This window comes from Gossypium hirsutum, chromosome D10 (genome assembly GCF_007990345.1).
Source record: "Gossypium hirsutum isolate 1008001.06 chromosome D10, Gossypium_hirsutum_v2.1, whole genome shotgun sequence".
Taxonomy (NCBI): domain Eukaryota; kingdom Viridiplantae; phylum Streptophyta; class Magnoliopsida; order Malvales; family Malvaceae; genus Gossypium; species Gossypium hirsutum.
In genome coordinates, this window is record NC_053446.1 from 4,608,084 (window position 1) to 4,747,679 (window position 139,596).

The 139,596-nt window shown below is 33.0% G+C and overlaps 16 protein-coding genes, 2 long non-coding RNA genes, 1 other non-coding gene and 1 pseudogene across 30 annotated transcripts; 11 read left to right on the plus strand and 9 right to left on the minus strand.

The window, feature by feature from the left end:
- Positions 1-1,503: 1,503 nt before the first annotated feature.
- On the plus strand, positions 1,504-13,206 carry LOC107915685 (STE20/SPS1-related proline-alanine-rich protein kinase). Of its 3 annotated transcripts, none has more exons than XM_041102886.1 (22): positions 1,504-1,672; positions 2,304-2,479; positions 2,765-3,019; positions 3,365-3,489; positions 8,848-8,892; positions 8,980-9,061; positions 9,154-9,222; positions 9,309-9,479; positions 9,581-9,646; positions 10,009-10,077; positions 10,166-10,285; positions 10,439-10,509; positions 10,685-10,915; positions 11,195-11,301; positions 11,447-11,538; positions 11,612-11,668; positions 12,000-12,122; positions 12,208-12,256; positions 12,342-12,403; positions 12,592-12,653; positions 12,755-12,806; positions 12,886-13,206. In XM_041102886.1, exons 2-22 carry the CDS (start codon positions 2,321-2,323, stop codon positions 12,889-12,891), a joined length of 2,073 nt encoding a protein of 690 aa, XP_040958820.1. In that variant the 5' UTR covers positions 1,504-1,672; positions 2,304-2,320; the 3' UTR covers positions 12,892-13,206. The 3 variants fall into 3 exon arrangements, with proteins under 3 accessions (XP_040958820.1, XP_040958819.1, XP_040958821.1); XM_041102885.1 differs by lacking the exon at positions 1,504-1,672 and adding an exon at positions 1,700-1,990; XM_041102887.1 differs by lacking the exon at positions 1,504-1,672 and adding an exon at positions 1,701-1,990 and having other exon boundaries at positions 11,612-11,653.
- A 738-nt stretch (positions 13,207-13,944) lies between these two features.
- LOC107915031 (fasciclin-like arabinogalactan protein 14) lies at positions 13,945-15,152 on the plus strand. The gene has a single exon (XM_016844126.2). It carries the CDS (start codon positions 13,987-13,989, stop codon positions 14,995-14,997), a length of 1,011 nt encoding a protein of 336 aa, XP_016699615.1. The 5' UTR covers positions 13,945-13,986; the 3' UTR covers positions 14,998-15,152.
- Positions 15,153-16,972: 1,820 nt separating this feature from the next.
- On the plus strand, positions 16,973-21,081 carry LOC107914467 (putative glucose-6-phosphate 1-epimerase). 2 transcript variants are annotated; one of them, XM_016843389.2, is made up of 8 exons: positions 16,973-17,181; positions 18,375-18,449; positions 18,990-19,046; positions 19,127-19,287; positions 19,440-19,580; positions 20,193-20,295; positions 20,393-20,492; positions 20,691-21,081. In XM_016843389.2, the coding sequence occupies exons 1-8, from the start codon at positions 17,083-17,085 to the stop codon at positions 20,921-20,923; spliced, it is 969 nt and encodes a 322-aa protein (XP_016698878.2). In that variant the 5' UTR covers positions 16,973-17,082; the 3' UTR covers positions 20,924-21,081. The 2 variants fall into 2 exon arrangements, with proteins under 2 accessions (XP_016698878.2, XP_040958822.1); XM_041102888.1 differs by lacking the exon at positions 16,973-17,181 and adding an exon at positions 18,009-18,277.
- A 1,286-nt stretch (positions 21,082-22,367) lies between these two features.
- Positions 22,368-24,092, minus strand: LOC107913822 (uncharacterized). Its single transcript, XM_016842467.2, has 2 exons — positions 23,534-24,092; positions 22,368-22,937 (listed from the first exon to the last, which is right to left on the minus strand). The coding sequence occupies exons 1-2, from the start codon at positions 23,613-23,615 to the stop codon at positions 22,732-22,734; spliced, it is 288 nt and encodes a 95-aa protein (XP_016697956.1). The 5' UTR covers positions 23,616-24,092; the 3' UTR covers positions 22,368-22,731.
- Positions 24,093-32,876: 8,784 nt separating this feature from the next.
- LOC107915935 (uncharacterized) lies at positions 32,877-33,453 on the plus strand. Its single transcript, XR_001689321.2, has 2 exons — positions 32,877-33,072; positions 33,191-33,453. It is a non-coding gene; the product is annotated as an uncharacterized lncRNA (long non-coding RNA).
- Positions 33,454-38,360: 4,907 nt separating this feature from the next.
- Positions 38,361-41,788, plus strand: LOC107913823 (4-coumarate:CoA ligase 1). The gene is made up of 4 exons (XM_016842468.2): positions 38,361-39,457; positions 40,794-40,992; positions 41,078-41,291; positions 41,375-41,788. Exons 1-4 carry the CDS (start codon positions 38,459-38,461, stop codon positions 41,592-41,594), a joined length of 1,632 nt encoding a protein of 543 aa, XP_016697957.1. The 5' UTR covers positions 38,361-38,458; the 3' UTR covers positions 41,595-41,788.
- A 142-nt stretch (positions 41,789-41,930) lies between these two features.
- LOC107913824 (uncharacterized) lies at positions 41,931-43,781 on the minus strand. The gene has a single exon (XM_016842470.2). The coding sequence runs from the start codon at positions 43,252-43,254 to the stop codon at positions 43,078-43,080; it is 177 nt and encodes a 58-aa protein (XP_016697959.1). The 5' UTR covers positions 43,255-43,781; the 3' UTR covers positions 41,931-43,077.
- Positions 43,782-53,389: 9,608 nt separating this feature from the next.
- LOC107913825 (ATPase 10, plasma membrane-type) lies at positions 53,390-62,066 on the plus strand. The gene is made up of 21 exons (XM_016842471.2): positions 53,390-53,678; positions 53,871-53,947; positions 54,066-54,185; positions 57,148-57,246; positions 57,329-57,466; positions 57,551-57,685; positions 57,763-58,149; positions 58,281-58,400; positions 58,499-58,618; positions 58,719-58,841; positions 59,093-59,197; positions 59,371-59,515; positions 59,685-59,846; positions 59,995-60,233; positions 60,321-60,353; positions 60,447-60,528; positions 60,622-60,782; positions 60,873-61,046; positions 61,134-61,316; positions 61,401-61,570; positions 61,647-62,066. Exons 2-21 carry the CDS (start codon positions 53,882-53,884, stop codon positions 61,741-61,743), a joined length of 2,859 nt encoding a protein of 952 aa, XP_016697960.1. The 5' UTR covers positions 53,390-53,678; positions 53,871-53,881; the 3' UTR covers positions 61,744-62,066.
- A 319-nt stretch (positions 62,067-62,385) lies between these two features.
- Positions 62,386-65,565, minus strand: LOC107913826 (triacylglycerol lipase OBL1-like; annotated as a pseudogene).
- Positions 65,566-77,307: 11,742 nt separating this feature from the next.
- LOC107913827 (protein STRUBBELIG-RECEPTOR FAMILY 6) lies at positions 77,308-83,315 on the plus strand. Its single transcript, XM_016842472.1, has 16 exons — positions 77,308-77,658; positions 78,370-78,502; positions 78,600-78,671; positions 78,754-78,819; positions 78,914-78,985; positions 79,085-79,156; positions 79,266-79,337; positions 79,420-79,485; positions 79,598-79,660; positions 79,751-80,055; positions 80,766-81,049; positions 81,342-81,613; positions 81,889-82,021; positions 82,430-82,569; positions 82,646-82,802; positions 82,896-83,315. The coding sequence occupies exons 1-16, from the start codon at positions 77,556-77,558 to the stop codon at positions 83,049-83,051; spliced, it is 2,166 nt and encodes a 721-aa protein (XP_016697961.1). The 5' UTR covers positions 77,308-77,555; the 3' UTR covers positions 83,052-83,315.
- Positions 83,316-87,371: 4,056 nt separating this feature from the next.
- On the plus strand, positions 87,372-88,845 carry LOC107915878 (uncharacterized). The gene is made up of 3 exons (XR_005919572.1): positions 87,372-88,185; positions 88,320-88,365; positions 88,448-88,845. It is a non-coding gene; the product is annotated as an uncharacterized lncRNA (long non-coding RNA).
- Positions 88,846-89,789: 944 nt separating this feature from the next.
- LOC107913828 (26S proteasome regulatory subunit 7A) lies at positions 89,790-93,648 on the plus strand. The gene is made up of 10 exons (XM_016842473.2): positions 89,790-90,032; positions 90,330-90,411; positions 91,080-91,171; positions 91,256-91,333; positions 91,518-91,579; positions 92,007-92,151; positions 92,284-92,502; positions 92,588-92,769; positions 93,006-93,181; positions 93,273-93,648. The coding sequence occupies exons 1-10, from the start codon at positions 89,946-89,948 to the stop codon at positions 93,428-93,430; spliced, it is 1,281 nt and encodes a 426-aa protein (XP_016697962.1). The 5' UTR covers positions 89,790-89,945; the 3' UTR covers positions 93,431-93,648.
- Positions 93,649-99,970: 6,322 nt separating this feature from the next.
- Positions 99,971-102,710, minus strand: LOC107915231 (uncharacterized). Its single transcript, XM_041102889.1, has 6 exons — positions 102,254-102,710; positions 102,091-102,155; positions 101,903-102,001; positions 101,668-101,787; positions 101,516-101,585; positions 99,971-101,428 (listed from the first exon to the last, which is right to left on the minus strand). The coding sequence occupies exons 1-4, from the start codon at positions 102,467-102,469 to the stop codon at positions 101,781-101,783; spliced, it is 387 nt and encodes a 128-aa protein (XP_040958823.1). The 5' UTR covers positions 102,470-102,710; the 3' UTR covers positions 99,971-101,428; positions 101,516-101,585; positions 101,668-101,780.
- A 314-nt stretch (positions 102,711-103,024) lies between these two features.
- Positions 103,025-105,801, minus strand: LOC107913829 (O-fucosyltransferase 36). Its single transcript, XM_016842474.2, has 3 exons — positions 104,314-105,801; positions 103,800-104,049; positions 103,025-103,418 (listed from the first exon to the last, which is right to left on the minus strand). The coding sequence occupies exons 1-3, from the start codon at positions 105,510-105,512 to the stop codon at positions 103,242-103,244; spliced, it is 1,626 nt and encodes a 541-aa protein (XP_016697963.1). The 5' UTR covers positions 105,513-105,801; the 3' UTR covers positions 103,025-103,241.
- Positions 105,802-106,577: 776 nt separating this feature from the next.
- Positions 106,578-109,897, minus strand: LOC107913830 (uncharacterized). 2 transcript variants are annotated; one of them, XM_016842476.2, is made up of 7 exons: positions 109,582-109,897; positions 108,905-109,300; positions 108,759-108,811; positions 108,450-108,487; positions 108,013-108,331; positions 107,530-107,843; positions 106,578-107,363 (listed from the first exon to the last, which is right to left on the minus strand). In XM_016842476.2, exons 1-7 carry the CDS (start codon positions 109,592-109,594, stop codon positions 106,775-106,777), a joined length of 1,722 nt encoding a protein of 573 aa, XP_016697965.1. In that variant the 5' UTR covers positions 109,595-109,897; the 3' UTR covers positions 106,578-106,774. The 2 variants fall into 2 exon arrangements, with proteins under 2 accessions (XP_016697965.1, XP_016697964.1); XM_016842475.2 differs by lacking the exon at positions 109,582-109,897 and having other exon boundaries at positions 108,905-109,372.
- Positions 109,898-116,473: 6,576 nt separating this feature from the next.
- LOC121222337 (DEAD-box ATP-dependent RNA helicase 6-like) lies at positions 116,474-119,374 on the plus strand. 2 transcript variants are annotated; one of them, XM_041102891.1, is made up of 5 exons: positions 116,474-117,019; positions 117,242-117,302; positions 117,829-118,063; positions 118,497-118,565; positions 118,961-119,374. In XM_041102891.1, exons 2-4 carry the CDS (start codon positions 117,270-117,272, stop codon positions 118,550-118,552), a joined length of 324 nt encoding a protein of 107 aa, XP_040958825.1. In that variant the 5' UTR covers positions 116,474-117,019; positions 117,242-117,269; the 3' UTR covers positions 118,553-118,565; positions 118,961-119,374. The 2 variants fall into 2 exon arrangements, with proteins under 2 accessions (XP_040958825.1, XP_040958824.1); XM_041102890.1 differs by having other exon boundaries at positions 116,514-117,019; positions 117,805-118,063.
- A 3,930-nt stretch (positions 119,375-123,304) lies between these two features.
- Positions 123,305-123,411, minus strand: LOC121222744 (small nucleolar RNA R71). The gene has a single exon (XR_005920115.1). It is a non-coding gene; the product is annotated as a small nucleolar RNA R71 (small nucleolar RNA).
- Positions 123,412-129,041: 5,630 nt separating this feature from the next.
- On the plus strand, positions 129,042-130,947 carry LOC107913832 (RING-H2 finger protein ATL3). The gene has a single exon (XM_016842477.2). The coding sequence runs from the start codon at positions 129,777-129,779 to the stop codon at positions 130,638-130,640; it is 864 nt and encodes a 287-aa protein (XP_016697966.1). The 5' UTR covers positions 129,042-129,776; the 3' UTR covers positions 130,641-130,947.
- A 96-nt stretch (positions 130,948-131,043) lies between these two features.
- LOC107913833 (uncharacterized) lies at positions 131,044-132,929 on the minus strand. Of its 4 annotated transcripts, XM_041102893.1 has the most exons (4): positions 132,718-132,929; positions 132,458-132,544; positions 131,802-132,235; positions 131,044-131,287 (listed from the first exon to the last, which is right to left on the minus strand). In XM_041102893.1, exons 1-3 carry the CDS (start codon positions 132,772-132,774, stop codon positions 131,831-131,833), a joined length of 549 nt encoding a protein of 182 aa, XP_040958827.1. In that variant the 5' UTR covers positions 132,775-132,929; the 3' UTR covers positions 131,044-131,287; positions 131,802-131,830. The 4 variants fall into 4 exon arrangements, with proteins under 4 accessions (XP_040958827.1, XP_016697967.1, XP_040958828.1 ...); XM_016842478.2 differs by lacking the exon at positions 131,044-131,287 and having other exon boundaries at positions 131,558-132,235; positions 132,718-132,924; XM_041102894.1 differs by lacking the exon at positions 131,044-131,287 and having other exon boundaries at positions 131,558-132,235; positions 132,631-132,915.
- An 895-nt stretch (positions 132,930-133,824) lies between these two features.
- On the minus strand, positions 133,825-137,871 carry LOC107913834 (ubiquitin-conjugating enzyme E2 34). 4 transcript variants are annotated; one of them, XM_016842479.2, is made up of 10 exons: positions 137,724-137,871; positions 136,975-137,041; positions 136,396-136,450; positions 135,640-135,678; positions 135,432-135,495; positions 135,276-135,337; positions 135,146-135,185; positions 134,987-135,014; positions 134,774-134,865; positions 133,825-134,334 (listed from the first exon to the last, which is right to left on the minus strand). In XM_016842479.2, the coding sequence occupies exons 2-10, from the start codon at positions 137,029-137,031 to the stop codon at positions 134,079-134,081; spliced, it is 693 nt and encodes a 230-aa protein (XP_016697968.1). In that variant the 5' UTR covers positions 137,032-137,041; positions 137,724-137,871; the 3' UTR covers positions 133,825-134,078. The 4 variants fall into 4 exon arrangements, with proteins under 4 accessions (XP_016697968.1, XP_016697970.1, XP_016697971.1 ...); XM_016842481.2 differs by having other exon boundaries at positions 136,975-137,033; positions 137,724-137,865; XM_016842482.2 differs by having other exon boundaries at positions 137,619-137,851.
- Between the last annotated feature and the right edge of the window lie 1,725 nt (positions 137,872-139,596).

A 139,596-nucleotide genomic window follows, 5' to 3' on the forward strand; every position in this document is an offset into this window, starting at 1 on the left:
AACCAAATTTGATAATTTAAGAATCAAATTTAATTTTCAAAAAAAAAGAGAGCAAATTTAATTCCTCTAAAAAAAACTTAAGTATGAATTTTATAGTTAAGACTTTAAAATATGACATGATACTTTTAAGTGATATATCATGTTCGCACAATTCATCGTTTTAATTAATAAGTGTTGGATGCAGTGACATATTGTATTTTTATTGAAATCACACAAATTCAAACTTTAAATACAATATTATTGATAAGGGTAGTCACAAACACTAAATATATACCGTAAAACGGATATGAATTTTCTTTTTAAAATCCATTGTTTAACTTATAAACCGTGTATGAAATTGAATTAAGTTAAATATAACTCTATGAATTTAAATGATAACGAGTCAAATTATATTTTAAACCAACATCTTAAAAATTAATTAAACCCGTTTGATAAAAAAATAAATTTTTTTATTTATAAAAATAATTATTTTACTTGTTTTTATAAAATAAATTTTTATTTATATAATAATATAGATAAAAAGCGATGAGTTTAAACACGTAAATTTAGTTGCATGTAACGTTAAAAACTAGTTAATTTGAAAGTGTAAATTGAATGAAATCCACTTTGCACTATATCATAAAAACCCGTAGAATACTTTATCATAAAAACCCGTAGAATACTTTTATCATATAGAGTGTGTTAAATTAATTAATGCATTATCATTAGAAATAATTTTAAGTAAATTTAATTGTATAATTATTTGATTATATATCATTGTTGCGATTACACATAGGTCCGTTTTTGACGTCTTTAGGACTTTAGGTGAAATAATAAATTGGACCCTTTTTAAAAAAAATTATAAAATATAATATAATTAAAGCTGACAAAATTTGAGGCCTTAAGAGTAGTGGCGGAAGTAGAAATTTTTTTGGGGGATGGAATTAAATTGTATATTTTTACGATAGTAAAAATACAATTTTACTATTTTAATAGTCTATATCTTTATAATTTTTAAAGGATTGAATCAAATTTTTATTATGTTGGGGCCAAAGTTTAATTTTATCATTACTAATTTAAAATTTTATTAATTATAAATAGTTTAAACGGAAAATTTTCTATTTTAGGGGGTCGGGGCCCTCGCCACTGCTTAAGAAATGAAGTATTAATGGTGAAAAATTAAAAGTCTTAAAAATTTAATTACTTAATTTTAGTTTAAAATTTTTTTCCACATTATAAATTAGAAAAAATAATTTTTTTGAACCCCTGGGCGTTAGGCACTCCAAGATCGGATCGGGCTGATTATTCCATGCATAATTAATTTATAAATATAGATATTAATTTAGTTAGATAAGAACTAAAATATCACTATTTTATAAAATAAATTGTATTTTTATTTTTAATAAAAAATAAAAATACTTTTATAATAAAATCTATTTTTATAAATCTATTTGTTATATTTCAGGTAAATATAAATTATTTGGGAGAAAATGAGTAGTGATGTCGAATAACATAGGTTTAAATGGAGAGATAGGGAAAAAAAAAGGGAAAGAAACGGAGGAACCAAACACAAGTGGCGGGATTCTTGCATGCAAATGTTATTTATTTCTCAGGTTGAGCGGCGACCCGATACCCTCGCTCTCTCTCTCTCTCACGACATAGCGAAGACGACAATAACCCCTCTGTCCTCAATGTCTCTTTCTCTTTTCCACCATCATTTTCTTGTTCACTTCTCTCACCTATCAATGAATGCCAATTACCTTTCACATTAATCAATTATATACCTTTCAAACTTTTTGGTTTCATGAATATCAAATTTTTTCTTCCTGTAATTGTCTTCTTTAAAACTTTTTTTTTTTTTTTTTGCTTTGGGTTTTCTTTTCTATGTTTCCATACCATGGTGACCACTTTGTTTGCTCATTGCATGCAGAGGAATTTTATTTTTAATCATGGGATGTGGATTCTAAATCAGCTGCTACATTTTTGAGGGTTTCAATAGACTTAACTTCGGGTTGGTTTATTGATGTTGAAAGAATTTTTTTTGTCTCTATTATGATATTTTGTTATTGAAATTGCTCTCTTTTTGGGACTAATTCCTTCATAATTGAGCGCTTTTGCTTAGTATTTAAGGGAAACGAGGTTAACTTGTATGTGATTCCAGTAATCCCATTCCATTGATTGGTTTGTCATTATTAATGCTAGCTTGTAACCTGCTGCAATGCAAACTGTTTTACTTCATCATTGCTATGGATTTGCATTGGATTTTATGCTCTTTTGAGGAGATTGAAAACCTTTTTCAATGTGTGGTTTTGTGACATTGTTAGGAAAGGTGTAAACTATAATGGAGAAGAAGAAGTATCCAATTGGGCCGGAGCATTATACATTGTACGAGGAGGTGGGGCAAGGTGTTAGTGCTTCCGTGTACCGTGCTGTCTGTATACCCTTTAATGAAGTTGTTGCAATCAAAATTCTTGATTTTGAACGTGAAAATTGTGATCTGGTAATCCCTTCTTTCCAATTCTGCAGTTTTTTTTTGTGGGTGTGTGTTTAAGGTTGTCGTTTTGTTATCTGGTTGGGGTTATATGTTATGTCAAATTGGATGAAACATTATCTCTTTAGCTACACTAGGATGAACTACTTTGAAGAACTTAGAAAGTACGCCTTTGCCTTGCTTTTTTGTGATTATTGAAGAATGATACTAGATTTCTGTAGATGCTGCATATATTCTATTGGAGATCTATCAACACTTGTTGCTTTGGCATTTTTCTCTAATCCACTTTCTCAGAATAACATTTGTCGTGAGGCGCAAACAATGGTCTTAGTTGATCATCCAAATGTTCTTAAATCACACTGCTCCTTTGTCAATGATCATAACCTATGGGTTGTCATGCCATACATGTCCGGGGGATCTTGTCTTCATATACTGAAGGCTGCATATCCTGATGGTTTTGAGGAGGTAGTTATAGCCACAATACTTCGTGAAGTGTTGAAAGGTTTAGAGTATCTTCACCATCACGGGCACATACATCGGGATGTTAAAGTAAGTACTTGGTCTTCATTCGCATAATTTGAGTTCAATACGCTTAATCCTTGGTTTTTAAAACCAAGCTCTTAATGGTTGGGTTACAGTTTTAGCTTACAAGTTAAAGAGTTACATACATTCTCAAACTCAGTAAGTGAATATATTATTTTTGCTCAGAAAAAGGCAATTCTTATTTCTACAGTATTTATTTGAGTCGGTTATTTAGTATTGCAATGGGAACCATTTGATTAGCATGATTACCAGATTGTGAACTCCGTTAATTTCATAATATCTAAAGCAGTTTTTTCTCGTGTGTGAATGAAACACTTTGGTTCTTAGCTCCTCAATGGTCTTTTCCAATAGGCTGGGAATATTCTCATTGATTCACGCGGTGCAATCAAGCTGGGAGACTTTGGTGTTTCGGCTTGCATTTTTGATTCGGGTGATAGGCAACGCATGAGGAATACATTTGTGGGGACACCATGCTGGTATGCTTACACTTCCGCATTTATATCCTTAGATAAGAATCCTGAGTGCCAAATACTTTTGTGGTTAACTGTTGCGGAAAGGATCGTTTCGAGAACTCCGATATGACTACAAGTAAATTGACCGGAACGAAAAATAAAGTGAACACAAGGATTTACGTGGTTCGGCTTTAATGCCTACGTCCACGGGCAGAGGCGAAAAGAAATTTCACTATAACAAGATGAAGATTACAAGTGTTTTACACTCAAGACACAACCCGAGAACCTCACAACTCTCAACCCCTATAGAAAACCCGAAAGCTAAAATCCTAGCTTTCAAAGAACAAGCTTTGCTCTCTCTTGGTTTGGGATGATCGAATATGGCTAATGAACCTCTCTATTTATAAGAGAGTTCAAGGACATAATTGTCCAAAACTTTGGCAAAGATTTGTGGTTGAAAATGGACACCAACAACCATCCACTAATCCACTACCACCAACAACCCACTACCAACAACAACAATCCACTACCAATTTTAAGCCATTTCTTAACAAATCTCCACCTTGGCTTGAAATTTACCAAGCTGAACATCATAGTGAATTCCTCGAACTGGATCACCTCTTCCAAACGCCTCTCTGGCGCTAATCAATCCCGAATACCTATCAAGTCCAAGCAATGCTTGAACTTATATGCAGGGATCACCTTAGTTAACATATCTGCAGGATTCTTCTCGGTAGCAACCTTGCTGATAACAATGTCACCTTGCGTAACATGTTCCCGAACAAAATGATATCTGACATCAATGTGTTTGGTCCGTTCATGAAACATCTGATTTTTAGTCAGATGTATGGCACTCTGGCTATCGCAAAATACAACAGTGAAATCCTGTTGTAAACCCAAACTGCTTACTAGACCTTTCATCCACAATGCTTCTTTCACTGCTTCTGCTAACGCCATATATTCCGCCTCAGTCGTAGATAAGGCTACAGTAGACTGTAACACAGCTTTCCAACTAATGGCTCCTCCAGAATAAGTGAAAACATAACCCGTCAGAGATCTTCTTTTGTCCAGATCTCCAGCATAATCAGAGTCCACATAGCCCGTGACACTGCTAGTGCAGTCACTCTGATCATATACCAAGCATAAATCTGCAGAACCTCTCAAGTACCTGAGAATCCATTTCACGGCCTGCCAGTGTTCCTTGCCAGGACAACTCATGTATCTGCTGACCACACTAACTGCATGTGAAATGTCTGGACGAGTGCAAACCATTGCATACATCACGCTTCCAACTGCACTCGAGTATGGAATGTGAGACATTTGCTGCTTTTCTTCATCAGATTGTGGTGACAACTCTGCAGAGAGTTTGAAATGTGGTGCCAACGGAGTACTCACAGTTTTCGCTTTATCCATGCCGAAGCGTTGAAGAACCTTTTCAATGTAGTTCTTCTGCGACACACGAAGCTTGCCCGCCTTGCGATCTCTGTGAATATCCATGCCCAAAATTTTCTTGGCAGCACCCAGATCCTTCATCTCGAACTCACCACTCAACTGCGACTTTAACTTGTTGATTTCCGACATGTTTTTGGAAGCAATTAACATGTCATCAACATACAGCAACAAATAAATGTGCGAACCATCTGAGAGCTTCCGATGATAGACACAAGCATCATAGTCACATCTTGTGTAACCATGCTGAATCATGAAGCTATCAAACCGCTTGTACCACTGCCTTGGGGATTGTTTCAATCCATATAAAAACTTCTTTAATAGACAGACATGGTCTTCTTTACCAGGAACTGTAAAACCCTCTGGTTGACGCATGTAGATTGTTTCCTCGAGCTCACCATGCAAGAACGCCGTTTTTACGTCAAGCTGCTCAAGTTCTAGATCAGACTTGGCCACCATGGCAAGTAATACACGAATGGAAGAATGCTTTACGACTGGGGAGAAAACTTCATTGTAGTCAATCCCCTCTTTCTGAGTGAAGCCTTTAGCAACCAATCGTGCCTTGAATCTAGTTGCTTCAACCCCTAGGATGCCTTCCTTTTTCTTGAAGACCCATTTGCAACCAACTATCTTCTGGTTACTTGGCGGCTTAACCAACTCCCAAGTATGGTTCTTGTGAAGAGATTCTATCTCCTCACTCATAGCAATTGCCCACTGTGCCGACTCATCACACGTGACAGCCTCATTATAACTGGAAGGTTCTATACCAATGGACTCCGCCACACTGAGCGCGAAAGACACCAGATTAGCGTAACGCGGATTTGGTTTGATTTGTCTCTTCGTTCTTCCAGTGGCAATGCTATATGGTTTTTCTTGAGGTGACTCATCTTCATCGGAATCTTGCACCTCAACTTGATCATCCTGGACTGAAGTACCTTCCGTAGGAATTGGAGCGTCCACCTGACACTCCACCTGCTTCTCAACACCGTGATCTCCCATTCTATCTGACTCCTCCTTTTCCCGGGAATTTGTGGTGGATCGAAGCATGGATGACTCATCAAAAGTCACATCTCTGCTGATGATGAACTTGGACGAAACCGGATCAGGACACCACAACCTGTATCCTTTCACCCCTTGGCCGTATCCAAGAAATATGCATTTCTTCGCCCTCGGTTTGAGTTTTCCCTCATTTACATGAGCATACGCAGGGCAGCCAAACACTCTTAAACCAGAGTAATCAGCAGGAGAACCAGACCATACTTCCTCAGGAGTCTTCAGCTCAATAGCTGTTGACGGAGATCTGTTAACCAAATAACAAGCAGTATTAACAGCTTCAGCCCAAAATTCTTCACCGAGCCCAGCATTTGATCGCATGCAACGAGCTCGCTCCAAGAGAGTTCTATTCATGCGTTCTGCAACTCCATTTTGTTGTGGTGTTCGACGAACAGTGCGGTGTCTCACTATTCCTTCATTTTTGCAGAACTCATTGAATTCACCTGAGCAAAACTCCAAGCCATTATCCGTCCGGAATCGCTTGATCTTCTTTCCTGTTTGATTTTCGATCAAAGCTTTAAATTGCTTGAAGTTGATGAGAACCTCATACTTGCTCTTCAGAAAATACACCCAAACCTTTCTCGAGTAATCATCGATAAAGGTAAGCAGATATCTGTAACCACCTTTAGAAATTGTCGGAGAAGGCCCCCAAAGGTCAGAATGGAAGTAATCCACTGTGCCTTTTGTCTTGTGAATCCCAGTGCTGAACTTTACCCGAGTCTGCTTACCGAAGACGCAGTGCTCACAGAAATTCAACTTTCCTGTACACTGCCCAGACAATAATCCTCGTTTGCTTAGCACCGATAAGCCTCTCTCGCTCATATGCCCGAGCCGCATATGCCATAACTTCGTGGTGTCAGAATCTAGATCATCTGATGATGACACTCCCGCAACACCTGTAACCGAGGAACCATCGAGGAAGTAAAGGCCCCGCTCCAAATTACCACGTATCACAGTCAAAGCACCCGAGAATACCTTGAGAACTCCACCTTCAGCAGAGTACCGAAAGCCTTTCTTGTCCAACGTACTCAAAGAGATCAAATTTTTCTTCATTTCTTGAATGTGCCGAACATCAGTTAGAGTTCTAACAATACCGTCAAACATCTTTATACGAACTGTGCCAATCCCCATGACTTGACATGCGTGGTCATTTCCCATTAGTACTGAACCAGAATGCTTCTCGTATGTTGAGAATGCATCTTTCGAAGTACTTATATGAAATGTAGCTCCCGTATCAAGAATCCATCTCCCACCAGCGTAAGAGTCGGATACTGCAAGAACGATCTCGGCATCACTTGAAGAATCTGCATCAGCTACATTCGCACGATCATTTTGTTGCTCCTGTGATTCTGATTTCTCCTTCCTTTTCGGACAATCTACCTTCATGTGCCCGTACTTCTTACAGTAGTAGCACTGTATTCTCTTCTTGGACTGCGATCTAGGATGGCTTTTACTTGAACTTCCACCCTTTGCCTTGGATCTTCCTCGAGCAACCAAGCCTTCGCCTTCATTGTTTTCGACCACCTTACCAGTGATTTTCTTCCTCAACTCACTGGAACTTAAGGCATTTTTCACCTCCTCTAGAGTCAGGTCATCACGACCGTACATCATTGTATCAACAAAATTCTCATACGAGGGAGGCAAAGAACACAAAACAATTATTGCTTGGTCCTCATCATCGATTTTGTTATCGATATTATTCAAATCCATGATAATGGAATTGAATTTATCCAGGTGCTGGGAAACAGGTGTACCTTCCTCCATCTTCAGGGCATAGAGTCTTTGCTTGAGGTAGAGCCGGTTCGTCAATGACTTCGTCATGTACTTGCTCTCTAACCGGAGCCACAAACCGGACGCGGTTTTCTCATCCGCTACTTCTCGTAGCACTTCATCTCCTAGACATAGCAGAATAGCACTATGTGCTCTTTCTAGCATGTCATCCTTTTGCTCTTCCGAAAGCGTGCTTGGTAATTTATCTTTACCAGACAATGCTTTTAGCAATCCTTGTTGAACCAGCACTGCCCGCATCTTGATGCGCCATAAACTGAAACTATTTTTCCCGGTAAATTTCTCGACATCATACTTAGTCGATGAAACACTTGTAGCCATAATTTGGAACCTTTGAATGAATGATAATATTTTCTTCCTGATGTGAAAGATCAGACAAAGCTGCAGTCACAGGGCAATTCAGAAAATATTATCACTCCTTCAACTACGCTCTGATACCAATTTGTTGCGGAAAGGATCGTTTCGAGAACTCCGATATGACTACAAGTAAATTGACCGGAACGAAAAATAAAGTGAACACAAGGATTTACGTGGTTCGGCTTTAATGCCTACGTCCACGGGCAGAGGCGAAAAGAAATTTCACTATAACAAGATGAAGATTACAAGTGTTTTACACTCAAGACACAACCCGAGAACCTCACAACTCTCAACCCCTATAGAAAACCCGAAAGCTAAAATCCTAGCTTTCAAAGAACAAGCTTTGCTCTCTCTTGGTTTGGGATGATCGAATATGGCTAATGAACCTCTCTATTTATAAGAGAGTTCAAGGACATAATTGTCCAAAACTTTGGCAAAGATTTGTGGTTGAAAATGGACACCAACAACCATCCACTAATCCACTACCACCAACAACCCACTACCAACAACAACAATCCACTACCAATTTTAAGCCATTTCTTAACATTAACTCAGGCCAACTATATTTTTTATAAATCCATAGAAATATAGATCATAGAATAATCAACCAAATCCTATTCAGATAGCATCTTAATTTTGAACTAATGTCCCACTGGACTTTTTCATCGAGTAAAAATGTCAAAGGTTCAGTGCTTCTTATCATCTGTAATCTAATTTCCTCTTCGTTGTTTGTAGGATGGCACCCGAGGTTATGGAGCAACTGCATGGTTATGATTTCAAGTCAGTCTATTGTTTTCTTAGAAAAGTGTCTCGTTCATGCTCCTTAGGTGACATTATGTTGATGTTTATTTGGCAAAATCCTTGCAGGGCAGATATCTGGTCGTTTGGTATAACTGCACTAGAGCTTGCTCATGGCCACGCTCCATTCTCGAAATATCCCCCAATGAAGGTAGATAGATTCTGTGACCCCCCTTAGCACAATTAAAATCCTTTACTGGACACCAAATTTATGTTTATTTAAAGCATATCTGTTGTTCTTAGGTGTTACTTATGACCTTGCAAAATGCACCCCCAGGCCTGGATTATGAAAGAGATAAGAAGTTTTCTAAGGTAGGCTAAACAATCCAACATTTTTAATAGTTGGATTAAATTACATAATGTTATGCGTTCATCTTGTGTTTCTCTTCTCTTTTCAGTCTTTCAAGCAAATGATTGCTAGTTGCTTGGTGAAAGATCCTTCAAAGAGACCTTCAGCCATGAAATTATTAAAACATTCATTTTTTAAGCAAGCGAGGTCAAATGATTATATAGCAAGGACACTTCTAGATGGATTGCCTGTTCTTGGTGATCGTATCAAGGCATTGAAGGTTAGCATGCTATTTTTAATCATATGGCCCTTATTTGTATAGCCTTACATTATGTTTCTGTTACTATCTTATACTTACAACTTTATCGTTTTTAAAAATAGAAAAAGGAAGAAGATATGCTCGCACAAAAGAAAATGCCAGATGGTGAAAAAGAAGAGCTATCACAGGTTAGAACTTTCAAAATTTTAATTATAACAAGTGGATGTTTCAATGCTCTTGTGCAGTCGCAGACATCTGTGTTTTTATTGTGGCTATCATCAAGTCATGATTCTAGAATTCAAAATTTTGGTTAGATTCATAATACATGAAGTCAAACTATGGTGTTGCATTTAAACCAAAATATTCTACTAGTCATATGTGGTTGGCAATGAGAAGGTTTATATTTAATCTGTGAATTATTATTTTGCCTATATTTATTTTACTAGATTGAGGGTGTTCTATTTTTTTGCTCATCAGTGTAATATCTTGTAGGCTGGGATTTGAAAGATCCGAGTTCATGACTTTTTGGTGCTTTTGTAATCATGAGCAGAATGAATATAAACGTGGGATAAGCGGATGGGATTTCAATCTTGAAGATGTGAAAGCTCAAGCTTCCCTGGTATAGTAATGGTTACTTTCCTGTTCCTTTTGGTGAAAAACTTTTTAGGGGTTTTCAAAGCTTTTTAGAATTTGTAAATGCTTGTCAGATCCAAGATGAGGACCTTATAAATTATACCAACCAAGGAGGGTGCTCAAATTATTTGCCATCACATGATGGACGAGATAAGCAATCTGAATGTCAGACCTCTTCTCAAGCTACAGGCAAGGTATTTCAAGATATACTGTGTCTTTTATTTTTGGCAGGTTTGTTGTAGGAATATAGGCTTTATTAGTTTTATCATTTTACGTCGTGGTTCGTCTTTTCTTCTTATTTTTCCTAGATTTCTTTTGGGTGGTTCTTGATGGTCTAGCTTTCACAGGAAGATAATGATCTGGTCCACAATCAGCCAGCTCCTTCTCTAGCAGTTGATCCAACAAGAAGTATTGCCAAGTATGTTATTGAGATAGTATTTGACAGTCTTGCTATATTACATTTTTACCTCTATGTCATTTTTAATCACTTTTGTTTAAGTCTAGTTCATTGAGAACATAGCAGTAGTCAGTAGTCATGCTTATTTTCGTGGAAGTAACGCCAATTACATTCATTTTTTTTAATCCAACATTAGATTTGAAAGATCTGATGATGACTCAAGCAGTGCTAGTGCCTCTCATGAGCTGAATGTGACTTCACTTTCTGATAATGATCATGTTGAAAGTAATCTGGCTGAGAAGCCTGTCCTGGAGACCAATGGAAAATCTTCTGATAACATGATCAAGCCTTCTCATCAAAGGACAACACCATTTTCAGGGAGCACCAGTATACCAGAAACCAGTGTTCTCCCAATTAAAGGAGAAAGGTGTGATACTTTGCTTACATAATTCTTTTTCTTGGTTATAATGCTTAATCCTATGTTACACCGCTAGTAGGTCAACTTAATGCCATTTTGTAAGTTTCCTTTACCAAGGATTTGTCTTACAAACTCCATTCATATATCTAAACTGGTATTAAACTATCATCCCACCTACCATATTTACACACATTAATTATCATAATATTTTTAAATATTTTCGTCTTCATCCATGTATAGAGTTTATCATGTTATATTTCTCTAGCACTCATTTTATCAAGGTTTTAGTGATAAGCAAAACCAGCAGCAGAACATTTCTGGTGGCAATGGAGCAGCAGTTTCTACAGGAGAAGATACTATTTCTGAACTTCCTTCTAAGACATCTAAATCACAAGGCAAGTGTTAACTTTTCTTACTCTAACTTTGTTTGTCCTGCAAAAGGAGTCTCCAGGTCTTATGATTTGGTTGATGATTGGTTAATTTTCTCTCTTCCCATTTCAAGTTGATTTACTTCCCCCAATAAATAAAGTGTCATTGCAGGAGTGAACAGTGATGATGAGAAAGCAAAGCCACCTGTCGTTCAGCAAAAGGGACGTTTTAAAGTTACATCCGAGAACGTTGATTTGGAAAAGGTGACCTATATCTTTATGGTCCGACTGTAGCTTCTATTGTCATATAGGAGATGAATTAACCTTCTCTTTTCAGGTTGCCCCATCTCCTATACTGCCAAAGAGTCGCAGCATGCAGGTTGGTACTTCGGAGGTCAGCACATGTGTGCCAAATTGCCTATTAGAACCAATTCTAGAATCCCATTTTATAGTTCTCACTTCTCTGGTAAATGCGCAATTAGGTTTTTGATTTGATTTATAATTAACTAGCAATCCTTGCAAGCTTTTGTAGCACAATAGTTAGTTCTAACAAGTATTCGTAAAAGAAGATATATAGTTACAAGCAGAAAAGCTTACGGCCCATATTGAATCGATGTATATGTTGTTGTGCCTTATTCAAGCATATTGTCTGGAAATAAGAACATATCTATACTCTTATTTTGTAGCTTATAATTTTTATATTGTCATAATTATGGGTTATGCAGGTTTTAAATACAAATCCTATGGTTTCACTAGCAGCAACATCTGACCCTTCATTATCAATCCCTGCTGCCAATCATCTTTTTCCACTGTTGCAGTCTGTTTTGCAGACAAACATTCTTCAAAGGGTATATGTTAGCCAAATGTTTTTTTTGACATTTCTACTTTATCTATTGGCTGATATTGTTCTACTTGGCGTGTTTTTGTCAACAGGAGTATATTCTCAATTTAATGAAGCACGTTTGTGCCAGTGAACCTATAGGTGCAACTACTTAAAATAGTCCTATTCCTCTTTTTTATAAATTCAAATTATATTATCTTAAATTTATTTTATCTCCATTGCTTAGCTAGTCGTGCACTTGAGGGAGTATGTGCACCGGCTAATGGGGCAGTCACAGAGAAATCTTTGGTAATTTTTTTCTCTTTAATTAACATTTTCCGTTCGATCATAGTTGGTGGGTTGGCTGCCTGCCGTCATTATTGTGCTAGAATACATTCAACTTTATCCTACACCATTTTTAAGCCACCTATGAAACTACATGACTTCAACCTTACACCAAAAGATTTTATTGATTAAACAGTTTTCTTGAATTGCAGCTGGAACTAGCTCATGATAGGGAAAAGGAGTTACTTCATGAGATAACCGAGTTACAGTGGAGGTATTTCAATGTCGTGAAGTGTGATTTCTTTTTCCATCAGTTACTTTACCATCCAAGTACCAAAAAAAGGCCTCTAAACCTTGTTTTTGTTATATATGCAGGCTCATCTGTGCTCAAGAAGAATTGCAAAAATACAAAACAGAGAATGCCCAGGTTAGTTTCTGAAACAGTTAGCTCATTTGTTCTCAATTTTCTTGAACCATAGCTGCCGATTCCAACCATGGAATTGCAGGTGTAATTTTATCTCGAATTGGAGCTGCGATGCAAGTAGAACCTTTTCTCCAACCATATCTAAAGAAAGCTAAAAGGAGAAAGATTTAGAAACAAATATGAGCAAGAGATATATATGATGTAATTATATGGAGCTGGATGTTATTGTTTGTGTCATACGCCCTTAAATTGTTGTAAACTACTCTATTATATTTTCTTCTCTAGATCAGCATATAAGTTGTAAATACTAAACATAGTTTTAATCTTAAGTTTAGTGATATTTATGTACTCCCCATTTGGTATAAAATTTCCAAATGTTGATAACAAAAATTTAAGCTTGAAATTTCTTTTTCTTAAAAAAATGATCATGATTGAAGTTTCATGGATCAACTTGGAATAATGAAATAATTTTATATTTTCATGTCCGTAAAATTCGAATCTGAGTCTTCCCTTAAGAATGTAATGTATCTTATCATTATATTTAACAAGTGGGTATCACTTTTTAGTAGATTCGTAATTTCATTTCATAGTGGTCGAGCATTTACCAGTCACTTTGCAAAGGTTATCAAAGTAAAATTTTGCCCATAAACAGAGTTAAACAGAGTTAAAGTTCCTCGCAACAATTCCATCATATATAACACAAAAATATACCCATTTGTTTATTGTTAACAATATCTTCAACTGGGAATGGTTCATCCCGGTTTGGACTATGAGTTTAGATCTAGTGGAAAATGATGAAACGATACTAGAGACGATAATAGAAATTTCGATTATTAATTAAATAAAATTATTAAATATTAATATATTTTATAGAGATTCAGAGTCGCAAGCCATTGACCATGCATGTGTATTGTATATGTATGATGTAGAACGAAGAGCCAAAGTTTAAGGGCTTGAGTCACGATATTGAACCATCTCATAGTCTTGTCATAAGGTGCTAGATTTAGAATTGAAAAGAAACCTCCACTATCTGCGCTTGTTTGGCCGAATTAGACTCAACCTTACAAAAATAGACATTGAATTTTAATCCACACGCTTTTAGTATAAAAACCCATCGTCTTGGCCCTTGTTATCCAACGACAAACTGTTCATCATATCATTATAAAAAAAGTAAAAAACAATAATGTCGACTTCACCAGTAATTACTCTATTGTTCTCCCTTTTCTTTGTATTACTATCACCAACATATGCTTTTAACATCACAGAAATCCTCAAACCTTACAAGGACTTCAATTTGTACAATTACCAATTGAGTTCAACAGGATTGGCAAGTGAAATCAACAACCTACAAATCGTGACCGTCCTTGTTGTTGCCGATTATGATTTGTTCGCATTTAGACACTTGCCGGGCGATGATGTTAGGAGAATCTTGGGGTTCCATGTGATATTTGGTTACTATGATCCAACCAGGCTCAAAAGCTTGCGATCCAGAATAACCCTCACCACACTTTACTCAGGGGCTACCTTGACCGCGAACCGCGAGAGCAATGGTGAAGTCACGTTTAGATCGACTACTTCAAGTTCTAAATTGGATGCCACATTTGTTCGCACCGTTGAACTTCAACCCCGTAGCATTGCAGTATTGCAAGTCTCCCCTTATATAAAAACATCAGGCGACCTACCTTCCACTCCACCATCACCACCACCACCACCACAACAATCACCAACGTCGCTTCCCACCACTGCTTCCCCTCCGAGGAAAGCCTTAGCACCACCTCCGACCAGTCAAGAGAAGAAATCCCCAACCCCAACTTCATCCCCCAATAAATCAAGCAATATTGCAACAACTTCACCCCCCACTAAAGAAAGCAATAACACTGCACCAGCTGCATCAAAGACTAAACCCAACTCCGTATCATCTGGACCCCCGCCGGAAGAGAACCCAACTACTCCACCACCAAAGGCTTTGTCACCAAGGAAGGCCCTCGCACCGGCTCCTAGTGACGAAGACGAGTCTCCGGTTGCATCCCCGCCTAAACCAAGCAGTAGTACACCATCACCATCACCAGCTGCTGATGTTCCTGCTCCAGCTCCTGATCAAAAGAGTTCTGCTACACCTATGGCTTCCGGGAATTATCTTGCCTCCATCCTTATGGTTTCGACTGCGGCTTGGTTATTTTTTCCCATGATTTGATGGATATTTTGGCTTCTTTTTTGGTATTGTGACTCATATACCATGATCCAATGTTCCAAGCTTTCAGATTTATGATCTGAGACCCATCTTTTTTGTTCCTATTTCTTTGAGTCCCAACTGAAGAAAAATAATGCCGGGTAATCATCATTATTCCACTCCACATATCTCAATTTAATTTTCTTCGGTTCATAGAAAAATATCTCAATTCAGGTCAGAGAAAAAGAGCTATATCTGCATCAATGACAAAAATCATAATTGATAATATGATAGATTAATAATAAGTTCCTACACAACGGCAAATCAAATGATACGAGACGTTTAATAAACATAAGCTTCAAAAATCTTTTGCATGCATGTAAAAATCTACGTATTTTCCTGTACTAACAACAATGCTCATGTCAATCGAGTTAAACTCGTTCACTAATTTTTAATCAATTTTAAATAATAAGTGAACAATGTATTTACTTAATTTAAAAAATAAATATATATGATTATAATAACTTTTATAATTAAAAAAGAAGAAGAAGTTATAAACTGTCATTTAAAATAAGTCCCATATTTTGTTGATATTAACTTGAATAGAAAATTTGATCCTTTTATCATAAAATAAACTATTCTGTTTAATAAACGCCCTTTTCAATAATTTTTATTTATTTATTTAAGGGTAAATTAGGTTAGAAATTATCCAATTATGGTTTTCTGTCGTAAAATAGTTATTCGACTATTTAATTTTATCCTTTTTATCACTCGATTATCTTAGATTTTTAGGTGTTTTCATTTTTACACCAGCTAGTTGGTGACGAAAAAGACAAAATTGAATAATTAAATGATATTTTATAATTTTTCATAGCTAAATGGTTAAAAAAGAAAGAAATCATAATTGGGAGACTAGTAATGTAATATATCCATTATTTAAACATCAATGGAAAGGTTATTTTTATACAAACATTGGTGGAAAGTTTTAATGTTACTTGATTTATATATTTTATAAAGTATAGTGAAAATTAAAAGATATCTTTTTTGACAATGAGATACCATAATATTTGAACTTTATTGGAGTTAAAAAATTTTCTAATGAATATAATAATAATGGCGTTTTCTTTAAAAAATAATCTAAAAACTTAATTAATTACGAAAATGATTTGGGGAAAAATTATATACAAAAATGATTCGTTTGCTACAATTATCGTCGGTGCCGTTTGACACACTGATGACATTAACCTACTTTTCTCTCAATCATGTTTTAATCATTATAAAAAAAAAGTGGTACCTCTTGATATATTGACGACATTGGACTGAAGTGTGAATATATAAAACATTTAAGGAACTGATGAAGTAATTACCCTTTCTAGATTAGCTAAAGAAATGGTTGCTAGACATTTTCCAACTTTTGTTCTATCGTTCTATCTGCATGTTAGGTCTGTCCCCTTTTAAAATTAAATTTAAATAGCCCTTAAAATTTATAAGAATAACAAAAATAAATCTCTCTTAACCAATTTAAAAATTGGACAAACCCAATGTGTAAATAGACCAAAAGTTGAAAAGCATTTAATTGGTGCCGCCGCACCTTTATTCAACCAATCTAAAAAGGATAATTGCTTCATCAAATTTCTGAACATTTTATATAATCACACTTAAGTCCAATGCCACTAATGTGCCAGATGGCACCACTAAAAATTTTTTATTTTTATTTTCTTGTAATGATAAAAGCATGATCGAGGGAAAAGTAGGCTGATGCCGTCGGTATATCATTTTCGTATATAATTTTTCCCAAATCATTCTCGTAATTAATTAATTTTTTAAAATTACTTTTAAAAGAAAACCTATAATAACTATTGTTTTCAACGAAATATTTTAACTATTCATGCAAATTTTAAACACTAGTGTCTATTTTAATTTTAATTTTAATTTTAATTAGATAAAAGAATTGTCCTAATGATCTGATATTGCTTAAATTAGTAGAGCCTCCGAAAATCCACCAAAAAACTCCACTTCTCGCTCTCTGTCTCTCTCTTTTCCCCTTCCTTTTTTGTTTCTTCGAAAGAACGATATCAATCTAAAAGAAGAAATTTTAAGAACCGCTAAATGGCTTCAGCTTCAGAGAATATTTATGTCGAGCATGTTAAAGGCGTCAATGGTCTCGATAAGGTCATCTTAAGGGAGATTCGCGGTTGGTCTGCTGAGGTTTTCCCTTTCCTTATCTCTTTCTCTCATTTTCTACGATCATTCCTTTGCATTTTGTTACGCGATCATTCTTGTCTATTTTTTTTTTGGAAAGAAACGGTTCGTTAGTGACTTGAGATCGGAATCTTCAAATCTTTGTTGAAATGTCAACCGCATTGCAAGAATCACCTTTTCTTTTGAAGAGATTTACGTGATTTGTTTAGTTAATTATTCTATTTATAGATTTGGATCCCGCGGTTAACTTAGCTGTCCGTACAACGGAAATAAACACTGATGGTTTAATCTTGTAATTGTTTTGCTCGATAAAACTTATATATATATATATTCGTGCATCGAATTTAGATCAAGAATGATTCATTCTGTTGTTGTAGATAGTGGGAAACAGGCTGATCGTGTTTTGCACTGAACCAAAACGAGAACGTATGAATCAAATGAACGAATAGTAGGAATGCTTCTTGAAACCGTATTAAGCACAGGTTTACTATTTGTGCGCATGTTTTGATTTACGAGAACTTTCCATCGGGAGAAACTATTTACTTGCGAGGATAATCTAGAATGTTTACAGGACAATAACCTAATACGGTTCTTTGGCACATTAAAACTTTTTTTATGTTTTAAAGTTGCAAGAGTTTCTGCCATGTGTATAAGATGCTTTAGAACTCCTTTGTTCTTCCTTGTTTACTGTATACTGGCTGGAATGCACTTGTGCAAGTGCGATTTCTTTAATCAAAAAGTCATAGTGACAATATTAGTAAAACTGTTATTTAATGCTCCGAAAAGGGAGTTTCAAACATCCTCAACTGAGTTAAAACATGTTTCTCTTGGATCATAAATAATCAAGTCAACGCCAAATTATTAAGTTCTCTTATGTAGTTAAATTAGCACGTCATGATCAATTAAACCTGCTTGTGGAGATTTTGATCTCTACCACCTGTGTATAGATAAAACCCACTTTAGTATCCCGCAAAAAATGAAACCTTTCAAGTTTTCCCCCTTCTAATGATAGCATTAAGTCTTAAAATCATTTGTTTCGTTTGAATATGGACAATTTTGTTAGAACTAGTGTTGACCTTAGGAAGTCATGGATGCTTCTTACGTAGTGCTTCCCCTCCCCCTCCCCCCCTCCTCTTTTCCTTCCTTTTAACCTGAAAAACTTTATGATTTCTTGTATTGATTCTATTTTTCTTAAACAGGTGTATCTCTATGGGGGTCAAGTCACTTCTTGGAAGAATGAACGTCGGGAGGAGTTGCTCTTCCTTAGTAGTAAGGTATCTGTTTTAGAATTATCCTTGTTAGAAACCATTTAGCTTAAGAATTTAAATTAATTTCAGTTACCTCCTCTCCTGCTACTAACGATCTAAAGTTCTAAACTTCACCATTCGTGATAGTCCTAGAATGCGCACGCAATGGTTCATGAAATAAAATTTACGGCGTTGCAAATATATGCTACTAAAAGTTACCATTGATTGTGCAGTTTGATGATTAATTACTTCTACTTATAGTATTTTCCAAGTGTCTGATTAAAACCTAATGCTACGTTGTGAAGAGGTTAGGGTTCAAAAAGCTGTTTTTTTATGGGGGGTGAGGGGGAATGAGTTCTTTGAGGGGAGTGTCAAAATGCCCGCCACATTTGTATACTTACCTTTAAATATAGACAAGGTTTTTAATTTTTCTTAAAGAACGAAAGAATTTCTAATTGAAATAATTGATGCATATTGATTTTTATATAGGAAGAGAACTAGCAATTTGAATGGATCTACCAACTATTTGTGTTTGGCTTTTCAATTAATCGTGTGTTCTTTCTGCAGGCACTTTTTCAGCCACCTAAGCCTGTTCGTGGAGGTATACCAATCTGTTTCCCTCAAGTATGTGCTCCAAAGCTTTATCTTTTCCTTTTTGCAATTTTTATATCTTTGATTCAAATTTAATCATTCTAGCCATGCAGTTCGGAAATCTCGACTCTCTTGAGCAACATGGATTTGCAAGAAATCGACTTTGGAGTGTTGATCCTGATCCCCCGCCATGTTCATCACATACTAATAGCAGGGCTTTCATCGACTTAATTCTTAGGCATTCTGAAGAAGAGGCGAAGATCTGGTCTCACAGGTGCATTGCTCTATATGAATTTTGATTTATTTAACACAGTCCCTGAATTGGCATCCTGATTTTATATCCTCTATTCCAGTTTTTGTCATCTGCAAGTGAGATGGATACTAAAGTCCTATCAAGTGGACTAAGGGATGTGCAATTGTGTGCAGGTATGAGCTTCGGTTAAGGGTAGCTCTAGGACCTGCAGGTGATTTGATGCTGACTTCCCGCATTCGAAATACAAACACTGATGGCAAGTCGTTTACATTTACATTTGCCTATCACACCTATTTTTTCGTCACTGATATCAGGTATAAATATATTTATCTAGCAATCTAGTGGTTTTTAGCAATGAGAATCTCTGCATTTAAACACAGTATCATGCATCTCTAATTTTAGCAGTTGCAGTATTTTTTCCCCTTCAGTTAACAATGCTAGTGTTTTCTTAAGCCGTGGAAACAGTATGATATGGTGAATATTTGATTAAATCGCCCTATAGCCTTGGCCCTTATTCCTTACGTAAGGGGGGAACTAGACTGTCAAAAGCAGGAGTATAAATATGAGATCAAAGTCGTACTTAGTCACTGAACATAAGTAGTTTCTTAACGCAATTGATTTATATATTCTTGCTTTCTTGTCTTCTACATGCCAGGTAAGTGAAATTGCTATTTTGCATAGATAAAGTAAACATCTTGCAACACATGATTTTTTTATCTTGAATTGAAGTTAAGTTATGATTAGAAGCAATTTTTATTTGTTTCACCACATTTATATCATACATGGAAAGTAAAAGCTCTGTTCTTATTTTTGTTATTATTTTAAGAGTAAAGAAAAAGTTCTGTATCTAGGTGTTGTTGTTATGCTATATTGCTTGGACTTATTCTTTGTTCTGTATGATTCAATTTGTATTTACTTTTATTTAGTGAAGTGCGAGTAGAAGGACTAGAGACACTGGATTATTTGGATAACCTGCAGAACAGAGAGCGGTTCACTGAACAAGGGGATGCAATAACATTTGAATCAGAAGTTAGTCTAAAATTTTTAAAGCAGGCTTATGTTTTCTGTCTTTTCAATTCTAGTTTGTATACATTGTTTTATGTTTACCGTTCTTGTTGGTGAAAAGGTGGATAAGATATATCTTAGTACACCAACAAAAATTGCCATCCTGGACCACGAAAGGAAGCGAACATTTGAGTTGCGAAAGGATGGACTTCCGGATGCTGGTGAGTTTATTGTCTTTATAAGCTTCCATCCTAATTTAGAGCACCATGGGTAGGAGATATGAATTAGTTGACAGTCAAAATTCCATTTTAAGCTCGACGAACCGTAACATCTTTTACAACCCATGCTTTATTGGATAAGCATGTAAATTATTGGTTAGATTTGTCGATTACAGCTTGGTTCCTATGTCCTTATTTCAGTCGTGTGGAATCCCTGGGACAAGAAAGCGAAAGCAATGGCTGATTTCGGTGATGAGGAGTATAAACATATGCTTTGCGTAGAGGCTGCTTGTGTGGAGAAGCCCATCACCTTGAAACCTGGTGAAGAATGGAAAGGAAGACAGGAGATCTCAATTGTTCCATCAAGTTACTGCAGCGGACAACTCGACCCGCGTGGACAACTCGACCTGCGTAGGGTAACCTTTGGTTGTTAAACACTGGCTTTTGCTTCAACATCCTTTGTACAGTTTAAATCGCAAAAACACTGCCGATTCAGCCTCCACAATTGGTGCCAGTCACCAGCCAAGCATTTAATTTACAAATTGTCCCTGTGCCTAAAGTTTTCATATGAAGGGTATGGTAATTTTGCATATCTGTTTCTTTGGGTGTTTTGATTGATTACCTCTCCATTTTTATTCTTTCATTTTTTTTTCATCCTTCCATTTTCTTCTTATAGTATTAACTTTCTGAGAATTGTCCAAGCGATTTAATAGTGTGTCAGTTTGGTAATAAAATCCTTTGCTTCTATTCGTGAGATTATTTGCAATAACTGTTACCCTTGCTTTGCTTCCCTGATGATGTTTGTATGTATAGTATCGTGAGCACTGAGCCGTGTATTTGAAAAAATAAATTCCTTTTTTTTTTCTTGATGTTAATATACAACAATTTAGTACTATGTAGATGCAAATTTCGTTGATAAAAAATGATGCAGATCCATATGTGGGTGGGCAATTCTGATTTGAATCTTATCGCTTCAACTTTTGGGTCATTCGATCTGGTGTAAGTGGAACATCGGGTCATGGAAAGTGAGTTTTTGAAAATTGAGTAAATAAAATTATTTGTTGTTTTGGTTTCATTGAAGTGTGGGATGTAAATGGATAATGATGTGGTTATTAGAGTAAATTCATTCAATCAGTGAGTTAGGCTGATTAAACCAACCGATCACCACATCTAACAACTTTAGGAACGGGATGAAAAAGCATACTTTATGAAATTCCATAACATACATCATTGTAAAGAGTACGGATATTCATAATCGAGTCTATTCATAGATCAAATCAAGTCATAATTTAATTTTAAAAACAATTTTAAATTTAATTTAACTCAATAAATTATTATAATATTCATATATTAATAAAATATTAAAAAAATCCACAATTACTAATATAAAATTCAAGTACGTTTATACACTTGTATAATTTTTTGTATAATCAATAGTTTAACAATCTAACTATTGTAATTTATATTCCATCCGTCCATGACAAATCTAGAGTAAATTAATTTTTTTAGCTATTTATGTAAATAATTAAATATATATTAATAAAAACATTATTTTAGAGCGATATTATAAAGATATCAAATTTATTCGAAGATTTACATAAATACAATTATATTAATTGTTACAATATTAATTGTATAAAAAAATACTTTAATATTTATAAAAATATATTTAACATTTTAATTTAATTTTTATATTTTTTATAATTAACTTAAATTGAATCCAAGTCGAAATTAAAAATCTTTTATCCAAACCTAACGCGCCACTCGACAATTCGTAATTGCGTCTATATTTTTGTGACAAATAATTAGGCTACGGAATTTTAGTTTAATGGTGGACAATGCCAAAGCTCTTTCGATAAAGAGAGATGGGGCCTAAAAGATTCAAACAATACTTCCATTATTTGAATAAACTTTGAGCTTAAAGCTCAGCACACCATTGAGTTCAACAAGGTTTGGATTTGATAAAAGTATCACATATCTACAAAATGTCTTCATACGAAAGCATTTCCTTTTAATAGTGATACACCAACTTAATATTTCCATTTGAACAAGGTTGGCAAAACACCTATATGTACCATGCCACTGCAACGCATACCGGCCAGCAGGCCGTCCATCGGGGTTCTAAAACAACGATGCCTATGTAAAAAGCATTGCAGGGGACAGTAGGAACAAAATTTTATTACATAGAGTATACTATAATATCATCATCAAGTACCCCAAATCCAAATGGCTGTCAACAAAATCAAGCATGATCGGCCGACAAGGATGTGGATGAAGAAGTGTTGTTAGAAGAAGACCATACAAAAACTCGCCAAAAGGGTCGTTGCTTGCGCTTGGGATGAGGATGATGATGCTCAGTTTCGGATCTTCTCAGCATCTCCCACATCACCTGCACATCTTGGTACCCACATGTTTGTATATCATCACGTAGTTTCAATAGCCCTGCACCTGCCATATCCCATCACCATCATTTATATCAGTAAAAACCAAACTAAACTATGGGTTTTCTTCTTCTTTTTAATTGTTTTAGTATTAATTGTGATGGTGCTTAGATGAGTGGTCCTGGCAGTGATTGGGCCAAAATTGAGCACTAAAGAAAAGGTTGATGTAAGTTGTTTTCACGCCATTGCTAACTTTGGAAAAAAAAAAGTTGCACTAAAAAAGAAGTTGATCCTATAGCCTTTGTATTGCAAATGGAACATGAAGCCATTGGTTAGTATGGGTTTCATAGTGGACTTTGTCAGCTTGGATTTTTAAACATAGTGATGACACCCATCAATGAATATCTCAAAACATGCTTTTGGTGTATATATATATGTGTATATATCCGACCCAATAGATTCTTAGAAGATTTGACACATATGTAATATACCTTTCCTAATGAACTAAATACATAGGGATTTGAAATAGGTTTAAGAATTAAGAGTGAATTTGCATTATATAAACATATACATGTAAATAATTTGTATAATATACCAAAAAAAGGGGTCCAAAAGGAAAGCCGTATTTAGTGGAAAAAGGGAAGAGGGGTGGATGAAACGCACCGTTTTTGCGAGCTTTGAGAGGAGAAGAAACAGTAAACCAAAATCTACGAACAGGGAAAATCATCTTATGCCAAAAATCCATGAATTTCTCTTTCACTCTTATCTTTCTCTTGCTGTTTTTGATCTTCCTCTTCCCTCCTCCTCCGCCTCCACCCAGCACTCTAAACGCTATCGTTTTGAACCCTGCCAGACCTCCACCTTTTATCAATAAGAAGAAGCTTTATATATGCAGCTTTTACCAAGGTCCAGAAGGAAGAAGAAGAGAGGTATGGGGGTTAAATCACAGGAGAATGAATCCCCAATCAATAAATACAGACTACATACGAAAGAAAAAGGAGGAGAAGCGTGAGGGGTTTTAAATACAAGGAAGAGGTCTCTTCATCATTTTTACAAAGCGAAGAACGACACGTGACTATTATATATGGAGTTGATGACAGAATCACAGAGAGAGAAACCAAAAGCTACTTTATTTTGGTTTTGGTTTCAACGTATTTTCACACTTCACAAAATGTTTGGCGAGATCGAGAGGATGGTATCAAACACCTAATTGTTTAATACCAGACCATAATTTCTTCTTTTATGACCATTTTAAACCCTAATCTTAAATTTAGAATCCAAATCTTAAACTTAAAGGCAGAGACGAAACTAAAAAAAAAAATTTAAGGAGCAAAAATTAAATTGTAATATTTACTATAGTAAAAATATAATTTCATCATTTTAATAACATATATCTTTATAATTTTTAAAAGATTAAATTAAAATTTTATATTTTTAGGGAGTCGAAGTATAATTTTATCTTTATTAAAAATTATAAATGGCCTAAATAAAAAATTTTTATTTTAGGCGGTTGGGCCCCCTAATTTCGCCCCTACCTAAGAGTGTATAATTTAAGATTCAAAGTTCAGGGTTTAGAATCTATAACCTAAGGTCTAAAATCCATGAGTCTAAGGTCCAAAGTTTCAGGATATAGGATTTAATATTCAGATTCGAGTTGAAGATAAAAAAAAATTTACTAAAATGATGGGTGAAAATTATGAAAAAATATTAAAATAACATTAAATAATTAATAATAGATATAGAATGACGCGATATCTATCTCTTACTTATTACACCCTTATCATTATTACTATGGGATGTCGGCTTCCAATTTTTGGTTCTCACTATACCACCCATCAAATCATAAAACAATATGCATATATTAATTACAAATATATATTTTTCAGTTATATATCTAACTAAAAAAAATTAGATTCAACATTATTACTACAAATAATATTATTCAAAAAAATTAAAAAAATATATATTTGGAGCGTTGTATGAAGTAAACTCCATATGATTGACTGCTGACGAAATTGATGTATGATATAATAAAAAATATATTATCAATATACCAAATATCAATTCATTCAAAAATATCGTAAAACTTTTTATTAATAAAAAATATACTGTCAAAAGATCATTATCATTAAGTTATAAAAGAAAAAACTTTTTTTAAAGCAAATAAAGGTATAATTTAGAATAAAAGAAAAGTAGTAAATTTTAAGGACTAAATTGAAAGATAAAATTGATTTAATTAAGTCGGGGGGCGGTTTAGCTGTTTGAATTAAATTGGTAGATGATAAATTAAAGGATATAATTTAGATTTGCTTTTTTAACCTATTGGCTACCAAAAATTAGTGTCGGCAGTGGCCTTGGCCACGTAGCTAATAAGGGCAACGGATATGGCATGAAAAAGATTGGTTATCAAACGTGCCTTTGCTCATTTTTGATAAAGACTTTGGCCCAATCATATTTTGACATGTATTGTCTTAGGATTCCTTTGTGTTTTTTTGTCCATTTGCACTATGCTTCTTTCATTTTTCTAATTGGGGAAAATACTAAAAAAAAGTCACTTTTTTTAAAATTTATCGAAATGGGCCGATATTTTATTATTTATCGAAATGGGCCCTTTTCCCCTAAAGCGCGTCCACGTCAGCGCGAAGTCGGGGGACGTGTTAGCAAATCGCGTCCATGTCAGCGCGCTTTGCTGACGTGCACAGAAATCACGCTGACGTGGACGCGATTTGTTGCCACGTCATCAATGCGCGCTGACGTGGACGCGATTTGCTGCCACATAGCGCACCCCTGGGGATGCGTTTTCCCCGTTTTTCTCACATTAGGTTTTTGATTTTTAGGGTTAGGGTTTATGATTTTTAGGGTTTTAGAGAAAAAAGTAAATTAATTATAATTTATTCAAAATTGGATTACGTTTCGTGTTTATGAGTTTTTAAGATAAAATCAAAGCATGATGCTTTATGAGAAAAATTTGTGAAATCGCGCCATCGTGGACGCGCTTTTGCTACAGTAGCTCCTGGAAAAAATAATTTCGATTTGACGTTTCTGAGCAAATAGTATAAAAAAACGCTTCAAGCAAGATGCTTTATGAGAAGAATTGTTCGACGGATACGTGCTGCTTCTCAAGACGAGTCAATTCTCCGGTCATTGCTGAAATCGTACAAATTTTTACGATTTAAAAAAAATTTAAAAATAATTTTTTTTAAAATTATTTAAAAATAGGGATTTAATAGAAATTTAAGAGGAAATTCAGAGCAAATTGAGATTAAATATGGATCTGAGAGAAATTTGGAAGGAATTTGAGAGGAAATTAAGAAAATAATTGAGAGATGATTAGTTTGTGAAAAAAGAAAAGGTGGGAGTATTTATAGATTTTTTTTTTGACCGTCGGGGGGCAACGGTCAAAAAAACTACCGTTGCACTGTTCATGCGCGGGGAAATCGCGTCCCCAAGGGCGCGCTACGTGGCATCAAATCGCGTCCACGTCAGCGCGTTTTGTTGACGTGGACACAAATCGCTCTTACGTGGACGCGATTTGCTGACACGTCCCCTGATATCGCGCTGACGTGGACGCGTTTTAGGGGAAAGGGCTCATTCCGGTAAATAATAAAATACCGGGCCCATTTTAATAAATTAAAAAAAAAAGCTTTTAATGGTAAATTGCCCTTTCTAATCTATACACCCCTAAACTATTTTCTTTTTTCTTTTCCTGGAAAGTCCTTTTTAATAGGCATTACGTTATTTCTTTCTTTGGAAACACCTCTAATTATTTTTATTTCATGATTTTATTTTATTTTTACTTAAAAAATTATATAATTTTTGCGAATTTTGAAAAATAATTAAGGGAGGCATTTCTAATTCCCAATCCAACATTGTCTAATCAGAGATTAATCTTACAAATTACATTCGAAGACTAGATAATGAGAATCTTTGTCTCTACGGAGTAAGGACAATCATTTAGCAGGTCTGGTGCTGATGAGTGACTCACTTTTGGCTGTTTTAAATGTTATCCCTTTTCTCCAACACTAACTGAATGCGACGCTAAAGCTTATAATTTCCCCTATACTTGATGTTTGCATGTCTAAACTAGAATATCGATTCCAAACATCTCTACTACTGGTTTAGAAATATACGGTGGGTTGATTTAATTTATTGACTATTTATTAATATTTTAATAATTAAATTTCGATTTTTTTTGGTCAATAATCACATTTCATAAATAATTTATAAATATTATTTTCTAACTCTTTTTAATGAAATCAATGGTATACATTGACTCTAAATTAGATAAGATCATAAAAAAGTGTTTTACAATAGTAAAAACGTAATTTTTGAAGGATTAAATTAAAAATTTACTATTTTTAGAAGGGGCCAAAGTGTAATTTTACATTTATTAATTTAAAATTTTAAAAATTTTAAAGAACTTAAATAGAAAATTTTTCATTTTAATGAGCCCGAAGCCCCCTAGATTCGCCCATTTCACTTATGTCATTTGGTATATTAATATAGAGAAAAGTTTAATTATACTACATAGGTTTTGGTACAAATTGAAATTCAAAACATACGAGTAAAACTCTACTTCAAATGGATCTCTTCAACCAATAAATGCTGGGTGTAATGATAAGATATATTGTACTCTCAAAGAAAAAATATGAATTTGGTTCTTATAGACGATATCATTAAGAAAAATAGCAATATACCTCAGTGAATACGAAATATATATAAAAAAGAACTCTTCAAATAAATAAATAATTTCCTTAATTTGTTGCTAACTCCAATACCAAAATATATTGAAAAAATAATGGTTTACCAAAAAAAAAAAGCATTAATGATCTTTCATTGCATGATAACACGGTTTGTATAGAAATAAAATGCCCTCATTAATACAAAATTGACCAATTTATTTCGGTATTTGTGTTAATTTTTTAAATGATAAACTATCAAAATACTCTCTTTTATTTTTCTCGGGTTACATTTTAGTCACTTATGTTTGAAATGTTATGTTTTAGTCACTTACGTTATCGTATTATAACATTTTAGTCATTGAGCATTAATTGTCGTTAACGGTATAACGGTAAGTTGATGTGACACGTTAAATCATCATGTCAAACGAAAAATTTAGGTTAAATTATACAATTGATTCCTATATTTTTTTTCGTTTTAAGCAATTTTTTTTTTCTTTTATGTAAAAAGAGATGGAGAAGAGAGGAAAATAGAGGGAGAAGCAGAAGATAATGAAAAATAAAGAAAAAAGAAGTAAGTTAAAAGAACATAAAAGAAAAAAATTACTCAAAATGAAAAGAAAATATGTGGACCAATTATATAATTTAACCTAAAATTTTTATTTTAAATGATAATTTAACGTGTCACGTTAGTTTACCGTTACACCGTTAATGGTAATTAACGGCTCAATGACTAAAATGTTACAATACGTTAACGTGATTAAAATGTAACATTTTACACATAAATAACTAAAATATAATATGAGAGAAACAAAAGTGACTATTTTAATAATTTCTCTTTTTTAACATATATTTAAGGAAGGAATGAAGATTATAGACTAAAAATGGGACGGTGAGCTAAAACCAAAAGCTCTCTAGCTGGTGTCGTGAACTTCAACCGCCAGGGAGGGGAAAAATTTAAAAGAAAATATAAATAAATGGTGGGGTAATGTCACCTTTTACTAACATTTTCAAAGTGTTGAATGAAGGCTGGCTCTTCTTTGTAACCCATCACCCTTTGTTGTTGTTTTAATATTCCTTACTTGTTCATTTCAATAAATCTCGTGGGTATTGGGTGGGACTAAAATGAAAATATCCAATCTTGGAACCGTTGTAATTGTAATACAATTCATATTTCTATGTGTTATATATCAATGATCACTAACTCGAAATTCGGATAAGATATCACCAAATGAGTATGTACGAGGCATATAGCAGAAGGACAGTCAGAGGAGCTCATGATATCAGCTCACACGAGTTAAGGAGAGTTTGTATGTAGGGGGCCGTGAATCTAGCAGGCAATCCAGAACGGTACACATGTTCAACATGCCCGAGACCCACTCAGAAGGTCAATCTTATGAATAATGGGGTCAAGTTTCCTTTAACGAGATACAGAGAATATGGAAATTTTCGATTTTGGACTTGATGATGTAGAATATATAGGATTATTTTTATATTATAAAATAAGATAGACATAATCATTGTTTAGGACTTAGGGTACGACGTGGGTCAAAGGAAAAATAAATAAATATTAAAGTTAGACGTAATGTTCTTCAACATATCTTGTTTATAATGATTTGGAGGATTTATTAAATCTAGGAAAATATATTATTTTTGTTAAACAATAACTAAACACAACCATATTTTAATCTCGTAATTCATGTGATTGAAGTGGGAGAATCATTATTGGAAAAAAGGCTGTTACATTGGCAACTCCCACCACCCAAAAAAAGTCTTTGAAAATAAACCTGCATCTGTTTTGAAAAATAAAAAATGTTAGTCAAATTAGACTGCTGTGTGGTTGGTTTGAGGGTACATGAATAAATGGAGGAAAATAGAGGCAAAAGTACTGATTATGCAAAGGTCATGGCACAACGATTCTTTCAACATAACATTATTCAACTTTAAAACAAATGTGTGGGGCATTTTTTTTAAAAAAAAAAATCTATTTATGATTAAACCGACACATAGCCAGCAATCAAAATGCTTATATTATATTACATAAAAGTTAGGGTTGAATTTCTAGCATCCCTTTTCCTTTCCATTGCTCCCAATTATATTAAAAAAAAGTTCAAAACATTAATATTGCTTATAGTTAAAGTAAATAATAATTCTTAATACATAAATTAAAATAAATTAATTTGAGATTTGAGATGCGGTTATGTAAGGGAAACAATGACCAGGTTCAAGTCTCAGAAAATTAAACTTCTGCTAGAGAAAAAGAAGACTTTCTAGCTTCTCGAAACGCTAGTGTCGAAACCATTTTTTAAAAAACAAAAAAAAATTAGTTATCGACTTAAAAATGAAAATGGGAGTCGCCACCGATCTTTTATTAAGGTGTGATCGGTTCACCCTTAAAAATAAATTTTAGGTTTGCGAAATTTGAGAAAACAGGTTCTGGAGTCGGTTACGCACGAGGAAGGGTTAGCACCCTCGTAGCACCCAAAATTGGTACCGAATCGATTGTTTAATGTCTTAATGTTGCAATTTTGAAAAGATTTTAAAATACGGTCCTTTGAAAAGAAAACTTGAGTAAGATGACTTGGACGATGAGATTCATTTATTTCGAAGAAATAAATCGTCACACTTAGTAAGTTAGAGTGCAAGATTTTAAATCCTCAAAATTAAGTTTATCTCTTGACTTTTAAAACCTATGCATTTTGAGAAGGATATCCGATTATTTGGGTTAAATGAGAAAATCAAGATCCAATAAGTTAGGGCTCGATTTCACAAAATTCCTAAATATCGAATATTGCCTTTATTTTTAGAAGAATCCTCATCTTGAGAAAATAACATGTCATATCCAATGCATTAGGACACGACGATCGAATTCCCGAGAATGAGCTTTTATTTATGAAATTTGTATGGTTTTATTACAAAATAAATACTTGGCTATCTAAATTCGTGATAAAGAATTGAAGCCCAGTAAGTTAGGGCGCAATCCTCTCGAGAATCGTGAAAACAAGCACTTTTAAAAATTTATGAAAATAAAATGATTTGAATGCTTCAATGAACACCATTTTAAAACAAACGTAATATGATTGAATGTTGAAATATGATGTACAAGATAGTTGAATGAGCAATAGATAAATGCAAATAAGAATAGCAACAATGACGTTAATCACATTATACAAATAACAATATCAAAACTCGAAATCTAAATAAACCAATCATCTATTTTGAAAGGTACACTAAGACAAAAACAATATAATTAATATATTCTATATAAAAATTTACAATAAATTATATACATGACTTCCAAATAGACTTAAGATGAAAAATAACAACATTGAATAATAGTATTTAAAAAAAGAAAAAATTATTATACAAACATTTAGCATATAGATATACAAAAATGAACTTTAAGATATAACTTAAAACAAAACATTAAAATATACAAATTATATCAAATTCTTATATAAATATATATATTAATAAATAACGAATCAAATAATAACATGTTAAGTTTGAAAATAAGAGTATGTAATGGACTAAAAAATAATGCATGATAAATTTAAAACAAGTTAATGATGATTTGAAAAATAACAGCATACTACATCTTAAAATTATATTAATAATAGGTTTAAAAATAGTGTCAAACTAAGTATTAAAATAGGCTGTAAATAAATATATTAAAATAAGTACTAATGCGATTTAAAACTATACTATTAAAAATCAAGTTAAAGTTAAGACGCGATTTAAAATATAAAGAAGGAATAATAATAATAATAATAATAATAGGATTAAAAAATGATTTGGAATTCAAATAAAAATAAAAATAAAACATTACAAATAAAAATAAAAAGAAAAAATAAATATAAACTAAATTGGTAATTGACTTGAAAAATGAGGGACTAAAATTGCAATTAACCGCAAAATCTGAACATTCAAAATCACCCATAGAAAACGATACCGTTTATCAGAGGATTAAAATGAAAACTAAATCAAATGTATAGCACAATTTAAGAAAATTGAAGAAAATCAAATTACAATTACGCCAAACATAGAGGGACCGATTGTGCAAAAAGACCAACGAACGAAAGTGCGCGGATCCTACCCTCAGGTCGGGTCACCGCGCGGGTCGCAAGCCATTAAACGACGCCGTTTTGAAAACATTTTAAAACCTAAAAAAAACCTAAACCTAAATCTAAATATTTCATTTGGAGCCGCAGAGGAGAAGTGAACGCCGCCTCCAGTCTCCCCCACTCTCTGCCGTTTCATCTTCAAGACCTCCACCCATTCTTTTTCACAGAGGAAAAGAGGGTTTCATTGGTGCTTCGCGAAGGTAAGTTTTCTCCTACTCCTCTATTATTTCTTTCTTTGCGCACGATTAATCAAAACAGAAGACGAAAATCTCGAAGAAAAAAAAGGCAAAAAGAACCAAAAAACAAATCACCTTTCTTTTTCAAATTTCTCTGAGTTTTTTTTTTGTATTTCATATCTGTGTGTAATCAAAAAAAAAAGAGAAAGTTTACAGTGCTTGTATTGGCTTTATATAGCCAAGATTACAAAAATAAATAACAATAATAAAAAATCTGATCTGTTACTCTCTTTTTTTATTGTTGCATTTTCGTGCTTTTCATTGCTGTCGATTTCTACTTCTTTTTTGTTTGTTTGTCCTCTGTTATTTGTTTGTGACACGGCAGGTACGGAGGAGTCCAGTTGGAATGTACGGAGGCGTGCGTTGGAGGTGTGGCAGACGAGGAGGCCACGCATGGAAGCTTGCGGCGTTAGGGGACTTAGGGTTTGCTGAGAGTTGTAGTTCTTATTGGGCTTTGGGCTATTAGGGTTAGGTTTGGGCTTGGGGGTTTTTTTATTTCCTGGTTTGGGCCCTATTAGGTCTGCTGTAATTAGAGGTGTTCATGGGCCGGGCGGCCCGGCCCGGCCCGACGGCCCGCCCGAAATATGGGAGGGTTTGGGTAAAAATATAGGCCCGAAATATGGGCTTGGGTAAAAAAATGAGGCCCGTTTAGAAAACGGGCCAGGCCTTGGGCACCACTTTTTTGGCCCGGGCCCGGCCCGAATATAATAAATATATATTTTTTATTTTTAAAAATATTTTAAAATACTTTTTTTTATTTTTAAATTATTTTTAAAATATTTTTTTTAATTTTCTAAAAAAAATTTTGGTGTTTATTTAAAAATGGGCGGGGCCAGGCCGGGCCTGGGCCTAGGACTCGGGCCAAATTTTTTTATGGGCCTAACCCGAACCCAACCCGACCCGGCCCATGAACACCTCTAGCTGTAATGAACTGTGGACATTTTAATCAATTATTATTGAGGCCCCCGGGCAAAATGGCCTATAACAATTGATTAAAAATTAAACTTCTGCTAGAGAAAAAGAAGACTTTCTAGCTTCTCGAAACGCTAGTAACTTGAAACTCATTTGAGACAATGAAGGTATTGCCGCTCTGCCTCCGCCATTTCATGAATCACTGTCGGGGCTTCTTCAATCCATCAGACATCCCCTTTCTTGGCGAGCAGGTGAGCTACTCAATTCCCCCCCTCCCCTCTTGATATGCTGGAATTTGATTCTTTCAAAACCCACAGAATTATTTCATGTCCCAAAATAATATTACTAATCACTAATCTGTCAACGTAGGTCGCCTCAAACTTCTTTATCACTAATGAAGAATCGCCTTCTATTTCCACAAATTGAAAACCCATCATTGAGCAAATGTAATTGGTTAGCTATTATCTAAGGCTTCTACTGTTAAAGCATCATGTAATGAGGGGTCCATAAATAAGCTGCTATGATGATAAGTCTATCATGTTCCTTATAATAACCAGATCTTTGTAAAAGTGCGGATTGAAATTTATGTGAATAAAAAGTTCTAATGGAGGTCGTTATCGCATTGGCTCTTATGATGTATGGTTTAAATTTTATTTTATTAATGTTTTTATAAGATATTATAATGTATTTTTATTTAATGTTGTTAAAATTAAAATAATGTAAAATATTCAATATTTCGAATCCAGTGAGTTGAAACTATTTTATGTTTTAAATATTAAATTTCTAAATAAAATGGAATTCAAGATAAGGTTATATAAAAATGGAATAAGAGTGGTGAGAAGAGAAGGAGAGGCCGAAGCATATGCTTATTCTCATGAGCACTTAAGACATCACGGGATCAAAGGCCACGTATCACGGGCCCAGCGCCACATCACGCCAACCATTAAACTTTGCCATGTTCCTTGCTGTAATCGCTTAATCAGTGATTTTATTTTTGTGAATGTTAAATAATCAAAGTTTATTCTGAATCTTTATCCTTGTTTTTAGATAAAAAGACAAAATTTAAAAAGAAAATCCAATATAAACAGATACCATCAAATACAAAGGAAAATAATTCTTATTTTAGTCTAAAACTTTAATTGAAAAATTTTAATTTATAACCCTAAACTTTAAAACCTTAAATTTTAAAATAGTAAAGCTTTAGAATAAAATCAGGTAAGATCAAATATAAAAAAGATGATCAAAATTCTTACTTTCGGTTTAAAACTTATTAGATAAGATGAGCAATAAGAACCAATGTTAGTGCTCTTTTTACTTTCTTCTTTAAGCATTCCCAACCAATAGAATCATGTTGGAATGTCCAACTCACTAAACAAAATTGAAAGAGTGCAATTTTTGTAGTTCAAAATTTGATAACATAAACATCAAATGCTTCCAAATAATGTACTTGGAACATGTTGATGTTGTACAGTTGTTGGGTTGTTCAGCCCAGATTTTGATGTTGTGGTTACAGGGGTTATTGTGTCGTATTTAGTGTTTTTTTGCTCTTTAGCCAAAAATCTTGGAAGCATGTTTTCTGTTTCAGTCTTTTTCACTATCTACCTTCAGCTATTTAAAGTCACACCATTGCTCTGTTTCAAGTGTGGTCTTTATCTTAATTTTTTAACCCTAATCTCCTCCTTTGGTGATTTTAATGAATCAAACTTCAGCATGATCATATATGTTAGATGCCTATTTTGGTTGTGACTTGGCTTGATGATATTATTGGGGGAAAGTGAGTTGGGCTTGATTGCTCTAAATTTTTGAAAGTCAAGGTAGATGTGTCGGAGCGTCTGTTCTAAGATGATTTTCGATACTTAAATTTGCAAGAGGTATCGTGAAATAGAGAAGGAAAGAAAAGATTAAACAAGTGTAGAAGCTAAGAGTTTAGAGAGATAAAGAAAGTTATACCAATGATATTTATATGTCATCTTGGTGTGACTCATTAATAGTTTCATAGGTCATGTTGACATGCTAATCTATTTAGCGATTAGTTTATATACCTTGCAATTTCGATTTTTTTTAAGCCTTTTTATTAATGCAACTAATTTTTAATAGCTACTTGTTATATCAAGTGATTTATTCTTTGATTAATAGATGATTGTGATGGTATTTAAACTCCTATGAATTTGAGCTTTATTTGAATTATGACCCATCTTAATATTAGATTAAAATCTTGGTCATATTTGTTGGTATAACAATATAAAGTGGACCATCATTTATCACACCCTTACAACTTAGCTTGTGTCCAAGTTTTTCTAAGTCCTCCAATCTTCAGTGACATCCCTATACCATCGTTACATCGTATGAAATTCAAAAACTTTTTTCTTCTCCCGTCATGTACGTTGGTCTTGTTGTGGCATCCCTATACCATTATGGGCCTTGAGGGCCCATTTTTGTCTTGAGCCTTCGGCTTAACAAATAATTGTACCCAAAACTTTTTAAAAAGAAAAAAAATTGTAATACAAGGCTAGACCTGTCCATGGGTCAGATCAAATAAAGAAAAAAATAGTAGTATAAGGCTAGACTTTGTTTGAAAAGTGGGAGGGTTTAAACAAAAATGTGCTTTAATAAAAAAAATAAAAACGGGCCAAGCCTTGAGTAAGATTTTTGGTTCGGGCTCAGTCCGACTTGAATTTGCTAAAAAAAAATCTATTATTTTTCCATTGTTTTGTTGCCATTTCACTATTATGTTACTACTATTTTGTTGTTATTTATTTATATATTGTATAAATTGTTTTATTGTTAAAATTGCTATTTGTTTGTTAAGTTACACCTATTTTAGTGTTAATTAAGTATAAAGACTTTTTAAAATTTTTTTTAATTTATTGGGAACATTTATTTTAATATTTTTAATATTTTTAATATATTATAATTTTAATTTTTTGTATAAAAAAGTTAATATGAACAAGTCGAATCGAGTTCGAATTTTAATATTTCATTCGAGCTGAATTTAAGTAAAATTTTAAGCCTATTTTTCGAGCCAGATAAAACCAAACCAATCAAACAGGATTAAATTTTTGCTAGGTCCGAACACCTCTGACAAGGCAACATTAAAAGCGATACTGAAAAAGTGAATAGAAACGAAATGGGGTGACATCAATGTTGTAACAATTGGATTGGAAGTACAATTCATTAGGTATTTTATTAGTTTTCTTTTGTCCAAAAAAATTGAATAGGTTCTTTATTAGGTTTTTTTTGTCTAAAAAATTGATTAGGTGGTTGACTTTTTTTCATTTATTTTAATGAATTGGTTAATAATAATTTAAAATATTTAAAAATTTAGAAAAATTTATATTTTTCTTGATAAATAAAGAAGCTAATTACAACTAGCCATGATTAAACTTATAGTAGTCATCAATGTTTTCTTGTAACACACTCCTAACAATCTGATTAGGAGGATACTCATAAATTTTCAGACCAATAGGATCATCCTTGCTTAACTCTGTCAAAGAATCTGCAATCATATTTGCTGATTGCGGAGTGTATGATACCTTTATGCGTCAATCTCTTGTTAGCTGTTATCTGATGATTTGCACTAAGTTTGATCTATCTTCCTCGAATTGTTCACAAATTGTATTCATTTCAACTAAAATGCCACTCTCCATAACAAAAACAATGTAATTTCAACCGATGGGTGCAAAATGCAAATGCAATCCCAATCTAACAACAGAATAGAGAGTGAGGTGAGAAGGCCATTTTCTTGCCGTGATGCTTCATTGTAGTTTCTAAGTTGTTGTCTTTTCTCCTTGACTTGGATTTTTCAGTTCAATTATTTCCTGGGCATATACTATTATTTTATTTATATCCTAATTTTTTTAATAATAAAAATATATATATTCGTTAGTTGGCAACCACGTTTGATTTACGTGTGAATTCAACATTATTATACTAAATGTAAATTTTATAAAATTTAATTAATTAAAATATTTAAAATAATTAAAGTCAAATTTTAAAAGTTTGACTTTAGAAATATTAATTGTGATATTTTTTATGAGTTTTAATTTATTATCAAAATTACAACTTTATACAATCATCTAACTGTATCTGGTATACCCTAATTAGGATTTAATCTTTCTATCTCGATTTAGCATAATTTCATTTCTTTAATTTTATAACACTATCAGCTGCTACCATCGATTAAAGCCATGACTTTGATTTTTTTTTAAAACCAATTTAAGCATAATTTACATGCAAATATATTATCGATTGAATTTTCACATAACTTCAATTATGTAATTGAATAATAATTTTTTTAAAAAAATTAATGTCTTCACTTTAATGCCAACAACTAAGGATGTTATTAACGTAGACTTACTAATGATATTATAAAAATAACGAGATCAAAGCATGCGAAACTAAAATAGAAGGATGAAATTCTAAATTATATCATTATAGAGGAACTGAAACTAGAATTAGACCGAAATTTGGGTTTTAAATTGGAGTGATGGTAAAAGATTAGAGGTGGGCTTGGATGGGAATGGGCTTGGGGTAGTTGCTTGACGACAATCGCTAAATAGCGGTTGGTGAAGGTGGAAATGGAAGGTCCAACAATGACCGATGTATTGCGGGAAGTGGTAGGTAAAAAGCCGTCATGAAAATGGTCACATCTTTTGAGTCAGCTTGCCATCTTTCTAAACCAAACATGGACCCCATCCAACCGAAAACCCACTCTCTCACCAACCCTTTGCCCCTCCTTTTAGTGTCCATAGATTTTAGTTATAATATACTCATATTTGGTTATATTTGTTTATGTAATACAAACACTATAATCATATTAATTATCCTTCTCTCATTATGAATCAATACGCATAAGTAGTTCCTAATAATTTGGATTAGGAGTGAAATTAGAAAATTTTTAATAGGGTCGGAATTTAATTATAATTTTATAATTTTTTGAAAAAATTAAACATAAAATTTTCATTTTTAAGGAGATTTAAAGTGCAATTTCACTATATATTAATTTGTAATTTATTTATTTATAAGAGGACTGAATTAATATTTTATTTTGGGGAGATACAGTACAGTTTTACTATATATTAATTTATAGTTTGTGTATTTATAAGAGGATTGAATTGAAATTTTTTTTTTTTTTGAGGTTAAAGTGAAATTTTACTATACATTAATTTATAATTTCTCTATTTATGAAAGGACTGAATTGATTTTTTATTTATTTTTTGGGACCAAAACCCCTATTGCTCTTCAAAATCGCTTCTGATTTGGATTGAATTTGAATATTAAAGTTATTATTATTAAAAGAACTTTATAAATCAAAATAACTTTGAAGGACCATTAATATCTTTATCTGTTTTACAATACGAAAGTAATCTAATCTTATTTGAGCAAGAATAGAACTATTTTAAGGTTTTAATATGGAATCCCCATCCTCTTTCCTAATCTTTCCCTCCAATAACCCATGAAATTCCTATCCTACCCTTTCACCAACCTCCCCACCAACTTTAATCTAATTACTATATCAATATCATTATTAGCTGCCATTTCCTTTCAGGCTCCAATTAACATACAAAGCCTGATTTTTTTTTTTCAAGTTTCTGCATAGATTTGTTTTTGTAGCTCAACTCCCCACCAAGTTCCCAAATGGCACCCCAAGCTGAAGTGCAACAACAAGAAATCATTTACCGATCAAAGCTTCCCGATATCTATATCCCTAAGCACCTTCCTTTACATTCATATTGTTTCCAGAATCTGTCCAACGTTGCCTCCAAGCCCTGTTTGATCAATGGAACCACGGGCAAAGTCTACACTTACGAAGAAGTTGAACTCACTGCTCGCCGAGTCGCTTCGGGGCTTAACAAGCTCGGCATCCAACAACGCCAAGTGATCATGCTTTTGTTACCCAACACTCCGGAGTTCGTCCTCTCTTTCCTTGGCGCTTCGTTCCGTGGCGCCATTGCGACGGCGGCTAATCCTTTCTTCACCCCGGCGGAGATATCGAAGCAGGCGAAAGCCTCGAACGCTAGGCTTATCATCACGCTAGCCAGCTACGTTGACAAAGTAAAGGAATTCGCACAAGACAACGATGTCAAGATCGTATGCATTGACTCAGTCCCGGAGGGCTGTTTACACTTTTCCGAGTTAACCCAAGCCGACGAGAACGATCTGCCTGAAGTCGATATCGTCCCCGACGACGTCGTAGCGCTTCCTTATTCGTCGGGAACCACGGGGCTCCCCAAAGGGGTGATGTTAACGCACAAAGGTTTGGTCACGAGCGTGGCGCAACAGGTTGACGGAGAAAACCCAAATTTGTATTTCCATAGCGAAGATGTGATCTTATGTACTTTGCCCATGTTCCATATTTATGCCCTGAACTCGATCATGCTCTGTGGGATACGTGTTGGGGCTGCGATTTTGATCATGCAGAAGTTCGACATCGGGCTACTGTTGGAGCTAATACAGAAATACAAAGTAACCATTGCTCCGATTGTGCCACCGATAGTTTTGGCCATCGCTAAGTCATCGGAAACTGAAAAATACGACTTGTCATCGGTGAGGATGCTGAAGTCCGGTGCCGCTCCGTTGGGTCAAGAGCTTGAGGATGCTGTGAAAGTCAAGTTTCCTGGTGCCAAATTTGGACAGGTATGGTCGTTTTAATATTTTTACTTGTCTTATTTATTTGTGTTAGTTATAGTCGGTACAACTAATATTTTTTTCTTTTGGGCAGTATTTTTTAAATTTAATTTATTTTGAATCATGTGTTAATGTGCCATCATTTATTTCATTAACAACATAAAACGTTATATATTATCAATCTTATAATCTTTTTAAGAATATATTTGTTTAATTTCATTTTAGATAGCGTGTCCTTATTTGATAATGTATATTGAATATATTATTCAAATCGGTTGGTGTCGATTTTATTTTTGAAAAGAAATTGGAATTTTTTATTAGAAATCAAATTAAACACACATTTTACTGCAGGGGCAACCTACCAAAATAGAAATAATATTAAAGGATTTTTTAACCTCGTATTTTTTAAATATACGGTGCATGATGCGATCTTATAAGATAAGTGAAAATGTATATCTCTCTATTTCTATACTTAAAAGATTGAATTAGTATCACCCTCAATTGAGTTTTAACTTAGTGTAAATTTACTAAAAGTGACTTATTTTTACAAATAGTTAAATATTATTTTAAGAGCATTTTTTCTCTTTTTATATAAAATTTAAAAAATACATATATATTATAAGATTCAAACACATGAAATCTACTCTCTCAATTTTACCATCTGATCAACTAAAGGCATATTTAGAATTTACATCACTTTCTATAAATTTATTAGATAATTAATTTCATCCTCATAGTGGGTACATATATATTATAGTGTATAGCACTATTTTTTGAGTGAAAAATTAGTTATTATAAATAAAAAATAAAGAGAATAAAATAACTAAATATGAAAATATATTTAGTAACAGAAAAATTAATTAACATAACATCGATATTTTAAGATTAAAATTAAAATGATAATTTAGAGATATTTGTAGCAATTATCGCTTAATGTATATATATATGTAAAAGAATTGGAAGACGACACCAGCTTTTCTACTAGTAAGGCTCATTACTGCAGGGGTCAAGCTATGATGTTGTACTTCCACTAAAAATGATAGTGGATATACCCCCAATCATCACTCACCGAATCCTCTTTCCCAACACATTTTAATCAAATAATATTTGGTCCATGTCTATGGGTTCGACCATTAACCCGAATCTTTTACCTTTTTCTTCCACTATAATTTTGGTGGAGGTGGCTGACCAACCTCCTATGTGACATCGTTTGCTTTGATACCTCAGGCTTCTTCTTTTAGGCCCACATAGAAATGGAATGAGAATTTTTTTTCAACAACCTTGAAATTACACCAACTTTGATGAGGTCGACATGATGTAGCACATTGTTGTTTTGTTTTTATAGGGTTATGGAATGACAGAAGCTGGACCAGTTCTAGCAATGTGTTTGGGATTTGCCAAGGAACCCTTTGAAATGAAATCCGGAGCTTGTGGGACTGTTGTAAGGAACGCGGAGATGAAAATCGTCGACCCCGACACCGGTTTGTCCTTGCCGCGGAACCAGGCCGGCGAGATCTGCATTCGAGGAGATCAGATCATGAAAGGTACATTTGTAATTTCTCATGTTTCTTTGAAATTGAGAATAAAACATGAACAACATTAGCTGAATGTTTGGTTCCCCCCCCCCAGGATACCTTAATGACCCTGAGGCCACTGCTAGGACCATTGACAAAGATGGCTGGTTACATACCGGAGACATTGGTTACATTGACGACGACGATGAACTCTTCATCGTCGATCGACTGAAAGAATTGATCAAATACAAAGGGTTTCAAGTTGCCCCTGCCGAGCTCGAAGCAATGCTCATTGCTCACCCTGAAATCATCGATGCTGCTGTCGTCGCGTAAGTTTTAATAACCCCGAAAGTATTAGTCTCTATGAACAGGAAAAAAATTGTTTTAACATCAAAGCTTACTTTGATTTCAGAATGAAGGATGAAGCAGCTGGGGAAGTACCTGTTGCATTTGTGGTGAGATCAGATAAATCTCAGATCAGTGAAGATGAAATCAAGCAATATATTTCGAAACAGGTGGTGTTCTATAAGAGAATAAGCCGTGTGTTCTTCATTGAAGCCATTCCAAAGGCACCATCAGGGAAGATCTTGAGAAAAGAATTGAGAGCTAAACTGGCTACTGGAAACTATTGATTATTATATTTGTTTTCTGAAATCTTCCCCAACTTTTCCATGAAAAAACTGTTTGAAATAATATACAAAGAGTGTATGGGTTAAAAATAGGAACTGTTTATATATGTTCCTTAAAATCTGGATATATATATATACACAAAGTGAGTTTGGGAAGATTGTAAATTTATGAGATGAAAAGATTCAATTTGCTGAAAGAGGATGTAATGATTAATATCCTTTGTTTTTCATTTTCAGAAAATTTAGCCATTAATGTAAGTTTTATGACTGAAAATTGAGACCACAAAGACTATAATTTACAAATTACAAATTACACGTTATGTTGTTTGGTGGCTTTCTCCGACAGGCCATATCAAAGGATAGAGACAGAGGTTAGCACTGTATATTAAAACGTAAGAGACAGGCTTATTCTGATGCATTAACCATGCCTTAGAAACAGCACGATCTACTGAGGTTTATGGCATGCGGTCCACCAATCGGAGAAAAAAGAGAAGTTTTCAATCCCAAATCTAGCATTGAGTTATCTTGCTCATGTTTGGTTGCCATCCTTGTTTTGAGGATAGACAATTAGCATTCAATTCCATGTGCTGAAAAAGCTGGCAAATCGAACAAGCTCTTCCTTTGTAAGTACCAGATCCGGTTCTTATATTTATAGGTCTAATTTTGTATGCCATTGCTTGGCTTTAAGAAAAAAATTAGTCACTATACTTTGAATTTTACTATTAAACTACAATCTAACCACAGAAGTTAGTGAAATGACAAGAGTCTCTCCTACCTTAACCAATGGTTGATGGTTCGATCCTCGCCTTAGGTATGAAGTAACTTTAAAACTTGTGGCCAGCATCTACCCTTTAATGGGCCTACAGAATGTGGAGGATTAGTTATTGGGTTCGTTCCGATAGATATATTGAAAAACCAAAAGTGTTTATTAACAAAAGGTACTAACTTGTTAGCTTTTGCAAATTAGAGGGATAGAATTCATAATATACTTCTTAAGTGACCGTTCAAAGATATGAACTATAACATTACTGAGCTCAACCATTACAACTGTAAGAAGTGATTCCTCCAAGGATTTTTATTTGCTTCATAGCACTTCGACGATTACCCAAAAAGGCATTTGATGGTTAGGTAAGTGAAGGGAAAAAAAAAGAAAAAAAAAGAAAAACCCAAATACAAAGTTTGCCATTTAACCTTATGATGTCAAGTTGTCAACAAGCAAACAACTATTTTATGACTTATACCAAACTCCATGAAAATCATGCTTAACGTCAGCTTTGGTGAAAAAGCAAGAGTGCAGCCATAAACTTTTGCTCATATGTTCCTTTTAAAACCCCAATGGGATCACTCGCATTAGGTCAAAAAGAAAAAAAAAATAAAAAGGAAACTATGAGCAAAATTGTGCCACACTGTACCCCCCATGGAGCCAAACACAGGTTAAGCTTTGATCGATGAAGCCTGTAGTTGATGGTTCGGTTTTGCTTGCTTGCTAATCGTCGCCATGTATGTACCAACAAAGGAGCATAGTGGCACATCGGCGCAAGATGTAGAGTCGAGCACGTTGCTGCTTAACCAATGAAGCACACTTGGTGGAAAATCCATTTCGCTTTCTCTTTGTAGAGGCCTTGATTCCACAGTTGCATTGCAGGGAGTGAAACTCAGCCATGACTAATAAAAAAAAGTAAAAGAAAAAAGAAAAAAAAAAGCTCAAATCGGAGCTTGGGAGTGTGTGGGATTAAGGGCAAAGTATATATATACAATTACAGTCCCGAAAACCAAGAAAGGTTAACTGCAATATGAAGGAAGCAAATGAACATGGTCAGGCACAAGAACTGAGGCATACATATATATATTTGGTGGCAGGATAGTTTTGTATACCAGAAGAGTGAACGTGGCCTTTTAGGCTTTATAGTTTATATTTGCTTAATTCAATATATAAGTATAATAATAAAGTTGATTAGAGAAGGGGCAAAGGGTGGAGCATGAAAAGGGGAGGGATGTTTAATGAAGACAAGGCAATGGATTTGGGTTATGGGGGAAAATGGCCTGAATTTTGAGACAGGAGGTTGGTTTGGTTGGATTACTTGGGATTTTTTCTCCACCGTGGCTCCTACTCCCATTTCTGTTTTCTTTTTCTCTCTCAGCTTTGTATATGCGTATATACAATTGATTCAGATTTTTCCTATTTGAGAGAATAAAATCTTGAGCAATCTGTCGGAATCCCAGTGTCATTTCATTGAAGGTGAAAGAACCAAAATATCAACTGCTTATGGTACAATATAGCAGTATGTATATTCTTTTATGATGGTAAATTTTTTTTTATGTATTTTGAAATTTCTAGATTTTTTTATTAAATTAATATGAAAATAATAATAAAATTATTTACTAAAATAATTTATTTGAGACCTTACTTTAACAATAAACTCCTTTTCATAAGATTTTTTTTAATAAAAAATCAATTGTCCAACTCTTTTTTTTTGTCGAAAATTTGTTGATTGCATGTTAAACCCCAATTTCATTATTACATATTTAATTCTCACTGGTATTTTACAAATACACCTATTGATTAAATGGGTAAGGTTGATTCTGAGTCGAGTCAATTTCGGATTCATGTTAATTCAAGTTGTTTTGAGTGTAGATTACTTGGGGTTCATGCCATTCGGGTTTTAAGGCATGAGTTTTTTAAGTCAACTTTTGGATTATTTTAAGTTTTAATCACTTCAAATTCAAGCCATTTTAGGTTAAGATTATTTTAAATTCTAATTGGACAGGTTGAAATTATTGACTTTGTATGGATAAATTGAAATAAGCCGGATTTGAATTCAAATTGACGGAATTGAATTTTCTAATTCAGACCAAAATTGAATTGAAATCTATTTAAAAGATTATCATATTGATATTGTTAAAGTTATCTCAAGATTTAATAGATTTGAAGCCTAAGGTTTAGTTTAGATGGATGGTGCATTTACTTCCGATAAGATTAAAAATAACAATAATAATAAAATTAATTATTATAACTATAAAGTAAAAGATTCAACCGCACCACAGTTACAACCCATAAGCAAGCTGAGATTGTATAGAAAATTTCCATATAGACAAATAATAGCAAGCATTGCAATGATTTAATAGACTTTATCGAATAACTTATATTACAAGTTGATCTATATGCCATGGATGCATGTATGTCCCTCGTTGAGTGACCTAAAAGCTATCATTTCCCAATCTCTGCTGAAATCGAGTACAAGGATAAGTGCATAGGGCTACAAATCCATAGATTTCTGCCCACAAAATTCTTAACCAACTGTACGCGCTTTTGCATGTTCTGCTAACATACGCATCTCTATTTTTTAAGAAAGGTTAAATTCAGCTATCAGTCCCTTGTGCTTTGTGAAAGTTATGGATTTAGTCTTCATGTTTTAATTTAATCAATTTTAGTCCATGTATTTTTTGAATTTTGAAATTTTAGTCCCAACCCAAACAGTAGCAGTTAAATCCATTTGGTTAAATTCAATTACTAGTCTTATACTATGTGTACAATTGTAGGTCTAGTTCATATTCTCTGGTTGGATCATTCTATGTCACTGTACTTTTCAAATTTTGAAATTTTAATTTTGATGTAAATTACAGTTGTTAATCCATCAATTGAAATTTTAGTAAGTAATAAGTGAAAATAACAAGCTCGCATGGCATTACACATATAATGATATGTTTGTCGCATCAAATTTTGAAAAAAAAAACATAATTTAACTTAATGAATTTAACAATCATCGTTTGGTGAGGATTGAAATTTTAAAATTTAAAAAGTACAAAAACTAAAAATGATATAGGGACTATATATGACTTTTACAAAGTATATGGGCTAATAGCAAAATTTAACCAAAAAAGAAACATACACTAACATCGGCGTTTATTTGGGTGGATGAAAAAATTGACTTCAGGGAAATTAAAACAAACGATAGAGGTAAAATTAGTTATTTTAACGGTGAGATTATAACAAGTATCTTTTTTTTGAGTTTGATTCAAAATCTTTTAGAAACGACAATATAATATGGAAATTTATAGCACCTCAACGAGTCAAGATGTTTTTGTGGTTCCTTATTAGAGTTCATCTATTAACAAACGAGGAGCGTACTAGAAGAGGTACGAGTCATTTTCCCTATTGTGAACATTACGGTGCTATATTGGAATCTGCTTTACATGCTGTTAGGGACTGTTCTTCTGCTCAATCAATTTGGAAAGCAGTTCTCCCTATGAAATTTTGGAGATGTTTTTTCAGCCTTCCCTGTGAAGAGTGGATCACGTGGATCTTAAAGAATGAGGGTAATTATGCTTTTAATTGTGGGCAATGGGAGGTTTTTTTTGGGATTACTTGTTGATTTATTTGGAACAGCAGGAACGATGCCATTTTTAACAGGGCGAACAGAAATACTAGTGATATTATTTCTTTCGCTATCGCTTGGACTAAATCCTTGCAAATTGAGGTGTAATTGGACGATGGGCATGCACTACTATGTTGTTAAACAATTGGCAAAAACCAACTATGGGATGGACCAAAATTAATGTTGACCATTCATTATCAAGGTGCGGTTCAAGAGCAACAATTGGCGGAGTGGCTCGAGGACCAAACGATGACTAGTTGTTTGGTTTCAAGATGTCAGTAAGTATCACAAATTTTTTCCAGATTGAAGCCAAAACTGTTTTTGAAGGCTTGAGGCTAGCTTGGAATAAAATAGTTTAGGCAAGTGGAATTGGAGAGTGATAATGCTTTGCTTATTGAAATTCTTCAAACGGGTCTTGCATCGGTGAGCAGTGTTGTTGAAATCCAATTGATTCATAACTCGTGTCTCAAAGATTGGAGAGTAAAATTCAAAAGTATCCAAAGAACAAATAATAAAGTGGCAGATTATTTAGCCAAGATGACTAGTAGTGATATTGAGCATTTTGTGGTTCTTGAGGAGCTGTCGCATGAAATCAAGACTTTATTAGAAGAGAATACTCGTTCGAATATTCTTGAGGAGTCAATTAGTAATTAACATATTTTCTTGTATCTTGACTTATGTTTCCTTCTAAAAAGAAAAAAAATGACCATTAAGGATTATGTGCATACAATAAATTCTTAAAATTTATGTTTAATATTAAATAATGTATATTAAATTTTTTTTGTTAAATAATAATTTTATTAATAAAAAAATAAATTTGAATTATTATTATTCATAAATATATTTATTTATTACTAATTTATATAAAATTTGTAATAAATATATATTATTAAATTATTTTGAATATATAATTTATATATCAATAATAAATAACACTTTTTGCTTATATTGATGAAAAAAAAATCGACGTCTAAGGAAATATCCATTTGGCATTCAAATGAAACAAGAAAAATTCAAAGTTCAAGGGATTAAATGTCAAATGAACCCCACGTTTACTCTCATTTGTTTTTCTTTTTATTGGATAAAAATGATTTTTTATAAATTATATAATTAATTATTTAAAATATTTAAATAAACTAATAAAATAAAATATAATACAGATATTATTCAAAGAGACACTATTTGATACACTACAAGTAGAGTTTTTAGACATCACAAATAAAATCAGGAGATTGACAAGTGTCCTACTAGTAGGATTCTAATCATTTCTGATTCGGAAAATTTTTTTTGTTGAAATTATATTCGGATTTGAATTTATTAAGTTTTTTTATTGATTTTTTTATAATTAAATTGAAATTTTGAAAATATTCTAATTAATATTTAAATATCGGAATATTTTGAATTTGAGTTAGAATTGAAATTTCGGATACACCACTCATCATGAATTGTTATTGCATCTGATCTATAAGGAGCCCACTGGCTGGTAAAAATGGGCCAATGGCCTCCAACTTTAGATCCAAAGTGTACTAACTTATCACCTATCAGGCCTATACACAGTAGTAGTACTATTTCTTTTGTAAAAAATAAAAGGGTGAACTACCTACTTGGTCATCCAATTTTTAGGGTGCTTTCAGTTCGATCATCTAAAAATGAAATCCTTGCAATTTTATCACTTAACTTTTAAGGCGCTTTCATTTTAATCACCTAACTGTTAAATCTCTAACAGCAATTAACTTATACACATCGTATCATGTTCACACTTTCATTTTGGTCGCCCAACTTTTAGGTTGCTTTCATTTTATATATTTTTTAATAAAAAATATTAATGATTAAAGTGAAAAAGTTGTAGAAACTAAAATAATGCTTTGAAAATTTTAAAATTGTACTTCCTTATCCCTTGCCCAAAGTTCTAAATATATTTTTTTTCAATATTGAAATTTTAAATTTTAAAACATAAAAATCAAGTACTTGATTTTATCCCTTAATAAGTTATTGAAATTTTTTTATCCCTTAACAGTGCCATCTGATTTATTGCTATAAAATTGAAATTAATTAATTTAGTCTCGTTTTAAATATTAAATTTGTATTTTATGTTTCTAAATTAAATTAATTAAAATAATTATATTTACTAATTGTACATGAAACTCAATTTTCTTTTAATTATATAATATCGAGTATTTCATCTTAGCTAAAAGTAAAGAAAAATTCTTACAATTAATTAAATCAATTAATTTTATCTTCCATGCCAAACAAACCCCAAAGTTTATCACTTCTTTACCCAAACGAAGAACAAGCAATTACTTTAATTAACTACAATGATTCTTCTTTGCTTTTACCTTAGTATGAAAGATTCGAGATTATATAATTGAGAGAAACTTAAGTTCCATAGTCCATGAAATATGAGCTATCAAGTTGACTTCATTAAGAATAATATGGAAACAAAAAAAATTAAAATCTAGAGAGATTAATTTAATTAATTTCAATATTACAGTAAAAAATCGGTTAACATTATGTTTTAAAATTTAAAATTTTAAGGGATAAAAATTTTTCAATAATTTATTTAATTGATTTTTATGTTTTGAAATTTAAATTTTAAATATTGAAAAAAAATTAAATTTTGGGAAATGTGATAAACAAGTACAATTTGAAAATTTTTTAATGTATTATTTTAGTTTTAACTACTTTTTCACTTTAATCCTTAATTTTTTTTACCCCAATTAATACTTAAAAAACAGATAACTTTTTTGTGACTAAAATGAAGGCGCCTTAAAAGTTGGGTGACCAGAATGAAAGTGTGAACATGATGCAACGTGTACAAGTTAAATGTCGTCAAAAATTTAATGGTTGAGTGGCTAAAATGAAAACGCCCTAAAAGTTGAGTGATGAAATTGTAAGGATTTCATTTTGGTCACCCAAAATGAAAGCGCCCTAAAAGTTGGATAATCAACTAAGTAGTTTACCCAAAATAAAATTAAAACAAAAAGTGAAAACAATTGCCGATACATAATTAGTGAGGGACGGTTTTTATTTGAATTAATATATTATCTGGTATGAGTTTGATTTTAATCTTTAATTTAGTATTTAATTTTTTTTGTCATAATTTGGTAGCTTAATTTGGCTTTAATGTTCAATTTAAAACCTAAACCAAATGACATCTTGTGGTCCAATGAATTTTTGACACCTGTGCTCTAGAAAAGAAAGTATAGATACTTAATTGGGACAAAAAAATTCCAATATCAAATTAATCATTGAAGCCAAACTCAAATACTTAATCGGGACAGCAAAAAAAACCTCAAGCATCAAACAAAAAAAATGAAGGTACTAAATTAAATATTGAAGCCAAACTCAAGTAGTATCAAATTGAGATAATAATAAAAACATAGGTACGAAATTGAACATTGAAACCAAACTCAAGTGCTGAACAGTATATTAATCCTTTTTTTTTTATTTTACATGTTTTTTTGTTTAAATATATTAGAGGTCTCTGTAATTTTTAAAATTTAAAATTTAATCCTTATATTTCAATTTTAGTACATTGAGTGCAAGTAAATTTTTATTTACAAATCTTGATCTCTCCATTCATTCTTTATTTAGTCCTCAAAATTTAGAGTTTTTATTAATTTCGTCATTAAAGTACATAAAAAGTTATAAAATTTAAAAAAATTATTAAAAATAATAAAAAAGTATAAATATTAGTAAGAAATTCTAAAAATCATTAAAACTATTATAAAATATTTTAGGACTTTTCACGGATAAAAACCTTGTTTAATAGACTGTTTTACTTAAGGTCTTTATTATTATTAATATTATTAATGTTATATTTTAGTTTCAATCATTAACATCATTAAAATTTTTGATTAAGGTGAATTTCCTTTCCTTATTGTTGGGAAATTAGCTTACGTGGAATATGCAAAATTTAACGAATTATGGAAGTAATGGATTGATTGGCAAACTCTTTTTCCTATTATTTGTTGGTTGTTACGAAAGAATCAGAATAGGTATGTATTCTTTAGTAGCCATAATAGTGTTCAGGCAAGTTGGATGAGGAACTATTGAGGATGATTTCTACCAACTGTAATAATAATCCTCAGGTGACAACTTCGCATTGGAATGCTCTGGATGTAGGTTGGGTTAAACTCAATATGGATGGTGCAGTATTAGCATCTAGATATTCTGCTTCCATTGGAGGAGCTTTCAGAGATGAGAATGAAACTTGGTTATGTGGATTCTCAATGAGGCTAGGGGTGAATACAGTCTTCAAGGTTGAAGCAAGGGTGATACTTGAGGGTTTAATTATCATGGGATAAGGGGTTTAGACAGTTAGAATTGGAATGAGAGAATGCCCTACCGGTGGAGACGATCTTGGCTGGTGGAGCTGCTGATAGTAATCTGAAGGAACTTCACCCAATTTATCGGTTGCTTAACCAGAATTGGAAGGTTCGTATTTCTCATATTCCAAAAACTCATAACAAGGTTGTTGATCACTTGGCCAAGTGTATTGCTACAGGTTTCAGGAGATTACAATTGATTGAGGAGCCACCACCTTTAGCGAGAAATCTAAGGTTGTGTTCTTTATTGCTTTTCAGATGAGCTTTTGCATGTAAAAGTGATTTTCCCTGAAAAGTAATAAAGAACAGACATCATTTCAGAAAAAATTTCAACTTAAAAAAAGCACTTTTTGCCAGATGGAGGTGTTTTTGGCTTCTATTTACATTTTTAACCTTTGTCTTCTCCCAAAAATTTTAGTATTTATATTTGGTATATTAATATTATCCCTTTTTTAAAACTTTAATCTAAATATATGTAATATTTTAATTTGTTAGGTTAATATTTTCTATGTTATGTTAATATCTAATATGAGTTATATATTCAAATACATTTTAAAATAAAATAATACAAATGTGTTAAAAACATTAATTAAAAATAAAAAATAATTTTTAAAATAATACAATTGTGTCAATATCTAATTACAAATATTTAATTATTATATTTAAATATTTAAATGTAGTTTATATATTCTAATTAAATTTAATAAATAAATAATATTAATTACTTAAAAATATTTAAAATTAATATTATATATTAAAATATTAACAATAAGTTATAATAAATTATTTTTTATAATTTTGCTAAAATATCATAATATTAACTAATTTGAACATTATTTAAATACATATTTGTTACTTTATAATATTATGTCTAAAATAAACATTTTATTTCTCAAAAGCACTTTTTTACAGCAATACCAAACACTCAAATTTTTCAAAAGTACTTCTCCACAGCACTTTTTAAAAACACTTTTCAAAAGCAATGAAGAACTGGCCCTAATTTTGATTGAGTATAATGATTCTATGTTGTCTCAGTCGATTTTATTATGTAGTCGCTTAATGTTGATTTTATTCTATCAAAAATAAAATTAATTAAAAATATATATATCATTTAAAAGTTTGGTTAGTGAGAGTTAATATGATTTTATTTAAAATAAATTCAAATAATTTAATCATAAATTATTTAGATGAAAAACATTGATATTAATCATTAAAAAATTTACAGATATTTATAAAATTGCATTGTTAATGTCTTTGGAAATTACTAATGAATATTGCTAAAAATGTTTATTTTTTCCTTCACTAAAGAAAATACCATAGAAGACATTTGAGAGATCAAAAAGTTTTGAACATCAAATGCCTGCACGTTCATAATGTTCTACTTATCACAAAAAACTAAAAACAAAAAATTCAATTTTTTCTTAATAATTATGAAAATTTTATGAATTTATTTTTTATTTGGTTTTTCTAAATTAAATAATGTTAAGAATTTCATTTAGGTATGAAAATGATCATGTTCTGTTTGTTTCAAAAAAGAAAATTGCGAAAAATAAATTCAAGAAAATTTGTCAAATAATTGAAATTGTTTTACACAAATTCAAATATTAAAAATTATCAGTTTTTTTTTTAAAAATTTTAATCTATTTAAAAAAAAGTATTGTCATGAATCAAACAGACGCATTTTCAGAAAAGAAAAGTGTACATTCCTTTTAATGTTGTTGGAATTTTTGTTTTCATGGCTAATAATACTAATAAGGCCATACATGAGTCCTACAATCAATTCAAAGCTGAAAAGACTTGAGCTTCAATGTTCCAGAGAAAAGAATGGGGCTGAGATTGAGGCCGGAGGTGGGTGCTCCAAACCAAATATAACAGAAGAGGCCTACTTTTCCCGGCTCACGAGTCTTAATTTTTATTTATAATTTAATGTACTTTTTTTTTTACAATTTTCTATATTTTTAATATCTTATAATATTTTATTTTTATTTGTAATTTTGATAACCTTTTTTATCGTCTTTTGTAATTTTTATGTAATTTTAAAGAGTTAGGATTAAATTGTCGATCAAGTCTTAGTTCAATTGACATTAATATTGTTGTCAGTCTTGAAAGATTTAAGAGTTGAGGAGGAGTATAAATAATCTTTAAGTATTGTATCAAAAAAATAGATATAATTAATAATAATATTAACAATAAAATTGAATTCAAGAATCAAATTATTAAATAAAAAATATAAGAATTTCATGACTCAAAAAGAGTATAATAAGGATATTTAACATGTTTAAATCTTTCCTTTTAGTTATTTCCCTTCTATTTTTTTTTTTAATTTCACATGTATTTGACAGTATAAATTTCGACCTACCAGCGATAAATAAATAAAAACAAAACACACACACACAAAAGTATAAATATGGACCTGCCCACATCTACTTTTTTGGTTCCAACCTAATTTATGTAGTTTGATTTTTTTTATTTTTCCAAATTTTTTATACGTCATAATGTTATTTTAAAGTTTGACATAAATTTACAACTTAAATATATATATATATATATATCATAATAAAAACAGAAATCTAACATCTTATCTCAGTTTCAAAACACTGTGAATCAATGGCGGGGCTAAGAGGCGTTGGTAGAGTCTCCGAAAATAATAAAAATAGTAGCGATAAAGTTTTTCATTTAAGCTCTTTATAATTTATAAAATTTTAAATTAGTAGCGATAAAATTACATTTTAGCCTCCAACAATAATAAAAATTTAATGTAATCTTTTAAATATTATAAATGTATAGACTATTAAAACAGTAAAAATATACAATTTAATTTCAGCCTCCAACTAAAATTATCTGGCTCCGCCACTAATCTCAATGTCAAGCATTATTATTATACAAAATAAAAAGTCTTTAAAAAAATTATTAACGTGGAAGATAGGGAAATAAAAATGTCAAAATGTAGCATTACAACACGCAAAATAAGCACTTGCCAACACATCACCTACCCCTCCTCTACTATTAATTAATACAATATGGTATGTGAAATATGCAACCGCCACACATATGATTAACATGCAAGCACGTTAAAGCCTAAAAATTTTGGGTTCGGGTCATAGTGACCGTTAGGTCTAGAACAGCAAGGTTTGAAAGGTAGTTGATAGCCCAAAAATGGTGACGGTGGCGTCAAGGTTTAGGGTCAGGTGATATACCAGCCAGGTCCCAACAACCGGTCAACGGAAAACAAAACATTGGTTATTATTGTCCCTTTATTATCTCTCACTTCACTTGTTTGCCTTAGCTTTCTTCATACTATACAAACTCTGCTAGCTCCACTAAAACAGAGGAGAGGAAGCTTCACTTTGCAGGCTTTACTGCTCTTCACTTTTCCATAAAAAGTAAGCTGTTAAACTGGTTCCAGTGCTGTTTGGTTTTAGCATACTGTGCTTTTTTCTCCTTCAGTTAGAACTAATCAAATGGTTGTCCTACTGTTCTGTTCTATATGATATGCTGTCCGGTCATACTTAGCAGTTATAGAACCTGATCAATGCAGTGTGACATTATTCATGATGTGTATGTTGTTTAAACAGCTTGAATCATCATGAGCGAGGAGCTCGACAAACCGTTGCTGGATCCTGAGAATTTCAACCGGGAGGGGATCGATTTGGTGAGTTTAATGTTCTTTTACTACTAGAGTAGATAATGCAGATTTCCAGTATTTCTGGAATTCAGAATTTACATGATACTAAATCAGATATATATATTATGTACTCTGTTTTCGAAAGGAACGCTTACCGCTAGAGGAAGTTTTCGAGCAACTGAGAACATCCCGTGCAGGACTTACATCTGAAGATGCTGAAGTTCGAGTCCATATTTTTGGTCAGAATAAGCTCGAGGAGAAGCCCGTAAGCACCCGTAATTTCGGATATATATATAGTTTCAAATTTTCAGTTAAATCATCATTATTTATCTGTAGTTCTAGTTATAAAATTGCAATAGAGTAAGACCTTGCAGCCCATTATGTAACACCCCTTACCCGAGACCGTTTCCGGAGTCGAGCACGAGGCATTACTTAGCTTATCTTACCAATTCGGAGCATAAAAACTAGGTTTGAAAATTTATTTCATTATTCGCAGCAAATCTGTCCAATCGCGCAGCAGTTACTAAATTAATTATAACTTGAGCTACAGAACTCGAAATTTAATTCCGTAAATTTTCTCTGAAACTAGACTCATATATCTACTCACCATAAAATTTTTAGAATTTTTGGTTCAGCAAATTAGTACAGTTTATTAGTTAAAGTCTCCCCTGTTTCACCACCTGACTGCCCTGACCTCTAGTCACTAAAAATAAGTTTTCTCACTGTAGGATTTTCATATGAAGTTCTTACTTGTTTCTACAGAAAATAGACTCATTAAGAAATCTAAGCATGTAAATTTAAACTCATAACCATTTTTGTACAATTTGTAATTATTTTCTAAACTCAGAACAGGGGACTCCAAAAACAGTTCTGACCCTATCTTACTAAAATTCACATATCTTAAAATATAAATTTCCTTTTTCTACACCGTTATTTTTCTCTGAAAATAGACTCAACAAGATTTAATTCCATATACCATTCACCCTCTAATTCATTTTATACTATCTTGGGTGATTTTTCAAATTCACGTCACTGTGCTGCCTGAATTCTGTTTCTTTGCAAAATTTTATCCTTTCATGATTTCCATGCATAATTTATCACCTAATCTTTCATAACAACAAACACCTTCATCCTTAATCATTTTAATAACCATACATCATCAAATACTTACACATCACTCATTAGCAAAATCATCATTACAAATATACAAAATAACTAAATCCCTATACATGCCATAACTCAAACGTGTTTCGATATAAAATACCGAGCAGTTGTAGTTGATAGTGTGGACGATCTCCGACTTCTTTAGGATCCTTGAAGTAGCTTTGCAATACTATAAGAGAAAGAGAAATAAAAGAAGTAAGCATAAAGCTTAGTAAGTTTACTAGCAAATAAATAACAATACTTAACTTAAATAATTAAACTCAATGTCTATATCTCTAGTTTACTCTTTAGTTAATCTCATACTAGTTCTCTTACTTGTTTACTTAGAATACTTGTGTGCATAACTTACTCAATCCTTGCTGCATCGTTGAACATCAATTGATAGTATAATAAGTTCTTAAGTCTTACAACTTACCTGAGCTTGCCATTTATGCTTTAAACTGAACTTTCATGAACATGATTCATTTACAAGTCCGTTGAGCTACATTGGAATAATAAGGATACTCGGGTCTCTTCTGATAATAACATGCCAAAGCCATGTCCCAGACATGGTCTTACATGGGATGTTCTCGTGATGGTGCCCATGCCATGTCCCAGACATGGTCTTATAGGGGACCTCTCATCTCGGTGCCAACGCCATGTCCCAGACATGGTCTTACATGGGACCTCTCGTCTCGGTGCCCATGCCATGTCCCAGACATGGTCTTACAGGGGACCTCTCATGATCTTAAGGATGCCAATGCCATGTCCCAGACATGGTCTTACATGGGATCTCTTTACCCAAATGTCATGACATTCGTATCCAGTACCATCCTTATGTATCAACGGGACTTTTAAATTTTAATTCTCTATCATTTCATGCTTGGATCATCATCAAATAAATTCATAAAATAAATTCATAATTGCTGGAAATTAACAGCATTAATAATAAATATTGAAATATTACATTTATTTACCGTAAACTTACCTCGGTACCAATTATAGCCAAATTCACCAACTTAGTCTTCAACTTTATTCTTCCCTTTGTCTAACCTCGAGTTTCGTACTTCTTGATCTAAAATAGTAAATTTAACTTATTTAATAATCACATTCATCAAAACAGCCCTCGACTCTAACTTTTTGAAAATTACAATTTTGCCCCTAAACTTTTACATAATTACATTTTTGCCCCAAGGCTCGGAAATTAAACTTCATCTCTTATTCTTATGTTTTATAACATTCTGAACATTTTTTCCTTCTATGGCAACATCAAATTCCCACTCTAACATGTACTTATGAACATTAGGTATTTTTACCGATTATGTCGTTTTACTCGTTTTCACTTAAAATCGCTTAGCAAAAGTTGTTTAACATAATTTCTAGCTTCATATTCTATCATAAAACATCAAAATAAACACTTTTCACCTATGGGTATTTTTCCAAATATAAACCCTAGGTTAAATTATTGCTAGAATAAGCTAAATTAAGCTACCGGGATCTCAAAAACGTAAAGAACATTAAAAACGGGGCTTGGGATCACTTACTATGGAGCTTGGAAGCTTGAAAACCCTAACTATGGCTTCCCCCCTTGCTGATTTCGTTCATATGAAGAAGATGATGATTTTTGCCATCTTTTTCCCTTTTAATTCATTTTAATTACTAGATTACCAAATTGCCCCTAACTTAAAAATTTTCTATTTCACTTATCTCATGTCCATTTTTGTATACCAAGTTACCAATGGTATAATTACCATATAAGGACCTCCAATTTAAAGTTTCATAACAATTGGACACCTCTAACATGTAGAACTCAACTTTTGCACTTTTTACAATTTAGTCCTTTTGACTAAATTGAGTGCACAAACGTCGAAATTTTCGAACGAAATTTTCAAAAAATCATTTTGTGAAATTGTAGACCATAAAAATATAAGAAAAATAAAATTTTTCTCATCGGATTTGTGGTTCCGAAACCACTGTTCCGATAACCTCAAATTTGGGCCATTACATATTAGCTAAGCTAGCTGTAGTTTATCTGGTTTCGTTTGAAGCACTGTGACAATGCTAGCTTTTTTATCATAATCCAGGAAAACAAGTTTTTGAAGTTTCTAAGCTTTATGTGGAACCCATTATCATGGGTTATGGAAGCTGCAGCAGTGATGGCCATTGTCCTTGCCAATGGTGGAGTAAGTTATATATCTTTCCCCATATACTTTTCAAAGCTTGAATGGTCACCCTGATAGCTTTCTGCGGTTTGTTTTGTTTCAGGGTGAGGGTCCTGACTGGCAGGACTTTGTAGGGATTATATGCCTTCTGATTATCAATTCAACAATCAGTTTCATTGAGGAAAATAATGCTGGAAATGCTGCAGCCGCACTCATGGCTCGTCTGGCTCCTAAAACAAAGGTCTGCAACTCTCTTCAAGTTTCTTTAATGCCTTTGCAAATACAATAATGTCTAAATTTTCATAATCATTTTTCTTTTATGCAGGTTCTCAGAGATGGTCAGTGGCAAGAGAGAGATGCTGCTATTTTAGTACCAGGAGATATAATTAGCATAAAACTTGGAGATATCATCCCTGCAGATGCTCGCCTTCTTGAAGGCGATCCACTTAAAATTGATCAGGCAAGTGCTCTACTTGATAGTGATAAAAGTCAATTAAATAACTGAAGATATATCATGTAAAAATTCCTGTGTTGCAGTCAGCTCTTACGGGTGAATCCCTTCCGGTCACCAAGAGAACAGGAGATGAAGTGTTTTCTGGTTCAACATGTAAGCATGGTGAGATTGAGGCTGTGGTTATAGCTACTGGAGTTCACTCTTTCTTCGGAAAAGCGGCACACTTAGTCGACTCCACTGAAGTTGTTGGACACTTTCAGCAGGTCCTTACTTCCATTGGGAATTTCTGCATCTGCTCCATTGCTGTAGGGATGGTTCTCGAAATCATCGTCATGTTCCCAATACAGCTCCGTTCATACAGAGATGGAATTAACAACCTTTTAGTTCTCTTGATTGGAGGAATTCCTATAGCTATGCCAACTGTATTATCTGTTACTCTTGCAATCGGTTCTCATCGACTGTCTCAACAGGTACAACTCTTATTCAATGCACATCATTTTCCAGTAAAAATAAGCTAAAACATCCAAAACAGCACAATGACAAACTGAAATACTTATTCTACGTTGTTTACAAATCTATTGTTTGGTTTGTTTTTTTTGAGGGTGCCATTACTAAAAGGATGACTGCAATTGAAGAAATGGCTGGAATGGATGTTCTATGCAGTGACAAAACTGGAACTCTGACCTTGAATCGTCTAACCGTTGATCGGAACCTTGTTGAGGTACAATAGCTGGACTTCAAAAATTTGAAACTCCTAGTTCTTGCAATGACTCAACTTTCAGATAAAGGTTAAATAGCCATGTTCACCTTTTTCTTAAGGTTTTTAGCAAAAACATGGACAAAGACTTGGTTGTTCTGCTAGCAGCAAGAGCCTCCAGACTCGAAAATCAGGATGCTATTGATGCAGCCATCATTAACATGCTTGCAGACCCGAAGGAGGTAATACAACAACAAAAAATGTTCAATTTCAAGGTTCTCTTTTTCATTTGATTCTTTTAGATGTTCATGTCAAATAATGAAAGAAACCTTGCATATTCAGGCTCGTGCAAACATCAAAGAGGTTCACTTTCTTCCATTCAACCCAGTCGACAAACGTACCGCAATTACATACATTGACTCTGATGGTAATTGGTACCGTGCTAGCAAAGGAGCTCCCGAACAGGTATCCATCTCCTTGAAGAGAACAGACCCAACATTCCATGATGAATTGGTTGCTAAAATTTGCTTGATCATAATCACTTTGAAATACTATATAACAAAATTATCCTTGTTTCTTATATCTAACATATGAATGCTGATCAATCGTGCAAATTCTTGGCCCTTATTTGCTACATTAACCACTTTGAGCTGTCTTTATAGTTATCTGGTGCAACTAATCTCTCTTCTTATTCTTCTTCATCTTCTGTATATCAGATACTAAACCTTTGCTTAGAGAAAGATGAGATTGCTGGAAGAGTGCATGCTATAATCGACAAATTTGCTGAGAGGGGCTTGCGGTCTCTTGGAGTTGCTTTTCAGGTATGTTATCTTTCGGGATATGTTGTGGTTAAGAAGATAAGTTGGTTGCAGAAACTACATGTCATCAATGATATGACTACGGAAATGGAAAAATATGATGATGCTTTGAGTTTCCACTGATCATTCGAGCTTCTTTCTAACATGTTCATGAACTTGCATGATCATCTTCTCAGGAAGTTCCAGAAAGAACCAAGAAGAGCCCTGGAGGTCCCTGGACATTTTGTGGGCTGTTGCCTTTATTTGATCCTCCAAGACATGATAGTGCCGAGACCATCCGTAGGGCCTTAAACCTTGGAGTTGATGTAAAGATGATTACAGGTAAATATGAAGTACTCGCTAGGTTGAAATAATCAAATATCTAGGATCTCTTTACACTAGTCACTTGATTAATTAGGCGAAGGCTGAACTCATGGACTAACTCAATATGCTTCCCAGAAGCAGCATTGTTGCAGAAAAATACTGATATGTACTATACATAATAATATAGGTGACCAGTTGGCCATCGCGAAGGAGACAGGAAGAAGACTTGGTATGGGGACAAACATGTATCCTTCTTCATCATTGTTGGGTCGTGAAAAGGATGAGAGTGAAGCTCTTCCAGCAGATGAACTCATTGAGAAGGCAGATGGCTTTGCTGGCGTATTCCCTGGTATGGATCTTTTAAGAAACAGAATCATAATTAGATAGATTAGTAGCGTAAGAATGGATGAATTCGCTTTGACATGTATGTGTTCCATCTTTCCTAATTTTTGTGATTTCATTCTCTGGCTCGGCTTACACTTTTATACATCTTTAAGAACACAAGTATGAAATCGTAAAGATTTTACAAGAAAAGAAGCATGTTGTGGGAATGACCGGAGATGGGGTGAACGATGCACCTGCTTTGAAGAAAGCAGACATTGGAATAGCAGTGGCAGATGCTACAGATGCTGCAAGGAGTGCTGCAGATATAGTCTTAACTGAGCCTGGCTTAAGTGTGATAATCAGTGCTGTGTTGACAAGCAGAGCTATATTCCAAAGGATGAAAAACTATACGGTAAAGCATCGATATTTATTCCCGAAAAAAACGGTAGCCAGTAGTTTCTAATTGATGTAACACTAACTAGCCTGCTCGAATTTACAGATATATGCTGTTTCCATAACCATTCGTATTGTTGTAAGTTAAAATTCTCACATTTCCTACACTTTTCATCACTTTCATGGACTTCTACTAATCTGTTTTTTTCCATAAATAACCATACTATTGCAGCTTGGTTTTGTGCTTCTAGCTCTGATATGGGAATATGATTTCCCACCTTTCATGGTTTTGATAATTGCAATCCTTAATGATGGTAAGTTTTTCGATCTATGACAACCATTCCTTAGGATTTCTAGTCAGGAAAGTCATATTAGTGCCGAAAAGTTTACCTTGGATTCTTAATCAGGAACTATCATGACCATTTCCAAAGACCGAGTCAAGCCATCTCCGACCCCAGACAGTTGGAAGCTTAATGAGATATTTGCAACCGGCGTTGTCATTGGAACCTATCTTGCTTTGGTTACTGTCCTGTTTTACTGGATTGTAATTGATACTGATTTCTTTGAGGTACTTCCATAATACTTGTAACCTCTTTCTCTCCCCAACAGCTTATTTGGAGAAAATAATTATGTTCCCTAAATATTATTTTTTCTGCAGACTCACTTCAACGTAAGGTCTATATCCGACAACACCGAGCAAATTTCCTCTGCAGTATATTTGCAAGTCAGCATCATTAGTCAGGCTCTCATCTTTGTTACTCGGAGTCGAAGTTGGTCATTCGTTGAAAGGCCTGGTGTTCTCTTGATGTGTGCATTCGTGGTTGCTCAACTGGTGAAGTTCTCAGAAAAAAAACTCTATTTAAGAATAAGAATCAATGGCAAATCAGACTAAGTTTTATATCCCTTTCTCAATCTGCAGGTGGCTACCTTAATTGCAGTATATGCACATATTAGCTTTGCTGATATCAGTGGCATTGGATGGGGATGGGCTGGTGTTATATGGTTATACAGTTTAGTTTTCTATGTTCCCCTGGATATCATCAAGTTCACAGTTCGATACGCATTGAGTGGAGAAGCCTGGAACCTCCTATTCGACAGAAAGGTCAGTGTACTCTTCCTAGTTTCATACTTAATAGGGTTTAAACCTTTCCTTGAAGAGGCTTTTCATGGCATCCCTGTGCAACAGACTGCGTTTACTTCGAAGAAAGACTACGGGAAAGATGACCGGGCAGCCCAATGGATTCTTTCTCAGAGGAGCCTACAGGGCTTGATGGCTGCAGACTTGGATTTCAATGGAAGAAGATCGAGAACTTCTTTGATAGCCGATCAGGCTAGGCGGCGTGCTGAAATAGCCAGGTAATTAGTTATCAGCTAACAACTTAGCAATGATCATTTATGAAATGAGCTTTGCTGAAACGATCCTTTAATGCAGACTTGGGGAGCTACACACTTTAAGAGGTCATGTAGAATCAGTTATGAGGCTAAAGAATTTGGACCTAAACGCGATCAAATCAGCTCATACAGTCTAAACAACAAACGTGAATATCATATTTGTCGGTATTCTGGTGTGAAGATAAATCCGGCAGCGGTTGCTCACATAAACCCTGGAAAGATATCCATCATTTGTTGTCCAAGAGTAACTAAAAGTGGAATCAAAGGTCAGCAATGCATATATCCAACAGGTTTTCTTTAAGTGAACAACTCCTGCCATATCTCATAGTATGTATTGCTAGTTTTTTTTCTACACAGAAGAGGACTGTCTGTCTTGAGATTTCAATATTCTTCTTTTCATTTGCATAAATTTTTGTAATAATTGGTCAAATCCCAACATAATAAACTACTCAGTTGATTCTTTTCTTTCTTTGACAAGTTTTCTTGAATTCTTCATGATCCATAAACTACTGCTTCCATTATTGAGAATTCGAGTTATGGCTTAAACCTTTTTACATCAACAAAGAACATCGAAAACTTTTCTGCAACAAATTCACTGTTGACAAGGATAGTACTGATAGGAACTGACGAGTAGAATGCTAGTAGTAATACATGGGGAGAAAAGCTTACAGATTGAGTTACAAACAAGAGAAAATTTCAAGGCAAACAAAATGGCGGGACCAGCTGCAGGCATATCACTAAAATCATTGGCAGGAAAAGATTCTTAGTGGGAGGACATATCACGACTTTTCGAGTCTCACAGAGTTGACATAATTTACCGAGCAATGTGCTGCTATACCAGGCATTGACAATCCAAGTACCCTAAGAAATATGGAGAACCATCCTTCTTTGTACTCGGGCCCATGAGTGTATCCCATTGTCAAGCTTCTTATCAACTCCCAAATCGCAATGAGATGTTCTGGGATCATGTGTGTTATCCCAAAGTAATTCTTATTTGGCTCCTCATCCATTTTCTTTAAAAATGAGAACGAATAAAAGAAGAAAATCAACTCAATATGATGAAGAACATGAAGAATTGTCTAGGTTTAATGCTAAATTCATTTTTTACCTGCTCGATAAAACAGCTGTTGTAATAAAGGCAAACACCAAAATGCTTATACAAAAAGGTTTTATCATCATAAGGCAACCTCGGCACCAGGTCATTGCAGTAAACCACTCTGAAGTACTTGGGGACTGGGTGATTTAAATGAGCTTCCATGAACCTCCCAAGCTGCTTGTTCCCAACCCTTGGCTGTCCAAATGTGTATACCCCCAGCAACTTTTGAAGTAGATTTGTCTCATCATGCAGCACGAGTACTATAGGAAACAAAATCGCTAGAGCCCCCCTAAGCTATGGCCAGTGACAATATATTTTGCATTCTTGTGCTCTTCAAGCAAGGTCTTGAGCTTTTCTCTCACCACATAGTATGCAGACATTTCCACCATTTCTGGGGGGATGCCCTTTTTATCAATACCAGCAGATCATTCGGAGTGGGGACCCTCATTTGAGGACTCTACTTCTGCAGCTTCTGGATAGCAGTGTTTTGTGCTCCTCTTCTGAATAGGGGTGTTCATTCGGTTAACCGACCCGAAATTACTATAACCGAATTAACCGACCTTCCAAAAATTTTAACCGTTAACCGAACCGATTTTTTTTAAAAAATTTAACCGAACCGAAATTTTTTCGGTTAATAAGGTCGGTTAACCGAATTAACCGAAAATTATGTATTTTTTATTTTTGGTTAAAAATTACCCGAATTACCCGAATTACCCGAATTAACCGAATTAACCGAATTACCGAAAAATACCCGAATTTTTTTATTTTTTATTTTTAAAATTTAAAAAATTTATAAATTATTAAAGTAAATTGGGTTTTAGACTTTAGTAAATTGGGTTGTCTTTTAGTTTTAGTTTTATTGGATTGGGTAATTGGGTAAACTTTAGTTTTAGTTTTATTGGGTTGGGTAATTGAGTTTGGGTTGGGTTGGATAATTTTATTTATTAATTTTTTCGGTTAACCGAAAATTTTCGGTTAACCAACCGGTTTCGAACCGAATTAACCGTTAACCGAAAAATCATAAAAAAATTAACCGACCCCCGACCGAAAAAATTCGGTTAACCGACCGATTAACCGAATTCGGTCGGTTAACCGAATTTTTTCGGTTTTACCCGAATTATGCACACCCCTACTTCTGAAGATGATAATGAAAAGAAGTCGTATCTTCTCTATTACCCACACCTAATGCCTCTAGAAATCCCATATGAAGCTTTCCTAAATTCGGAATTTCATACCAAGAGTAGTCAAAATCAGTACTTCAATCATCAACATCAAAAGGCTCCGTGCCACGAAAACTGATCAATATTAGAGTTGCATCCTTCGGCTTGTCACATAACAGAAAAACTTGAGTTGATTTCTTCTTTTGGTAATCTATGAAATGATTGCCAATCACAAAGGGAATTAATGCACCATTGAACAAAAATGGACCTTAAAACAAACAAGTACCACCTTGAAGTAAAATCAGGTCACACAAGTTACATTCAGAATGTGTCTCTTACCATCCCAGCAATCGTAGAAGTCCATGAAGTGCATCTGCATACGTTGCAGGCATGCCGATTTCAAAGTCATTAGTTGCTTTCCAAAGTTGGTAGAACTCATAATTGAATCAACAATCACCAGAACAACATAAACGAAATCAAGCGAGGTCAGAGAAGAGCAATAGAGGAGCTTATACCTTCCAATGATGAACCACAACATTCCTAACAACTTCGGCATTTTCATATGCTAGCTTGGATGCCATCACACACAGGTCCATTGTAGCTCGGTCATCCAATTCAACATTTTTTATTCCCTCCCCTGGAGTAGAATTATGCAAATCTCCCACTAAGTTTTTGGCCTGGTAAAGGTCCATTCTCTCATCTAAGTGTCCAATAGTACTAATAAACGTCTCAGTGCCTCTCTTTGGTATAACTATGTCTCCTGCATCTCACGGTCATCTTAGTAGCCATAAATGTCATCAAGGCAAGAATCTACTGTAATTTGAGATTGCATCACTATTCTCAACCAACATGTTATTCAAAATGATGGGTTTTTCTTGTTTCAAACAAAAATGCAGCAGTGGACCTTAGTTACTAAAAGAAACATGTTATTTTTTACATGCATCAATCTACTTACAAAATATGAACACAATTACTGACACTGCACGTGTGTCTCATTCTGAAAGAGAAAGGGAGAGGGGATTAATTACCACGGAAAAGATTGTAAAATAAGCCAAAAAGCGAGCCGTTCTGAGAAAGAAGATTGAGAAAGAAGTCAACCCCATAGCCAGTTAACTCCATGGGTTTGCCGAGAAAATGAATGATCCTGCGTGCTACGATAGACACCAAAATGATCCAACGGTGGTCAGCCGCTTCGCCACCCACCACACCCTGGTCTGAGCTTTCCAGGAACTTCGACCCACACTCTATATCACCCCGCAATGAGTACTTCAACACGTCCCAAATCCCACCCTTGTCTGGTCTCACAATCAGGTACCTAAAATCATCACCCTGGATTCCAGTGCTACTTGCCATTACCATCAACTTGGTTTTTCTCTAAGTGTCTCGTTTCAGTTTTCAGGAGACTTCTGCTTAGGACTAATGTGACTTTTTCTCTTCTTTTTAAAAAAGAAAAAAAAAAGAAAAAAGAAACACTAGTTAACATTAATTGAAAATGTATTAATTGAGGGCAGCTGTCTTTACAATGGGCTAAGTTTTTGGTCAGGATCATGCAAATGGAAAACTCCAAATTCATATATGGACTAGAAATATCATCGCTTTACAAGAGGTAAAAGTTCCATATCATTCCCTGAACTGTAACTTGGATTGCATTTTGATCTTCTAATGAAAAAATAGCAAATTAACTTTTATAAGTTAAATGAACAGTCAAAAAGTGTCTTTTAATACTTATTTTGGCATTATATATGACATACTAACAAACTTTATTTAATTTCTCCTTTACTCTTTCTTTAAGTAAATTTACCATTAGTTTTTTATTGCATATCTTATATATCACATTAGGAAATAATTTCAATTTTATAAATAAAAATAAATTTCCATTAAAAAAATTAATAAAATTATGAAAATTCTCTTCAATAACAAAATAAAATAAACTTATAAAAGTTTTTGAATTTTTCAATTAAAAAATTTCTAATACATTTTAGAAATGCAAAATATTTTTCAAATTTTAAAATTAAATTTTTCTAAAAATTATGAAATAAATAAATTTAAAATTCATCTTGTGGATTAAGGGATAAATATAAATGCATATACTTAATTTTGATACAATGTATAATTTTACACATAAATTTTGATTTTGTGTAATTATACGTGTGAAACTATAATTGTGGTTCAAATGTATACATAAAATATTAATTTTTATTCAATTGTACATGTTTAATTGCATACAATTAAAGAAATAAATACGTAAATGTATTTTTTACATTGGATTAGGATAATTATTTGTGTATGAATATGTAAACGTAAAATGTTACTATATCGTTAATGGTGTCGCTGGTTTGTGAAAATTGAATCAAATCAAAATTTCATGTATAAAATTGCATATATAATCAAATTCCATGTATAACATCACGTATTAAATGAAAATTCATATATAATTTTGAGATTTATCTTTAGGAATTTATATAGTTGAGGTGTTCAGTCCTTGATTTCAATTTTTTTTTATTGTCATGGGCTAGAATTTTTATTAGGTAGTATTTGGAAAGTTATCTAGTGATTGAATTTAGGCGTAATTGTCTGTAATTACACAATGATGACATATTTAGGTAGTCATCGTAATTGGTGGGTCTCATCGAATTGGGTGTAATTGAAGCACCTAATTGCACATTTCAATTCTTAAGGGGAGAGTGATAATTTGGAATAATTACACAAATAATTAATCCCAAGTCAATTTTAAAAATTTATTTTTATATGAGTTATAAAAATTATATTATAAGTATGAACGCATATGAGTTTTTAAGATGGTTATAACAAAAAATTTATATTATAAAAACCATTTGTGTACTTTTTATAAAAAAAATTATATTATTTAAGTCTTTAAAAAAATTCTAAAATTATAGTAAAAAATATTGTTATAAAAAACAATTTACATGTTATAAAAATATTATAATATATTTATTTATAAAAATTTATAATCAAAAAAGTATTGACATAACTTATTTATGTGTTCATGCTATATATTATAAAAATAAGTAAAAAATATTATATTTTTTATCATAACTTATTTATAAAAAAATAACTTTCTAAAATTATTGTAAAAATTATATTATTTATAAAAAGTGTTATGAGAGTTATGGGACAATTTATAAATGTTAGATACTATAAATTCTGTATTTTTTTACTTAATTTACGTGTTATAAAAAAATGATATAATCTATCATAAGCCTTTTTTCCAAATTAAGTTTATATAAGTTATTAAAACTACAGACTATTTGGATTGTGAGCCCAAATATTATAAGGTCGATACTAATTATGCAAATTACAAAAAAATTTCTTACACCATATTGTGGGGTATGACATTATTTAAGAGAATGGTGCCAGACAGAAGCACGGTATATAGTTTGCGAGCTCTTTAATTTGAGACAAACAAGACTTCCAAATATGGTTGAAAAGACATTTGTTGTTCTATAAAAAAATTTATCATATTAACAACATCACTTTAGTATAACATAAAAAAATAGGGTTGGATTGTACTAGTATATTGCATATTTGATAATTTCAATAATAGGTGGAATTGAGATGGTTCATACTTCTAAAAACACATGGAAGAAGATGATCTTGATAATCTTAATGATGCATATTCAAATTTAGATGATGATGATGATGATGATGATGAACTCGGTCAAAGCCCGATAGATAATGATAATGAACATATGTTAAATATTAAAGAGGGAGTAGAACAATGAGACAAAATTGTGTATGATATTTTTTCAGTTGTTTTTGTCAATAATCGTATTATCAACTACTTTTATAGACTAACATAAAACATATGATGATTTGATTTTACTTTTTTTTACTTGTTTAAAAAATATTTTTATGATGCAAAGAATTTTTTATAGTAATTAATATTGTTTTCAAAAATATAAATTATGTATGTGTAATTATAATTTGTACTATCAAACATGAAAATAAAATTATACTAATATATTTAAAAATTCATAAATCTTTATTTTTAAAAAAATATTATTTTAATAATTAGACTTTCATTAGCGCGTATTTTCTAAAATTGGAGCATGGTTTTATGAAGAGTCATTATACATTTAAAGTGGGACATTGATGCGCTGCAATACTCAACTTTTCTGTTTCTCTAACTTGTTTTGTGTTGATGAACAAGTTTAGATGCTCAGTTATATTTCCACTTTTATCTATCAATATGCCGTAACTCCCATATAATATTAGTTGTTATTTCTCAAATCATGTATTCGGATTTCTGAAATTATCGTTTTTATTTATAATTTTTTGAGCTTTTCAACTATTTTTAATTTTTAAAATATTTAGTACTAAAATAAACTTTTGATCATACAATTTTAACCGATGAATTATTTCATACATTGAGCTAAGATAAAAGGATCATTTTGTCCATTTTTTTAGTAATAGAACCGAGCTGCAATTCGGGCTATACTACTATGGGGATTGATATCATATTTTTTTCCTTTTATTGTATTATCAATGTGATTATCCAAGGTTGGTTTTTTTTATTATAAAATTTATAATTAAAGAGTCTAAATTTCCTTTAAATGTCCGATTGCCTCCGGTGAAAGACGTTTATTATGGGTTTCGGTGCAATAGCACCACAGTCAGCCGTTTGGGTGACATTAATTTTGGCCGATGAATGCGTTGGAAGTCAAGTTTTGGATCGGAGCATGGAGCACTAGTAAAGATGAAGCAACTACAATGGGAAATAGTTGGCAGGGGCAAAGCTAGGAAAAATATTTAGGGGAGTCAGAAATTAAATTTTTCATATTTTTATAATTTTTAAAATATTAAATTAATTTTTTATTATTTTAAGGAGAATTAAAGTGTAATTCTAATTTAAAATTTTTAAAAATTTAAAGTGCTAAAATGACAAAAGTTTCATTTTGAGGGGTCGGGCCCCTGCCAAGTGCCAGCCCCATAAATCCGCCAGTGTACAATGGTTATAAAACACATATATTACATAATAAATGTGAATTTAAAATAATAGAAAATAAATAAATTATAAATTTTATTATTTTATACGATGATGTAATAAATATATAAATTTATTATCATAATTAATTATTATTAATATATTTAATTTTTAATATAAATATATAATTTGAGTTTTATAATATTTTAATAATTATATAAATTTTAGATGAATTAATTACAAATAAAATAATGGATATATTAACAATAAAAAATAAAAATGTAATTATTTTATTAATAAAATTATTATTTTAACATAAATAAAGTTTAATATATATTTTATTATTTAATATGAAATATAATTTTCTTAATTGTCATTTTCTAATATCATAATCTCACCCTTACAACTTCAATGGAATTCAATAACATATTTTATCTCTTATTTTAATCTCACTATTATAAAATTTAATTCCATTGTTATAGTAACTATTTTTACCGCGAATAATATTTTTAACCTCACAAAAAATTCCTAAATTTTTATTGAAACGTGATTGTGGATGTAAATGCGAGAAAGAGCTTCATCGTTTGTATCGGAAATGCTTAACAAAAAAAACAAAACAAAACAAAACTGAAAGTTGTTTGGATTAGAAAAAGTAGAAATAAAAATTTGTTGAGATTATGGTTTAACTTTTAATTAATGGATATAAGTTATATTAGGCTAATTCATGAGCAACATTTAGCATTTATCGACCACAATTTAAGAAAGAAAAGCGTAACTCACTGTATTCTGGGATATTATTATTTTTCCTCCCTATGAATAAAATAAATAGAAACAAAATTGCGCATACTTATAGCAGTAGCACTTCTCATGTAATCACGTGGGCTGGGAATTTTTTTGTTCAATAGATGTCGCCTCATGTCACAACGATGTCCCCTTTACTACTTTATTTATGGAAATATCACCATTCTTTTCATAGTGAAAAAGTAATACGGTTTGAACTTTCATCAAATGGGGTGATTCATAAAAATTTTGTAAATATTAATAACTGGATTTGTTAAATATTTTATATTTAAGATTAAATTGATAGAATATGTAAATATTTGAGGGTTAAATTTATTATTAGACTAATAAAAAAGTTGACATCAACTTATTGTCACTTATCTAACTGCAACTAATGATAGAATGATCGAAATATTTAATTTTGAAGAGATTAATGAATAAATTAAAAAAAAAGAAGAGAAGAAAATTTAATAATCAAAATAAAACGAAAACAATAGTTTAATAATTACTTTTGTAGTTTATCTAAAATATAATACCAAGTATAAATATTAATTTTATTTTATATTTTTGAGAATCTTACACGTGGCTTTTTCTTTGGAGTAAAGATGAAATCCTTTCATTTTTATTGTTTTTTATATTTTGGTTGCATTTTAGTTAATCTTTTAATATTATATTTGTGTCATATATAATTTGATTTAATATGTTTTAGAGTTTATTATCTCAATTAAATTTAGAAAAAAAATATGTTGATATTTGTGCACCACGTTTATATCATAATAACTCAGCTTAGAAAAAAATTAAAATTATTACTTGATTATTTTATTTTTGTTTTTAAATTGTGTACCAAAACAATTAGCATGCACATTAATTGTTAGTCAATTTAGAATTCGCATCCAATGAATTAAGGAAAAAATAAAAAAATCCAAATAATTATTTTATTTTATATTAAATTTTAATATAAATTTAAAATTTTATTTTTAAACATTGTTTGTGGGGCTAGATATAATTTTATTGTTATATTTATTTGTAGTTTCATAAAATTTAAAGAGACTAAAGGGATAAATTTATCATGCTAGAGGCTAAAGTCGCTATCTGTACCCTTTCTTCCACTCTTCCCCTAGAGCCCAGCCTATTAATTGGTGACAATTCCTCACATATATGATATGATAATGGATAAATGTGGTATACTAGTGACAAGTATTATGTTAATGTTAAAGGTACAATTTTCATGGTGCGTGTGCTCGTCATGTCATGGGCTAATGAGGTTGAGGGTTCGCAAAGTGTTGACTCTATAAATATCTTTAGTTGGCAATGTCATTTTTAATCAAGAGTATGATCTAGTGGCGAAGTTAGGCTCTAAAATGAAATTTTTTTCATTTAGGTCTCTTTATAGTTTATAAAATTTTAAACTAGTAATAGTGAAATTACATTTTGTTTAAAAGGTATAAAAATATAGGCTATTCAAATTGTGAAACTGTATTTTTATTATCGTAGAAATAAACAATTGATTTCAACCCTAAAATTTTTTTTGACTTCGCTCCTAATATTATCTTACAAGATCAATACGATGCAACTTCAACTTGCAAGATACGGGTATAATAAACTTATTTTCTAAAAGCAAAGGGAAATATATATTGGAGGTTATTTTACATAAATAGTCTAAAAAATATTATATTTACAAAAATAACTCAGGTTTAAAAACAATCACCAAAATAACCTGAAATGAACAGTAAAATGGGGTTGTGGCCTGTCAATGGCCGTAACCAACTCTTATTTTGGACCCATGATTACCTGATAATTGTGTCAGACTTAAAAAAAATGATTTTTTTGGTTCTGGTCTGTCAATGGTCGGAACTAGTATATTTTTTTTAAATTGTATAATACTGATATACAAAAAAGAATAAAATAAAAGAAACTTTGGGTGCTGGCCTGTCAATGGCCTGCACCCCTGTACACGGAAAAAAAATTTCAAGTTTTGGTCTGTCAATGGCCGGCACCAGAACACGAAAAAAGTAAAAAAAAAAAATTTTTTGGTGGTGGCCTGCTAATGGCCGGCACCACCTTTTTTGAAGAATTTTTTTTGTACTTTTTTCTTGTCAATAGCTGGTATCAGTATACGAAAAAAGTAAAAAAAAAAAATTGGTGGTGGCTTGCCAATGGCCGGCACCACCTTTTTTGGAGATTTTTTTTTACTTTTTTCGTGTCAATAGCAGGTAAATTTGATCAAATTGTATAATACTGATACCAACTATTGACACGAATAAAGTAAAAAAATTCCCCCAAAAAAGGTGGTGCCAACCATTGGCTGGCGACCACCAAAAGAATTTTTTTTTTTACTTTTTTGTGTTCTGGTGCCGGCCATTGATAGACCAAAACTCGAAAAAAAAATTCCGTGTACAAGGGTGCCGGCCATTGACAGGCCAGCACTCAAATTTTTTTTTATATCAGTATTATACAATTTTAAAAAAAATACACTAGTTCTGACCATTGACAGGCCAGAACCAAAAAAATTATTATTTTTTAAGTCGACACAATTATCAGGTAATCATGAGTCCAAAATAAGAGTTGGTTCCGGCCATTGACAGGCCACAACCCTATTTTACTGATCATTTCAGGTTATTTTGGTGATTGTTTTTAAACCTGAATTATTTTTGTAAATATAATATATTTTTTAGACTATTTAGGTAAAATAGCCTATATTGGAGGAGGAGAATTGAGGAAAGATATACACATACACACACTGACACCATAGCTTAGGCGAAAAGAAGAAGATTGAGAAAATAGTTAAAAAGAGTTCGCTTACTTTTATTAAAAGTGATGAAATGTATGGGCCGAGTGGATGGCAGCTTAAGCTTTGCTGTTTCTTGAAGATTTAGTAATTGTTGGGCCCTTTCAAAGGATGGAGCCTTAAACATTAAAACTGTTTCGATAAAAGGGGCCCAAGCAGCCCATGATTCATTTTTACGTCTTTCTATTTGCATACGCATGGAACCTACAAGCTTGGTTTTTTTTTAATGACAAATTTGACCATTAACGTTTACATGTTTTGTCAAAATGGCTCTAATTGTATTTTGAGTATTTTTTGGCCATTAATTTTTGTTCTTTATTCAAATTGTTTTTTCTAACAAATTTGATGAAAGTATCGTTAAAAAAATTAAGTGGATGATGTGGAATATTTTTAATGAGATGTAATTTATTACGTATGTAACTCAATAAGATAATTACATGTGAAAATTAATAAAATAAATAGATCATACATGAAATTAAAAAAATAACTCTTAATTTAAAGAAAATAAACGTAATTATCTAAAAAAAGATTTAAAAATGAATGCATACGTTTGTTTAATGAGAGGTTTCAAAAAGATAACTAATAAATCAAACCGAAAATATTAAATGTGTGCATTCATTTTGAAAGATTTTTTAGACAATTACGTTTATTTTCTTTAAATTAAGAGTTTTTTTTTAACTTCATGATTTATTTATTTATTCTATTATTTTCTGCATGTAAATATTTTATTGGGTTATCTAAGTAATAAATTATATCTCATTAAAAATATTCCACGTATGAAATTTCATATCATCCCGTTAACTTTTTTAACGATACTTTTATCAAACCTGTTAAAACAATCAATTTGAAAAAAAAATTGATGGCCAAAAGAGGCTCAACATTTTCAATAATTTTGAGTTGATATGGGTCTTTTTTATTGGTCTAATAATAAAATTATCCCTTTAATATATATATACATATTCTATCAATTTGATCCTAAATATACAAAATTTAACAAATTTAGCCCTCAATGTTTACAAAATTTATCATTTTACTTCTAATTCTAAAAGAAAATGGCCCTCAACATTTACAAAAAATCTATCAATTTTTTTAAAAAAAGAATTGTTTTGATGGGTTATAAAGGGCTAAAAATGATCATTTTTAAAATTTTTAGAGTTAGGAGTAAATTGACAAAATTTGTAAACATTGAGAGATAAATTTATTAAATTTTTTAGAATTAGAACTAAAATGACAAATTTTGTGAACATTGAAGACTAAACTTGTTGAATTTTTTTATATTTAGAATCAAATTGATAGAATGTGTAAACATTAGAGGGCTAATTTTGTTACTAGACCGGTAAAAAACCATGAGTAAAATATTTAATTTCGAAAAATTTAATAACTAAATAAAAATTTTTAATAGTTGGATGACCAAAATAGAACGAAAAGTATAGTCATGCTCCACGTCATTATTTAACATAAGATTTTAGCGGAAAAGCGAATGCATATTTTGAAATATATAAGAGCTAATTTGTCTATTTTCCAATAAAAAGACCGAAACACTATCCACTCTTAAATATAAGACTTCACTGTTATTTTTACCTGGACAATCTGATAAAATATAAACTGAAATAATTGAAATAATATTTCATGAAAAAATAATAATTTAAGCTTAATTCAGCACCATAAAAAATATTTATTATACTTTGAATGATTTATTTAGAAATATTTGAAAAAATAGAAGAGCATTAATTGAAGAATAAACTAAATAGAAATCAAAGTATCACCGACACATACAGAAATGAGGTAGCAAGTGGTATCTCAAACTCAAAGACAAGGTTTTATAATAGTAATATAAAATGCCACACGGCGTAGAAATGGAAGGCAACATCATCTCTGCCTGTCCCTTTTCTGACAACCCCGTTTTTCCTACCCCTTTTTATTTATTTTAATTTTATACTAATTATTTAATTATCCATTCATAACATAACAAATACCTTTCCTTATTTTCATGCTCAACACAAGGTTTAAAGTTGTCATTGTCATTGAAAACCAAAGTCACTTAATTTTTATATAATTATAAATTAATAATAATCATATTTTTATTTATTATACGTTTAATGTTTTTGAATTTGCTTATATTTCGTCCAACATTAGTTTCCATTGTTTTATTAACTGACAATTTTGCTTTTATTACAAGACATTGGTTTATAGGTTTGTTGATTTTAACACCGAAACTAGTTTATTTATTTTTGTTATTTTGAAAGCTTAAGCAAATCATTCCATTTTTTTTTCAACAACCCTTTGAAGGTGACTTTTTCCACTGAGTCAACATTTTAACGTGTTTCTTAGATTCTTTTAATGATAAACGTGTTCTTGGTAAAACCAAAATTTCAACAAGGAAGAAAGAATGCAAAATATTTAGTCTCTTAAATAACATACTAAATAAAATTAATTATTTTTTTATTTTTACTTATAAAATATATAATAATTTTCTATATGATCTTTTGGTTTTAAAATTTAGATGTTTAAATACTTATTGGATTATAGCATAACTCGAGAAAATTTATCTAACGATTATATTTATAAAAAGAGTAATGTAAAATTATTGATACAAAGATAGGATTGTCACGGTTCATTCAAAAGACAAGGGAATTGTAGTTGATTGCGAGTAATCTAAATTAGGAGGGAATGGTAAATTTTTTGGGGAGTCTAAGTCGAGGGAGAGAGATCATTCCTAAGAGTCTTAAAAAGGGGCATCGCCAATTCTTTTCGAGACGCCAAGTATTGCCTTTTGGAATAGTCTCATATTCACTAGAATTTAGCCAACCTATTAATGTCATTTTCCTCGTAGGTATCAATTGTCATGTTAAGGCAACAGATAAATGTGATGGACAAGTGGTAAGTGTTCTATATATAATGAAGACGTAAAGCCTATAATGTGGGCTCGCAAGGTGTTGTCTTATGAGGCCGGTGGCATGTGGGATGAGTTTGTAATTTGTAGGTATAACAAAAACCTAAATAAGGCATTAGTTAATGGCATGTGGTCAATTAACCCCCAAATATATTACTTATAAGTTTTATTTTATTTTTATATAATTGATGTATTAATTCACCAAAAAAAAATAAGTTTGATTAATACAAACCCTTGAAGAAATTAGGATTGATTAGAAATTTAACATTTTCATTTAGAATTTGTTGTTTTTAGTGTGATTATTGTGAACATTGCATTTGAAAATTTGATATATTGCATTCTCGTGACACCAAAAAACACTTAAGTTATGTTTAATTTTTGAAAGAAAATTACTAGTGAAGTAGAGGAATACCATGAAGAAAAAATAAGCATTAGTTTATATAATTTTTATAAATGGTTTAGTTTTAAAAAAAATTCACCTCACGATCCAAAGTTTCTAGCTCCACACCTGACTTTTGTTAAAACGATAAATTTAACATATTAAAATTATGATGTTTCAGGTTCACGTCTTATCATGCATATGTATTTCTATAAATTAAATATCAATTTATAAAGTAAAATATTTTATTGACTCGAGCAATCTCAACTCAATCAAACCCTCAAATAATAATATAAATTCTATTATAAAAATGGTGTGACGGATGAGCTAACATTAATTCAATTCCCTTAAAAAAGCTAACATTAATTCAAATAAAAATAAAATAAAATAAAATAAAAGGAAATTGAGTCTCTCAAGTCTAAATAAATAACTAGCCACCGGAAAATTAATTTACTCAAAATTTTAACTTTTAAAAAATATAATTACTTTAAAATGACAAAATTAGAAATGGGGGTAGTTAATAGCTTTGAGGAAATGACTTGGGTTTTTGGGCATAAAAAAAAAACAACAGCAAGAAGAAGAGGCATACGATCGACTTTTTAATGATGTTAATGATAATTGAGAACCTTCAGAGGCCAGAGCCCCCACCATTAAATACCCAATTAAAACTCATGTGACATAATTACGACATTAATGCAAGCTTTTATGTCACACACACACCAAATTAAAGGGTTTCTTCAAGCATTTACGTAAATTAGGCAACTGAAAATGGTTGGGACTAATCACAAATTTGAGCTAACATTAAATTTAGGCTTTTTTTGACAATCATTTTTTAAAAAATTTTCTTAATAAATTTTATAATAACTTTAAAAAGTTCCAAGAAAGTTGTTTAGGATGAATTTTTGGTAAACTTTAATGTTATATAATTATGAGATTTATAATTATTTGTACAATTAATTAATGTTTTGTATAAGTGTTTAATTACACAATAAATTATTGTAATCTTTAATTGCATAATATTTTGTATGATTAAAATTTGAATAAAATTCGAATTAATTTAATAACATGAAACAAAAATAATTACAACATGAACGGAGGTGGGAAAACAACCATAAAATTTTCTAGAGATAAATAATTGGTGGAACTTGAAAATGGGAGGGTATAAAATGAAATATTCCAATTATTATTTTATGAGTCATTCAATCTTTAAAGCAATGCAATATATCATGTCTTTATTCTATTTTTTTGTCCATATAAAATATACCATGGGCCATATATTTGATGCCAACTACTACTCTTAAAAGCTGTATAATCATCATCACAAAAATAAATACCGTGTGAAAGTTACATCAGTACACCTGGTATTTTATCATTGGGTAAAAATAATATTATATCAATATTTTAGAATTATTAGATGTAATAAGTCTAAAGCATGTAATCATACTTTTTTTTGTTGTTGTTGCAAAAACAGTGTTTCAAGGAAAAGGACCACCTACCAAGGGCATAAACATCTGTTTAACTTTTTTTCAATTTTTTAACAGTTTCAGTAACGTAAAAAAGAATAAAAACAAAAACCCAAATTACAAAGTATGGAATTTGTGATGCTTTGTAGTCACTGTGTGTATATATATATTAATATCGATGTTAATGATAATGATGTAGACATAGGCAATGGTAAATATAAAGCATATGTGTGGCTTTGGATTCTTCTGGCAAATCGTGCCTGCCAGCTTTTGCTTGGTTATGGTATGGACTTATGGCTAAATAAGTATAAAATCTCTAACAGAAACTAAAAAAAAAAAAAAATTATAAAGAAAGACGAATAAGGAAAAAAGGGTGTTAAAGACCAAAGGCCAAAGCCATTTTTTCTTTCTTTTGGTTTCTGGGGAGAGACCAGTTTGGGCAAAGATGGTGAAGAAGTGGAAAAAGGCTTTGATTTTGGTGCTGTTTACAGTCTGCATTCTGGGGTTTAAGCCAAGATGTGTCAATGGCGAAACAGATCAAGCAGATGGTTAGTGTTACTTTGTTTTACTTTTCTGCTTTATTATGTTTTAGATTCATAGATTTTGCAGTTGCTTGCTTCTTCTTTTTTTTACCGTTTGCCAAATCTGTGATCTTTGGTTTTACTTTTTTTGGTTACCTTTGCTTTTCTGATATGTTTTATCTGTTTTGAGCTGCTTGTGGCTTCAAGTGGACTTGTTTAATTACAATGCCATTTTAACTTTGTTGGTGTTGTTTATAAAGTTTTGACCTTGCTTCTCAAAGGTGAGTTCTTTTAGATTATGGAGATTAACTAAGGATGAGGAAAGTTTGGGTTTATTTTTAGTTGTTAGTTTAAATCATAACTTGCTAGTACACGAGTTTCTGGACAAATTTACAGTCTTTTTAGCTCTTCTCTTAATTGCTGCTGACTGGATCCAATGCAACCTGTTGAGGGCAAGGCTTTTGCTGATAGATGTCAATAAAATCTGTTTCTTTTAATGGTCTATTCCAATTGGTAATGATATTTTATCCTGCTACTTCCAAAACCAATGTTTCAAAATGTTGGAAGAGCAACATTGAGGATTGGGTTTGATTCACATATTTACCTCCTTTTCATTTTTTCCCCTCATTAAGTGTCTTCTTAGGACAGTAACATATTTTAGTTTCGAAAAGGTCTTTCCTCTCCGGACAAATGTTGTTTTCTCACTTATTTTCTGCACGTGGGATGTTCGATGTGCAGCTTCTGCTCTAGGGGTTATGTATACCAGCTTAAATTCACCACAGCAGCTAACAGGTTGGACTGCTAGCAATGGTGATCCATGTGGGCAGTCCTGGAAAGGTGTTACTTGCTCGAACAAACGCGTCACTGAAATGTGATATTCTGTTTTCCCTGTTTTTCCTTCGAGACATCTTAGCCTATATCTTGCTGATATCAACTATAGTAGGTTCTTATATTGTCCTTTTTATCAGTAAACTGTCAAATCTTGGACTTTCCGGGTCGGTGGGTTACAGCTTTCAAAGTTTGACATCATTGAAAGAATTGTAAGAAACCTTTAATCTTTAATTATGTGTTCATTTGTTCTATGTTTATTTGATTCATACTGATATTTGACAAAACATGCAGGGACTTGAGCCACAACAATTTTGCAGGAGATATACCATATTTTACTCTTCCGAACTTGCAGCGATTGTATATTTCATTTGCGCATTTGTTGCCTTTCCTATTACTACCTTTCTTTTTTTAAAGTTGATTTAGATTTAATATAATGTTCATTTCCATGCAGAAATCTCGAGTATAATCAATTTACTGGCAGCGTCCCTTTTGCCATCAGTCAGATGCCTTCTCTTCAGTACCTGTAAGTAATATTCCAATTATTTGTTTCTTGTCATGAGGTCCGTAGACATTTAAACTCTTAACACATTGTCTTTCTGCTTTCCCATTTCTGGAAATTCAGAAATCTTGCTCATAATCAGTTGCAGAATGCGCTGAACGACATGTTTGGACCACTTTCTTCCCTCTCCACACTGTAAGATGTTCTTCCTACCAACCACGAAGCAGATAATATATATTTTGCCTGTGTTTAAGCTAATTTAACTGAAAGAGCTAGTTGAATTTATCTTTATTCCTTGCTTCAGGGATCTCTCTTTCAATTCTCTGAACGGTGGTCTGCCCGAGAGTTTTAAGAATCTTACCAGTATAAGCTCTATGTAAGTATTAGAGGAGACATCTTTCATAGAACACTTTTATATGATGAATTTTCCTCATATGTATTATTTACCCTTCTTATAGGTACTTGCAAAACAACCAGTTTTCAGGCACTATTGATGTCCTTGCAAATCTTCCCCTCGATACTCTGTGCGTAACCAGTATATCATTTCAAAAATGCTAGACGTTATATATATTTTTCTTATAATGCAATGGACCCTATAATACTTCACTTTTTGATAGTTGTATTTATGTCTTGCAGAGATGTTTCGAACAACCATTTTACTGGCTGGGTACCTGATCAACTGAAAAGTATCAATTTGAAGTAAGCATTTGACTGCCTTATCAAGTGTTGAGGTTTCTATATGGTAAGAAAATTCTTTGTGATTTCAATCTGAATAATCTTTTATGACAGGAAGGATGGTAATTCATGGAACTCAGGGCCTGCACCTCCACCTCCACCTGGTACTCCTCCTGCCACTAGAAACAGAAAGCACAAATCTGGCAGCAATGGTTCTGCATCAGATAGTGGTTCTGGTGGTGGGAGTAGCGGCTCAGGAATTGGAGGTGGAGCCATAGCTGGAATAGTGATATCAATCCTTATTATTGGGGCTATAGTAGCGTTCTTTTTGGTGAAGAGAAGATCCAGGAGGTCATCCTCGGATATCGAAAAGCTCGACAATCAACCCCTTGCTCCTCTTGCTTCTAATGAAGTGCAAGGTACCACTTGCAGTCTATCTGCAATTCTGCATGGTGGCCTAGTTGCATGTCACCATAAATCTATCTTTGCTGTATTTCTTAATGAAGAGATTGTGTGTCCTTTAACTTTTAGCTACAAACAGATATAACCTTGTTCTTGTAGTTATTAAATTTCTGAAGAATATATAGGAATTTCATTTTAGAATTTATCTTTAGACTCCATTTGAAGCATGAGATATGCTGAGTGTATGCTCGAGATAGTTGAAATGCTGATAATGTAAAAAATTCTCTTGGCCCCAGAATTTGGTGGGCATTTCTTCATCTCTCATTTTTGTGAATTCTCACGTGGATTCGAGCTTTTTGCTTTGATAAAGGCTTTTATAACTGAAACCAAATCTTAGCCAATAGGAGACGTTGATGCCTTTTCTTGTCATGTTTTTTGCCGTGTGGGGAGGGGGAGGATGGACTAAGACTAGGACTATATTATGTTCACAAAATGTTTGATTTCATCATGTCAAAATGCTATCAAATGCTGCTTGATGCCTATTGAACCATGTGACTTTTACAATTTCTAGGCCGCTTTTGACTGTGCATAAATTGTACAAATTTAGTTTACTTTTCATCATAGTTTATGTTAACTTTTTTCTTTAAATCTTTCGGCTTTGAACACATGTTTAATCCTCTTGATCTCATTATTTGTTTCTCTTCTTATGCTTAAAATTGTATTGCAGAAATAAAATCAGTCAAGTCCTCCTCTTCATTTGATAGCCAGGCACTTGATACACCCATTTCAATAAGCCTTCGACCCCCTCCTATTGACCGTCACAAATCATTCGATGATGAAGAGTTTTCTAAAAAGCCTGTTGTTGTTAAGAAAGCTGTACCGGCTCCTACAAATGTTACATCATATTCGATAGCAGACCTCCAGATAGCTACTGGCAGTTTCAGTGTTGAAAATCTTCTCGGTGAAGGGTCATTTGGACGTGTTTATCGAGCTCAATTTGCTGATGGCAAGGTAGAATATTCCAGCCTATAAAATCCAAAGGCATGTCAAAACAAAGAGAACGTAATCTATAGTTTTTAACATGCTCTAACTTGAGAAATACTCTTTTCATCCGCGATCCACATGTTTAATCTTGTACGTGAGACTTTTTTAGCTGTGACCTTTATGTGAGGCACATGAGATATCTGCCTTTATCGCAATTAAATTTTTTGCCCATAGTTCGTCTTCTACTTGCCTTAATTTTTTTTAGAAATGTTATACTCAGTGCTTACCTAGCAGGTATCTTGTGTTTGTACTGCCATAGGTTCTTGCGGTGAAGAAAATAGACTCATCGGCTCTTCCCAGTAACATGTCTGACAATTTCATGGAGATGGTTTCAAATATATCCCAGTTGCATCACACAAATGTAACCGAGTTGGTTGGCTATTGTTCAGAGCATGGACAACACCTGCTTGTCTACGAGTTCCACAAAAATGGCTCACTTTACGATTTCCTACATATATCAGATGAGTACAGCAAGCCATTGATTTGGAACACCCGAGTCAAAATTGCTCTCGGGACTGCACGTGCATTAGAGTAAGTTGAAACTTCAATGATGGGTAACGATCTATTTTTTATTGTCTCATTTTAGATCATCACTGATGAGGTTAAAAAAGTTGGCGTACCTGGTGATGTCCAATTGGTTATAACTCCAAATTAACTTGAGGAATTGCCGGTTAAAATCTGATATGTACCATGTATTGAGTAAAATTCAAGTAGGAAGTTAGACTTTTGTTCCCACAGTGATTATTATCCCTTGCAAATGGGGCAATGGCTACTCGGAATTCATGAAAGGATGATTTTTCCCCCAGGTACCTCCATGAAGTTTGCTCGCCATCTGTTGTTCATAAAAATATCAAGTCAGCTAACATCTTACTTGATGCTGAACTCAACCCTCACCTTTCAGACTCGGGCTTGGCGACGTTTATTCCAAATGCAGATGAGGTAAATTTTGTACATTCTAGAAGTCACTGTTCCTACAAGAACTAATATGATTCCATTTTATGTTAGTTATTGAGTTTCCCACTAGCTTTACGAAACTATGTTGTCCATCTCGGACTAGCATTTGTCAAAGGATGTGCTGGTTATTACCATCTCGGACTTTGTATGTTTATATCCTATTCTTAACAATTTTTTACCGCAAAGGAAGCATCGGTTAGAAAATCGTAAAATGGCATTGTATTCTTCCTCGCAAAAGAGTTCATTATATACGGTAACATGAACTAAACTTAGGGTGTTTCATGGTCTATGAATAATATGGTTCTTTGTATGACATATGATGTTTGCTCAAGTGCGTAAGGGTTTCAATGGTTGCTTGCGCATAAACTGAACCCATCTCATTCTGGTATGCAGGTACTAAATCGTGACGATGTGGGGTCTGGATACAGTGCACCTGAGGTTACTATGTCTGGACAGTACTCTCTTAAGAGTGATGTTTACGGTTTTGGAGTGGTTATGTTGGAACTTCTCACTGGACGTAAGCCATTTGACAGGTGAGGAATGATCTATGAAGAATAGGGTATTGCATCTGACCACAATTCTAACTACCATGCTGAGTGTTTTTTACAGCACAAGGCCTAGACTGGAGCAATCTTTGGTTCGATGGGCAACACCTCAACTCCACGATATCGATGCTCTATCCAAGATGGTTGATCCGGCACTTAAAGGGCTTTACCCCGTTAAATCTCTCTCACGTTTTGCCGATGTGATCGCTCTTTGTGTCCAGGTAATTCTTGGCTGAAAAATGAAAGATCACTTGTGTTCTTTTTGTGTTCTCATATACGCTAAACCGATCCTTTTACTTGGTTAATTGGTGCAGCCGGAGCCCGAGTTTCGGCCACCTATGTCAGAAGTGGTTGAAGCATTGGTTCGACTAGTGCAGCGAGCTAACATGAGTAAGAGAACAACAGGGACAGACCAAGGTGCATCTCCACGAACTGGAAACCCCGATGATACACACGACTACATGTCTTAAATGGTTGCACAATTCTTGCTTGATTGTTTTGGTGACGAGGACTCTGAGATTGTAATCATGTTTGAATGGTTTTTTTTTTATTGTAAAATAATTATACATCCCTTTAGTTTCAGTTTCAATTCAGCCCTTCAGTTTGTAATATGTTGCCATATAGTCCATTTGGTGACACCCATCCATTGAAATTCTTTCACCCTTCTGTACATGTTGAACTTCTAGTGTTTCTTTTTTTCTCAATACAATAATAAGGCCCAGTATTTCTCTTAATTCTCAATTTTATTTTTTAATATTTATTGTGTATACACATTACACAGCATTGCATGCTCATTCCAAGCTCTGTTAATTGGGTATGTATTTTTGGCATTCAATTAGATGAACGAATAATGAGTCCTTGGATAGCTCTCAAAATCCAACCCGATTACCTTAAATTTGACTTATATTGATATGATTATAAAACATCAATAATTTAAACTTTAAGCAAGGAATTTTAGGAATGTTTTGAACTTAGAAATAACTCATCTTAAGTTCAAAATGCTAAATGATTTGATTGAAAAACTCCATTGATAAATCTAAAATTAATACAGATTTAAAAATGACTCTAAGCTAAAATGGTCTAAATACAAATTAACTTAAAAAAATTTAGGGTAAACTATACCCAAAGTCATTAAACTATTAGTAACTTCATGTTTTGGTTACTCAACTTTAGAAAGTTACAAAATGGTTATTGAACTTTTCAAAAGTTTTCGTTTAAGTCACTAAACTATTTGAATTTTTTAATTTAAGCCATTGGGAATTTTTTTTAATTAAAAAAAAGTTTAGCTAGTGAACTTCAAGCGGCAACGAACGTATGAAAATATGCCTCGCATTTCGACCAAAACAGTGAGTGATGTCGCAACGAGGGAAGACTCCTCGTCCTGACGAGTAGCCAACGTCACGACAAGAAGAAGACTTTCATTCCGACAACAAGAACACCATGTCACGATGTGGCGATGTATCCCTCAAGTTTCTCTGTTTTCTTCTCTCAATTAAACTATGTTTTAGTTTTCCAGTTAAACTCTAATTAACCTAGGGATATTCTAATAATATATGCTACGAATTTTAGCCTATAAGTAGGTTAGATAAAAAAGTTCTATCCATAATTCAATTATATCTAAAAAATAATGTGTTATAGGAGATTTTGAAGGAGAAAACAACGTATACATTATGAAAGAAACTCGAAACCTTGTATATGACGAAATCCTTGGCCAACAAGTTAGTGTTAAAACATCATCTCTGCACGTTTAGAATGGTCGAATGTGAGTCTATTAGAGCTCATATTAGTGAGTTTGTTACCCTTCTAATTTATGGGAGAGATCACCTCTCATTTGAGGACGTGAAGAGGAATCTACTAAGTAAGGATAAATGTAATAGCCCGATTTTAGGCCTAGTCGGAACAGTGGTTTCGGGACCACAAATCCGACGAGAAAAAAAAATGTAATGGCCTGAATTTTCAGAGGTGTCGGAACGGTGATTCGAGATCACTAAATTCGACAAATGGGTAGAAAATATTATTAATTTAGTAAGTATAAGTTCAATGTGAAGTTAGGAAAATTTTTGAAATAGTGAATAGCACTAGAAATAAATATTAAAATAATTAGAATCGAAATGAGGTATCAAGACCTCGGGGATTTTAAACCAAGCCATAAATATTTTTATAAATATTATGGAGTGTTAAAAAGTTAGCATTAAAGTTTTGTTAAGAAATTTTAAAGTTCCGATAATTAATTGAGCAAAAAGGACTAAATTGTAACAAATGTAAAATTTTGGAAAATGATTAAATAGCTTAAATGATAAAAGGAAGAGGGCTTAAAAGGCAAAAAGACCTAAGGTCTATTTGGGCTGGACGGCAATGGCATGAAATCAGCAAGAAAGTGAGAAGAATTAAGGGCAAAATTGGAATATTGCAAAATTTGCTTAATAAAGTTAGGACCAAAGAAGAATTATCTAGATTTCTCTTCATTTTTCTGAATTCTCATCAGCTAAAACACCATGGAAGGGCTTCTTCAAGCTGGTTCTTCATATTTTTATTACAAGTAAGTTCAATTCTTGACTATTTCTTGAAATTTTTGTATTTGTATGACTTTTACAACTAGGCCCACTTGTTAAATTCATTAGTTTTTGATTTTATGAAAGAATTTGAAAGTTGATATGAATATGTGCTGGAATTATATGATGATTTATCATGAAATTAGAGCTTTAAATTGTTCATATGCTGATTTTATTGAAAGAATTGAATAGAAAGTGAATGTTTGGGACCTAATAGTAAAAGAGTTTGAAGATAGAGTTATATGTGGAAATTCTGGATTTCAATAGTTGAGTAACAACTTATAATGTCTAGGTAAAGTATTAATTGAGAAAATTAGATTAATTGAAGGGTTAATTGAGAAAGGACCGAATTATATAAACTGTGAAATTTGGGGCAAAATGGAAATCAACATTTTGCACTAAAGCAGTTTTGGACAGCAGCAGTAGTGTAACTTTGAAAAATCACCAAAAATTGTAGAGATTGAATTAGAGGATGAATAAAATATGAAACTAAATCTTGTTGAGTCTAGTTTCTTATAAAAGAAATGGTGTGAGCAATGGAATTGTAAATCATGAGATATAATAGATTTTGTGAGACAAGGTCAGAATGAATTCGGGTTCCCCTGTTCTGACTTTTTAAAATCATTAAAAATTGTAAAAAAATTATTATGAGTTATAATTTATATGGTTAGAATCCTTAATGAGTCTATTTTTATAAGAAACAAACAAAAACATCATCCAAATTCTTTACAATGAGATAATTAGTTTTTAGTGAAGAGTGATCGGAACTGTCAGACAGTGAAATAGGGGAAACTTTAAAGAATAAACTGTACTATTTTGTTGAACCAAAAATTCTGAAAATTTTATGATATGAAGATATGTGAGTCTAGTTTTAGGAAAAATTAATGGATCTTAATTTGGAGCTCTGTAGCTCCGGATAAAAATAATTTAGTGACTCTGACTCGGATAAACAGTTTTGAATATACATGTGAGTGAAAAGTGAAATTATAGCTAATGTTGTTTAAGTGTGTTATACACATTAAGGATGTGGAATGGAGAGGAGGAGGAGGAAAATTGGAAAATATATGAATGATTTGTGTATAATTGGTCATATGCTTGATTTTAATTGATAAACGATAAAATATGAATTATACTTATATTTGTGCATTATTGGTCATGGTTTAAACTCATGTGTGAAAATAAAGTTTCATAGTATGTGTGTATGGTATATTCAATATATGATGTGGCATGAAATAATGTCATGAATGGTTTATGAATTAACACATGTTGGTAAGCCTGATATATGAATAAATGATCAAATTGAGCGGAACGCCGGATTTGAGTACTTCTGATCAAGTGATAAAGTGATAAGTGGTAGCATTAGCTACACTTATCTGATCAAGTGAGAAAGTGATAAGTGGTAGCATTAGCTACACTTATCTGATCAAGTGAAAAAGTGATAAGTGTTACACTTATCTGATCAAGAGACAAAGTGATAAGTGGTAGCTTTAGCTACACTTATCTGATCAAGTGAAAAAGTGATAAGTGCTATACTTATCTGATCAAGTGACAAAGTGATAAGTGTTAGCCTTAGCTACACTTATCTGATCAAGTGAGAAAGTGATAAGTGGTAGCCTTAGCTACTCTTATCTGATCAAGTGACAAAGTGATAAGTGGTAGCCTAGCTACACTTATCTGATCAGGGACAAGTGATAAGTGATCATATGTAAGACCATAGTTATACTATGGCAAAGTGAAAGTGAAGTACTCAATTTTCCGTAACCGTTCCCTAATTTGATTAAGGATGGTAAGTGACAAATGGGCTCAAAAGAATTAAAGTAAATGGATAAGTGGTAGTGTATTTATATCAGGATGATGTTGTTATTCAAGCTAAAATGATATTTTCGTTGCAAAATTGAGAATTTCATAAATGTGTTATTGAATGGTATAATCAATAAACATTGAGTTAAATGGTAAATACGTATTAGTGTTGAACTTGATGTCATTGAATTGTACGTGAATTAAATGGAAATTGCTAGTGATATGATCTAAATCGTGAGCATGAGAAATTGCGAATTGAGGGAAATGGAAGTGAAGCATTGAATTGCATGAGTATGTATCGGGTCTCTTAAGCCCTAATTATTATGATTATAATATAACATTTTGAGGATATACTGTGAAAAGTTATAGAAGCATGTTAATTATTTTGAAAGTTTTAATTTAAATGAAATTTTATAACTCGGTTAAATACGTTTACAAGTGCATGTGTTTTGGTAATGCCTCGTACCCTATTTCGATATTGAATACGGGTAAGGGGTGTTACAATAAACACGACAACGAGTTAGGTCCAAACAAAATGTCAGACAAGCAAGTCTCAGTTCCAATTACAAGGGGCAGACAACAATCCAAAAAGCCAGATTAAAGTAGGTCCAGGGCGATATCTAAATCCAGAAACAAAGACAAATAATGTGACTACTGCAAAAAGAAGGGCCACATCAAGTTGGAATGCTGCAAACTTCAAAAAATGTTAAAAGGGATGTCGAACGACAAGAAAGATAAGAAGAAAATCGAAGTTGTTGATGCTAGTGCAGCCGAAGATAGAGGTTTTGATTTCTTGTTAGTGTCGATGAGTGAAAGCTCCAAGCTTACTTCTGAATGAATTCTAGATTCAGGGTGCTTCTATCACATATGCTCCAATAGGGACTGATTCTCCATATACAATTCAGTTGAAGGTGGAGTAGTGCTAATGGGGAATAATTCTCTATGTAAGATAACCGATAAAGGAACAATACAAATTAGGATGCACGATAGAATAATTCAGACACTATCAGATGTCAGGTATGTACCTGACTTAAAGAAAAATCTCATCTTATTGGGACTTTTGGATTCTAATGGTTGCAGGATAATCATTGAGTCAAATGGCTTTAAAGTTTTGTGGAGCTCTCGTTGTAATGAGAGGAAAGAAAAAGGGCAGCCTATATGTTTTGCGATGTTCAACGGTTACTAGTGCGACTATAATTACCGAAGAAGAGCCGAAATTGTCACCACATCGCGATGAACTATTTGTGCTTAGGTTAGAGTTTTCCTATGTTTTTTATATTTAGGTTATTTTTATTTCATTATTTATAAAAATCTAAAAATATTTTCTTTTATGTTTTATCGTACTATAATTTATTTAAATTACTAATTAGATCTATTTGTGCTTAGGTTAAAGTTAATTTAGTCCTAGCCTCTATTAAGTGCGATTCTCAAGGTACTTACCTACTTCGTTGTAACTATATTACAACTTGACTCGTATACTTGCGGACATTGCTTATTTCATATTTGTTGTGCAGGATTCTTACTCTGGATGTTAGTACGTCTAGAGGCGGTCACTTGGCAAGGGAGTTAAGTGAAATATGAGTCAAGGTGGAGATTTGTTGAAATATGCTTCGCATTTCGACCAAAACAGCGAGTGACGTCACAACGAGGGAATACTCCTCGTCCCGACAAGCAGTCTATGTCATGACGAGAATAAGAATTTCGTCTCAACTACTTGACGACATGTCCCTCAAGTTTCTTGATTTTATTCTCTCAGTTAATCTTTGTTTTAGTTTCTCATTTAAACTCTAGTTAACTTAAGGATATTTTAGTCATATATGCTACAAATTTCAGCCAATAAATAGACCTTAGTTACTCTAGATTTAATAAAATAAATATTTAAATTGAGAGAATTATGTTATTTGTTTTAAAGGGTTTTTCTTTCAGGGTTTTGGGTTTTTGTTTTGATTCTCTCTTCTCTTGTACTCTTCTATTATTATAGTGAAATCTCTTTTTGCTTGTGGTTTTTTATCCTCTTTAGATGAGTTTTAAACCTTAGATTCAAGTCAATCTGATGGTTAATGTTAAAGATTAGAGAAGAAAACTATTTGAATTTTGGCTCATAGCATTGTGACATTAAAGTTATTTCATAAAAAAAACTGAACTGAAGAGAAAATGAATGAGAGTTTTTGATTGATGCAAGCAGTGCAAATTAGAGGTGCTCATGGGCCGGGCGGCCCGGCCCGGCCCGACGGCCCACCCGAAATATGGGAGGGTTTGGGTAAAAATATAGGCCCGAAATATGGGCTTGGGCAAAAAAATGAGGCCCGATTAAAAATGGGCCGGGCCTCGGGCACCACTTTTTTGGCCCGGGCCCGGCCCGGCCCGAATATAATAAATATTTTTATTTTTTTAATTTTAAAATACTTTTAAAATACATTTTTAATTTTTTTAATTTTTTTAATTTTAAAATATTTTTAAAATATATTTTTTTAATTTTTAAAATAAATTTTTGGTATTTATTTAAAAAACGGGCCGGGCCCGGGCTTATGAATTTTTTCCCGGGCTGGGCCTGGGCAAAAATCTAGGCCCATATTTCGGGCCGGGCCGGGCCCGGGCCGAAATTTTTTTCTGGGCCCGGCCCGGCCCATGAGCAGCTCTAGTGTAAATAGAGAAGATCATACAACAACAATTTTAACAGTCTAGTGACTTAAATGAAAACTTTCAAATAATTCATTGACCATTTTATAACTTTTTGAAGTTGAATGACCAAAACGTAAACTTGCTAATAGTTTAGTAACTTTTGAGTGGAGTTTACCCAAAATTTTTAAATCCAAATTAACTCCACTTAAAACCAATAATGACCGGTCCAATTTTATAATCCAAATCATAGCAGGCCAAGATTCGGCTGGTGAGTCCGAGGCCCATCTTTAAGGGGGAAAGAAAACTCTCTTTGTTTTTGTTTCCTCTGTTTTTTAACTTTCGCAGTTCCTGATATCTCCGCTCATAGAACCAAGCTAGAGATCCCAAACAATGGCACCAGAAGCAGAAGACGAGATTAAGGATGAGAAAAGTCCCCGACCTCTTGATGAAGACGATATCGCGCTTCTCAAAACCTATGTAATTTTAACTTCTTTCTCTCCTTTTACTTTTTTTTTTTTACTTTCCGATTTTGAATATTTGATTTGTTTTCCTTTTTTCTCTCAACATGTTAGCTATAGGAGTTTGTTTCTGGTTCTTTATTTTTTTTATAGTATCTGTTGGTTGAGATGTGCTGATAGCATCAACCTCCAATTTCTAGGGTTTATGAATTTTTTTATATAATTTAGGACCTGATAATGTTTATACACCATTCTTTTAGGCTGCGCTGATATTCTTGGGCAGCTAAAATGCAAATTTGCTTTCGTTTTTTTGCAGGGGTTAGGGCCTTATTCAACGAGCATAAAGAAAGTTGAGAAGGAGATTAAGGAAATGGCAAAGAAAGTAAATGACTTATGCGGTATGTGTTTTACCCTTTTTTTCCAGTGCTTGTGTTGTGTTAGGACGCTGTTTGTTGGCTGCATTTGTATTATTTAGGTTTAAACATGAGATTAAGGGTTCTATTTGGCTACTTTTGTTGTAGGGTGCTAAATAAAGAGTAAGTATTAACTTTGTATTTGATAATTTTTACAGCATAGGATGCAATAAGACATTACATGTGTGCATTATATGTATCTTTATAAAAAAAAAAAGTAAAGGAGGAAAAGCTAATCTATTAATGTGGCATATAGTTTATATTGTCACATAAAAATTCTGCATAAAGGATTGTGGTCTATGGAGCATAAGCTAGCTTCAGGTAGTAACATACCTGCTTGTCCCTAGATTCAAATAGTTTCCAGTATCTGGCCAATGTTCACTAGGAGAAGCTATCCCTATAGCATGCAAATTCAGCATCATCACCTTCATGCACTCTCTCTAAATTGTAGTGTTTTCTTGATTTTCAGCTGCTAACATATTATTACATCAGTGTGTTTAGCAGCTGTGGTTGTCATATTGAAAAATTGAATTATATCCGATGATTATGGTTCCTCAAGTTATTATTTGTTTGCCACTACTCACTAATTGTTTGCGGAATAGGCCTATTCTTAATGTATTCATGTCTTTATGCTGGTATACTTTGCAAAATAGGCATCAAGGAGTCAGACACGGGATTGGCTGCACCCAGCCAATGGGATCTCGTCTCAGATAAGCAAATGATGCAGGAGGAGCAACCGCTTCAGGTATTGTTTTTTTCTAAAATGGGTTTCTATAAAACAGTGTATTTCTGTTCTTTTTATTGTGTTATTGACTATAGTTTCATCCAGGTGGCAAGATGCACAAAGATAATTAATCCAAATACAGAAGATGCCAAATACGTTATCAATGTTAAGCAAATTGCCAAGGTATGTACCATTAAGTCCCTGAGTTTAACGTTTGCCAGTCTGATGATTTTTTTTTTTATATTCTTTTTAAAGAAGCCAATCTAATGATTAAACATACTGTTTCTTTTGTGAAAATAGTCTCTTTTTCAGAAGAATAGACATTTAAAATTTTTTGGTCTGATATGCATATGGGTTCTAACTGCAGTTCGTTGTTGGCCTTGGTGACAAAGTTTCACCAACTGATATAGAAGAAGGCATGCGGGTGGGGTAAGTTTTAAGTTTCTTAAAAGGTTGCTGCCTTCATTTGTTGTCTTCAGAATATTTTTTTGATAGGTGTTTGCTTGCAATTCAGTTAGAATATATAAATTATTTGTTGTTGCCACTATTAGGGGAGTATGGAAAACCCTAAGAACTTGCCAAACCAAAAACTGTGACCAGGGCAATGATCATTCAGTTCGTTGTCACCTAGTATAACTGTTTGGTCGACTTTGTGATACATCCACCTCATTTTGTAGAATGGATGAGTATAGGTTTTACTAGAAATAGTAGTTGCATTTGAATGTGTTATGATATTTTCATTCTTTCCTTTATTTATTTTTTCATGGAAGCCAATCATGTTTTTACATCCTTGTATGTTCTTTTCTTTTATTGTGAATTAGCTTCTCATCTCTTCATCATTGTTCTGCATTTGCAGGGTTGATCGCAACAAATATCAAATACAGATTCCTTTGCCTCCAAAAATTGACCCAAGTGTCACCATGATGACCGTGGAGGAGAAACCAGACGTGACATATAATGATGTTGGTGGATGCAAGGAGCAGATTGAAAAGATGCGTGAAGTATGTATGACACCTTTTAATTTGTACATGCTCACACTGAAAAACTGAAGCCTTTCTACTATTCCTTGTCCTGTTATAGTAAGTTAAGATTTGAGGCTAACACGCATATGTTGATGAATTTTGTTCTTTTAGGTTGTTGAGCTACCGATGCTTCATCCTGAGAAATTTGTCAAGCTCGGGATTGATCCTCCTAAGGGTGTTCTTTGCTATGGTCCTCCTGGAACTGGTAAGACACTTCTTGCGAGGGCTGTTGCAAACAGAACTGATGCTTGCTTCATTCGTGTTATTGGAAGTGAGCTTGTTCAAAAATACGTGGGTGAAGGAGCTAGAATGGTTCGAGAACTGTTTCAGGTTATAAGCTGCTAAAAATTGTTGTTTTTCTCTTGGAGTTATTCTATAATACTTTTGTTCATTTTGACGTTGTTGAATACTGCAGATGGCACGTTCAAAGAAAGCATGCATTGTGTTCTTTGATGAAGTTGATGCCATTGGGGGTGCACGTTTTGATGATGGTGTGGGTGGAGACAATGAGGTTCAGCGTACCATGCTTGAAATTGTCAACCAGCTTGATGGCTTTGATGCTCGTGGAAACATCAAAGTCCTGATGGCAACAAACAGGTTAAACTTACTACCTATAATTTCAACTCTTTATATCTAGTTCTGTTTTGCGAAGCAACGCATCCCCATTTTTCCCTTTAAGCCATCCCAACCTGAAGACAATGTTCATGGAAGGTTTTATTTTGATTTATTCTATGAATTTTTTTTTTTGTTGATACAATATTCTACAAAGTATTTGAATTGTGCACGGGCGATGCTTATGCATTTGTGGTTCTTTCTTTTTGTGCATTTTCCAGGCCGGACACGCTAGATCCTGCATTATTACGTCCTGGACGATTAGATCGTAAGGTTGAGTTTGGTCTCCCTGATTTGGAGAGTCGAACACAGATATTTAAAATTCATACAAGAACGATGAACTGTGAACGTGATATTAGATTTGAACTTTTAGCCCGACTTTGCCCAAATTCTACCGGTAAAAGTCGTCTTGTCAAGTTTCTTGTTTATTGTTTTAGACATGCTCCACTTTGTCTTGTCTTGATATTTGTGATTTTTTTTATTTGCAGGGGCCGACATAAGAAGTGTGTGCACAGAGGCTGGAATGTATGCTATTCGGGCTCGAAGAAAAACAGTGACAGAGAAAGATTTCCTAGATGCGGTGAACAAGGTCATCAAGGGATATCAAAAGTTTAGTGCAACCCCAAAATACATGGTTTACAATTAACCCAAATTTTGGTGCCACACTCTCAACTCGTAAAACACATGTATGTGGTTCTATCTTGTTCAATGCTGCTTCCCTGGATTTGTTTTCATAGTTGCCTATACTTATGATGTTTTATGTTTAATTTGTTGCAATTTCATTTCTTCTCCCCTTGAAAAGCTACCGTACTTGGGGGATGAATCCAAACAAAGAACAGAATTAAAGGCATTTGTGGCGGTTTATTTACTGTTCTTTTTAAAACTATATTTATATGCGCGTATGGATATAATTAATTTTTAAAGAGGGAGGCCGGGTAACTTGTTCTAGTTTGAAGGATTGTCTATTTCTGAGGACTTGGACAAAATTACGAGTTTTTAAAAATGGCTCAGATAAAATTTAAAATTTATTTTTTATATGGGTCGTAAGATTTTTTTGACTTGAACCCAGGTCTGAATATATATTATAAAAATTAATTATATTAATTAATATGTTTTTATTAAATTAGTAATCCAATAATAATTAAATTTTTCACCCTAAACATAAAAATAGCTTATTCATCTAAATATTTAAGTTTAAAATATAAATTTTAAAAATTATATTTAGTAGAATAAAATATTTATTATATTTATGTATTTTTTAATATACTAACTATTTATTATATTTATGATATTTTTTTATAAATATTTTTTATGTTAGAAAAATTTTATTTTAATCTTTTTTTAATACATTTAGTGTATTGTATTTAAAAAAATTTAAATAAAAAATTAATCTAAAAAAATCAGTGAATCTAGTTAGATTTGAGTTCACTTTTTTTAAATTAGGTCAAGCTTGAATAAAAAAGTAAGTCAAATTTTCAAGCCAACTTGATTCATGAGCTTGAAAAATTTACTTGAACTCGATTTATATCTGACTTGATTCATGAATATCTCTAAATTCAATGTGTTAAATATTCAAATTTTAAGTAAAGCATTTAATACTACTTTCTTTTTATTAGTATAGCTACCGTAAAAGGTATTTAACATTAACATGAAAAGCATTTATTATTATGTAAATAAAATATTTGGCCAAAAAAATGTAAATAAAATATGATGCTTAATATGATTATTTTAATTTTGGAAAAGAAATTAATTTAAACGTCTAGATTCTGAATTAGAACAGTAAAGTATTTGACAAGTTGAATTTGTTGTTTCCATTTCAATTTTACAGTGTCCCTATAGATTTTCTCTTATAATTCCAAAGAAATTTAAAATTTTTGTTAAATGTTTGTACAGTAATTGAATTAAATTGTATTATGAGGGTAATAATTACATTTTTGTAACTGTAATGAATTATAATTTATTTTGTAATATAAATTATAATTACACAATTATATAATTTGTATTTTTAAAAATATCAATTATTATAAAAGTATTAGTATAATAAAAATAATTTTTAAAAAAGTAACAAAAAATTAAAATCAAATTATTATATTTATTATATATGATTACAAATAAAAGCAATAATCATCATATGCAATTTTATCTAATTATTTTAATGTATTTTTATCGGATTATTCTCTCTCTAATATTTAATATATTTTTCTTATAATCAATTGTTGGTTCTTGACCGAGTTCATCATCATTTGAATTTGCATCATTAAGATTATCGAGATCTCCTTCTTTCATGTACTATTTGAGTTATGAATGAACTCAATTCCACATATGATTGAGGTTATGAAATACACAACATGCTAATATAACCCAACTTTTTTAATTTTTAAATTTTTTTATGATACTAAGGTGATGTTAAGATAGAAAATATTTTTTTAGAACACCGAATGTCTTCTCAATCACATTTCGAAGCCTCAGATATTTCAAATTAAAGAGTTTGTGAGTCGTTTATGGTATTTGTGTCTGACACCATTCTCTCAAATGGTATCATATCTCACGATATAGTTTAAGAAAATATTTTCTATTTGCATAATTAGCATTGACCTTATAATATTTGGGTTCACAATCACAGCCTAAATAGTTAGTAGCTTTAATTATAAAAACCTATATAAACTTAATTTGAAGAAAAACTTACGATAAATTATATCTTTTTCTATAATAAATAAATTAAGAAAAAAGTAATATAAAATTTATAATACATAGCCTCTATAAAAAATGTCACATCTTATAAATAATATAAATTTTTTATCATATCATATCATTAAAATTTTATTTTATTTTTATAATATATAACATTGAATGACAAATAAATTATGTTCATACTTATTGGCCATAAATTTTATCAACAAATATATTATATAACTTTTTATAACATGTAAAATTTTTTTATGATAAACTTTTTGATCATAACTTTAAAAATCTTTTAGGATTTAAATAATATATTTTTTGTTAGAACTTTATACAATACACAAATTATTTTTATAATACAATTTTTTTCCATAATAATCCCAACCACTCATATGTGTTCATACTTATAATTTAATTTTTATAACTTGTATAAAATTATTTTTAAAAAAATTGAATTTGATTGTAATTATCGAACATGCCTCTCTTGTATAATTATAAATAATCATATCCAAATCAAATTATTAGATGATTTTTCAAACACTACTTAAGGAAATTTAGGTAATCTAAATCTTTTTGAGAATTCATTTTGAAATTAGTAAAATGACATCATTTTTACAAAGTTTGTTGAAAATAGACTGAATTGGCTCGAATGGCCTGGCTTGAAGGTTTGCTTGAAAAGTGGGAGGGTTTGAGTAAAAATATAAGCCCGAAAAATGGGTTTGGGCAAAAAATAAGACCCATTTCGAAAACGGACTGAGTCTCTGGTAAGGCTTTTTTAGCTTGAGCCTGGCCTGAATATGCAAAAAAAAAAAAGATTATTGTTTTCTTGGTTTTTTTTTACTGTTTTGTTGCTATTTTTTTAAAATTTTTTTCACTATTGTACTACTATTTCACTATTATGTTGCTACTATTTTGTTGTTATTGTATAACTCTTATTTTATTATTAATTTTGTTAGTATTTTAGAAGCATTTGCTTGTTAAGTTGCACATCTTAGTGTTATTTAAGTATACATATTATTTTTTAATTTATTTTCATATTATTTTTTAATTTATTTTCAAATTGTGGGGAAACATTTATTTTAATGTTTTTAGTATTTTTGATGTATTATATATATTTAAAAAAAATATAAAAATAATACGGACAAGTCGAGTCAGACCCAAGTTTTAACATTTATATGGGTCAAACTTGAGTAAAATATTTGGCTTATTTTTTAAGCCGAATCCAAACCTAACAAACGGGCCTAAAATTTTGATAAGGCCTGACTATGAACAACTCTAACTCGAACCAATGAGTACATCAAATAGGAGGAAAGCTAAAAAAAAAAAACTGTGTAATAATTTATTTAATTTGGACCCAACGAATTAATCCAAAACACCATTTATTATATCCCCCTTGCCCCACTGTCCTATCTAAAAAAGAATTTGTATACGTTCTCCATTAAATGCATGTATCCTTTTACTCAGAAAATTATTTTTCCTATTAAAAGGAAAAACAGAACAATATGTATTTCCATATGGGGTACTAAAAAGGAAAATAGAAATGCTTTTTTATTTATTTTCATCACAATATTGTTATATGAAAATTGACAGAAAGAAGGAATGTTTATCACGTAGAATGTCCGCATTTTAAAACATCATTCTTGTTCAAACTAAAGGTCGTGCATATGTCTAAAATAGCACCCCTGCGAAGAAGCTCCTCCAATTCTTTGGATGGCTCCAATACCTGTTCATTACCATTCACACATTAAACAAACAAACTAACAACTTTTGCAGTTACAACTGCATCACTCTTAACATTCCCCTAGCTAGTTGATTTCTGAGCTTTAAGCTCATCAAGCGACAAGACCCTAAGGGCATATCGAAACAGAGAAAACATCTTAGGGGTAATTGGTTTAGTTAGAACATCTGCAACCTGTTGATTAGAAGACACAAAGTTGACTTGTAACAGTCCTGCAAGAATTTTTTCCCTAACAAAATGATGATCTATTTCAACATGTTTCATCCTGGCATGATGTGTAGGATTTTCAGCCACAGAGACTGCAGAGGAATTATCGCACCAAACAACCGGAACTTTAGATGGAGAAATGCCTACTTCAGCCAACAGTTGTTGAAGCCATAAAAGCTCGGACACGCAATTTGCGAGACTACGATATTCTGCTTCAACAGAAGACCTTGACACCACTGGCTGCTTCTTTGAGCACCAAGCAACCAGATTTGAACCTAAGAACACAACATGCCCGAAGTCAATCGACGGTCTTCAATGGATGATGCCCAGTCTGCGTCAGAATAACATACCAGTTCCAGCTGACCAGGTGTAAGAACCAGTCCATGCTCTATGGTACCGGCCAGGTATCTCAAAACTCGTTTGATGGCTCTCCAATGAGTTTCACTTGGAGCGTTCATGAACTGGCTGAGTTTATTGACACTAAACGACAGATCAAGTCGTGTAATACACACATATTGCAGCATTCCTACAACACTCCTGTACAAATGAGCATCGGAGGACTACCATCTGAAGCAACTAATTTTGGGCTGCTTACCATAAGTGTTGGCGTGGGAGTGGCCTCGGCCATTCCAGTTTTTTTAAGCAATTCGGCAATGTACTTCTTCTGGCTGAGTAGTATTCCCTGTGTAGTGTGCTGTACATCAATTCCCAAAAAAAATTGAGCTCTCCCATATCCTTGAGAGCAAATTTATTATGAAGATGAAGTACTACATCTGCTATTTCTTGATCCGAACTGCCTGTGAGGACAATGTCATCAACATAGACCATGAGTAGTATACACTGTCCTGCAGATCCTCGAACAAATAGAGAAGAGTCAGCTTTGGATGCTCGAAAACCAAGCTGGTCAACAAGATATTGCTTGAGAGTTTGAAACCATGCACGGGGAGCTTGTCGCAGACCATAGAGAGCTTTGTGCAATCTACAAACGAGCTTCTGACCAGTGACATCACAAACTTCAAAACCAGGGGGTTGTTCCATATACAACTCTTCAGTAAGCTCACCATTATGAAAAGCATTATTAATGTCGACTTGTCTCAACAACCACCCTTTTATAACAGCAAGAGCAAGAACAGTGCGAATAGTGGATGCTCGAACGACCGGACTGAACGTGTCACGAAAATCAAGTCCTGCATGTTGAGAGAAGCCTTTTGCTACCAACCGAGCTTTGTACCTATCTACTGATCCATCGACTTTTTTTTTATCTTAAAAAGCCACTTGCATCCGACTGCCCTTCGATTGCTAGGTAGTGAGCAGAGTGTCCAGGTGTTATTGCGAGCCAATGCCTGTAACTCATCACGGACGGCTGTTTGCCAGCATAGAGATGTCATTGCAGTGTGAATATCAGAAGGAACCTCAGCTGAAAAGCATTGTACTGAGCTCATATAAACTTTTGGTTTGAAAGTCCCAACTTTGCTCCTGGTAACCATGGGATGCATGTTGAGAGGAGCCGATTGTGAAGCTTGTAATGGTTGAGCTGTATGTGGTCTGGATGAGGTAGTTGACGTAAATGAGACAGGTGTCAATGGTTGAGGGGTAGGTAGACTAGGTGAAACAGTGAAGTTAGGTTATGTCACATTTTGGTGGTCAAATTGTGAAAGAGTTGTTGTAGGTGAGACACTAGGTGGTGTAGGGTGATTATTAAGGTTAGTGGTGGTAGGTGGGTTAGCACAGGGTTTTTGTCTGGGGGCTAAGACAAAAAGTTTTGCACTAGGCTGAGACACTGGGTTAGACGAGGCACGTGGTGATGGAGAAATAGCTTTGTATGGAAAAGTGTTTTCATAAAAAGTTACATGACGTGTAACATAAATTTTACCTGTTGTATCCTGGCATTTGTAGCCTTTATGCAATGGTGAGTATCCTAAGAACACACAGGGTGAAGACCGAAACTGGAATTTAGTTTTGTTAAATGGTCGAAGGTTTGGAAAGCACAAGCAACCAAATGTTCGAAGGAAAGAATAATCTGGCTTCATCTTAAACAATTTCTCATAGGATGATATATCTCCCAAAGGTTGAGAGGGTAATCTGTTGATCAGGAATACAGCACTGTAAAAAGCTTCATTATTCCAAAATTTTAAAGGCATGGTAGCATGAGCAAGCATGGTCAGACCTGTTTCAACCACCTGTCTGTGTTTGCGCTCAACAAGACCGTTCTGTGCAGAGGTGTAAGGACACGAGAGACGATGGACAATCCCTTGCTGGGCTAGATAGTGCTTTAATGCTTGAAATTCCCCACCCCCATCTGTTTGTAGCACTTGAATTTTTGCACCAAGTACTCGCTCAGCTTGACGATGGAACTGAGGAAACACAGTAGCGACCTCTGACTTACTCTTCAAGAAGTAAAGCCATGTGTAGCGAGAGTATGCATCAGTGAAAGCAACATAGTAACGAAACTCGTTGGAAACAATCGGGGCCGGCCCCCAAACATCAGCAACTATCAATTGTAGAGGTGAGCTGTATGTAGTGGTTGACTTGGAAAAAGGAAGTTTATGCTCTTTACCCAAATGGCAAGCAACACACTCAACAACTTTATTACTATCAGTAAACTGAATATTACATCGTGAAAGAGCTTTTGTAAGTATAGCTCGACAGGAGTGCCCTAGCCGAGAATGCCAAACATTTAAAAGAAGCATTTTACTAACTGTGAGACATTGAGCATGCTTAGAAGACAGTCCACCTTCAGGAAGCTTGTTGAGATGAAGCCGATATAAGCCATGATGCACAGAACCCGTCAGGAGCACCTCTCTAGTCTGCAAATCACGCATCTGACACTGAGTGGGAAAGAACTCAAATCACTCTTAACATTCCCCTAGCTAGTTGATTTCTGAGCTTTAAGCTCATCAAGCGACAAGACCCTAAGGGCATATCGAAACAGAGAAAACATCTTAGGGGTAATTGGTTTAATTAGAACATCTGCAACCTGTTGATCAGAAGGCACAAAGTTGACTTGTAACAGTCCTGCAAGAATTTTTTCCCTAACAAAATGATGATCTATTTCAACATGTTTCATCCTGGCATGATGTGTAGGATTCTCAACCACAGAGACTGCAGAGGAATTATCGCACCAAACAACCAGCACTTTAGATGGAGAAATGCCTACTTCAGTCAACAGTTGTTGAAGCCATAAAAGCTCGGACACGCAATTTGCGAGACTACGATATTCTGCTTCAGCAGAAGACCTTGACACCACTGGCTACTTCTTTGAGCACCAAGCAACCGGATTTGAACCTAAGAACACAATATACCCCGAAGTCGATCGACGGTCTTCAATGGATGATGCCCAGTCTGCGTCAGAATAACATACCAGTTCCAGCTGACCAGGTGTAAGAACTAGTCCATGCTCTATGGTACCGACCAGGTATCTCAAAATCCGTTTGATGGCTCTCCAGTGAGTTCCAATGAGTTTGATGGCCAGGTGTAACAACCACGATGCAAGCGCACTGTCTTGCTGTTCAAAACGCTCAAACTCTGGGTTAGCCTGACGACCACCATTCCCATCGGAAACAAACTGAACAGGAGTTTGCTGCGAGTCCAAGAAGCCTTGAAGCTTATGTGCTTTTAGTGCCAAAAGAACCTGTTGCCTCCATAAGAAATAGGCATTATCATCAAGAAGAACACTGATCTTCTTTGTAGAAAATAACCTATTGTCCACAACACCATCAGTAGCAGCGCAGTCCATTTGAAGAAGAGAAAAAATCAACACAGCGGACAGACGAGAAAGACGACCCAGGAACAGTCTGATACCATGTTAAAGTAAAGAAAAAAACTAAACAGAAACAAAAAGAGAGATCAAGAAGAGTAATTTTTCATTAATTTTCATACGTTGAATATGCAGCCTTTGCATGCATTTATACACGTAGGGTCTAACTGACGTAAACCAAATAACTGCTGTTTACCTAATACCCGCTTTAACAAACTAACAACTTTTGCAGTTACAACTGCATCACTCTTAACAGGTAGCACCTGTATGAAAGGAAAATTAGTGTGTTGAGACTAAGCCAAAGAGGTTTGGTTGCAGAGTAAATGATGGGGGAAACAACACATACGTACAGCGAATGCCATAGTCAGTGGAAGCAACGAAACCGAACTGTAATAGTATTTCCTGTGTATAACCGTACCCCTAAAAACATATAAACATTCTACACTTTATTTTCATGCTAAAATAATCTTTGTATCTTCTAATCTGTTTATCGATTGATTACCTCAAGGCTGTATGTCGTAATCTTTGCCGCACAAACCATGCATTTAAACTGCAAAACGTTAGAAGCAACTGGAACAAACTCGTAATCTGAAAAGCACATTGAACCAACATAGTTCAATCCCTGCAAATATCCATATTTTCAGACACTAGACAACTGTAAAATAGTGTCTGCAATGTTACTTTTGTGAGATATAAAAAACATAATATGTTGCATTAGTAAGGAACAAGAAAGGAACCTGCAAGGGTATGTAATCTGAACATTGGTAACATCCTTGGTTATAGATTTCAAGAAAATCTCAGATGGTTTAACTCGAGCTAATAGCCGCAACCCGAAACTACATACAATTGAACCAAAGAAAAACTTGATCAGCATAAACAAATGTCAATCAAAATCTTAAACAAACCAGGTTTGGGTTTCAAGTACCCATGTAGCTTGTTTTTGAAACTACCCTCAGGTGCCTTTTCCAAACCAATCCAAGCCTTATTCATCTATAACAAAAACCATGTACGCAGTAAAAGAAACACACAGGACATTTCACTTACACGTTGAAGTCAATGTAAGGATGGAATAAAAGGGGTATTATTACCTTGTTCGAAACGAAATCAACAAGAAGTTTAGCATTGGCATTGAGGGGCTGCTTGGAATTGGATGACATTTTCTTCCAAAGCCCTTTCGCAGTGGAAGGGGTGTTAGCTGCGGTGGATTTTGATGCATAATGGTCAATGGATCTGCTAAAGCACCAGATTTTCCCTTTAATTGGGAACACTACCAAGCTTGCCTTCACTATGATATATATCTTCATATTGTTATTATAAACTATATATGCTTCAATACAAAAACAACATAAAACAGATAAAAAGATGAGACCTTATGTTGTTTTGGGTATTGATTAATGTAGATGAATTGGTATAAAAAATGAAGCAAAGGGATCCGTATATCAAAAAAAGTTCCCAACAAGAATGAAAACATATATTTACAAATAGGCCTAAGCTTCATTCAGTTCATTCATTGTTCTTAAAATGACATATACGTTAAGATTTAAGAATTCCTAATATCTCCAATCCTTTTTTTTATTCTCAAATCAGATCTCTTTTGTGAAAAATCAAACAGTTTAAAGGGAAAAAAAGGCATGGATTTGCCTGTAAACTATGAAAGACCGAGTCAAGAGGTCTGATTAGATGAAACGTTAATTAAAAAAAAATTATTAGTATTATATATCAATTTTATTTTATTTTATTTGTAAGTTGATAAATTTTAGAGATGTTTTAATGCAGAAGTGGAGGTTGGCCAATCATGTGAACAATGAAACAATGGCAAATGAAGTAAAAGTTAAGATGAAAATTGCGCTTCAACTATATATTTAACGTCATATCCCTGGGCTTTATTTCATAAACATGGTTTCCTCAACTACTGAACTGATTGATGATGGTAATTTACAAAGTCAATAAAAGAATAAAGGTTTGGGGGGGGGGTTAAATTCATGGAACACACTAAAGTAATCAATTAATTGCTCTTATGATACATTATCCTTTGCAAATAGACTATGTCAGGAGATTGCCAATTCTGCATATTCTTCACTCTTCACCTGAAATGAAGTTTGGGTTTTCACCTTGGCATAAGTACTCATCACATATAGATGCCGTTCCCCAGTCTTTTCGGAGTCGTAAAATGTCCTCTGTGAAAGTCGAACCTGAGGCTCCGATGAACACACTCGCCATAGCACAGATGGTCTTATCCAGCATAGCTTCCACCTTCAGTATCACAGAGCAAATTTAGATTGATCCAAGCAAAATAGCAATGATATGTATGCTAAGGCTACATGCAGTTCGGGGGCCTGTTCATTGATTCACAGAACTCTGAACTGTACTGAACAATAACGTAAATGAAATGCACTTCAGAAACTTCAAAAGCTTAGTTTGATGATTGAAGGCGAAGAAAATTAAGAACAAATTTGCACTTTTCAAAACCAGCCACACTTTGATCATCGGCCAGTATAAACTAGAACGAGGGCAAGGGAAATGTGAGAGAACCTTAGTAAGAAATAGAAAATGAATAAAGTTGTTTCAAGCCACATTACGTGAGAATCAACTCCTATGGTTCTTCCTACTAACACTATAGTATCAAATTCTCACCTGAGAATCACCTTCAAGGCCATGTCTGTATAATAAGGCATCCCATTTTTCAGCTGAATTACGAGGAGGACGTTTAACCAGTGGTATAGTCTTTCCATTCAGCATGATCATTGATTGCAGCAAACCAGTTTCGCTCCCTGCTGCATCTGTTGAAAGGTATATGACTGGAGAGTTGGCCCTTTCAACCATCCGAGTAATGCAATCCGCAGCTTGAGGAATAGGGTAAAAGCAGCTTGGCTTTTTAGCATTGCTGGGGAATAAGCAAGAAATGTTAGTGGCATTCACACAAACCGACATCAATCATCATCCCAAAACATTTTTGACTCAAATTGAGTTTCTCAATAATTATGAACAAACTCTCCCTCATGCTCTAGCAAATTTCCAACACTTCGAAATCAAAGCAAAATACGCCCAATGCCATCATTTCAATGTTTTGCTTTTTATTCTGTAGCGTAAAACTATGAAGGTTCTTGGCTTCCTAAGCAATAGATCACAACAAAATAGAAAAACATACCAGAACTTCAAGAAGCCGTGTCGCCGGAAATGAAGAGCGATAAAATTACTACCCAAGAACGTCTGAATGAACCGTTCAGCAGTCAACAAGATAAGTTTACTTGGCTCTATCAACGTCTTACACTTATGAGCAATCGGACCGCCTGGTTGCAACACCCAATCTCTTTCCACATCGGCAAAATAAACATCCCCAATTGCAATCACATCATCATCAGACCCAAACTTCTCCACAACATCCTTGACCGTCTTTCGACTTGGATTCTTAACATCCTCATTCTTCCAAGCAGCCTCCAATTTCCCCATCGAAATTCCCAACGACTTCAACTTCTTCAAATGCTCTTCGTCCATGTAACACGGCTGCGGGGTCGAGAAATAGCAAATGAATTTGTCAATGTGAGCGTGATTCTTCTTCAATTTCATAAAATCCTCGAATGGTACAACAACTTTTTTACCAATACAATCGTTGATGTGCTCGATATCCAGAACCCGGTTGTACTGATAATCGAATCTCGAACTCGGAATCACCAATGCCCGATTCAAAATCGCCGCGAAAAACATATGTTTCTCTAAGCAAATCAAATGGTTACTCATCTGACCCGACAAGCAAATCGCGAACAAGAATTTATTCCGTCTGGGTTTCCATTCAATGGTTCTTCTTTCAGAAAATTTCTGGTCAACTTTTCTGCAACGGTGGAAACCGTAACCGGCAGAACTGGGATCCAAAGCAGTGCCGTTTTGAAGGGTGTCTCCGGCTTTGTAAGGGGATAATAGAATTTGCTGCATGTGTTTGTTTAACGTGATCTGGGTGAGCAATGTGGCTTTGATATCATCAAATTGGACGGTCGTGATGTTATTAGAGTTAATGAAAGTGTGATTCCAGATAGAAAGAAGGGAACTTTGCTGCCGGTTCAACAAGTGAAGAGCTTGGAGTTGGGATTCTCTGATTTGATCCGACACCGTATTGAATTTAAAGGAGGAGATATCGGAAGTGAAGAGGGAGCGAATATCGGTGGAGAAGTAGATAAAGACGATGAGCAGAGGGAGCACAAGGGCGAAGAGATAACCTTTGTGGAAAGTGAGCTTGGAACGACGCCGCATTTGTGGTTCGAGCTCTTCGACATTGAAACTGGACCTTGTGGTGTCGTTTCGGTAGGTTAAGTTACGTCGGTCGTCGTCTTCGTCGGATGAATCTCGGTCCATTTTTTGCTAGTGAGTTAGTGAGCGAGTGAAGGAGTGAATGGCCGAGTCGGTGACGATATAACTAGGGACTTAAGGAAATCTGGGGTCTCGGTGATTATTGGTTTATAATTTAGGGATTTGATAAAAAAAATTTTGAGACAATTAATCGTCTGTGGAGTTGGAGATGGCGAAGGTTGAGAAGGAAGAAACGGTCGGTGGAAAAAGACTCACTACCGGTCCGATCTGATATTTTCCTGCAAGGAAACGACCTCGTATTGTGCCCTCACACGTGAGAGATTGCCAAGTAGCGAACATGACAGCTGAGCAAACCCTCGATTAAAATAAATTAAGGCGTATTTCTCATTCTTTTCTTATTTAAAATTCACCTTCAAGAAAATAAAATTTAACTATCAAATTTTTTTGAAAGAGTAGAAATTAATTTTTAATGAAAATATTAATTAAAATGTTAAATTTTTAAATATAATAATTTATATGATAATTTATGTGTAAATTTTTTTAAAGTTTTAATGAAAATTTTATAATTTTTTGAATTTTGAATTTTTATACTTTTTAAATTATTTATTGAAATGTCAATTAGATTGCCACACATATATTTAAAAATTAATATTTCCATTAAAAAAAATAATTTGACTCTTTTTAAAAAGATTAATGGTCAAACTTAGTTAAAAAAAGTAAATATCAAATTAACAAAAAAAAATTAAATTTATAATTATATCTAAATTAAATCATTATAAATTTTCGTAATTGAATAGATATATTTAATTATTTTTTAATATATTTAAAAAATATAATAATTATATAAAGTCATATAAAAAATTTAATCAAAACTAAAAAAAAATCTCTTACTAGCGTTTTTACTTTTCATTTCTCCTGCTTAAAAAAATTACAAAAATATAAGTGAGCAATTAGATGCATTAAGGATTAAGATGGACAATGAATTGGTTAAGATATAAAATTAGTGGATTAAATCGATTCTTTTAACCAAACCGACCAATTGCTAATTGCTCTCCCAATGAAACAGTAAAATGGAAAGAAGGAAAGAACAAAGAAGAACAAGCTTAGAGATTGAAGGGCAATACCCTTTTTGCTAATCTAAAATTAGTATCTAAAACAAATAAATAATTTAAGTACAGAAAAAGATGCATTAACAGAGATTTTGCAAATTGCAATTGTTAAAATATAGCTGATAACAGGAATCAAACTCCACAGCAAAGTACGTTGAAGAAGCTCTATATGAAGATCCGTTGTGTAGTTTATGATACTTATGAAGCTTCTTCAGTGACTTCAACAAGCCTACCACGGACCCATTTCTTAGTTACAGCGACTGCTTTAGATGGCACATCATTATTCTTCAGCTCAACTTCGGTTCCATTTAGCATGGGGTTCTTCTCATGTTGGATCATCCCATTTGTTTCCAAATGGCCAACTTGCTTAGATGAATCAGAGTTTATCGAACTTTCAAAGTTGAGAGTTGATATACTGTGATTATTCGAGCATGGAGAAGTAAGTTCTTTGGCGTTGTCACCATTCACTATCTTCGGGAAAATAAAGTTAGAGAAATTGTACTCCTCATGCTTAGTCCCATTTACTTCTTTCTGTTCTGCTTGGTCCGAACCACTGCTTTCTGATTGCATTTTGTTCTCAACATGGCTAACCGGTTCAGCCGAGTCAACAGAAATGTATCCACTATTCTCATCGGATGAAACGTGTCTGATCTCTATCGATTCAATTGACTGAATTGCTTCGGCTATAAGTTTTCTGGTTTCAATAAGGGAAGCTCGAGCAACATGGCTCTTCATTGCAGCGACCTCAAGGGCTTTCGCGGCCTTCTCAGCTTCAGCAATCAAAAGCCTGCAGTGTCATATATGTAAGCATTGAGTTATCCAGAGAATTAGCAGCCTACTTTTCTCATTGGTACTTAGAATGCAGGAAAATGATAATGCATGGGAATGCTTAAGGGAGATATCCATGAAGGTTCTAACAGATGTATGCTTGCGGAATGTAAGCAAATGCTAACCTTGCTCTTTCAACTGCTTCGGTTTTCTTTAATTCTTCTGCTGCTCTTTGTGCTCTTAAGTTCTTCAACATCTCGAGCTTGGAGCTTGCCATAGGATCCTTATAAAGTGGTTTATTTCTTCTTCGTATCCTTAACCGCTCAATTGGGCTTATAGTCTCACTTCCAGAAGAATAGTTTGTATCACTAGCTTTCCTCTTTGGAGGGCTCTGCTTGGACTGTGTACCAGCCGCTGGCTTCCTCTTTGGTTTTCTTTCAGCCCCAGACGGAATGCCATGATATTTTGCCAAGCCAGAGCAAACTCTCTCGCGGTAATCCTATTCAGCATATTACAAGAAATGGAAAATCCACATTCAGACGCAAAGACATAAGGATATCTTGTCAGCAATATCATCCATAAAGTGACATTTGTAGATGCCTATGATCAATGTCATAATTTTCACTGCTGATGGATAAAAAAAAAAATTCAATCATGCAAGCACTTACAGGATCAGCCCATTTGGCAGCAATGGCTTCAGCAATTTTCTTTCTTTGTTCAGGGGATTTTGGTGCTCTATTGCTACCTTTTGGTCTAGGCATCGATTTCCTTTGTTCGACACTTTCCAACCACTCCTTTGTCAACTGCTCATCTAGTATCTTGTAAGAATCCCACCGTAGCTCTTCCTCACCAAGATAGCCTTTTCTAGATGCTTCAGCAATCAAGTTCATCCACTCAAAGTGGCAAGTTTCCTGCAGCATTAACTTCTCACGGCGCCTTTCCCATCCCATTCGCACACCCTCTCCAATTTTTTCTCTCGTCTCTTTGCTGTAGGATCATTATGAAACAGTCACTTCAGAATTAAAAAGGTAGAAAGAAAGGCCTAATAAATTAAAGAAGTTTGATATATCGTAGTTGAAAAACTTAAGAACAATGAAGCACCCACCTCTGAGCATGTCCTAGGTTAACCAACTTCATTTTGACCTGCATTTTGAAACAGAATTTGCATTCAATTGTTTGCTTTTCAGCTATTGTGCTTAAGTAATTTCCACAATCCAAATTGCCATCAATCCATCATTTGCCCTCAGGGGATTATGGTGGAAAAAATAAACGAATTACATTGACCAGTTAAGGATGAATTTATTGATTCAGATAGGAGAAAACGTTATCGATGTCATTAGTTTCACTCAATGTGTACATAAAACTCACAAAGTTCAGTCCCTGTAATAACAAAAGTTCTCTTACATGACATCACCTTAGGATTCTGCATTGCAAGCTTTGTTCTCTCCCTTATCCGTTGAAGGGTCTCTGCAGATAAAAATATATATGCATTTGTGGTAACATGGTAACAAGTCAACAATCCAATACATAAAAGTAGAAATCAGGATTAATGGAAATTACCTGCACTGTGCTTCCTGCCTTTGTTCCAAGGTGTGTTCCCTTTATTTGCTTTAGAAATCCTCATCCGCCTTAACTTTTCCTTCTCGTCCAACTCAACATCCGAGTCTCCGGTCTTCCAAGATTCAGGCTGCGTTGGTGAAGGACATGAATCACCACCAAGCTGTGACTTATTATTATGTTCACCTTGTTTTGGAACTGAACACTTGGGTTCAAGGGTTGCAACAGCTTTAACCTGAAGTTTCCCACTGTGGTTTTCCAGGTGCCCTACATGAAAACTTATCCTAGAAGGCAATGGGGAGGATTTCCATGGATTTGATAAAACTTGAGCATGGATAAGGGTTTGAGCCCTCACTGGAACCAGTGGACTTTGCAAGGAAGGTTGAGCAGTGGCAATATCTGTTTCAGGGCAACCAAGCATAATAAAGATGCTCATAGTCAATTTTAACAACACCAAGAATTCCTAACACCCTAAACACAGAAAATTCATGAAATTAAACCACTTTTGTCTTCCAAAAGACTAATTCAACAAATACAAATTGAAGCTAAACATGCCAATCACAAAGCAAACAGGAAAAAAAAGGATCTTCATGTGTTTCTTCTTTTTAAGTTTTCAAGGCAGTAAAAACTCTGAACTAAATAAAAATAATGGCCAAAAAAAAAAAGAGAAACCCAGTTACCAAGTAAAGCCATGGAAGCTCATTCAGCCTAAAGAATCGAAAACTCAGAACTTGGAACCTTATCTCAACAAAAATAATAACACAGTTGAGACGCCAGCATTTAAGCAGCCCCAAAAAGAAAATTTCTTTGTTTTTTTCCTTTCAGAATGCTGATAACATTAGAATAACATACGAAATTTGAGATGCAGATGTTGTTTATGAGGAACAAAGATGAACGTGAAGTAGATAGAGAACCACACGGGGAAGTTCACAAGAGATTAAAGGCCCTGTTGTGAAAGCCCCCATTGATATTAAAGGGCCTGGTTTTTCATGGGTTGGGTTACATTCAGACCACAACTTCTTCATCCTACAGTTAGTTTAAGCTTGCTTGTCTCTTTCAATGAACATATTCATCCTATGATAGCAGACAAAATTTTATCAGGTCGAATTGTTTTACTAGACCTTGTATTTTGCGTAAGTTATGGATTTAGTACCTGTATTTTGATCAATTTTAGTCCCTAATCAAACCGTAGCATTTAAATCTATTTGGTTAAATTTAACTATTAGCCTATATTATGCGTAAAGTAATAGATTTAGTCTATGTTCTTTAATTGGTTCATTCTTATTTCTTACTCATTATATTTTTTGAATTTCTAAATTTCAGTCTTAACATAAACAACTGTTGTTAAATCTATTAAGTGATTTTTTTTGTTATATCTAAAAATAGCAAGTTGACATAACATTACATTTGTAATAATGTGTTTACCATATCAAATTTTGAAAAAAAAAACTTTTCATGAATTTAATAACTATCATGTGGTCAGGATTAAAAGTTAAAATTTTTAAAAGTACAGGGACTGAAAATGACCAAATTTATAGAGACTAAATCCACAACTTACTCACAATATAGGGACCAATAGCATAATTAACCAATTTTATAATTTCAAAAGCCATTCGACGAGTTTAAGATTACGGTCACAATTTTCCCACAGGACTTCCATTACGTAACAGGCACTTGCAGTCGCCAGTGGAGTAGACACGGCAGCAATGAGTAAAATATTTCCCAACAATTTTCCCACCTTCCTTACCAGTCCAAGAAATAGAATCACAACATTTGACTCAAAACCTTCCATTTTCCTATATAATATATTTATCCAAGAAGGTCTCAGTAACTTTGATTATCATGGCTTTCCTGGTCGTCAGCTGCATCCACGTTTATAAAAAATGGTTCGCAAGTACTGGAAACAGGCATGAATTAGTTGAATATTGCGTGGTGTGCCTTAGCATGGTCTCCAATGGGGAAGAACTCAGGTGGCTGCCAATGTGTCACCATTGTTTTCATGCTCACTGCATTGATGCATGGCTTGAAGTTAGTCCAACTTGCCCTATTTGCAGGGTTAACGTTGCCCCTTACCGGAGCTTTATCATTTCTTCCATGGTTTCTTTAGCTAAAAGAGTCGGGGAATGGATTGAAAACCCACTTTCGTCGGAGCTTACAGTGGCATTTTGTGAGAGTTTTGGCTTTCTTTAATGAAGTTAGCATAGCCTAGCAGCCTGTTATTTCATTCTTTGCTGGGTTCTTCTTTGAGAGAACGGCAGCGCAATTACCCTGACTGTATATATGGCAGGATGTCTTAAATTTGATTCAAATCATAAATCGTAGATTTTTTTACTAATATTGGTTGAAAAATATATGTAAAATGTATATTCTAAAATAAAATAAATATTGTATTTTAATTTTCCCCTATTTGAATTGGTATTTAGTTAATTCCTGATATCATTCAACCAAAATATCTTTATGTGTACAAAGCCCACGTAGTTAAGAATAGCTTAGGAGGCAATACTATAACACTATCGTTATAACTTCATCAAAATTAATTATCACATCGATTCTAATTTTATCTGATGATCTCAACTTCATAAGCTCAACCATATGATAGTGCCATCTAGCGCACTCTTCAAGCTAAAAAGTCAAATCTAGCTCACACCCTAAATCCGACATTGAACTCGAAAAAGAAAACATCATGAAAAGAGAGTCCACTCTATTGTTCCAGGTCTTCGTCAATAGGACCTGCTTTCACCATACTTGTTTATATTGTGTACTGAAGGTCTTAGCTATCTGTTGCACCAAGCTGAAGAAAATGGGAATTTGCATGGGATTTCATGGTTGAGGGAGTCCCATTGTCTCTGAATTGTTGTTTGCTTATGACAGTTTTTTATTTTTTCAAGCGTTTGAGGTTGATGCTGAGGCTGAGGCTGAAGTGGTTAAAAATATTTTACTCCGGCCGGTATGAGGTTGTTTCTGGGCAAACCATTAATTTTCTGAAATCCGGTATTACGCTTAGTTCTAACACTAACAACATGAGCGGATCCATGTCTCAGCTGTTCTTGCTGTAACCGAACCTCTTACTCATGGGAGATTATTTGGGATTGTCATCTCTTATTGGTTGGAATAAAAACCAAGTCTTCTCGTTTATTAAGGAATGGTTGTCTAAGCGTATCCTTAAATATTGGAAGAATAAGTTGCTTTCAAGGGTTGGGAAGGAAGTGGTGAATAAAATGGTGGCTCAAGTTTATAGTATTAGTGTCTTTCTTCTTCCTCATAATTCATCCGACGATTTGCAAAAAATGATGACTTCTTTCTAGTGAGTTCTTAGGGTGGTTGTAGGAGGATTCATTGGGCATCTTGAGATAGGCTCTGTGTTCTGAAGAAATATGGTGGTTTGGGGTTTCGTAATCTATTTTGTTTTAATTTGGCGCTACTTGCTAAGCAAGGATGGCGATTCCTTACTTCGCCCGAGTCTCTTTCATGTAAGGTTTTCAAAGCTAGATACTGTTCGGATAGTGACTTTCTTGATTCGACGGAGGGTTCGGCTCTCTCTTTTATTTGGAAGAGTATTACAAGGCAAAGGTGTGCTTCTTAAAGATATTAGGTGGCGAATTGGTAAAGGGAACTTGAGAAACGTTTCCAATGATCCATGGATTAATGATGGTGAAAACTTTTATGTTGACACTGCTCCTCTTGAAGGGTGTGAAACTATGCAAGTTTGTTATTTAATTCACTCTAATGAAGGATATGATGCTAAGCGAATTCTTGCTATGCCTTTAAGCAGGTTCCCTATCGACAACAGTTATATATGGCAATTTACCACAAATGATCGCTATTCTGTCAAATCAGGTTACCAAGTTGCTCTTTGGAACCAATCTTTGCCCCCGAAGATAAAAGAATACCTATGGAGATTGTTACGTCGTTTTATCCCTTGTAATAACAATCTTTTGACTCGTGGAAGTATACTATATATTGATCCTATTTGTCTCAGATGTCGTCAAGCCAACAAAGATTTGAAGCATATTCTTTTTCAGTACTGCCCTTTTACAACCATTGTCTAGCAAGAAGTTGGACTAGCATCTATTCACGATTCGGTTGAAGAGTTTGTTGCTCATATGTTGATTGACCAACAAGATGAATTGAGGAGGCGTGTGCTTGGGATGCTGTGGGGTATTTGGTATAGCTGGAATGTACTGGTTTGGAAGCCTATCTCTCTGTCGGTTCTGTGTCCGAGGGCTGAGGGAGGTGGTGTTTGTTGAAGGAATCCGATTATTGGGATGCTCAAATGTAATGTTGATGGTGCTATTTTTGTTGATAGCGGACGTGTGGGATGGGCGGCTGTTGTGCGCAATGATGCAGGAGGCTTTGTGATGTGTATTTCGGGTTTCATGAAAATTCTGGTTGTGCATGAGTCTCTTTTTTGGCTTAGATCGTTGTGTACTTGGGTAGTGTTCGTTGAAACAAATAGCCAACGTCTTTGACAAGCGTTTTGTTTGAGGCATGTAGAAACTTCGTACTCAAGGATTATTGCTAAAAAATTATATCACTATTTCCCCAGGTTTTCAATATTTTAACTTCTATGGTGCTAATAAGGTCGCTCATTGGTAAGGGTGGCTTATTTGTATAACCATGTTGTTTGCCCCTCCTCTATTTTGGTATTGTAAGTACGCTGAGAAATTAGCTAATACGGATGTTAATTAGGGGAGTTAAGCTTTAGGTACTTCTCTTGTTTTCACCTTCACTGTTTTGTCCTATTTTGACTTAATAATGTTACATTTTTCTTAAAAAAACACTCATTAAAACATTAATTTTAGTTAGAAAGTAACTCAACAAAATAGTAAACAAACTAAAATTTAAAAAGCTAATTTCATCCAAAAATTGTTAGGAAATTATATATATTTGAGTTAATTCCACCGAAAAATTAATATTATAAAAATCTTGGTTTTGAAAATTTTGAAACTTTTACAAAAGCTTTATCAGTAGTTGCAAAAGGGTTAAACCCTTTCTCTTTTAAGGATTTCAACTACTAAATCAAATCGACATACTAAACATATTTAAGTTCAACATGTATTAAAGTATAATTTAATAAATCTTAAAGTTTAGTTAAACATAATTTATTTTTGGTGAATTACAATAATAAGGTAAAATTCAAACCATCAATGCAACTAGTATGATTTGAACCTAAGCTACAATTAGGGTGATGAACACCCTTAACCATCAAGTCATCGATTTTATTAATAATTTATTAATTAGTCCATGTATCGGGATTATATTACAAAAATATTTTATTTAACTAAACCCGAGTTAATTAACTCGTTTAAATCACAATACAAATTTGTAATTCGGGTTACAAATCTTTCTATCAAAGATTTTTTTACAATAGTTTCTCATTGGTTTTTAAACATGATAATTTTCATATTAAAACTCACAAATTAAAATACAAAACCCAATAATAATTTAATCATAAAAACAAATATATCATACATTAGAATTTTTGTACTAATAAAAATGCTGGAATTCATTACTAAAGTTTGAAACTTCATCATGTATGTTAAAAGGCCTGTTTATTTGGTGGGTTGGATTAGATTCATACTCACTTTTTCAGCCCACGGTTTTTATTCGAAAAGAAACCATGTGTAAAAGGCTCATGAACAGTATTAAAAAGAGTTAATATATTATTTAGTATTTCAATTTGATTTAATATTCAATTTGGTACTTAAGCTTGGCTTTAATGGTTATTTTGGTGCCTTGGTATTAAAAGCATAAATACTTAATTGAAAAAAAAGCTACAAAATTAAACATTGAAGCCAAACTCAAGAACCAAATTAAATATTGAAGCCAATTTCAGGTATCAAATTGTATATTAACAAGTATTAAAAGTTATTACATTAAATTTATTCCCAATTCATAATTTGATCTGAAATCAAATAATTTAAACCAAAATATCCAAATGAAAAAAAAAAAACTTGAACATCATCAGAAAAAAAATAAAACTTAAAATTAATCTGAGTTAGATTGAAGGGACCTAATTCACATGTATAATTAAAAGTGAATGTTAACCTTAAGCAATAACATTTGCTTGTTTCTTTGAATGAACATCTATCCTTATCGTTGATAGCAGACAAAATTATAATACGTCAAAACCAAGAATAAACATAAATCTTCAACGAGTTTAAGATTAGGGTCACAAGTTTTCCCGCTCATCATCTACCGTTTCCAAGTTCCAACTAGTTGCCTTAACGTATCGGGCACTTGCCACTACAGTTGACACGGCAGTAATGAGCAGCTCCACCCTCCTGCCTTAATTACCAGTCCATGAAATACAACCATAAAACTTGATTCAAACCTTTGATATTTTCAATTTCAAAACAGCCCCATTGAAGCAAATTGGCCTGAATTTGAAGCAGATGCTGTCAGTAATCTTGGTTTTCATGGCTTTGCTCGTCGTCAGCTGCCTGCATGTGTATAACAACTGGTTCGGAAGTACTGGGAACAGCCATGGAGTTGAATATTGCGTAGTGTGCCTTAGCAAGGTTTCCAAGGGGGAAAAGCTCCGGTGGCTAAGGTGTCGCCATTGTTTTCATGTTCACTGTATCGATGCATGGCTTAAAGTTGGCACAACTTGCCCTATTTGCAGGGTTAACGTTGCCCCTAAACGGAACTTTATCATTTCTTCCATGGTTTCTTTAGCTAAAAGAGTCGGGCAATGGATTGAAAACCCACTTTCGTCTGAGCTTACAGTGGCATTTTGTGAGAGTTTTGGCTTTATGTAATGATGTTAATTAGCTTAAGCCTAGCAGCCTGCAAACCCTGATTTCATTCTTTAATGGGTTGTTCTTAGAGAGAATGGTAGGGCAATTAGCCTGACTATATTATTAGAGAATAGAAGTAGTTAGTCAACAACCTCACAACTGACTAACTACTTCTATTCTCTAATATATATACATACATATTCTTTTTATTCATCGTTTGATTTTGCCTACAAATTACAAGCAGGTAGACTGTAATTAAGAAGCATTCTTTTTACAAGGCAAAATTCTATTTTTAACTACTTAATATCTTTGAAGATCTCTCAAATCCCCCCATAGTTCATTGTTCTTATCAACAGAACCATATAATTTGTAAGTTAAATATTACAAATACAAAATAAGATTCTTTATTTTCTCCATGGTGTAAAATGGAGGGTTTTCAACCTCAAAACATGAAAAGCTTGAGAGTAATTTCAACCATTAACTTAGAGTAAAAATCCGGCCTGAGATCTTATGCCCCTAACAGCATGTTTGGTTGGGTGTATTGGCATAGCCAATACACCCCTAATCAGTGGGCCCACTTAAGCCCCCTTTATTCCATTGTTTGGTTCATGGTAATGCTATTACGGGTGTAATACGTTACTTACTTAATCGGTGAAATCCACTGATTTGTAATACATCCCTTTTGCTCAGTTTAGGTGCTAATTCAATTTTCTTCCCTGTTTTAGCCTCCCGATTGACGCTTATGTCTTACCCAAAGTCTTCTGTTTCTTCCTTCTACCTTTCTTCTCCACTCTCCTCGCCGTTTCTCCTTCTCCCTGTTATATATATTTTTTTGTATTATTATTTTCTCAATAGATCTGCGCAGCAGCACCCACCATTTCATTTCAAATTTCCCATCTAACCGGTTTTTTTCTTCATCTAACCAACCCTAGCAGCGTTGTTTCGTAGGACGAGCCTCGGTTTTGCCACTATTTACGGCGTTAACCCATTGGAAGAAATTCCACTCTTTAACTTCCTTTTTTGCGGTTGTATATATAGATTTCTGTTTTTTTCCTAGGTTTTAGAATTTGTTTGTTTTTTGGGGAGTTTAGGGCCGTGCTATGAATAATAGAGGGAGGTATCCATCGGTGCTCGGCCGTGGCCGCGGAGCGAACGCGAACCCTAGCTTTCAATCGAGGCCGGAGCAACCGCAGTATGCGCAGAGAAATTTGGTGCAGAATCATCATCATTTTCAACAACAGCAACATCATCATCATCATCTGCAATAGCAACAACATCAACAGCAGTGGCTCAGACGAAACCAATTGCCCGGCGGAAATGACTCCACTGTCGCCGATGAGGTCGAGAAGACCGTACAATCTGAAGCCGTCGACTCAAGGTTCTTTTTTGTTTCTTCTCCTTTCTTCTTTTTAATTGCATTTGTGATTAATTTTTATTTAATTTTCTTGTACATGTTACGTATTGAATGTTCATAATTATATTTTTTTCACAAATTAAATTTCTTGTGCATTGTTTACAGTTGTTGATTTTTTTATTGAATTTTCTTTTATGTATTTCATATTGAATTGTGCACGGTTTTACATTCTTTTTCATCTTTCAGTTCACAAGATTGGAAGGCAAGGCTAAAGATGCCACCATCAGATACACGCTACAAAACGGAGGTATTTTTGTTAATGATATTAATCGAGTAGATATTGAAGTTAATACAACCTTTTTAATAATATTGCATAGCTCACCTATCGTTTTAAAAATTCCTTGAAGTTTCTGCTTTTACCAGTTATGGTTAAAGAAATTGTAGCATTGGTTTTGTTTATTTCGCTATATATAATTGCCATACCTTCGTTAAGCTATGAAAATTCTCGAAGGAAAAATTTCTGGCTTATGTTATTTAGGCAATGCAGGTGAATTACTCATTAATTTCCTATAGGGTATATGATTTTGAATGGACAGTTTCCAAATATTATAACTTAAGGACACTGATACTAGTTCCTTGATGTTGAGGCCTTCTGAATAAAGGGCCATTTTTAGGCTTGCAATTTCATTTCTTTATCCTCGATAGCACTCCATCTTGTTTCTCTGATATAAATTTCACACAGGGCATGACAGTGCTTTTGTTGGTATTTGGATACTTTTTAAAATTTTAATTTTGACGCTTATGTACAGATCTGCCTATTAAATTTGTGCCAGGATGTGACTGCTACCAAAGGAAATGAATTTGAAGACTACTTTCTGAAACGTGAACTTCTTATGGGAATATATGAGAAGGGCTTTGAAAGACCATCTCCTATTCAGGAAGAGAGTATTCCCATTGCTTTAACTGGAAGTGATATTCTTGCTAGAGCCAAAAATGGAACTGGGAAAACTGCAGCATTTTGCATTCCTGCATTGGAAAAAATTGACCAAGATAACAATGTTATTCAAGGTTAGATTTCATCTACATTTAATTTCTTGATTGTGTGTGTTTGTGTTACCAATTCAAGCCCAATAAAATGGCAGTGGGTACTGAAAGTAGGATTCTTTGGCCATTTCAATTATTTATTGTTCTTCTAGTTGTCTGATCTGCTTGTCAATCTGATATTGGAGAAGTGTGAGTGTCATTTATTTCATTTCTTTTAACTGATATTTGAATTATGGGCTTTGGCATGGACGGACTTAGTTGACTGACGATCAAATCTTTGTAGCAGTTCCTTAAACATGTGCATTAGGTCCTCCATTTTGTAAGTTGGTGCAACTTTTTCCATCAGTCCAAGCAGAAATTTTCACTTATCTTTTTGAAACCTTCCAAATTAAGTTCTTTGTTGACCCTTTTGCTGTAATTTGAAATATGAGTTAATTTGAAATATGAGTTATATTAGGTGCAATGCCGAGGGATGTTTTCAACACACTACCACCGTTTAGCTGTGGACTATAGGAACAATTCCAAGGTGTGTCTGCTTTCTGTTGGATAATATATTTTTTAAATTGAAGTTTATAGCATTTATAATTGGCAAATTATATTAGGTGCAGTGAGAGTGAATGAGATATTTTGAGTTGTACAGCATCAGTTTGAAGTCTTATCTGCCAATTTGTTTAGTGAAAATTTGTAAAATGCAGGGCTCATTGCTATTTTAGTGTTGATTTTTCCTTGAATTTAGTTCATATTCTCAGATTATTGAAATGTGCATTAATCAATACCTTCTGTTATTAAGAACCTTTAGGACAAAAAGATGTAGATGTATTTTGTTGTATTTATCTACATCTTTGTTTATAGAGAATCGACTGAATTGCAAAATTTTAGCATCTGCTATGATGAATGTCACCTGACTGGTAATCATTTCATGGCTTCCTGACTCAGTACTACGAACAGCTGCCAGTAAGTCTAGAGAATTTGAGGCTGTATACGGGAAACACCGAAGCAAGGGATCTGAAGACAAGTTGCCAATGCAAAGTAGTCTTGTAGTTTTTATTCGGGAACTAATCAGCCTTACATGCTTAAAGACATGCGAGGAGGGCACTTGTATTAGGTCATTGACTCAACTTCAACAGATGACAAGGATGCTTCTACATCAACATTGATTGAATGAAATCCATGTAATATTTGTAATTTTTCCCAGGGTCATTCATTTTCGGATATAGTTAGTGATGTGAATATAATTGTGACTAATATGCTATCTAGCATTTTGTAAAGTTTGGGTGGGCTAGAAAATTGGAAAACATATTAGTTGGTAGCTGGAAGGTTGAAATGATCTGACCGGCATTTTGTACAATGCAGTTTGAATTAAGTAATTAGCAGTATTTGTGAAAATTTGGGTGATCAAGTTCAACATTGCTTAAAAGTCATAATGCTTGGCACTGGTTAAATGTATAAATTATATATCATTATTAAATTATATTTAATATTAATTATTTTAAATTATATAAATTCATATAAAAAATTTATTATCAAGAATTTTAAGAAATTATATATCATTATTAAATTATATTTAATATTAATTATTTTAAATTATACAAATTCATATAAGAAAATTTATTAGGTATAATTATTTTAAATTTTATTAAATCATATATTTTAATTAAAATATATTTAATATTAATTATTTCAAATTATATTTTATAGTATCATATATTATGATTTTAGTAAATTCATATAAGAATATTGATTATTAAGAATTTTATTAAATTATATATTTTAATTATAATATATTTAATAATAATTATGTTAAATTATCTATATTATGATTTGAGTAAATTCATATAAGAATATTAATTATTAAGAATTTTATTAAATTATATATTTTAATTATAAAATATTTTATAATAATTATGTTAAATTATCTATATTATGATTTGAGTAAATTCATATAAGAATATTAATTATTAAGAATTTTATTAAATTATATATTTTAATTATAATATATTTAATAATAATTATGTTAATTTATATTTTATAGTATCATATATTATGATTTGAGTAAATTCATATAAGAATATTGATTATTAAGAATTTTATTAAATTATATATTTTAATTATAATATATTTAATAATTATGTTAATTTATATTTTATAGTATCATATATTATGATTTGAGTAAATTCATATAAGAATATTGATTATTAAGAATTTTATTAAATTATATATTTTAATTAAAATATATTTAATTATAATTATGTTTAAATATGATTAAAATATTTATTACTGATAATAATAATCTTATTAAAATTTAAATAACAATAACAATAATCATTTACCAAAACAATTTTATGCTAAGGGTATTCTAGTCATTTTAGTTTTTTCCATTATGCTATTACACCTCTATTCCATTCAACCAAACACAAGATTACTATTACGCCTCTATTCCATTACATTAAACCAAACAGTGGATTAGCTATTACACCTCTAATCCAATACACCTCTAATCCAATACAGCGAACCAAACGCACCCTAAGTTTTTCTATATAATTAACTTTCTCAAAAGCCTAAAAAGATGGTAATCAATGCTCACAGTTCAACCACCACTTTTATTTATGTTAGCGGCTGGCCATTATGAGGTTGAAAATAATTCTCTGTTCATCATTTTGTCTAATCCCCCCTCTCTTTTTCAGTACACTACACAGTAACACTTAAAAGCCCGAAATTGTGGTAAAATCATGCGAGAGCAACTACATTGTTTCAATTTCACAACATTGGTCGGTTAATTGCATGCAAAAAGGTCACTCTGCGTATATTAAAAAAAATCGAGTTTAGCTATAGAAAATGATTAAGCCTATTAATTCAAGCTTACAATTAATATATTATGGTAATGTGAAGAGTAAAGTATGAACATTCAAAAACTGAATGATTTCTTAGAGTACCCAAGAGGCGCCATGATTGCTTTAGCTATTATTACACCATTCTCGATAATGGACAACGAAAGCAATGTTACAAATAGCACCGCATTAACGGTGGAAAATATGGTATGCAATTATGCAAGCAAGATTATATATTTTTGTAGTAAATTACTTTAGCTTTAATTTGAATGCCAACCAAAAGCATGTTAGATATAATTTCATTTGATGTGGTCTGTAATTGTAACGACCAAAAGTAAGAAAATTCTTAATGCAAAACCATATATTTATAAATTTTAATATTAAAAAAATTAGAGAAATTTATTGTTGAGTAATTAAGGATAATTAATTTCAAAGCTAATGTTCTATTATTGTACATATTTTTTATTTGCATAATAACAAATTTAGTCATCAAATTTTATATTTCCTGTCAATTTGCTATTGATTTAATAAATTTAGCCCACAATATTTACAAATTCTGTTAATTTGGTCTTTGATAACTCTAATATTCTAGAATTATTTGTTCTTTATTTTAGTAGGAATTTAGGATTTTTAGTTATTTTATAATTTAATTTTGTTAGATTTTAGGAATCCTATTTCATTCACGTTTTAAGTTAAGTATATATTTAGTGTTAAATTGGACTAATTTTTTATGTATTCTTATTCAATATAAGTCCGACAAAGCATGAGAAAGAATAACTTGATATTAAGTAGATTTCTGTTCCAATGAAAAATGTCTCCACCCCAATGAAAGTAAATTGACAACTTTCCGCTCCAACGGAACGGTGCATATACTTGATAATTTTTTAAAAAGTTACGATTATTAGGGGTTATAAAAAGGGGGGAAAATAAACTTTAAAAGAGGAAAAAAAAAGGGAGGAGTTGCCCAAGCTTTCACGCATCAAGAATCAATAGATTTCAATTAGAAGATGGAGCTTCTCCATATTTTTTCTTTCTTATTTCCTTTTCTTATTTTTGGTTATTATTTTAATTTTAAGATATTTTGCAAATTTTCCATGAACTAAATCAAATTTTTAGGGTTACGATGGATTTCATGCTTAATTAATTGAATGTTATTTATTTTCATCTCTTTTTATTATTGATAGATTTTCTATTACTTATTCGTTTTTGTTCTTCTTTGATAATAGTATGACCAACTATTAGTTTGAAAAAACCTAAAGAAACCGAAAGAAGACTTTTCGTTTTAGGTCTAGAATGAATAAATCTCGGTCTTAATTAGATGAGTCACTTCGTGGTTCGTAATTAGAATAGGAATATACTTGCTTATCTTAGGTAGTCACAATTGAGGTTATTCTTAATCAACTTGGTCTACATTATTGACATAGGAATATAGCTCAATAGTTAGATTAAATTAGTTCTTTAATTCCTCGGAAGAGAATTAATGGAATCTTAGTTCCCAAGGTTAATAATCAATTCTATTAGGATAAATTGGGTTGAGATGGATCAATTAGCTAACACAATGGATGAAATTGTAATCCTAGGGTTTTACTATTGATTGTTTTTTTTATAATTTGCATTGATTATTTTTATTTACTTTTAAATTAGTGGAAAATTGTATTCTCGATTAATCTGGATAGGTTTTTAGAGTAATATTTGGTGATTGGCGTTTTGATTAGTAATTACTCTATGCGGGACCGGTATTTTATACGACTTGGAATAATACATATACTTGCATGGGCGGTTTTTGATCAGCGTCGTTGTCTAGTAGCTAATTGCTAATTTTGTTAACATCAATTTAATTACTTTTTGCCTAAGTCAAATATATTTTTTGTCTTATTTTCAGGTACCTTTGGCTTTTGTACGCATAGAAGTCAAAATCTAAATTTGCTACCACTTGGAGATTGAAAGGACTCCACAAAGACTGAGACGTTTAAGGATCAATTCCGAGGTTAAACACAAAGAGTCAATAATGGTTGATTCTAATAAGAATAAAAATGTTAATCAGTAGAATAATGTACGAGTTCCTTCTATTGTCCCTGTTGCATTTAGGTGTATCAGAGACTATGTCATCCCGTATGCCAAAGGGCTTCGTACTAGTATCTGCTTTTCGACAGTGGAAGCAAATGATTTTGAGATTAAACCGACAGTCAAAGCTAATCAGTTCTCTGGTTTCTCTCATGAAAATCCCAACCAACATCTGCAGAAGTTCATCAAGCTATGCAATACTTTCAAGCTTAATGGCGTTTTTACTGAAGTTGTAAAATTAAGGTTGTTCCCATTTTCTTTAACTGGGCGACTTGCAGACCAGTTAGATAGCTTGACCAATGAGTCGATTACAACTTAGAATCAAATGGTGAAAAAGCTTCTGGCTAAGTTCTTTCCTCCAGCAAAGACAACAAAATTGCGGAATAACATTACTAGTTTCTAGCAATATGAAGAGGAAACTTTACATGAGGCATGCGAACGTTCTAAGGACATGCAAAAGAAATATCCTCACCACCAAGTGTTCGAATGGTTGTTTATTCAGACTTCTTACACTGGGTTTAGGGAGTCCATTAAAGGCGATCTGGATGCAATAGCTAATGGGGCATTGTTGAGTAAATCACCTAAAGAAGCTGCCAAGATAATTGTAGACATGACAGAATAATTCGCAATGGATTTCAAGTAGAATTAGGGCAATCAAAAGAAACTGATTGAAGTAGTAGAGGTTGATGTGATGACTACCCTTGTCACTGAAGTGGCTGCCTTGAGACGTGATGTAGATGAGAAAATCGGGGTTCAGGAAGCGACCAATTTATGCCATTTATGATCAGTGTGGGGATGACCATCATTCTTGGCAGTGCATAACTGAAGCAGAACTGGTTGGATTTGTAGGAAATCCAGGAAGACAACAGAATAACCCTTTTTCCAACATGTATAATTCGGGATGAAGAACTCACCCCAACTTTTCTTGGGGAAATAATCAAAGTAGTTCTTCACAAGTTAGGCCGATTGGACCTCTAGGTTTTTCTCAAAACCAGTTTCAAAGGTCACATTGGCAACAACAGCAGGCAGTGGAGAAGAAATCGGCTACTAAAGAGCTACTTCAACAATTCATACAGGCAACTGATGCTAGGATGAAGGCTTTGGAAACTCAAATGGGTCAGTTAGCTTAGGCTATCCATAGTAGAATTTAAGAGCATTACTATAAGAGTAATAAGACACTCAGCCTCCTCCTAATGCTAATAATCCGAAGAAGCACTGCAAGGCAATCGCCCTTAAAAGTGGTAAGGAGATACCTAACGCTTCTCCTTCAGATGAGATGAATTCAAAGAATCAATTGCCTATTCCACACATTGGCGAGAGTACCGTCGAGTTTGACAAAAACCCTAAAGAATATGTTTACCATGAAACAGAAGCAATGAAGCCATCAACGGAGGCGATTAAATCGAAATATCCTCCTCCATCATTCCCACGAATATTGCAAAGGAATAAGATGGATATACAATTCCAAAAATTTCTTGAGGTGTTAAAAAAGTTATCCATTAATATTCATGTTGTTGAAGCGCTAGAATAAATGCTTAGCTATGTAAAATTTATGAAAGATATTTTTTTGGAAGAAAAGACAACTAGGTGATTATGAGAATATAACACTTACTTAGGAGTGCAGTGTCTTAATTCAGAGGAAGCTTCCTCCTAAGTTGAAGAATCCTAAGAGTTTCACAATTCCCTATGCCATCGTCTCGCATACTTTTGGAAAGGCACTTTGCGATTTGGGAGGGAACACTAATTTGATGCCACTCTCTATAGCTCAGTCACGTTACAAATGGTACATAGAACTCTTTGTTTCCCAAAGGGGTGGTTGAAGATGTGCTAGTAAAGGTGAACAAGTTTATTTTTCCGACATGTTTCATTATCTTATATATGAAAGATAGAAAGGTTCCACTTATTCTTGGCAGACCATTCTTTGCGACTGGAAGAGCACAAAATCATGTTGAAGAAGGTAAACTTACCATAAGGGTCAATGATGAGAAAATAATTTTAAAAATTTCTCTTATTTGAAACACTCGAATGATAAAGAAGAATGCTTCTCAATTAGTGTGATAGACAAAGTTAATTATGATTCTTTTGAGAACATTTATTCGCTTGATTCTGTGCAAATTACTTTAATTTTTGAAGCTAAAAGAAAAGATGACGTGGTTAAGAAATTTATGAGCACTTTCGATTATATTCTAAAGTATGATAGACTAATGTCAAAGTTTGAATCATTGAATTTACACTTGAGATCTCTAAAGAATTTGAAGTTCTCAATTAAAGAGCTAGTACAAAAATGCTAGAAGGTGAAGCGGGGGCATGGTAAAAGGTTTGCTCGAAAACGAATTGAGCCAATGCAATATATTTTCTTATTAAAATCACGACTTAAGCTAAGTCTTTGAAAGTTGAACTTGTGTATGTTAAAATTTTTGAGTTTTAGAGATGTTTTTTTACGAAGCAATAAAACTTCTTCGACAAAGACTCAAGTACTATTAGGGAGAATGTGTAAATCATTAAGACGTCGTCATCAAGTTTCGAAATGCTTAAATTTTGAGAGAGTCATGCCATGGCTATAACTAAGGCGCTTCTTGGGAGGCAACCCAAGTCTTTAGTTTTTTATTTCCTTTTATTATTTACTTTTTTTTATTTTTTTTATTTTTTTTTAGATTGGCGAATCATTTTATTTTATTTTTGTCTTTTATTTTAATTTGTTTTTATGAAGGTACGAAGGTTGTTGATGATATAATTCCATGATAATAAGTTGAAGTGCGACTACAAAGAAGAGAAATGAAGGACTTGTTCCGTTGGAGCGAAATTTGTTTTCGTTTGAGCGAAACTAGGCAAAGAGTTTGCTAATTTTTACACATACCCGACCTTAACCAGCAGCCACCGTCACCTCCAGCAACCACCGCCGCCCCTTTCAGCTGCATAGAACCAGTGCACCTCTTCCAACTGCCACCTTGCTCACTCTAAATTACACAACATTTACACATTTTGTTAATTTGGTCTTGAATTGAAAATTTAGTCTGCAACATTTGCATAGAATATATATACATTTAGTACTAAATTTGTTATCATACCAATAAAAATTATATGCAATTGAAGGAAAACATTAACACCATGGTTAATTGTTTATAATTGTTCACTTTCAAAATTAACGAGATTAAATTACTCCAATTTTTTTGAAGGGACCAATTTTCTTAATATTAAAATTGAGAAAAGTGTTTTACCTATATTTATAGGGTAGACTACAAAAATAGTCACTTTTATTTGCCTCAAATTACATTTTAGTCACTTATGTTATCGTTTTGTTACGAAGTGGTCACTCTACCGTTAAGCTCCGTTACCTCTCTTACGACAGTCCTATGTAGCAGTCCAAATGGATTTTAAATGCCAACTTGGATGTCCTACGTGGCAATCCAAATTAAATTTATTTAATTAAAAGCCTATTTTCATCCTAGCAACTGGACATCCAAGTTGGCATTTAAAACCCGTTTGGACTGTCACGTAGGACCGCCATTAGGGAGGTAACGGAGTTTAACAGTAGAGTGACCACTTTGTAACAAAACGATAACGCAAGTGACTAAAACGTAACATTTTAAACATAAGTGACTAAAATATAATCTGAGGTAAATAAAAGTGATTATTTTTATAATTTACATATATTTAGATATAGTCAAAATTCAAGTTCAAGTACGGGGTATTAGGTTGGCTAAACTATTTTGATTTTGGTGCAGCCTAAGTTGAAAATCACCCCACCATACTTTTCATATTAAAAATCACCCCACCATTTAAAACACCAATTGGTGGAGAAAAAAGAAGACAAATTTAAATGGACTCCGAAGTTGAAAAATAGGTGCAAATTCAGCGGTATTTTCGCAGCAAAGCAATGAAGAATCCAAGGATTCGGTTCTCTTTTGAGAATTTGTGTTGAAACAAAAGTAACAAGGAAAGATTTTGCATAATTTACGTCACCCGTGAGCCTATACATAGACTTTTTAATTCCTCGTTACACATCAAAAGCTCTATGTTTGTGCAAAAATGGTGACAAAGCATGGGTACACTGCTCATTTTATGTCAAAAAACCCACTTGGTGATTCAAGTCATCCTATACTTACTACAAACAACAACTATCCTACAGCTTCTAACTCCACTGCAATGTTAATGTAGTTCAAGATTCTCTAAGGGAAAAAGGAAAGATGAATTTATATATAATTAACTTTTAATCCGATACATTCTTAAGTAAGCGAAGAAATTGATAGGGTTTAATTTGTTGATATAATTCAATGACAATGGCATGATGTTAAAAGTTCAATTTTTGTGCTTGTAAACTCTTTACTCCTTCTCCCACTGTAATGTAAGGTTGGCTCAATCCCGCGGAGTACATGCCAACCTCATGCTTCATAACAACATAATCCAAGCCCCTTTTTCCTTTTCCTTGACCTCCAACCTTCATATAAAGGGTGGGTTGACTCCCTACTGCACCATGGGTTTCTCCACACTCTTGTGCAGTGATTCACACCATAATTTTTTTTCATTTGTTCATACCATCAATATTTAGAGATGTCTTTCTAATTTTAATATTCATAATCTCATATTTATACATAGAAAAATATTATTTACTTACCTGGGATTTTCTTCTTGGATGTATTTCTCCAAGGTTAGTACTGGTCTATATGCATGGTTTTTTAGCAGTAAATGCCACGATAAAAGTCTAAATTTTCACCTATAAAATATTTGTACCTTTTTTATTTATTTATTTAAAACCACAGAAGCTATTTTCACCTTTATTTGCCTCCCATTGTTACAAGCTGTTCAATGGTTAGCAATAAGCTTGTGTTTGGATCTTCCCCCACTTTTTATATCCTCCATTCCCATTGCTATGATGAAATGGAATTTGATTCTAGATACATTACTTCCTACATTAAATTTAATCATTAAAAAAATAATAAAACTTTATTCATCAATTCCCAATTTCACACTGCATACAAACATTAATTTTGGACATATTTATCTCAATAGTTCACTATGAGCAGAGGCAAATTTAGCGGGCTGACAGAGCTGCGACTTTTCTAAAATAGAAAATTGTTATTTAATTTTTTTTTAAAAAATTAAAATTTAAAATTAGTGAAGGTAAATTTGTACTTTAGTCTCCCTAAAATTAAAAAAATTGATTTAATCCTTTAAAAATGATAAAATATAGATTATAAAAAATTAAAATTTCATTCGACACCTTGAAAATTTGTTCTGGCTTTGCCCCTAACTATGAGGTCTAAAGATGATGAGTTATAAAAATCACCGAAAAGTTCTTATACTCTACTTACAAAGATCAGACCAGTAAGATGAGTACTTACATAATCACCAATCACAAGCAAAAAAATATTTTTAAAATAATATCTTGAATGCATCGTAATAAAATTTTTAAAAGTTTATAATTATAAAATAAGAAAATTTACCAATAAATGTTAGATGCATTGTAAGGCATATTGAATTTTAAAGAGAGCATACGGATTTAAACACTAGTAATGAACCATGATTCCGGAATATGAATTTGGTAAAATTGTCTCTTTTGACATTGTCTTTTAGACCTTTGAATTTTAGAAAAGTTTAATTAATAAAAACTAATTTTTTTCTATTCGGTTTTAGCATTCACTATAAACTTTTTAATTTCATCCTGATATGATATTAGATTGATTTTAATTGAAGCATTATCACTAATTCAGTTGACTCATATAGTATAAATGAAAATTGTGAGGTGAAATGGTGGAAGGGAAGATGGGAGCAAGGTAGCTATTTCATCGCCTAAAATATAAGCAAGTAAAGAAAAAAAATGAACCAAGTGGTCCAAAGTAGAAGCCTTCTCCCTGAAACTGGCTTTACGTATGATAGTAAATTGACAAATGGAAGTGAAGATTGGAAATTTTATAGGTAGTGGTGGGCAAAAGACCCCCTCAAATGGCCATTGCAAATCTACTAATTGTGGTGGAAAATCTCATCTTTCTAGTTGAGTAATTGATCGGCTCTGCTTCTAAACTACAAAATTTTTGGAAATTATTTCTTTTTTTTTTTTTCAGTTCAGCAACACCATAACAAGAAAAAAGGATTTGAGAAAAGTTTAAAACTTTGATTGTCATTTAGTGGCAAGAAATTCCTTTAAAATGGGGATCAGAGCTTTGATAAGGGATGAGGGTTTACATTAATTTAAAGGAAGATCTTTTTTTTTTCTTAAAGAAAAAAAAGAAGAAGAAATGGTAGGATTACAAGTGTCCCATACACAGCTTATCATGTTAAAGGGCTATTAACAAAAGAGTCATAAAGTTGGACACCAAGAATCATCGTCTTCTTCACTTCAGCTCAACCTCCTACTTTTTTGATCTCTTTCAAAGCAAAATACCTAAAAAGAATCTATATTTTTCCTTTGATTCTTTCAAGATTTTGAGGTCCCCAAAATAGTCATTTTCTTTTAGGGATCCTTCTTTGAATTCTCTTGCAAGCTTTTATATACATTATCTTGCTCCCTTTAAAACCCACCTCTTCAAATTTGTCTTCATTGCTTAAACAACATCTTGGTTTTCAGAATTTATTCCCATTTCTCATCTGGGGTCTCCCTCATTTCCTTCCATTTCTATTTATTTCTTTGATTAATTTCTTTTGGTGTTGAATTTTAGTTGATTTAGGAGGAAAAAATTAGAGCTTTTCCCATTTGGGTATCCCTCATTTGCTTAAGAAAAAAAAACTCCCAGTTGAGTTCTGCAGTTTTAGACCGTTTCTCATTAAGTTAGTTGTCATTTATTTACCCATAAAAATTATAAAAATCTAATTTTTGCAAAATTTCTTTTCTTTTTTTTTTCAAAGCTATGGATAAGCCTGGGTTCTATGAATCAACAGCAGTGGCGATAACAGGGAAGATCATGGCCATTGGCATAATAGTTCTCTTCTTAGTGGTGATTTTTGTGCTTGGTCTTCATCTTTATGCTAAATGGTTTTGGTGGCGCAATGAAGAACCATCTTCCCATCCTTCACGCCGTAGCAGCCGACGCCGTTTCGTCTTTGCTCCAGGGCAAGACACTACTCATCCTCAACGTACAAGTAAAGGTCTTGATTCAACAATTATCGCTTCCCTCCCTGCGTTAATTTTCCGTCAAGACGAGTTTAAAGAAGGGCTTGAATGTGCGGTTTGTTTATGTGAGGTTATAGAAGGAGAGAAAGCTAGGCTGCTTCCTAAATGTAACCATGGTTTCCACGTTGATTGTATTGATATGTGGTTTCAATCACACTCGACTTGTCCTCTTTGTAGAAACCCCATTGTTATTGGGGGTGAGTTTGAGAATCCAAGTCACCTTGTTGATGAAACCAATGTTCAAGCTCATGTTCAGTCTCCAAATGATGGTTCAGGTTCTGGGTATTCAACAGATTCTCCTAGTTTCCCTACGAATGTGTTGTTTTGGGGTAATGACACGCAGGTTAGTAGCGGTAGTTCTTGTTTGGATGAGGGTTCTTCAGCATCATCCGCTTCTATTGGTTCCTCTGCCATGGCATCTACCAGTAGTAGGCAAGAAGGGATGTTGGTGATAGATGTTCCAATGAATGGAAATGAGAATCCACCAGAGGAAGAATCAAAGTCTGCAATGCCTACAAGATTAAGGTCTTTGAAGAGACTTTTAAGCAGGGAAAGAAGGGTAGCTCCTAATAGTTCAGGGAGTTGTTCAGTTGATGCTTGAAGTTTACCAAATAGATTGTTTTAAGTATTTGGAGCTGATTTTCTTGAGCATGAAAATGGTTTGAGATAAGCAAATTGCACCCTTATCATCCTTGAAAACTGTGGGATTCTATTGGGAAACAACAGTTTTACTAATGATATAAGCTGCTGAAATAGACAAATATTTGGAATGGTGATATGTCTGTCTTTGAAGAGGGGAAAGAATCTATCTTAATTCTTCACCTGCAAAATGTGTATCAGAAACAATGGCTTCTTTGGATTCTTGTAGTGTAAAGCTATTAATCCAATTCCGCAACTCTTTTGTTGCTTATTCTGCCTTATAATTTATGCTATTAGATTATTACTGATTATGTTAGATTTTCCAAATGTGCATTAGAATTGAACTGCAACAATAGGTGCTAGTATGGTGTAACCATCATTGAGTCTTTGAAGTTCAATGGCTACAAAAATCATTTTCCACAACTAGGAGAGCTGGTTCTAGTTACTACTTACAAAATCCTGCGTCAAATGTCCCACCATGTATCTTTTTTCAGAACTGAGATTCATATTGTTGAAAGATCCAACTACTTACCTCATTCAATGTCACAAAAGTTTCCTAGTTTTTTGCAGGTGGGGCAACATTTTTCTTGGCTAAACTAATGCAGAAACCCCATGTCAAGTACACTTTATTTGATACACTTTATTTTATATAATTCCATGATAATAAGTTGAAGTGCGACTACAAAGAAGAGAAATGAAGGACTTGTTCCGTTGGAGCGAAATTTATTTTCGTTTGAGCGAAACTAGGCAAAGAGTTTGCTAATTTTTACACATACCCGACCTTATTCTGCCTTATAATTTATGCTATTAGATTATTACTGATTATGTTAGATTTTCCAAATGTGCATTAGAATTGAACTGCAACAATAGGTGCTAGTATGGTGTAACCATCATTGAGTCTTTGAAGTTCAATGGCTACAAAAATCATTTTCCACAACTAGGAGAGCTGGTTCTAGTTACTACTTACAAAATCCTGCGTCAAATGTCCCACCATGTATCTTTTTTCAGAACTGAGATTCATATTGTTGAAAGATCCAACTACTTACCTCATTCAATGTCACAAAAGTTTCCTAGTTTTTTGCAGGTGGGGCAACATTTTTCTTGGCTAAACTAATGCAGAAACCCCATGTCAAGTACACTTTATTTGATACACTATGTTACCAAATAAACAGGTCCATAGGTGTTGATATGATAAGGATCATTAGGCTGGTCAAGACTCATGTAAGGCACCTCATTCTCCATTTTCCTTGTGGGGGTGAAAAGGATGGAGACTGGCCCTGATGATGGACGCTGGTGCCGTGTTTTGATTCCCCTTGTGGTTGTACACAATGGGCCCGAACCATAACCTTTAGTTGGCTTGGAAGGATTAGGAACATGGACAGGATCCGAACCAGGTTTGCTCTTTCCGTTAATTTTCCACCATGAGAAGAGTGAAATCCTCCATGACTTCTTGCTCTTTTTCTCAGCTCCCAACCTTTTCTTCCCCACTTCCTCTGAACATGAAGATGACCGCTGCAAGTTTATGTCTCTTGCATGTTGTCTTGCTTCTTCTAGAAACTGATGGAGGAAAAGGGGTCGAAAGCCAAAACCGGATAAATGAACATAGCACATAATTCCTTAACAGGAATTCTGATTTTGAAGCAAACAAGTCAAAACAAATTTGTTTCACAAAGAGGCAGCTTTGTTCATGATTAAAAAGATCCTTGGAAGATAATTCACAAAGAGAAAAGTGGAAGAGAACCAAAAAAGAAAAAAAGAAAAAAGGGTTTGTGTATTTACCTGTGAAAAGTTCACCTGAGGATCAAATTCATAAGAACAATCACTTGTCTCATATTGCTGATGTGCTGGAGATTTGTTCATGGTTTCCTGTAAGTTATAAAAGAAATAAAAATTTAAGTTACAACATAAGCCTCATTAAAAGAAGAAAAAACGGAAAGGGCATTGGTTGATACAGATCATAAATGAATGCTATTCATATATGCAAGGAAATGAAAGGTGAAATGAGAAATGAAGGCAAATGATATCTTTTGAATTCCAACCACTTGAATGATTTCATCTAAGGCAAAAGGGTCCAACCACCAAACTTGAAACCCCATCAAACCCCTAAATTGGAGATTATGGAAATCCAAAAAGGTTTTGGTAGTTGAAATGACAGAAGCTTTTACATGTACACATTTCTTTTTGCTAAAACATTAGATGTATATATACATGAACTAACTAACTAAACCCAAGTTCCAACTTTTATGTATATTTGGTATGTGTGAAGTATAGCAATGGGGTGGATAGCCAAGTGAATTCATTCCTTTGTATTATTAGTATTATTATTTTTTAATGGAAAACCAAAACTGATACTGCAAAACCAGCAGATATGTAGCCAGCTAACCAACTTTTTAACCAAAGAAGCAACATAAAAATTAAAAAAGAAAGATTGGAAAGGAATAATAATCATTATTTTGTGTTTGCTCAATTCAAACGTATTCATTAAGGCTGAGGTGAAGTGTTCTCCCTGAAATTTGAGGTAAGCTTCTGACACATATTCACATTTGATTGCACCATAAAACAGCTTTGACCGTTACAGGGCTTATTTATTTACAGAAAAAATAAAAATGAAAACTTGCCACCTGTATGAAGTTTCACTCACCATTTTAGCTGAAAATTTAAAGCATTCCCAGGGATTTTATTAGTGAAAACCATCCAAACGAAACTTAAAGAATCCAGTAAAGGAAGACAAAGCAAGAGATGAGGAGCGTGTTTTGTACATACAAAAACGAAAAATGGACTGTATAATGATGATAGGGAAATACTGGTGTCAGTGTTTAACATAACAGGAGAGGAAGAAAAATGCTCCGTTGTTTCGAATTTTATTTTATCTTTTAATCCCAAGTTGTGCCTGCTTTGTAAAACAATATGCTCAAATTATCTTGTTCATATACTTGAATGAAGTGTGTGATTCAATTTTTGTGCTCAAAAAGTAAAAAATTAAATTTTCTTCATTGATAATATTTGTATTTTCCTTCAAATTTGGTCATCAATACACTCATTTAATCAATAAAATTTAATATGCAGTGAGGAATAATTCGGTAAATATAGTGTGCTAATTTCAGAGTATAAAGAGGATAAAAGTATAAAAATTATGACAGTCGAACTAAAAATCGACCAACATTTCAAGCCATGTATTTTTTTCAATCTCACTCGTTAAATTACCAACACCAACTTCACATAGAAGAAATAATCAGTCAAGATCCAACTTACTCTCCTAGGAATCTTGTATCAAACTCCCCTATACATTGTTTTCAGAACATCACAACCCTAAGGAGCATTGAAAAAGGATTCCCTCAACTAGACACTGTATATATCACTAACGATAACCGAATTTTGCCGTGTTGTACCCCAGTTCATACTAAAGTTGAAGCAACGGCAATGCCATCACGATTCCAAAGACGGAAACTAGCAACAACATCATCCATGTTGGGAACGGCTGTTTTCTTCTTGGAATGACTTTTTTAACATCTTCCCCTGAAGAGTCTACAAGTTTTTCCGTCTTGGGTTTTGAATTTTCTCCTTGAGGTGATTCAGGTGAGGAATGCTCTGAAATGAGCTGCTGCTGCTTCTTGTACCTATCGACATACTCTGGAAACAATTTTCTGAATGTCGGGCTGCCATAGAAAGACAGGTTGTGTTTCTCAATTTTGAAAAGGAATTCCCACGAGAAGTTCAGAAAACAAAACTATGGCAATATTTTCCTCATACTAACCACACACAGTTTAAAATATAAATTGAAAAGAAAGAAAAAAGGGAAGTACAACTGGAAGTGTGCCAAGATCTAGCTAGAAGCAAATTACTAATGCAACTTAACACTTTTAACATCATGTGCAACTACTTAGCTAATAACAATGTAGAATTCAGCCAATGCTAGTAAATTTAGCTTCAAAAGCACAACATTAACAGGAGTGAAAGCACATTCATAGTAGCAGAAAATAGGTAAAACTAATTTGAAGAGCCCTAGATCCTCAAAAACAGAAAAATGGAAAGAAAAAAATCCACGCAGGCAAAGCAATAAACTTGCTCTTTTTTTTAAAATAATAATAAACTTACTTTTTACAATTAAAAGAAAGGGATGTTTTTGCCAGGCGTTGCTTCTCAGCAGCTGTAGTGTTTACACTGCCAGTGGTAGGACTGTTATCCATCTGTAAAAGAAAAAGGCAGCTTGGGTTAAGGGCATATTCCCAATGCAAGCAAGTAGAACCTGCAGCTTATCAAAACTGCTATTTAAGTGAATTAAGACACAAGAAAGACTCCAAGTCTCACCATGAAAGATAGAAGCCCTGTGAGTATGCTGCATTATAAAACAAAAAAGCATTTATCAACATCTGCCAATTGTTTCACATGTCAAAATACTCTGTGACAAGTATAAGTGCTTGAAAATATGGCGCAGGAAAAAAATGCAATTAGACTGAAATCCTGTACCTTGATACAGACCACATTGGATTCCAACTTTCTGGATGAACTGAAAAAGTACATGAACAAAGTTAAAAGGGAATCATTTATAAGGATATACATAAAAAGGAATATCTAAGTTAATCTTCAAAAGACTTACAATCACTCATGGACAAGCATATTTTCTTCTGCGTCATAAACCGTCCATTGGGGGTGATCATGCTACATGAAAGAAAATTTTAATTTGATGTCAGAAAGAGTTGTGTGTTTTCTATCATAAAGTTTGTAAAGATCAAAACCGCAAAAAACTACATACGTGATTCCAGGAGGTTTGTAGGGATACTCAGGAGGGAACTTGATCTTTCCATAGTAATATCCACCTTAGCAAATCAAATTAAAGGAAAAAAAAAAGAAAAGAAAGACAAGAAAAAGAACAAAGATAGCGGCATCATATAGCTGCTTCCAGACACAACAATGAGTGAGATAAAATCAATCACAAGCTATCATGGGATAAACTAGCCAACCTGCAAAAGGTGTTCCTTCACTCCCTTCCAGCACATAATCTGAAAGAGTGAAGCAGAAAAATTAGATGAAGTCCATAAAATCTACTACATCAGCACTATAACTTAGATAAAGAAGCTCAAATTAATTTAATCATAATCAACCAGTGCTGCAACCTCAATTCAGTGTAAAAAGACTAGCGAAGCTTGGATTACAAGTCCAACATTAGGAATAACTAGAAAACAAGCCGATTTTATCATTCAACTGCATGAGCATAAGAATAACATGCCATCTACTGATCATTATAATATCGGAACTCGTCCTTGCAAGAAAATTAACTAATCAAATTAAGGCCGACTTCAAATTCCATAAAGGCAATTTCTTGAAGTTTTAATTAGATATGTTTAAAATAAGAATATAAGACAACAGAGATTGGAGTCTAGCTCATTGTACAATTATTCCATAAGTCTGCTAAATGAACAAGTGCCTTTTGCACACTCAGGCACAAACTTACAGTCTACAACTTAGCTAGCAGGAAGCTTTATAAACTTGAATCTCAACTGAGATCCCTATAAATAATTAAGCAACAGTTAGGTTAATATGAATCACTCTGATAGCTTGGGAAAACATGAAAACAATCATTTTCACTCTTTTATAAGGCTAAAATCTTAGGATAGCATGCGAATTCCTTGTTGTTATAGAAGATGATTTCACATTAGTATTAGAGTATATGGAGCTTTATCTAAAGAAAGAGATAAAGGAAGATTCAATAAACTTACGCCATTCGAGAATGTCACTTGGGGATGGACGAGCAACAACATGAGAAACTGGTTCCTATAAGTTCATAGAATAACTGTTAAAATTATCTGAAAAAAAAAATAGAATTAAGTTAAACTAATAACAATTTCACATTCTCGCATCAACATATTTTCTTATCGAATTTATTAATGAAGGGAGTGAAAAGATATCCAACTTTCTTTTTTGAAAAAAAAATTCAAAGTTAGTTAAGCATAATGCTGAACTGCTGATTGATATACCAAACAAAACAGATAATAGACTACCATATCATACAAAACTAAATTTCCAGTCCAATCACCACTGATGCAAGCTCTGCAGTAACAAGCCTCATGGACAGGGTAACAGAGACATAAATTTTCCTTTTATTCAAAAAAGGAGTTTATAAATCACACAGACGTGAATACTTAGAAAATTGCACTGACAAGAATGACTGAAAGTTTAACTATATAATATTAACAAGACTTCTACAACAGCTAAGCATTTCCAGCATTCAGCAATTCATATAAAAAGCATGGGTAACAATAAAAGGAATTGCAGGAAATACAGAGAGAAAACAATACCTTACAAAGTGCTCTGTATTCTTTCTGAAGGCGCTTAATGCACGATTTCTCTGCCATTCCTTGAAACCTAAAAAGACAGTCTTAGCCACAACCAAATAAAACCCCACCCTCTGTTTTGTTCGTTCAACTTTTAAATTAAAACTATTTACTGACACAAAATAGAGGAAAAAAAACAAAAAAAAAACAGAACAAATAGTCAAACAGAAAACTATGCAATATATTCCACAACCATTTGACTAAAATCCTCTACCTAAAGAAGCAAATAAGCAAGCAAATCGGCTTATTAAAAGAAACACGATCCAGTGAAATTATCGAGTAATCAAAGACCTCAAGAATCCAAAGCAACATACATTTGTAATTTTTCTTCTTAAGTTACTTTAATTAACAGCTGATTAATATAACAGCAGAATTTATCCCAACTAAAATTTTACCTAAGGGTTCTAATTTTCATTTTTTTTGGTTCTTATAAAAAATAATAGTTTGAACCAAAACCGTAATCAATTAATAAACAGAGAAACTAATAAATTGATTGAATGACTAATTTCGATGATCAATTAAACTAAGTTTAACGTAAAAGTCTAAATCAGGATCTCCCTAATAAAACCTAACAAAAAAAAATCAATAAAAAAGGAGATCGATCTTACAATACCGGAATCCATACAATAAAGAAGTTTTAATAAATCATTCCAAAATCGAAAGTAAAAACGAAATTAAAGAGAACATTTTGTTCTTAAAAAATATAGAATTACCGGGGGAATGAGGTTATTTTATGGAATTAGAATAAGAAAAGGAACGATGAACAGAAGAGAGAGAGAGAGAGAGAGATTGGAAATTAATAAAAGAGTAAAAAATCTAACGGAGAGAGATGGCGAGAGGGGACGGTTATTTTGACGCTCGCTAGCTTTTGCTTTATATGCTTGTACCGTAACGTACAATTACTGCTATTACTGTTATTTTGACGCGTCCAAAAATTGGATCATGTCTCCAAAAATTGGAAAATGAGCTGTGAACAAAAAAAAAAAGGTTGGGCTCAATGTTTTTGTAACCTGATTTATGTTCTGACTATCGATTTTAATTTAATAAGAGGATTTGAAATTATAAAAAAATTATTAAAAATAAAAAATTTAGTTGAAGTTTGCTTTTGGATTGATATATTATTTTAGCTTTGTAAATAATATTTTTTAACTTTTCATTTAATTTTGCATCTTTTTTAGTTCTTAAATTTATATTTTTTTTATCAAATCACCTCAAAATAGATAAAAAGTTAATATTTTTAAATTTTATGAATATGACATATATGTAGATTATTGTGTGAATGACATGTCAATATTTAACATTTAAATAATTTTATATCTTATGCAATATAAATCAAATAGGATGGGAGTAAAATATACATATATGTAATTATTTGAAAAAGAAAAAATAACATATTTTTATTGAAAAACATATTTTCTAAAAAAATAAAAAATAAAATTGATAAGATTTAAGGATCATATCTTAGATCAATCAAGTAATTATTATAAATACAAATAAGCAGATGAGAGGTTTTATATTTAACTTTTTTTTGTTTATTATAGCGTGGGTAATGGGGACATTAATAATATAAATATAAAGTGAAAAACAGATTAATTACGAGAATAAGTGATTTTAAATAGTAAAAAATGGTGACGTCAATATAACCCGATTTATAAAAATAATATTTTAATAAAAATAAAAATAAAATATTTGAATTTAAAAGGGGTGTTGCAAATTAGGTTCAGTAGCCTTTTTTATATTTTTAATATAAATTTTATATTTTATTAATTTTATATTTATATTTTCTAATTTTTCTAATTTTATTTTATTTAATAAAAATGGTTAAGTTTTTTATTTTCATAATTTTATTTTTTAATATTTTATCATTATAACTTTTTAAATATAAAATATTAAAAACTAAAAACTTAAATTTAAAAAAATAATTTGAATGACTATTTAAGTAGCTTACCAGAATGTTTTTACGTCAAATTTATCGAAAATTTACCAATTTGATCATTATCTTAAATATTCAAAATTTTATAATTTTAAAATTATGAAATGAAAATAATTTAGCCATTTTATTAAATAAAATAAAATTATAAATATAAAATTAATAGAATATAAAATTTATTTTAAAAACATAAAATAGAAGAAGTTAAAAGAGCTGTTGAAAAAAAGGGGGCCGGTTGCCGCCACCTGGTTGAGGAGACTCATTTTAAAATTCTATTATTATTATTATTATTATTATTATTATTAAAATATCATTTTTATAAGTGGTGTGGTCTAACACATTGGCGGCACCACCTTTTACCGTTTAAAATGACTCATTCTTGTAAATAATTTACTTTCCACCTCGTTTTTGTAAAAAAAATTTCGTATTATTAATGTAAAAAACCTGAAAAGTGGAAATAATCTTTGCAATGTTAGAAATATAACTAGTTTGTATTCTCATGTGATACATGAGTCAATTGTATATATTAAATTTAGAATCAATTATAAAATATTTTTAAAAATATTTAACTAAATTGGAATCAATTATATTAATATTATTTAATTTATAAATATTTAATATTAAAATAATACAATAATTCATTATTAATGTTAACA

Coding starts and splice junctions, on each gene's coding strand:
- LOC107913829 (XM_016842474.2), bottom strand. CDS start 105,512: ATGGACCGAGATTCATCCGACGAAGACGACGACCGACGTAACTTAACC. Junction 104,050..104,313: donor CACGGCTTCTTGAAGTTCTG/GTATGTTTTTCT, acceptor CTTATTCCCCAG/CAATGCTAAAAAGCCAAGCT. Junction 103,419..103,799: donor GCCTTGAAGGTGATTCTCAG/GTGAGAATTTGA, acceptor GTGATACTGAAG/GTGGAAGCTATGCTGGATAA.
- LOC107913823 (XM_016842468.2), top strand. CDS start 38,459: ATGGCACCCCAAGCTGAAGTGCAACAACAAGAAATCATTTACCGATCA. Junction 40,993..41,077: donor AGGAGATCAGATCATGAAAG/GTACATTTGTAA, acceptor CCCCCCCCCCAG/GATACCTTAATGACCCTGAG. Junction 41,292..41,374: donor ATCGATGCTGCTGTCGTCGC/GTAAGTTTTAAT, acceptor CTTTGATTTCAG/AATGAAGGATGAAGCAGCTG.
- LOC107913830 (XM_016842475.2), bottom strand. CDS start 109,337: ATGAGCATCTTTATTATGCTTGGTTGCCCTGAAACAGATATTGCCACT. Junction 108,332..108,449: donor AACCTAGGACATGCTCAGAG/GTGGGTGCTTCA, acceptor ATGATCCTACAG/CAAAGAGACGAGAGAAAAAA. Junction 107,364..107,529: donor GAAGCAGTTGAAAGAGCAAG/GTTAGCATTTGC, acceptor ATGACACTGCAG/GCTTTTGATTGCTGAAGCTG.
- LOC107913822 (XM_016842467.2), bottom strand. CDS start 23,615: ATGGATTTTTGGCATAAGATGATTTTCCCTGTTCGTAGATTTTGGTTT. Junction 22,938..23,533: donor TCTCAAAGCTCGCAAAAACG/GTGCGTTTCATC, acceptor GGGATATGGCAG/GTGCAGGGCTATTGAAACTA.
- LOC107915231 (XM_041102889.1), bottom strand. CDS start 102,469: ATGAAGATATATATCATAGTGAAGGCAAGCTTGGTAGTGTTCCCAATT. Junction 102,156..102,253: donor TTGATTTCGTTTCGAACAAG/GTAATAATACCC, acceptor TTTTTGTTATAG/ATGAATAAGGCTTGGATTGG. Junction 102,002..102,090: donor TTCAAAAACAAGCTACATGG/GTACTTGAAACC, acceptor AATTGTATGTAG/TTTCGGGTTGCGGCTATTAG.
- LOC107913834 (XM_016842479.2), bottom strand. CDS start 137,031: ATGGCAGAGAAATCGTGCATTAAGCGCCTTCAGAAAGAATACAGAGCA. Junction 135,186..135,275: donor ATGCTTGTCCATGAGTGATT/GTAAGTCTTTTG, acceptor GTACTTTTTCAG/TTCATCCAGAAAGTTGGAAT. Junction 134,866..134,986: donor CAGGGCTTCTATCTTTCATG/GTGAGACTTGGA, acceptor TTTCTTTTACAG/ATGGATAACAGTCCTACCAC.
- LOC107915031 (XM_016844126.2), top strand. CDS start 13,987: ATGTCGACTTCACCAGTAATTACTCTATTGTTCTCCCTTTTCTTTGTA.
- LOC107913828 (XM_016842473.2), top strand. CDS start 89,946: ATGGCACCAGAAGCAGAAGACGAGATTAAGGATGAGAAAAGTCCCCGA. Junction 91,334..91,517: donor ATGTTAAGCAAATTGCCAAG/GTATGTACCATT, acceptor TTCTAACTGCAG/TTCGTTGTTGGCCTTGGTGA. Junction 92,152..92,283: donor AGATTGAAAAGATGCGTGAA/GTATGTATGACA, acceptor TTGTTCTTTTAG/GTTGTTGAGCTACCGATGCT.
- LOC107913827 (XM_016842472.1), top strand. CDS start 77,556: ATGGTGAAGAAGTGGAAAAAGGCTTTGATTTTGGTGCTGTTTACAGTC. Junction 78,672..78,753: donor TTGACATCATTGAAAGAATT/GTAAGAAACCTT, acceptor CAAAACATGCAG/GGACTTGAGCCACAACAATT. Junction 82,803..82,895: donor TGATCGCTCTTTGTGTCCAG/GTAATTCTTGGC, acceptor TAATTGGTGCAG/CCGGAGCCCGAGTTTCGGCC.
- LOC107913825 (XM_016842471.2), top strand. CDS start 53,882: ATGAGCGAGGAGCTCGACAAACCGTTGCTGGATCCTGAGAATTTCAAC. Junction 57,467..57,550: donor GTCTGGCTCCTAAAACAAAG/GTCTGCAACTCT, acceptor TCTTTTATGCAG/GTTCTCAGAGATGGTCAGTG. Junction 60,354..60,446: donor CCATAACCATTCGTATTGTT/GTAAGTTAAAAT, acceptor ATACTATTGCAG/CTTGGTTTTGTGCTTCTAGC.
- LOC107913832 (XM_016842477.2), top strand. CDS start 129,777: ATGGATAAGCCTGGGTTCTATGAATCAACAGCAGTGGCGATAACAGGG.
- LOC107915685 (XM_041102886.1), top strand. CDS start 2,321: ATGGAGAAGAAGAAGTATCCAATTGGGCCGGAGCATTATACATTGTAC. Junction 10,286..10,438: donor CTTCTCAAGCTACAGGCAAG/GTATTTCAAGAT, acceptor TAGCTTTCACAG/GAAGATAATGATCTGGTCCA. Junction 10,510..10,684: donor CCAACAAGAAGTATTGCCAA/GTATGTTATTGA, acceptor ATCCAACATTAG/ATTTGAAAGATCTGATGATG.
- LOC107914467 (XM_016843389.2), top strand. CDS start 17,083: ATGGCTTCAGCTTCAGAGAATATTTATGTCGAGCATGTTAAAGGCGTC. Junction 17,182..18,374: donor TTCGCGGTTGGTCTGCTGAG/GTTTTCCCTTTC, acceptor TTTCTTAAACAG/GTGTATCTCTATGGGGGTCA. Junction 20,493..20,690: donor GGATGGACTTCCGGATGCTG/GTGAGTTTATTG, acceptor TCCTTATTTCAG/TCGTGTGGAATCCCTGGGAC.
- LOC121222337 (XM_041102890.1), top strand. CDS start 117,270: ATGCCACCATCAGATACACGCTACAAAACGGAG. Junction 117,303..117,804: donor ATACACGCTACAAAACGGAG/GTATTTTTGTTA, acceptor GCTTATGTACAG/ATCTGCCTATTAAATTTGTG. Junction 118,064..118,496: donor AGATAACAATGTTATTCAAG/GTTAGATTTCAT, acceptor GAGTTATATTAG/GTGCAATGCCGAGGGATGTT.
- LOC107913824 (XM_016842470.2), bottom strand. CDS start 43,254: ATGGCTGAGTTTCACTCCCTGCAATGCAACTGTGGAATCAAGGCCTCT.
- LOC107913833 (XM_041102893.1), bottom strand. CDS start 132,774: ATGGGGTTTCAAGTTTGGTGGTTGGACCCTTTTGCCTTAGATGAAATC. Junction 132,545..132,717: donor TAGATGAAATCATTCAAGTG/GTTGGAATTCAA, acceptor TATAACTTACAG/GAAACCATGAACAAATCTCC. Junction 132,236..132,457: donor CTCAGGTGAACTTTTCACAG/GTAAATACACAA, acceptor TTCCTCCATCAG/TTTCTAGAAGAAGCAAGACA.